Source organism: Peromyscus eremicus, chromosome 11, assembly GCF_949786415.1.
Source record: "Peromyscus eremicus chromosome 11, PerEre_H2_v1, whole genome shotgun sequence".
NCBI classification, from domain to species: Eukaryota; Metazoa; Chordata; class Mammalia; order Rodentia; family Cricetidae; genus Peromyscus; species Peromyscus eremicus.
Window position 1 is genome coordinate 8,325,499 of NC_081427.1, and position 103,643 is coordinate 8,429,141.

The 103,643-nt window shown below is 48.5% G+C and overlaps 1 protein-coding gene and 1 long non-coding RNA gene across 2 annotated transcripts; one reads left to right on the forward strand and one right to left on the reverse strand.

Annotated features, from left to right (window-relative positions):
• Positions 1 to 8,133: 8,133 nt before the first annotated feature.
• On the reverse strand, positions 8,134 to 13,510 carry LOC131921808 (uncharacterized). The gene is made up of 5 exons (XR_009382103.1): positions 13,418 to 13,510; positions 11,381 to 11,534; positions 10,970 to 11,119; positions 8,730 to 8,886; positions 8,134 to 8,504 (listed from the first exon to the last, which is right to left on the reverse strand). It is a non-coding gene; the product is annotated as an uncharacterized LOC131921808 (long non-coding RNA).
• Positions 13,511 to 26,215: 12,705 nt separating this feature from the next.
• On the forward strand, positions 26,216 to 103,390 carry Ankrd33b (ankyrin repeat domain 33B). Its single transcript, XM_059276335.1, has 4 exons — positions 26,216 to 26,569; positions 71,947 to 72,076; positions 90,170 to 90,310; positions 98,220 to 103,390. Exons 1-4 carry the CDS (start codon positions 26,216 to 26,218, stop codon positions 99,050 to 99,052), a joined length of 1,458 nt encoding a protein of 485 aa, XP_059132318.1. The 3' UTR covers positions 99,053 to 103,390.
• The last annotated feature ends 253 nt before the right edge of the window (positions 103,391 to 103,643 follow it).

Sequence of the window (103,643 nt, forward strand, 5' to 3'; positions counted from 1 at the left end):
CTACTTAGAACAGCCACATTCCAGGTGAATTGTAGCTCTACATGGAAAGTGACTGCCACTCAAAGTGTAGCTCCGATGCCTCTGACCTCTGACCTTGGGGAGGTGAATGATCCAAAGCATGTTTTCTATCAGAGATGAGAAAACATGCCCTCCCTCCAAGCATCTCTCCTCACGATCAAGCAGGAAAGATACGTTTTCTTGAGAAACAGCAGGGGCTGGGGAGGGAAGTCTCCAAAGTCAGGTATCACTTCTGCTTACTACTTCGCAGGGAGCCAATAATTGACTTTCAACTAATACAATCATGTCGCGAGGCTAATGAAGGTTTTAAAACGAGTCTTATGCTTCAAGCTGCCCCTTTGGAGGATCCTGCTCCCAGCACCCCCCACGACCTCTGACCCTGTCACAAGCTCTGGCTCTAGATCTCAAGGATGCAGCTTTTTCTGTAATCATTCCCATCCTCCAGACTTTTTTTTTTGTTTTTTTTTTTTTTTTTTTTGTTTTTTTTTTTTTTTGTTTTTCGAGACAGGGTTTCTCTGTGTAGCTTTGCGCCTTTCCTGGAACTCACTTGGTAGCCCAGGCTGGCCTCGAACTCACAGAGATCCGCCTGGCTCTGCCTCCCGAGTGCTGGGATTAAAGGCGTGCGCCACCACCGCCCGGCCCTCCAGACTTTTTATTTCTTAAGTTTAAATACATTAATGTGCCCCAGCCTGACTTCATTATCACTTTGTTTGCCAGCTCTAACTGAGGCTGACCCCACCCTAGCATTTGACCATGAGCTTTTAAGACCATCCCCTTGCCAGCTGGAGGAATTTCCGTGAACAAGTGACACCCCTTTGAAGTATGTGTGTGCCTGTGGTCTGTATGAGGATATGTGCACATGAGTGCAGCTGCCCTCAGAGGCTAGGAGAGGGGGTCATATCCCCTTGAGCTGGAATTAATGGTGTTGTGAGCTGCCTGATGTGGGTGCTGGGAACTGAACTTGGGTCCTCTGCAAGAGCAATATGAGCTCTTAGCCTCTGAGCTGTCTCTCCTCCAGGTGACATCTTAATTTCCACTCACTTGAGCTTCTTGAAATGTGCTTCACAGAACCTTCTGGTGACTGGCATTCTTAACTAAAAAGAGGAGGTCTGCTTCTGATTTTAGATAAGACATTATTCAGCAAAATCCGTGTGTCACTCCCCACGTCCTCCTGAGCCCTGGCAGCATTCATTGCCTTTGCCTAGGCACTCTGTGAGGCCTGGTGTCGAGATACTCTGAAGGGATGTGGTCTCTTGTCAATCACTGCCTGGTTCGTGTGCGGGAGGAACAGAAAACAGGGCCTAGCCATCTCTGCCAGGGCTTCTTTCCTTCTCTTTTTTACATAAGTTCTTATGTAATCCAGCACCTGCTCCGTATGGGGCCACCGGAGCCTTCCCTGCGTTAACTAAGAGTCCTACACGCAGTCACAGCCACCCACATTCTCACATCCTTTCTCGCTCATATATATATATATATATATATGACCACAATTCCAGGAACACTCATGTGCACAATCATACTCTAACACACACTCTCTCTCTCTCTCTCTCTCTCTGTTCTCTGTCTCTCTCATACACACATCCCTTCCTCCTGGGGTCTTCTATGAAGGACAGTGTCTGAATATGAATGTGTACAGTGTGTGCATGAGTGTGTGTGTAAAAGAACGTGGGTGTACAAGTGTGGCTGAGTGTGCGTGTTTGAGAAGTGGAGAACAAGGGTGTGGAAACACATGCGTGTGTGTGTGTGTGTGTGTGTGTGTGTGTGTGTGTGTGTGTGTGTGACTACAACAGGGACCAACACCTTTGGATAATCTCTGAATAGCCCCTGGCACCTCTGTGAGGAATCAAGCTCCTTTCTAAGGCTTTTTGGGGGCCTCTGACCTTGGTGGTGGCATCTGCAGGTGCCCCATACCCCTAGGGTGACTCTGAGTTACACACATCATCTAGGACACCCTGGTGCTAAGATGGGAATGAACTTCTTGCTAGAAGAACATGCTGTGCAAGATGGAAAAGGAACAAATAGACGCTCCCACGCCTCCCACGCACGGGCTGCAGCAGGCAGAGGGATGAGTGATGGCTGAGTCTTAGGCAGATGTGGGAGCAACCCCAGCCAAGGCTCTGTTGCTCCGAGGTTTAATTAAAGCTCTTCCTTATTATTTTATGTCAGTTTCCTTCCAATGAGTCGCTGCAAGCATCGCTGTAGGATCACTCTGGGCTCCCTACCCCCTACACTAACAAACATTCGTTTAAAAATAGCCCAGTAGAATCCAACTCAGAACAGGACACATTTGACAATAAGCTTGGGGTGGTTGTATAAAACATACATATATAGAATTTAAACAGGATGAATGTTGTTCATCCCTTGCTCAGAAAGGATCTCATTGGGATGTGGCTGGGGTTGGGGAGATTCTAGTCAAGACTTCAGTGGACTCCACTGTGCTGAGGAGCCCACCATCTTCACATCCCGAGGTGATCCTGCAATCTCCCTGACCGGGCATCACCCGTTCCTCTGCCTCCTGCAATGCCCACAGCTTCATCTCACAGAACCGTCCCAGAACCGCCACCATTGCCAGGCCCCGCCCCTAGCCTCAGCCGGCTGGGGGTGGGTGGGTGGGCTCCCAAGCTAGAGACCTCATGTGGTGAGCTGTGAAGCGCTGGCAGAGGGAGCTCCGGCCAGCCAGGGAAGGGCTTTGCTGCCAGCGTCTTGGTTTTGAGGGTTCATGAGGTAGAAACAGAAATGGAAACTGAGACATCATCCAAGGGCAGAGCAGGGGCTGGAAGAAGAGCCCTGGGTTCACCAGGGTTCCACTAGTGGGATCCGAAGCCTCTGGCTTCTGCAGGCTCCATCACTCATGTGCACACACCTACACACACACACACACACACACACACACACACGCACGCACGCACGCACGCATGCTCTTAAAAAATAATCTTAAAAAGAAAACCCTCCAGCAGTAAGTGTTGGGATGGTCAGTCTATGAACCAGGATTCCCGGGACTTTCTGCAAGCTATTCAATCTCATCGTAATAATCCATTTTCTGCTTCACTTGACTACAGTGAGTTTTGTTGCCTGCAATCCAGAACCTGGACGAGTTCATCCTTGCTGTGCATGTTCACATCCAACATTTAAATATAAACAGCAGGGGACTCGGTGTCATGTTTATTTGCGTTTCGATCATTTTTGAAATTTGGGCTAAGATGGGCGCAGTGCCTGGGCACAGGATCAGGACTAGTGAGGTAAGGTCTGCAGCACGGGTGATGCTCCCTGGGGCTGTGGAGAGGGAGACCTGTGCATCATCATCATTATCATCATCATCATCAGAAACAGCATGATGGGAAGGTACAGATGAGTGGAAATCAGTTCTATTACTCATTCCTTTCAAAATAGACACATTCTATAACAGTTAAAGGACTTCCCTTTCCCCGCAAATCAAATTCCTCTTTGCTTCCTTTGTCAAGTATTAATATTCTACGAGCGTCTGGTTATTTTTGGTTGGGCACCTAAGGCATCCAAGTGACTTAGGTTTCTCTACTTCTAGATCCCCCAGCAGGACGATCTCAGAGTTCTTAACACCGCCACCCTTCCCCCAGCCCTTCCACACACAATACACCATATTGTAACATGAATCTTAAAAGGTCTTATTAATAGAAAACCAGCCAGATATTGGGGTGAAAGCTGAAAGATCAGAGAAGCAGAACAGGATTTACCTCTACGAAATCCTCAGCCCCAAGAGAGTGAGTTCCTGTTTCCTCATGTTTTATATCCCTTTCTGTGTCCTGCCATCTTACTTCCTGGGATTAAAGATGTGTGTCTCCACTGCCTGGTTCTGTTTCTCTCATGTAGCCCAGTGTGGCCTTGAACTCACTGAGATCCAGATGGATCTCTGCCTCCTGAGTGATAGGATTAAAGGTCTGCGCCACCACGGCCTGACCTCTATGTCTAATTTAGTGGCTGGCTCTGTCCTCTGATCTCCAGGTAAGCTTTATTGGGGTATACAGCATATCATCACATCATATGGTTTCCTTTAGTAATATTTAAAATTGTGATGTAAATGACACAAGCTGGGCCTGTGGCACAGGCCTCTAATCCCAGTTACAGCCTTGGGAGACTGATGCAGGAGGATTAGAAGTTTAAGGCCTGCCTAGATACCTTAGTAAGATCCTGTCTCAAAGCAAAACTAAGCACAAGGAAGCTGAGACAGAAGGATCACTCTGAGTTGTCGGCGAGCCTGGGCTAATGAGTGAGATGCTGTCTCCAAAAAAAAAAAAAAAAAAAAAAAAAACAAAAAAAAAACAAAAAAAAACCAAAAAAGTGCAGCGTATGCATGTAACCTCTTCATATCCTCTTATGGAACTCAGATCACCTCTAGGTGATTTATAAAACAGGTCAGTGTTCACAGCGACTGCACTGCATTGCTTAGGGAGCAAAGACCACGGCAAGTGTCTCTGTGTGCTCAATGCAGACACCATTTTTTTCCTGAACAATGTATTTTGATCATTTTCTTTCCCCTCCTCAACTCCTCAGATCCTCCCCACCTCCCGACCCACCCAACTTCATGTTCTCTACCTCTCCTCAAGCCCCAAACAAAAACCAAAACACAAAAATCAAAACAAAACCCTAGTTGTCTAGTTGGGGCCTTGTCTGCCTCATTATATGTGGACTTCATTTAAATTCCTTTCGTATAGCATACATTTTAGGAAGCGTCTGGAGTAGCAGGTTTCTACATGGGTTTTCAAATGGCCGTTAGTGCTGTTTTCCCTTCCTTATATGTCCTTCTCTTCCACCCTCTTCCTATCTAATCCTCTAGTCTAGTCTCCCCCTCATCTCTTTATAACGCCAGATTCTATTTCTCCTTCCTTGGAAGACCCCCTTTCCCTCAAGTTCTCACCAGCTACTTAACCTCCTCTGTGGTTATTTGGATTGAAACACACATCTCTAAGTCTTGAAAGAAACAGTTTAATTTTCAATCTTTTCATCCACAGGGAGTTGAACCCTCACTTGGTGTGGAGTGGATCCACATCCCTTGGGTGTGGAGCAGTCTATGCAGGTGAAATGGACTGGAGGCTGGAAAGGGTTCTCACTTCGAAGGGATAGTCGACCCGACAGCCCTCCACAGTCAGATGTACCAGTCATGACTCAATTATGGTTCACAGAGATTGTAAGCTGGCTCATTTCACTCAGACCACTGTCAGAGCTGAAGTTACATTTTAAGTTTTAATTACTATGCCTAAGAGATCCATGAAACAAAACTGTCTCTGATTTGCAAGTCTCTTACTCAAGTTCCTGAAATGCTGGAGGCTGTTGTTCACGGGAGATAACAAGCCACAAGTTTTCACTCCCCTAAACAAGTTTGTCTGACCTATCTCCACCGGATATGCTTGATCAAACGTGGTTGTAGTTTCACAGGTAGGAAATACATCAGGATATACGCTTGCCCCTGACTAGATGTAGGCTGGAGGTACATCAGAATGAATGCTTGTCCCTGATTGGACCTGATGGGAAATGCAGTGAATTATGGGTTTTCCTGCTTAAGCTGCTGCAAACCACAACTCAGGGCCATTTTCCTAGGAACCCGAGTATGGACCTGGCCAGAGCCCAGTATTTAATTAAAGCTTTCTTCAAATTTGGCTTTAAACTCTGGTAGTGGTCTTATTCTTGGTCGGTGGGATTAACACCACCTTCAGCCCAAGCTGGTTCTTCTTCCTTTTTCTTTTTTAACTTAAAAAATATCTCAAGAATTACCCAGTGTATTCTAGAACATTTCCTACCAAATCCCATAAAGCTATCACAGTACACATATGGCCTGTTTCCTGTGACGTAATTGAAGGGAGCTTAATCAACTGTGTTGCAAGAACAGAACCAAATACGCCAGTTTCTGAAGTGGAGCCAGGCCTGATGGCACACACATGTAACTCTAGCTATCTGGGAGGCTGAGGCAGGAGGATGGGGGTGTAAGGTCTGTCTAGGCTACATAGCTTGGTCAAGACTGCACAACTTAGAGGCGTTGCAGAATAAAATGATACTACTGATGTACTCAGTGTAAGTGCTTGACCAGTTCACAAGACTCCAAGTTCAGTGTCCATTACCATTTGAAAAGAACGAGAGGCCAGAAGATGCCATCCTTGCTAGTCAAGGGATTTTAGCATTTAGCTAAAATTTATTCCAGGGACACACCCACCTCTTGGCTCCAAATTCAGATTCAGCAAAACTCTTCATTTTTTTCAATGTTTTATTTTTGTTGCATGTGGATTCTTTACCCCTTTTGTACCGACAATCTCATCCCAAGCCCTTCTCCTCTGAGGTCTGAGAGAGTCACAGCCTCTTCCCGGTCACCGTCTCACACAGTGGGAAAGGGTGGGCTTGTTTGCGAGGGCTGGGTAGAAAGGATGGTCAAACAGCCTCTGGGTTGCACACTGTGTTTATCGGCAAGGATCATCTGGAGTCCCGGCCCTGCCTGGGCTCCCCAGGGAGGAGGGTGTGAACTCAAATGAAAATCTAGTTAGGCTGAGGAGGGCAAAGGTCAACAGACATTCTCAGCAGGCCACAAAAGGGGACTTCCCAGTGGCCTTCAGGAAGTTTTCTTTCGCAGAAGGCCAAACTTCGGAAATTCTCCTTGGAGATATTTCCTAGCACAGATGGGGTAGTAGGGAAAGTGAGGAGAGTCTGTCGATGAACTTCAAAGTAAGATGACAGCTGGAAATGTGCCCCCATAACAGCCTGGATATGCGTTCAATGAAAGGGTTCCCCCTCCCCCCAACAAAATTTATTTAAAGAACATTGTCTTTTAAGTTTTGAAGCTGAAAACATACATAAAAGATACTTTTAGTAACAATTCTCAAATATTCATGGCTCAGTGTGGGATCTGCATATGTTAATAAGGGGTGTAGTTGTCTGATATAATACGGTTTATTAAAAATCATGTTCAGGAGTTGCCAGCTGTCTGCCTTGTCCCCAGGATTCCCTGAATAGGGCGCCTGCCTCACGCAGCAGGTAACCACGTCCTTGGCCCTTTAACAACTGTCTGTGGACCAGCGCTGTCTGGCTTTCAGATTCCTGCTCAGCAAGGCCAGTCATGGGGGGGCTGGCAGCTGCTCATACAATTAACACAATCCAGGTTTTGAATGAGAGCACCAAGCCGGATGCAACGTGGACCACAGGTGAGCACTTCCTTTTGGTTTTCCTCACTGTCTCTGCAAAGCCCAGCACTTCTGATGCACAGTCAACCAAGACTCCATTAGTGTGTGTGTGTGTGTGTGTGTGTGTGTGTGTGTGTGTGTGGTGTCCTTTCCTTCTTCCTCCCTCCCGTCCCTGTTCCCCCTTCCCTCCTCCTCTTCTCTTTCTGAAACGTCCTATTTGGTCAAGTTTATTTGAATAATGTTCGCGTCACTTCAAAAACATGAGCTTTTGTGATAATCTCCGAGACCCAAGAAAACCACACTTTCCCCCACAATCCATTATCTGGGGCCACAGCACTTTGTGGAGCTCCTCCATGTAGTTAACTGTAACAGTTCCCATAACTATAGTAATTTGGGCCCCAGAACTGAAATGACTCATATGTCTAGTCTCTTGCCCTCCTGCTCCATGGGCCCCAGCAATGGCCAACTGGGAAAGATGCTTGTGGACCATCTAATGTCTAACTGACTGTTTGTTGGTTACCTCTAGCAATGATAAAACTTGGGGTGAAAGGAAAACTTCAATCCCCTTTCTGCTTCTGCCTATAAGCACCTCAGCTTGTGAGCACACAGTGGGCTCTGAATTTTAGGGACCCCCTCAGCAAGGTTTCCCCTAAATAAAGGCTAGGATTATTCTGTCAACTGCTCTGTAGTCTCTTTTCCCTTCTTGATGAGGATTCACAGTTTCTCTGTCTCTATCTCTGTTGTTGTCTCTGTATCTCTGTTTCTCTATCTCTGTCTCTGTCACTGTGTGTGTGTGTGTGTGTGTGTGTGTGTGTGTGTGTGTGTGTGTGTGTGTGTGACATGGTAGTGGTGGTCCTGGGGTTCAGACTTATGCCCTTGCCATGCCCAGCAAGCCCTTCTCCACTAAGCCATATCCCAAGTCTCTCTTTTCCAAAAAACTTCTGGGCTTTGGTGCCTAAACAAATTCAATGCTCAGTTTCCTTTATTGTTTTTTTCATCCTAAATAACAGAAAAGGAAGAGGAGGTGATTCAATCTTTTGCAAGACCCAAAGCTTCCTGTGGCAAGGTAACTGATCAAATAATTATTTGATTGAAAATCTGGACTGGCTAAACACCTGTTTCAGTTTTCCATCTGATCCCTCTCCAAAGGACTTTGACAGTTGTCAGAACGCAGATTTTCAGAGTTCCTCTGCCAAGACAAATGGCGGCTTCGGTTGTTGGAAACTTGGTGCCGGGAAAAGCTGAATCAAGTACTACCTTCTACACTTTGCAGGTGACTGATCTCATATTCCAAGTTCTGTCTGACCTCACATGCTTCCGAGAACGCACGTCTTCAGGAAATACAAACTATAAACACACAAAATTCTTCTTAAAATATTTTGACTCAAGTATTACTTAAATCAAGAATTTCTGGCATAATTACACACCATACACTAAGATAATCCATCCTTTTGCATGAATCCGTATATGACAAGAAACAGTGTCAAAAATTTTTGATGCTGTGTTCAACACCCTCCTCATGTTAATTTTTTCCCCAGTGCTATAACAAAATACCTGATGCTGAGCATTTACCAATAAAAGAAGTTTGGGGCTGGAGATGTAGCTGTTGGCAGAGTGCTTGTCTGGTGTGCAAGAGGCACAGCTGGGGATGGTGGTCACACTTGTATTCCCATGACTCAGGAGGAAGAAGCAGGAGGTTCCAAAGCTCGAGTTCAAGGTTATTTATTCTCTGTTACAGAGAAGTTTGTAGTCAGCTTGAGATACCTAACAACTCCAAAAGCAACAACAAAACAAAAACCAATAAATTAAAAGAAGGGAGGTTTGGGTAGATGGTACAGCTTGGTGGTAGAGTGTAGGGGTGTGGCGCCTGGGTTGGCTCCCCAGAAACACACACACACACACACACACACACACACACACACACACACACACGGACGCGCGCGCGCACACACACACACACACACATGCACGCGCACACATGTTTTGATTTGGTTCACAGCATATACATGGGTGTTAGTGTGGCTCTGTTAGGAACTGAATAGTGGATGGTAAGATGATGGGGGATCACTTGAGGGAAAGAGACCACGCCACAGACCGGAAGCCATCCAGCTGCTGAGCAGCATGTCGGCTCTTTATAACAAAAGAGATGAGGACAACTTCACTCCCTCGAAGGGAGATGCTCCCACAGCTCCCCTGGACTCTGCCTCATCCCAACATCTCCGCAATGGGACCAAGCCTTTGTGAGACACTCACAAACCCCACCATCACCCCTGTTCTCTTGTCTTCTCTGAGAAGATCATGAAGATGGTCAGATGCTGGGTCCTACATTTGTGGAATCGTGACAACCTGACGCTAGTTCAACTTGGAGTTTTTAGCATAGCAGCTTTATGGAACGGATGTGCATTCTTCCCCGGAAAGGGCTTGGAATTGCCATCTCTCAATGGGCTGAGCATGAAATGGCACTCCTTCACGGGGCTGGGAACTGCAGCAGTGAACCAGGACTCAGAAGTGAGCAAGCAAACAAGTGAGCAGTGCTGCTGAGCTAGGGTGCTGGTGGGTTAAAGGGCATTTTCACTGTATTTACCTTACCGTGGGTGCAGAGGAGCATGGTGACCCCACCGTAAATGGAGGGGCATGTGTGTACGTTAGTTAGCTAGGGATACTGACTATGCTTCATCGAATTTCTCTTGCTTGTTGTCCACACTCTAGCATGCCCCCTCCACACAGGACATAAGGAAGAAGGCGCATTTAGGACGTAACAGCCTGGCAATGAGTCTCGTGGAAACAAGAGTTAGTCTGTGAATCTCAGTAATGCTGCTTTTGCAAGAAGGAAGTGAAACCAAAAGGTGAACATCTCTCAGGTTATGAATGAAGGTGCTTATTAACGTATAATTGTGAGGCATTTATTTGGAATGTGGATTCGTGTCTCCATCAAACAGTTACAAGCCATGGCTCACGCAACCTCCCACATACACGTGAGTTAAGTTCGGAAGTCAGCGGACTCAGGACATGTACACACTCCTGAGAGAAAAACCAGCAGTTTGAATGCTGGGGACAGGGAACCCTACTGTGCCTCAGTAAAACTCTGCTTTGGGGGTAAGTTGTGTGCTTCCTTACCACAGCAGAAACGCCTGGTTACCTGACTCCAGGCCCTCAGCCTCATTTCTGAGCTATTTCAGATCTCAGTGAATAATGGGTAATTGTCAGTTTCCCGGGTTACCATACCACAGTGCCAGAAACGATGTTAGATCCCGGATACTACCCATCTCCCCGCTTCAGAGATCACGTGTTTTCTGAAGGCTGAAGGGAGGACCGACCCTCCTTACTCCTCTAACTCCCGGCACACTCTTGCTGGGAAGCATCACTCTAGCCCTGGGCTGTGTTTGCAGGGCTGTGTTGGTGAGGGTGTCTGCTGCTGTGATACACACCATGACCAAAAGCAACTTGGGGAGGAAAGAGTTTCTTTGAAAGCTTGTAGTCCGTCATGCAGGGAGGTCAGGGCAGGAATGCAAGGCAGGAACGTGGAGGCAGGAGCTGATGCAGAGGTCATGGAGGAGTGCCATTTACCAGCTTACTGGCTTGCTTCTCAAGGCTTGCTCAGTCTGCTTTTTGATACTACCCAGGACCACCTGCCCAGAGATGGCACTGCCCACAGTGAGCTGGGCCCACCCACATCCATCATTAACCAAGAGAATGTCTCGCAGACTCGCTTACAGACAGATCTTATGGGGGTATTTTCTCAGGTGAAAGTCCCTCTTCCCAAACGACTCGGGCGTGTGTCAAGTTGACGTAACGCTAAGCAGGGCCAGGACCTTTTCCACTATGTAAGCATCTGTGTGATGGTGTCCAAATGGTCCTCTTCTTGTGAAGACACCAGTAACAGCAGGTTTAGGGCCTATCCTAGCCCAATCGGCCTTAAGAAAGGGATGTTACAGAAGGGAATGGAGCCAGGGCACTGTCACCTCAGGCAGGAAGGACAGATGACTTTGCTACCTCATTTGTTTGTTTATTCTCCCTTCCCTTCCCTTCCCTTCCCTTCCCTTCCCTTCCCTTCCCTTCCCTTCCCTTCCCTTCCCTTCCCTTTCCTTCCCTTCCCTTCCCTTCTTCCCTTCCCTTTCCTTCTTCCCTTCCCTTTCCTTCCCTTCCTTTCCCTCCTTTTCCCCTCCCCTCCTCTCCCCTCCTCTCTCCTTCCCTCCCTCCTCTCCCCTGCACCCAGGCTTCACAGGTCTGTTTCCTCATGGAGCAGCTTCACTTTGCCTCTCCGGTTTCCTCGGGCCTCTGGATGCTGTTTCCTGAGGGCTCCGTGCAGATGGAGAAGCCCCCAGGGGTGTCTTCATCCCCAGTGCTGTTCTCTGTGCTAAATGCACTGCAGGAAGACTGTGGGACACACGGAGTGGAAGTTGAGAGTAGAAATGCCATGGGTCACAATTACGGCTCAGACACGGAGGAATGACTAGGTGGTCGCATCACAGTTCAGAGAACCCTCTCTGCAGGGGTCAGGGACGTGGAGGAGGTCCTTCTGAACTGCTGGGTGGCATGGAGGCACCATGCTCCCAGAGGCTAGGGATGCAGGGGGAACAGTATGATGGGGGGCCATGGTGGCTCTTGGAAGGGCAGGCCTTTAGCCATGGAGACTGAAGGAGTTCAGAGTAGGAAGGAGCTTGGCTAAGTACAGCTTAACTGCCCAGATGTTTACTGAGTACTAATTAGTAACAGCTACTAATCCAGTGCTTAGTGAATTATGGGTTTCACCCTTTACATGCTCTGTCCTTCTCAGCCTCCTATGACAGCTAGTGACAGGCATGAAAGACTAAGCTTTTAAAAGCTGACTGGAAGTGCCACATACTTCAGAAAAGCCACCAGTGCATAGATTGACAGTTATCATCCTGAGCTCAGCTGCATGACCGCTGCTCAACAAATCACACATTCTCAGGGTTCCCTAAACATCCCGATCCCTGTCCCAGTCACTTCTACCTCCTCTGAGGTAGACCCTATTGGATTACTAATACTTGGTGTTAGTAATCAGAACTAATTAGTAATCAGAACTATTACACCGAGTATTAGTTCTGATTGAGTCCCTAAACGTTATGTGAATGAAATCACGCATTACGTGACTTTCTGTGCTTGGCTTTTCTTGGGCCAAACTTAGGATGGTGGCATCCATTCACGTCGCGTGCGGCAGGGCTCATCCACTTCACTGCTGCATAGTGCTCCACTGTATGAACAGGCCACCACTACCTCACGTAGTCAATGGTTAAGAAAACATTTGTTCTCTCTCCCCAACCACATTCCTCACCACCACATGATGGCACTTCCATGACTATTCCAGTTCTTGTGTTTTATGGAATACACACAAATCTTGGGCTGGGTATGTGCCGCAGTAGAAACTCCAAGGCCCATGGATGAGAACACGGCATGGAGTTCTGAACCTTGATGTGCTCATGGTGGTAAGGTGTAGTACGGGGTGGGTGGTCAGTATGAGCCCCGGGAGGGGGGATCTGTAGGTGGAGCCGCTCCCCAAATAACCACACAGAGAGTTATTATTAATTATAACTGCTCAGCCATCCGCCCCCACAGACCTCTGTGGCTAGATCAAACTGAAGCCCATCTTTTCCACATTCCCAGGAATATATTGGTGCTGTAGAATACCACCATCTTCATCTTCAAGTGCTGGCTGCTCTGGGGCAGGCAGATAATTCACTGACACCAGAGAGATGAATGAGCAGCAGATGTAAAACATCCAAAGTCTTCACAAAGAGTGCGTGTGGATGCATGTCTGCATAGGTATGTTTTCACGCATGTGCCTGAAAGACCTATCTCTTTCAGATGGTTAGGAGAACTTCACTGAGCTCTTTGGAGACTGGTGGGGGTGGGGAGGGACAGCCTGCTGGCCATCTGTGACAACAATAGTTGTCCTCTTAGGCATCCTCAGCACCAGCATCCCCGGGGCACACATATTTGGCCTCAGTGAAGGTAGAAGAGGCATGGGATTGACTTGTGTATGTTTTGACTTTGATGGTGGCCAACTCAACCAGCCATCCAGCCAGCCACTGTCCATCTGCCACGCCTCCTCCTGGAGTAATAAGGCCCCGCCCTGCCTGGCTTGTCTTGAGATCGATCTCAGTAACACTAGTTCTCTACGGGACTTTACTAAAGCCCTGTTCTTTTCAGGAGCATTCTCCCTCTTGAGGAATACCTGTCAACGCTCCCTGTCTTAGGGATAGGAAGGCGCAGTGGTTCTCAGAATTCTGGCTACGTACCTTGGGAGAAGGCTGCAAGCTCAGACAGCTTCCATCCTGTGCAACTGTAAGCAAGGCATGCTGGGCCACTCTTCCATCCTCCCCTGCCTGCAGTGGACATTGGAAGAAATACATAAACGATAAATCAGCGCTTAATGAATAAGAGTCGCGAGGTGGCTGCTCAGGAGGGAAAGGAGTATAAAAGGTCTCCCTGCAACGCAGAGCCAAGTCTCAAGGGGAGCCAGTCCCTGAGGCATCCCTGCAGGCTGGGAGGGCCAGGGAGCCAGCTGCCTGCAGGGAATGTGGGCATGAGTCACTGGGGGAGGGAGAGCGAGGAAATCAGCAAGGAAAGAAATGTGCTGGAGAGAGGGGACGGTGCATCTGCTGTGCTCCAGGGCCGGAGTGCTTACGGATTAAGAGGTGGGAGAATATAGATCGTGGGCATATTTATCTTTATTGATGGGATGTTTTTGGTCCTCAAAATAAAACACAGGAATGTTCTGGTAAGTTGTTCAAGAGATCTTACGGGCATAAAATGAGAAGCCACTGTGCAAAGAAAGTTCCAACCCAGAGTTGTGAGTTCTCAGTCTGGCTCCTGTCTCAAGCTAGGACACTGGTTCCTGAGTCCCAAGAATTCTCTGCGGGGGTTCCGCTGGCCTGCTGGGTAGGAGGGCAGGTTGCTTCAGAAGGTGGGATTGCTCAGCTGTCCCTTCATTACTCATTCATTGGACATTTCTGAGTCGGGGCCACACACGGCTGTAAGTACTCAGGAATCTGGGAAGTCGCCATCTAAGCCAAGATCCTGCAGCCATGCTCCTCCGCAGTCCTGTGGGAGGGAATGGACCCGTTCCCCTCTCTTTCAGGCCACCTCAGGACAACAGGAATATTCAAAGCCCCAACAGAACTGGGCGACTAAAAAATGGTCATCGGCCTGAGTCCAGATGACCTGAGTCTGCATTTTCTCACTGTTCAGAGAGACGAGGGGGCTGGGTCAGTGTCACACAAGGCTCCAAGCTGGAGATGTGCACAGAACTCACAGAGTTGAACCGAAAAGCAGCTCAGGCTTCCTCGGGGAGCAGCGGAGGGGACAGAGGCAGGCAGCAGGGCGTGAACAACCGCAGGTGCAAAGGGCGAGGGGAAGACTGTTTCCTTTTCTACAGACCAGGGCACTTGCTAGGGTCCCCTAGTAGCAGGGAGTACTTTCACAAACATATTTTTAAATAAGTAAATGAAGGACAGGGGTGCAGCTCGTGAGGCATACCTGCTCACATGCTCTGCACGGGGCTGGCTGCATCAGTTTTTGCCTTCAAACCGGACCTGTTTTTTCCCTTCTCAGAACCAATAACAAAGTGGAGCACCAACTGAGCAGTAAGGGAGGAGGGAGGATGAGGAGGAGCAGGCATAGGAGGCGATGGTGGTTACAGATACAGGCTAGAAAGAAAACGAGGGGAACCAGACACAGTAGCTCCCTCTGGCAATCCCAACACTTGGGGTGGCCAAGGCAGGAAGATTGCCATGAGTTAGTTGAGGCTAGTCTAGGGAAAGGATAGATTAATAAAAGCGAAGGCTAGTCTTGTCTTTCTGGGAGTACGGAGATTTCCTGGAATGAAGGCTCTGCTTCTTTTCTTTTTAATTTTCGTTTTCTCAGCCACAGCCTTGGCTGTTGTCTTGGACCATGAGGTCATGTTGTTTATTATGCAGGTGGGATTATCATGAAGTTAAGAGTCTGTCTGGTATCACTCTGGCAAGCCACCGAAGACCCAACCAGTTTCAGCCAGCCTACCTGAAGAGGGACTTCAGGTCTACAGCCATTCTGTCCTCACAGATAAACAAGATCAGGGAGGTGGACACTGGTTTGGGCTTGTTCGCATGTTACTCTGGGTGAGGTAGGGAGAAGGTGGAAGTGGAGGTTGTCTCTGGGCAGTCTGAGTGAGTGGCTGAGGCAAAAAGGACCCCAGGAAGGGTGAGTGAAGCCAGCCAGAATCCTGAGGGATTGGAATTCAAGAAGGGACAAAGGGCAAAGCTTCAGGCCTGAGGGGACTCCAGGTGTTCACACAGGAGGCCAGCCTCCACCCTCTCTACATACCAAGAGGAGGATTTAGGTGGAAGGGAATTAGGTGGGAGGGGAGTGGGACCTTGTGAGAAGGCCACCGTGGGGACGGGACAGCAGCAAGGACAGGCTGTGGGAACCTGTAGTGCAGGAGCTAAGGTTGTCTGGGGGAGAGGCCAACAGGCCTTGGGGCCAGAGAGAGGGATGAGGAATAACTCTGCCCACCTCCAAGGATGGACTTGAAGACGGGGTGGGGATGGGTTGGAACCAGCATGGCTGGCCCCCATCTTCTTTAGGGTCTTGATTCTAAACTATCTCCTCCATGGCAGCTCCCCTGACTTTCTCATCCAAAGCCTCATCATGGAGCTCCTGTTTTCTTTCCCTGCACAATCCTTCCCTGGGCATGTGGCATTACTCAACACACTGTGTATTTCAACTGGAGTTAGGAGCAAGCTTTGTAAAAAGGCAAGGTTACAGGCCCAAGGATAGATAACACATCTACCTCCTGGTGGAACCAGAAGTCATTTCCTAGACCAGGTTTTACCGTAAACTCTGCCTAGTCGATGGATGGGCTCAGAACAGAAATACCAGTTGTGTGGATTCATCACTTTAGACGAATTTGCTAAACGGTCTTATTAAATTAAAACCCAGAGCCAGATATATGGATGAAAACCTGAGAGACCAGAGGAATAGGAAAAGCCACAAGCTAAGCTCACCTCACTGACACCTCAGTCTCCAAAGAGAGCTACTTCCTGTATACCCACACCTATATGCTTTTCTGTCCTGCTCCTCATTTGCTCTCTCAGCCCAGCTACATCACTTCCTCTTCCTGCCCAGCTCTGCCACTTCCTGTCCATCTGTACAGACCTCCAGACCTCTATGGTTAGTGCTGGGATTAAAGGTGTATATCACCATGCCTGGCTGTGTTCCCAGTGTGGCCTTGAACTCACAGAGATCCAGACAGATCCCTGCCTCCCAAGTGATAGGATTAAAGGCATGCGCTACCATTGCCTGACTTCTATGTTTACTATAGTGGCTGGCTTTTTCCTCTGATCCTCAGGAACATTTTATTGGGGAACACAGTATATTGGGGGATATAATACTTCACCATACATCACCATGCCAGCTGATCTCAGCCTTTGCTCTCTTTTTCATTGGCTGGTTCTTCCTCCCTGTTGGAAATTTTCACCGGGCTTCCCTAAGTCTGTGCACTTCCACCAAAGTCAACAAACAATCGGTATTCTCCATCTACATTCACATTAGCCAAAGAAGATCAAGTTCATATCAATTCATATTTTACATATGACCAGATCCAGGCTTCTTTGAAACACATGAAAGAAGGTACTTAAAGCCAAAAGTCAGAAGTCAACCACCCCTCAAAGAAAAAGCAACAGCAACCAGCTGTTCGTTTTCAAATCCCCCCTCCTGGCTGCAGGGAACTGCTTTTGTACTTTTCAATGAACTTCGCAGGCCTGCCTCTCTTCTGCAATCCTCCCTCGTCATTCACTAGTGTAAGATGTCACACGTGATTCTGACTCAAGAACTCAGCAATTAATGATAGACTATCTTTTTACTTAAAGGTCTCACCAACGCGGGGCCGTAGATGGGACTGAATGGAAATATCAATACTGACACTCCAGGGTCTGGAGAGAAGATGGTTCAGCAATAAGAGAGCTTGCTGCTCTGCACAGGACCCAAGTTTGGCTCCCAGCACCCATATCAAGCAGCTCACAACAGATTGTAACTCCAACTCCAGGGACTCTGACGCTCTCTCTTCTTGCTTCGGGGGGCACCTATGCACATGTGTGCATGTACACACACGATACATACACCTGCTGTGTGACAAAACATTTTCCTGGGGAGATGCAACACTCATGTGAACTCACAGATGGGGGCTCATGAGAGATCCCACCGAAGTCCAACTTGGAGAACCAATGAGTTTTATTGGGGTTCCTTATAGGATATGGATAAGGGGTTACTTACTGGAACAGAAATGTCTCAAAGACAGCTGCATCACCAAGGCCCACCCCAGCATGGGAGATGGCTCACAGAACCTGGAAACCTGGAACACATCGCATAGTCTACAGGTAGCTCAACGGGTTGGACAGTGTCCTTTCCAGCTGCCTCACTTGGTCTAAGCCTCTTCCTATCAGCTCAGCTGGTTGCTGCTTCTCCCAGGATGCAGCTAATATGGTCCCTTAGTCTTCTTTGAAGCTCTTTTTCTATTGCTTACTCTGGCAGGGTGGGGGCCTAGTGAGTTTGGTCAGTTTCAGGAACTTCCTGAAGCTATTGGGATTTGTTTACCTTCAGGCTTAAGGAGCTTCCCTGCAGGATGGAATGTTTCAATCTCAGAGGAAATTGTTACACAGCAACAACAACCACACATAAAATATTACATCTTAAAAATTAACGTATCAAAGAAGCCAGTTTGCTGAGGAAGACTGGGAGCCTTTCCCTACCTGCGCTTCATCTAATGAACAGAGCTAACAAATGGGAAAGGTGAGGACTATGGGGGCCCTATGAAGTGCTATTTCCTGAGTGACCACATACCTTGTGGGCTCTTTCTTCAGCTCACTAGCCCATGTCCCATCTTGGGAGTGCTTTTCATTTCTTTCTGTCTCATTTCTGTTTTCCTAGTGCAATCCTTTGCTGAGGTTTGACAATAAGCATGCCGTCCCTGACATCCTGGGGTCTTCTCGCTGTTTCTCTGAAAAGCATGACTCTCTCCATGTCCCTCCTCCTGGAGCCTGCCAGGACTTTTAGTTCACCTGTACTATTGTTTTTCTCTCGAACTCTAATAAAATTGCCCTTGAACTTCCTTCTGGGTCCTATTTTAAATTCTTTTTTAATACAGCCGAGAATACAAAAGGGATCTTCCGTTTGTCCATTAAACACCAACGGGACGGGAAACCTTTCAAAAGCAGATGCAGTGGGTTCAATTGTAGACTTCCCTTAGTCGTGTTCTGTCCCAACCTCCTCCTCAGAGTGTGGCCTCACTGGGAAATAAGCCTTGCAGACACCACTTGAGTGGACCCGTCCTGCCTGGCTGTATCCCCATAGGAAATGGAGATCAGACACACATACACAGGAGGAGGCCACGTGCAGAGGAAGGGAGAGACTGGGGCGATATTTCCACACAGCCATGGGGCACCAAAGGTGGTCAGCAAACTGCTGTGGAGAGACAGGGTACAGTTGCCCTCAAAGTTCTCAGAAGGTATAAACTGGGAATACCCTGATTTTGAACTCTGAGACTCATAAAGAACTACGAGACAGTGGGTTCCTATAGTTTAAGGCACTCGTGTGTGGGTGTGTGGTGTTTCATTAGGGAAACCCCAGACAGAGAATACAGCAGAGAATTTAAATTTTATTTCATATCTTCCAGACAAGATACATTAGGTTATGGAGAGATCTTGGAAAGGCCAGGAAAGGAGAGTGCACATCCAGCCAAGCATCTCCCATCTTGAGTTTTGTGTCCATGGACACATTTTGATTTGAAACATACTCAAGAAAGAAGAAGCCAAATTGCAGTCCACAGTAGTCAAATTCTGATGAAGCCTGACTTTAGCTACTGAATTTATGCTGTTAGGGTAAAAAGACCCGGGGTGATCTGGAGCGGGTCTCACCCTCCTGGGGTGCTGGCCTCAGCACTGGGTGATGCCCAAAGCCCTTAGGTTTGTCTCCAGCAGTCGATGAACAGAAGTGGCAAGATATAAACCTGGCTTTATAGGGAGCTGCTGGATTTTAGAAGTGGTCCCACAATCTGGGGTAACCCCAGGGCACTCTCTCTTGCTAGTTATGGTGACAGGTTCTAAAAATATTCCTGAGGATCCAAAGACTTTGAAATGTAAATGGACAAAGAAAGGCTGTGTTTCTAATCAGCTGCTCTGCGCTGCACGGGGTACAAATCTGTGAGGTCCCCAGATGAGGTACAGGGGAGGAAGTGGTAGAATTTAGGAGGCATCGTCTTTCTTTTGTCCAGCTGGGACTTTTGAGTATCCACCAAGATGGCGAATTAAGGGATGGGGAAGCTACTGGGATCGGTTTAACCTTCCCGCTTAAGGAGCTTCCCTGCAGGATGGAATGTTTCAATCTCAGAGGAAACTGTTACACAACAACAACACATAAAATATTACATCTTTAAAAATTAACACATCAAAGAAGCCAGTTTGCTGAGGAAGACTGGAAGCCTTTCCCTACCTACGCTTCATCTAACGAACTGAGGAAACAAACACATGGATGTGTGAATTTATGCTGTTAGGGGGAAAAGACCAGTGAGTGATTTGGACCGGCTCTCTCACACTACTGGGGTGTTAACCTCAACACTGGGTGATGCCCTAAGCCCTTAGGTGATGGAATTAAGGGAAACGAGTGAGACCTGGCCACTGTATCCGGTGAAAAGAGAAGATAGTTCTGCACAGAACCATTGAGAAAATGTGTAAAAATAACTATTACAGAGCTGTACGGAAGCGGAAGCGCGAGGTTGGGAAAGGATGGGGAAAGGGCGGACACCCCGAGCCCCACCCCCTAACCTATGCCCATCCCCATTCTTGGAGGCGGTCAGGGAGAGTCTTCTGCTGGTCATAACAGGCTCCCACTTTGCTCGAGTCAACCTAAAGTGGTTTTAAAATCCTCCTTGATTCAGACAGAGGCCGAACCTTCTGTCTCGAGAGGAAGTGGAGTTCTCCGGTTGCATGCACGGGTGACCGAGGCGCTCTGCTCCTGCCTTGTTGCTTCTTTGCAGGCAGCCAGAGCTGGGGTGCTTGTGGAGACATCTGGGAGGGTAAGGAGAACCTCCAGCCCCATCTTCTGAGAGCCGAGGGAAGGTGAGTGTGAGAAAGTAGATGACTACCTTCCTGAAACCTAGCTCCAAGGCCATCTTCTCAGTCAAGTCCCCATTTTCTTTTTTGATGTCCAGCTTCATAGACTGGCCCCTTTTCCTTTCTTTTAAATTAGACCACTGCTCAGCTCATTCCTCCAAGAGCAGGGCTAGGCCTCGCTGCACGCCTGGCTACCAGCCTCCAAAGGCAAGCCAACAGCTCCTTTTCATGTCATTGAAAATTAATTATTAATTTTGCAGAGTGGTGGTGGCACACGCCTTTAATCCCAGCACTCAGGAGGCAGAAGCAGGTAGATCTCTGTGAGTTCGAGGCCAGCCTGGGCTACAGGCTGAGTTCCAGGAAAGGATCCAAAGCTATGCAGAGAAACCCTGTCTCAAAAACAAACAAACAAAAATTAATTATTAATTTAAAAATTAGTTGTGTTTGTGTGTGCACAGGCACACGTGTGTGCCCATATGCGTGTGGGTGCCTACAGAGGCTAGAAGCGGGTATCAAGTTGCCTGGAGCTGGAATTACAGTTGGTTGTGAGTTTATAACGTGGGTCCTGGGTGCTGGGAGCCAAACGTGGGTCCTCTACAAAAGCAGCAAGTGCTCTTAACTCCCGAGCCAGCTGTCCAGCCCCTCTGGCCTCCTTTTTCATCCTCATACTCATTATTGTAGCCAAGCTGAACTTGAACTCATGGCAATCCTCCTGTGTCAGCCTCCCAGATTCTGAGATTACACATGGTGAGAACTCCAGGCTTGGTCCTTTTTGTTTACTTTCCGCTCACCTGGAGGTGCAGGGTTAACAGAATGAGTAAGCAGGCTCAGCTTTCTCTTGATCCACAAGCCATCCCCCTGCATTTAGCTCTGAACCAACTCCTGCTAACACACCGCCCAAGGAGTGTTTTTCCAACAATTGTTTTCTTCCCCCATTTGGCTTTTAAAAATCATTGCTAGAAATGGAAAAGCAGCCCTGTCCAACTGAACAACAAAGGAGAGTGTTAGATGTGCATCATCTCACGCGATCTGCTGAGGGCTCACTCTGTCAGGCTTCCTCACAGAGTCCTTACTGGAGTCTGGTTACATCATTTCAGAACAGTGTGAGGCACTTATGACGTCACCGCCCCAGCCTTCCAGTACCCTAGTCTTTGACTCACCATTTCAAATGTAGCAATGAGCAAAATACTAGAGGTAAAACTAGGCTTGATGGTACACATCTGTAACTCCAGTGTTCCTGAGGCCGAGGCAGGGGAATTGCTAAGAATTCAAGACAAGCCTAGGCTACCCAGCAAAATTCAATCTCAGAAAACAGATAACCACTTTCTGGTTGGATTTAAGTCGTGGGGGAAAGCCCACTACTGTTATTCTGCTAGTTGACATAATGTTATAATGACATTGTTTTACTTATAAAGCATCTCAACCCTCATCAGGGAAGCTTCTATTTGCAGTAGATGGTGATCGGCATGGAGGCCCACAAACAGCCAAGGTGTGGAGAATGAGAGCCTTCAGAGGGCTCAGCCCTAAGAGGAACCTTTACTGCACCCCCTCCTCCTAAGGTTCAGGGATCATTTTGGAATAGGAAGCAGAGACAGGAGGAGCCAGAGGCAGAGAATGAATTCAAGGGAACAGTGTCCTTTGGATAGAGCAGGGCAGCTGCACATCTGAACTCAGCAGTTACGACAGCATGCACAAGCCCCATGCAATTTTGCACATAACCAAATCCCTCTTGGAGAGGAGACCACACCCCAGGGGCATGTACTTCAAGGTCATAGCTAGGTACCTGCTGCATCTCTAGGGGTGGTGTTTCAAGGTCATAGGCAGACCAACTATCCACTACATCAGAAGGTTTCTACCGAGCGACTGCCACCGTCAAGGAGGATGGACATTTTAATCCTCACAACAGCAAAGTGAACCCTTGAAGGTAAGACTAAATTCCAGATTAGGAACAAAACTTTAAAGGCTGGTAAGTGGTCATTATTATTTTTCCATTTTAATTTTTTGAGACAGTCTTATTCTGTAGCCCAAGCTGGCCTTGAACTCCCAGCAAGCCTTTCGCCTCAGCTTCCCAACTGCTGGGATTACAGGAGTGTGCCACCATGACCAACCAAGTCTGCTCCACTGTTAGGGTTTCCTCACCCCCCCACTTCAAAGAAAGGGGTGAAGGGCAGTACAGGGGGTATGTAGCATGCTCAGCATCTTCAGGGATAAAACACATTGCCATTTTAAAGGCATTTTAAGCTGGAAAAAAGGATTTATTTTTATTTTACATGTATGAATGTTTTATCTGCATGCATGTGTGTGCAGCATGTGCGTGCCTGATGCCTGAGGAGGTCAGAATAGGAAGCTAGTTTCCCAGGAACTGAAATTACAGGATGACTATAAGCCACCACGTGAACACTAGGAACCAAACCCCAGGTCCTCTGCAAGAGCAGCAAGTGCTCTTAGCCACTGAGCCATCTCTCAGTCCTAAAGTTTTTTTTTGTATTTTGAAGTGTGTGTGAACGTGTGAGTTTGTGCTCATGAGGGCAGCGTCCATGGAGGCAAGAAGATCGTGTCAGATCCCTTGGAAGTGGAGTTAAAATAGTTGTGATCTGCTCAGTATTGGTGCAGGGAACCAAACTTGGGTCCTCTGCTAGACAAGGACATGCTCTTAACTGCTGAGACACTGAGCCATCTCTCTGCTCACACCCCCACCCCCTTTTTTTCTTTTTTGGTTTTTGGAGACAGGGTTTCTCCGTGTAGGTTTGGTGCCTGTCCTGGATCTCGCTCTGTAGACCAGGCTGGCCTCGAACTCACAGAGATCCACCTGTCTCTGCCTCCCGAGTGCTGGGATTAAAGGCGAGCGCCACCACCACCCAGCTCTTTTTCTTTTTCTTTTGGAGACTGACTTGCAACAATCTCTTAGCCTCGTATGTGGAGGTGCATCGCCATGCTCAGCTCTACCCTACATTTTTGCATTTACTTTTTTGTTTGTGTGTGTGTTTGTTTGCGTGCAGGCTTGTGTAGGGGTCAGAGGACAGTTTTCTGGAGTTGCTTTTCTCCTTGCACCATGTGTGTTGTAGGAATTAAACCCAGGTTGTTAGGCTTAGAGGCCAGAGCCCTTACTGAGCCGTCTCACTAGCTTTACATTGTAAGTTTGAAAAGCCTGATAGAGAAGTCTTACTAAGGTAGTGCTGAAAATACTTCAGTGTTGTAAAGACAAATTATTAAACTACATGGACAAAGTGAATATATATATATATATGTACACTATATATGCTATGACATGTCACCTTTGAAACTCAAAATTCATTGAATGAACACAATTCCCCTCAATGTTATTGATTTAAAAATGAGCCTATGTCTATCTCGAGTTTTGGTAAGCTGTTCCCTCCTCCTTCTCAGATTTTGTTCACATAATATAGAAATGTTGACTTTGCAAAAAATAAAAAATAAAATCTCTCTTTATATATATATATATATATATATATATATATATATATATATATGCCTCATTTTGATTTTGTGTTTCTTTTTCTCCATCTTCTCAAAGATGAAAACTGTTACCCTTGTGATAAAGGGGTGTGCATATATCACACACATCCACATAATTGATCTTTGAGACTGAGTCTCCAGTAGTCCAGCCTGGCCTCAAATTTGCTGTGTAGCTGAATATGACCTTAAACTGGTCTCTCTTCACTCTCCTAGTACTGGGATTTCTTATTGACTCCAGTGGGAGGCACAGTGAATTCCAGGCTGAATTCATATAATAAGGATATGCTTTTAATAACAGGGGGAAAGCAATTTAAAAAAAATCAGGACTCATACTTTGGAGTTGTTTTATTTATTCCTCCCACCCTTCAAGTGCTGGGGACCAAACCTATAGCCTCGGGCATGCTAGGCAGGCACCTTACCACTGAGCTATCCCGGTCCCATTCTTGTTTATCTTTATGTGGCAAACGATTCTAGCTCTATTTGGACCTAAATTTCTGAGAAAGAAAAGAGGAAGTGGAAAACCAACAGTCCCCTTCCCCTTCAGTGGTGATAAGCTGCAGCTGCCTTCAGGGTACCCCGCCCCCCACCAGGTTGCAGTGCGTTTATCTTCTCCCCCGTCCTCAGAAACAGCCCTGTTCCCTCCCGAAGTGGACCCATGGGCTTGGGGTGGTGGTGGTGGTGGATTCTGAATTTAAAACCCCTCTGCCAAGCTGGGAGGAGAGTAAAGCCAACAAGGCAGTACCACCAAACCCACTGTAGTCCACAAGGGGCTGGGGGGGCGGGCAACTGCCCCTTGTAAATCCCCTGAGTCCCTGTAACAAAAGTCGGCCTGGGAAGGGGAAATTCCCAGTGGGAATGTACACAGCTGAGGACAGTTACGGACACGGAGACGTGGAGCCGTGATTGGGGGTGTGTGTAGGGGGTGGTTTTCAGAAAGAAAGTCCCGAGCACACCAGCTCCTCTGACCACGACAGTGTGACTGGCCCGGGTGCGGGTGGCGCCAGGTACCACCGCTCTAGGACCTCGAGGGTCTCTCAGTCCTCAGTGCCAGCCAGGAGCATACTGCATGTGCTTTTCCACTGTGCCCTTCGACTTGCCCGCCTGCGTCCAGGGGCTGTCTTGTCCCCCGTGTCTCAGTTTCGTTCACCTTTCGGCCCCCCACAGGCTGGTGCACCTGGTGGGCACGCTGTCAGGATCGGTGGAAAGGAAGAGAAGGAGGCAGTGGGGTGAGAGAGAAGTGAGGGGGTCTCTCCTCGCCTCTTAAGACACAGGCAGGATGTACAAGTTTTCCCCTAGAACAGGGCCGAAGGGAGGGGCTCCAGGTGACAAATCCTTAACACACGCTTCCCGACAAACAGATGCGCAAGGGCGGTCGGGTGCTAATGGTGCTTGGCGGTGTTAGAGGCCAGTGGTCGAAGTTTCCAAAGTGTTTGGTTGCAGCCCTGGGATCAAACCCTTCTCTTTCTCATCTGTCACGGTCCATTAGATCCCCCCAAGTGACAATGGCCAGGGATGGGGAGAGGGGAGCCCCTCACAGCTCTGGCCTGGTGCTGTCGCTCCTCACGTAGACGTCCTCCCCTGAGGTTCCTGATCACCTTTCCATCCATCTCTCCAAGATCTCTTCGGCCAACCAGCCAGCCACAGCCTGCTCAGGTTCTGTCGGACATGGAGACTGCAGACTCCGCCCCCTCTTTGGGTGAGTCTTCCCAAATCAGTCTCCAGTCCCTATCTGGATCAGGATCGTCGCTAGGGCAGGTTCTCTCCAGGGTGGAGTTTCCTCCAAAGTGGACGGCTCCACCTCCCGCCCCGGAGTGGACGCCTGCCCTGGCCTTTGAGCTCAGGCTGCCCGGGAGGTGACCGGTCCTGCGGCTTCAGGAGAAACTGCCCCTCCTCTCGCTCCGGGGCTGGTTCCAGTGGACCGTGGGGAGTGGGAAGGGGGCGGGTCTCCGGGGGCCGGTACTTTCCGACGCTGGAAACGCGCTCAGCCCTTGGCGTCCCGGGACCCCATTAACACCAGGGTCCCCAGGGAGCGGCCCAGGGAGGGGCGGGGCGCCCGCTGTCCCTCACGTTGGCTCTCAGCCTCTCGAGTTACAGCTTCGGGTTCTCCCGCGGGTGCCTTTCCCTGCTCCGGGACAAAGCGGCTAGGTGGCAGTGGCGCGGTCAGGAGAGGACCCCCGCTGCGCTCGGGACTCCAGCTCGCAAGGCGCCCCGCCCGCCGCCCCGCTTCCACCCCTCCCGGCAGCGCAGGGAAAGCCCCCGCGGCTCCTCCCACCCCAGGGGCTTTTCTCCAGTCGCCAGCGACTTTGCTTCGGGAGCGCAGCCGCCTGGCGCCGCTTTCCGCCGGGCTGGAGCGCACGGTGCCCCTGGCTCTTCTGCGGAACGCAAGGGACAAGAATCGGTGACCTCGGGGCGCGCCCCGCGTCCCGGGTCCCCTAACCGTCACCTCGGCCCCCGGCCCGCGCCTAGGCCTCCAGCATGGTGCTGCTGGCTGGGCCCGGGCCGGAGGGCGGCGGGACACGCTGCTTGTCCCCGCAGTCGCCGACGCCACCCCGGGGCGCGCAGACAGGGGACGACCCGGGGGACTACGAGGAGTACGAAGACTTCTCGAGTCTGCCGGACACCCGCAGCATAGCATCAGACGATTCCTTCTACCCTCCCGGAGGCGAGGAGGAGTGCGGCGCGGCGAGCGCGGAGTGCGTCCCGGAGGGCGTCCCGGAGGCGGCGACCCTCCTGCGCGCCGCCTGCACCAACGACGTGGGGCTGCTGCGGGCGCTAGTGCTGCGCGGTCCGAGTTCCGAGGAGGTACAAGAGACTGACCGCAACGGCCGGGTAAGCTCGGGTTTGGGTCCCCTCCGCTCTCCTCTCTCGCCTCGATCCCCGTGGCACCCCAATTCTGGGTCCTACTGCCGCCCAGAGCACCCTTTCCTTCTGTGTGGCGTATGGTAAAGGGACACCATTTGCTTCGCTCAGGTGCGGAGCGGGCGGGAGATGGCCCAACTCAGCTTCCTAATGCATCCCAGTTCCTTTACCGCCCCGGGGACCCCTGGTTTTCCTTGGAGGCTCGCCCTGGAAAAGTGTGGACGTCTGGGGAGGTGTTCCTTTCTATTCACTGCCTCACTGACGGCTACATTTCCCCAGGCCCCAGGTAGGTGACGGTCTCTACTCCCCTGCAGGGGACCACCTTTTCCTACCCTCACTCTCCAGTCTATTTGTCCCCTGGCTCCTCCCGCTGCCCTTGCCTAGCACGTTGGTGTCCGAATTAGGATTTGGAAGCTACAGTTCCTTTCCTTACCCAAACCGCCCTGTCTTGCCATGCTTCCCCTAGTGGCCCGCGCTGCGGACCAGCCAGCCTCATCTGCGGTCACCGCTGTGGGTCGAAGTCTACCAGCCCTCACAGCCGCCCTTCAGGCAGGCCGGGTGTCGCGCAGCACCGTAGCAGCACACACCGGGGCCGGCACACAGCGAGGTAGGGAGGCAGTCACCATTAACTATGCCAAGGCTCAGAGAGAGCAAGAAAGTTTCAAAACAGAAAAGAAAAAGTTGGAGAGCTGTTCCCCCTGAACACGAACACGGAAACTGACCGCTGTGCCTGTGTCCCCATTAGTCTCCGCTGGGTGGACAAACAGCCTCACCTGATTTCCATGTTCCCGGAGGCCCCATGGTTTCTGCAGACTCAGCTCTGCACAAATTAGGGACGCCTGGGCTTCTGCTGGGGACTCACAGCTGACAGGGAAAAAAAAAGCGCTTTACTATAGGGACGCGGTGACCTCGTGCCTTTGGCTTATCTTGTATGTATGCAGTGGTTTGCCCCCAACTGCAGTCTGGGTCAGACTTAGGCCAGTGTGTCGCTTTCTGCTTTCGATAACCCGACAGCGTTGAACTTGGAGGAATGGTTTGTGCTTGTGATGTGTCAGGGAGACCTATATGATGAAGGCAGCACCACCCTGGTGCCCTGTGGTGGCTGTTCCAGCTGGCGTGCCGCAGGAGGAGAGGCTCAGGGGGCTATTTCTCTGCTCCACATTCAGTTTAACTAAGCGAGTTTTCCGGGTCAGGCGTTCTCAGTAGAAACCTCTTCTTCCTGAGCAAGCATAGCCGCCGCGCCTTGAAAGGATCGCCACTGACAGAGGGTCTCTCTCCGTGTTTGGGGTGGTCTTCACTGGAAGCCTTCACCTGTGAGTGGCCACTGACCTCCTCGGCTTTATTAAATTTTTGGGGGGCGGGGGGAGGACGGACGCACAAACAATCAAAGTTTGAAGGCAGCAAGGAAAGCTGAGAAGTTAAACCATCCACCGAGGCTTGAGGACCCCTGTAGAGCCCCTCCCCCGCACAGAGTCTGGGAAGTGCCAGGTAGGAGCCTCCCGGCAGGTCCTGTTTTCCTCTTGTGTAGCACACCTGCAGTGACAGTCCCTTCTGCGTGGTGTGTGAGCCTGGAGAAGCCCGGCAGACATGGCCCTCGTTTACCATCTTTCTCCCCATTACTCCCTCATTTGCCTCTCTCGTTCTGAAGAGAATGTGGTCCAGCCTTGTGCCCCTTGTGCCAGGCAAAGGTTTCTCTTGCTCTGGTTTTCTCTTCCTTTGATTATGAAGATAGAGACTGACGGACCTTTGTTCTGCTTTGTACCCATCAGATGACCCTGGGGACCCGAGGAAAAAGGGTCCTGGGCTTTTGATCTCTGGGTCGGAGGACTAGGCCTATACTTTGCCGGCCCCCGAGGGGAGAAAGCAACAGACTACGTTCTTAACCCTTAGCTGTTAAGGAGAAAGCAAGAGACTTAGGGAGTCGGATGGCAGGAGACTTCTGGTCAGGCTGGTGGAGTCAAGGGGTAGTGGCAGGTGCACTATGGTTTGTTTGGTAATGGCCTGGAGTGGAGAGGAGGGGGCTGAGGGAGCCGAGGCTAGAAAGGCCCACTCAGGCCAGGTGAAGAGTAGCCAGCCACCCCTAGCTGGTTGAGAAATTTGGGGAATTGGGAGCAAACGAGTGTCAGCTTGCCAGTGACCCTACTGGTCTCTAGTGCTTCTGGTGCCTTCTAATGGTCACATGACTCACTTCCTCACCACCTGCAGGTTTCTGTCTTAAGGGTACTTTCTCTGGAAGGCCTTTCTGCCTGTCCCCGTCTAAGCCCAGAGCTGGCTAAGGGTAGCCCATGTGTTGAGACTCCGAGGGCTGAGGTGGTCCATAGGATGCTCAGTTTCCAGCTCGTGTCCTTTGAGCACAAGGAAGAGTCTTTAAGCAGTGAGGGGCAAAGTACAAGGTTCTGAGGCAGGAGCGGTGTCCCAGCCTGGTCCACAGGTTGATCATTTGTCCTAATGAAAACCTCAAGGCAGGGCCAAGAGCTTTGGTGGAAGAATAGTGAGGTGTTTGCATTAACGGCAGGAGATGGCTGGTGAGCACCTCTGCTTAGGGCCAGCTTCCCAGGAGCTAAAGCAGCATTTCTCAGCCTGTGGGTCAAGACCCCTTTGGGGTTGAGAAACCCTTTCACAGGGGTCACATATCAGATATCCTGAGTATCAGATATTTATATTATGATTCATAAGAGTAGTAAAATTACAGTTATGAAGTAGTAACTAAAGTTTTTATGGGTGGGGGTCACCTCAGCATGAGGAACTGTGTTAAAGGGTCACAGCAGCCTTAGGAAGGTTGGGAACCACAGCTGAATAATAGCTCACTTCTTTTTTTTTTTTTTTTTTTTTTTTGGTTTTTCGAGACAGGGTTTCTCTGTGTAGCTTTGCGCCTTTCCTGGAACTCACTTGGTAGTCCAGGCTGGCCTCGAACTCACAGAGGTCCACCTGGCTCTGCCTCCCGAGTGCTGGGATTAAAGGCGTGCGCCTCCACCGCCCGGCAATAGCTCACTTCTTAACAGGTCCAGCCTGAGCCACAGGTAGCTGAGGATCACCTGTGAGACTAGGGGATGTGGCTGACCCCACAACTTTGCTGCTGAATCAGTGTTCTGAAAGGATCCCCATGCTGGGATGCCTCGCCCATCTTTGATGCAGGGAGAGGAGCTTGGTCCTGCCTCAACTTGATATGCCATGCTTTGTTGACTCCCAAGGGAGGCCTGCCCTCTTTCTGAGCAGAGGAGGAGTGGATGGGGGAGGAGTAGACAGGAGGTGGAGGGGGGAGGGAACGGGAAGAGAAGAGGGAGGGGGATCTGTGGTTGGTATGTGAAATAAATGAAAAAAAAGAATGAAGTGAGTCAGCTCAAGTGAGCCTGGAAAGACGGGGCCTGTGATAGGGGGCCGGCTTCTCCTCTTCTGCTGACCTTGGGGGTGTGCCCAGGCCTAGCATCAGTAGAGAGGAGCTTATGTTTTAGGTATAAGGATATCAGTTATCTGTGGCTGTGTAGTGTTATGTGTGTTAGTCAGTCCTGTGCACCTACAATTTGAGGTAATTGATTTATAAGAATATATTTGTCTGGGTTCATTTTTATACAGCTTCCAGCCCAGGCCCGAACAGGGGTATCAGTTTTTGCCTCTGGGTGCTGGATGGCCGGGGCTGCGTGGTACAGGCAGTTGCTCAGCTTGCCAAAGCCGCAGGCCCCTCAGTCTTAAAGTCTCCTTTGAGGACACATACCTCTTGTGATCTGAGAACCTGATGCTGGGCCCCATTTTCTAATAGTTTGACCATTTCTTAGGAGTCCTACTTTGGGAACCAAGCTTTTAAGCTAAGGGTCTTACCGGACATTTACCCAAGCCATAGTACCATGTAACTCACACCTAGGAGTCCCCGGGGGTTCAGTAGTAACCTCTCTGCTGAGGGTGGCCAAGTGCAGCCTATGGAGGCTAGATTTTCCATTTGTCTGCACTCAGCTGGTGGGGAGCTGCAGATGGCAAGACCAGGATGGCCTTGGCTGATGACTCATCTCGGTACCTCGTGACTGCTCATCCTCCAGCAGGCTGGTCCTGCTGGCTTTCTGTGGCACATGCAGGTTCCAGGAGGGCCATTTTGGCCCAGGTTTAATCCCACTTCTGCTGAAGTAAGTCACAGGTCAAGTTCAAGTGGAAAAAGCAGGCTTTCCTCTCAGTGAGGGAGCTGTGAAGTGGGGACGGAGTGGGGAGAGATTTCTTTCTGTCCAGTATACCCGAGGGATGATGAGGCTAAGTCTAGGACAATGACAAGCTCTCCCCTGGGTGTCTCCATCAAATTCCTGTTAAATTAGCTGTTGAGTAGTGATATTTGTGTAGATGTGTCTGTGGGAGCTCATGGGGAAGTGCTTGGGAGTCAAGAGGTCCTAGTTTGAGGGCAACCCTCTTTGATGGGTTGTGCTGGTGTGGGTTGCTCTCTGTTGGTTTTTCTGAGTTGTTTGAATGATGCATACTCAGCCTCCATGTCTACAGGATGCTTGGGACTTCTAGGTCACTGAAACAGCCTTTGATTCAGAGTTCAGCTCCTGGGAGGCTGTGATGAGGGGGGTGGTTATTTCAGAACAGGTGAGGGGGTTGACAAGATGGCTCAGCAGGTAAAGGTGCTTGCTACACACGGCTAACTACCTAAGTTTAACCCCAGGAGCTGTCATAAGGGTGGGAGGAGAGAACTGACTGGAAAACATTGTTGTCCTCTGATCCTCTCCACACGCATGCTGTGTGGTGTGTGCACCAGTGAACGGTTTATTTTGGCTCACAGTTTCAAAGGTTTCCATTCACAGTCACTTGGGCCTGTTGTGTTGGGTCTGTGGCTACACAGTACAGTGTGGTGGGAACATATGACGGAGGAGGCTACTCACTTCATGGCCGTCAGGGAGCAAAGAGAGAAAAATCTTGTCCCTAATGGCCTAACTTCCTCTCAGCAGGCCCCACCTCCTAAAGGTTTTATCACATCCTCGTAGTGGTACAGGCCTTCAACACATGGACCTTTGAGCAACACTCAATGTCCATTTTATAATGAGTTACTATATAGACCCTTTTCATTTTATAGCTGGTGACAATGGGGCCCCTGGGGCAGGCAAGAAGGCTCAGAGGAGAGAGGCACTTGCTGCCAAGCCCAGTTATCTGGGTTGTCCAACATACAAGCTCTGGTCACACATGTACCAGCACATGAAATGCCAGCTATTACTCCTCTGTTGGATGTGTAGCTGGCAAAGGTTTTCTCTCATTTAGTAGGTTGCTATTTGACACGGTTGACTGTTTCTTTTGCTGTACAGAAAGAAGCCTTTGAGTTTCACGTGGTCCTGTTTTCAATTGTTGGCCTCATTTCCTGAGTAATTAGTTGGGTTCCTATTTAGAAGTCCTCACCTGGGCTTGTGTTCTCGGGCACTCTGCTGTCTTTTACAGCAGTTTCAGGTTCTTCATGGAGGTCTTTGATTCATGTGGAGTTGAGTTTTGTACAGTGAGAGTGAAGAGTCTAGTTTCTTTCTTCTACATGTGGACATCCGGTTTTCCCAACACCATTTGTTGAAGTTGTTGTCTTCAGTATGTGTATCTTTGGTCTTTGTAAAGAATTAGGTGGCTGTAGCTGTGCAGATGTAAATCTGGGTCCTCTTAGTCTATTTACATGTCTGTCTTTATGCTAGTACCATGTTCTTTTTTATTACTGTAGCTCTGTGGTATTAGAGATCGGGGATGCTAAGGCCTTAGTTTTTTTGCTTAGGATTGCCTTTAGCCCTCCCTTGTAATTTCTTGTGGACCACTATTTCAGCTTATTGGTGTAGTAATTCTAAATCACAGCCTTAGGGCATACATAAGTCAAAACAATCCCTTATGCAAAACAATATGTTGTTATATTTTTTATTAAAAAAGAATAAGAAGAAAACAGAAGTTGTTGAATTGAGTGAAAGCAATATGTTTCATTCAAGAAAATGGGAAGTAATTCATGTAACCAGTCTGGTGTGTGTGTGTGTGTGTGTGTGTGTGTGTGTGTGTGTGTGTACATGTGTGTACACATTCTCACACATATGCACACATATAATCAATGCCATTGTGATCTTGCTCTGGCCTTCCCTTAGCTTACCGATCTTCATGGAAAGAATTCCAACGAGGTGCACTGAGTATGGTGTAGAGAGTAAGTGGAATTTATTACTGAGTAAATTGCATCATTCCCAGGGGGTGAGGTTGCCCAGTGGCTGAAGAGACCATTGCAGAGCAGAATACTCTTCAATGGACGAGCATGGGCAATGGCCAGAGATACTGTGTAGGGCACTCTTACTGGGTGAACACTAAGAGTGGCTAGAGAGGCCGTTTTCCAAACTTACATTTCAGACAGGTTTTACACTATTTCAAAAGTCTCTGGAACAGCCTTCCCTGTGGTCATTTTCCTGTGAGGTGATTGACAGGCATGTTTGGATTGACTCTTACAGGAAGGAGCAATGGTATGTAAAGTCTCCTCCTGTTAGATAGCAATCTTGAAGGAACCAGAATTCCAGGAACCAGGGCTAGCTACTGATCAATTGGTTACCTTCCTTCCAGGAAGTCCAGAATGTCTCCTCCCAGGACCAGAGATAGAACCCAGGTCCCATTCCTTTGACTGGTCACTTGACTCTTACTGCTCCAGTTCTTGGTTTTACAAGGTATTGATTATGAAGGAGTGGTCCATACACGATGCCTGTCAAGTCTACCGATACCCACCTGGACACCTGGCAAGACTAAGAGAAAGAGCTGGGCAAGGAGAGGGGTGGTGGATGGGAGCCACAGTGACCCAAGTAACATGAGGAAAGGCAGAGTGTGAATATGACCACAGAGCCTTTTTGTAGCTCTTAGGAGGTTGCATTTTAGACGAGGTAAGATATTAAGAATTTGCAGCTAGAGAGATGGCTTAGAGGTTAAGAGTTCTTTCTGCCCTTCCAGAAGACACAAGTTTGATTCCCACAACCCACATCAGGCAGATCACAAATGCCTTTATCTTTGGCTCCAGGGGATTCAGTGCCCTCTTCCGGCCACCATGGGCACTTACACACACACACACACACACACACACACACACACACACACACTAAAATCTTTAAAAAAATGATATTAAGAATCTTGGCTGTCATTATGTATATATGTGCAATAGAATTTGAAACAGTTTTTGGTTTGTTTGTTTTTGAGTCATGGTCTCTCTGTGTAACTCTAGTTATCCTGGAGCTCACGTTGTAGACCATGCTGGCCTCCTACTCAGAAATCTGCTTGCTTTTGGCTCTGAAGTGCTGGAATTAAAGGTGTGCACTACCACTGCCCACTGTCACAGGAGCAGAAGGTTTTTAAATGGTGTTTTTGAATTTAAAGAACCGTTGAAAGTGGAATTGACTTATTTCTATCCAGTCAGAGAAAAGGAGATATGGTAGACATGAACTCCATGTGACACCTGCCTTCACGGGCAATTGGATTAGAGCGGTGGGATTTGAGAGCAATTCCCAAGTAAGAGCAAAATCAACACAGGCTTCCAAAGGCATATTGATGTCAGAGCCAAATATGCTCATGGCCAAAGCAGGCACTTGATGAACAGGGAGTCAGCATTTCTGTCCAGCTTCAGCTGGCTCTTCGATTGGAGGCTACACCTGTCCTGGGATGTTTCAGCTGAGAGAGGCATAGACTCGTGTGTGGATGGAGAGGTGGTAGTATCCATCTCATTGTGCTGGTGGGAAGTGTCAGTTAAGGGTGTTAAATTTATAGTCCCTATTCCCCCAACGATATGTATTTATTGTTTGTTCATTTATTTAGTAAGTGATGTTGTCATTGGAACCTCGGGCCTCACATATGCTAGGAAACTGTCCTTCTATGAAGTTGGTTAAAATAGAGAAGTTGGACCTCATGGTGCAAACCTATAATCTCGGTTGCTGAAAAAACTGAGGCATCAAAAAACAGGAGGATCAAAAGTTCAAGGCCAGCCTGGGCAACTTAGTGAGACCCATCTCAAAATAAGAAGTAAAAAGAGAGGTGTATCTCAGTGGTAGTAGCTCATGTAGCATGCATGGGGCCCCGGGTCCAGTGTCCTGTTCTGGGGGTGGAGGAGGAAGACAAGGAAGTTATACTGAGTGAAAGAGTCACTGAGGATGGTAACACTTTGAATAGTGAGGCTGTAGAGACGGAGGGTGACTCAGGGTTGGAGAAGGCAGAGCTGCTGTGGAAAGACAACAGGAGGAGCCCTGGGGATGCAACAGTTCTGCACCTTGCTTGCAGTGGCTGTGAGAAGACATATGTGGGTTAAAGTACATGGAATTAAACACAGGCATGCACATACCGTCACACACACATTTGTGCACACACCCTCACACACAGGCACACACACACCCTCATACACAATGTGTGCATACATCCTTACACACATGTATGTGCACACCCTCACAGAGATGCACGCACATACTCCAGTACACATATGCATGGACACACTTTCACATATGTGTGTTTTGCACGTCACACATGCGTACGTATACCCTTAAACACACACACGCTCACCCTCACATGTACATACTTGCAGTACAGGTACAATTTGAACACACCCGTGGTTTGCAGCAGCGTCAGGTTCCTGGTATTGCTGTTGTGTGTCATAGGCAGGGTAGGGGCATCAAGGACGAGCGTTGGAGAGTGCCATTTCCTGTGGGCTGTTAACTCTTTGGAGACGCTGATGGGGTTTCCCCCTGGATGTCACCTTCACTTTCTGCTTGAATTTACCTTTGGCAATGTTGTTGTAATGAACCTGGCTCAGGACTGAGACAGGCCAAACCCCTTGATGTGTTAAAGAGAGCGTGGGTAGCAGGAGCTTTCCTACGTGCTTGCAGGGCCTCCCTAGGCTGCTGACTCAGGAAGCGGTCTCCTGAGTAGGGAGGGCCACTCCAGCCCAGACTGCTGGATCCGAATGCTGCTGCTGCTCTAGGTGCCCTCTGCCACTAGGTGCCAGCCCCCTTCGCATCCTCACCAGCTGCCATGACTGTTGTCTTTGCTAGATGCTATGCTATGCTATGCGGGCTCAGAGCAGGAGTGAAGCCACGGTTGAGTGCTGGTCTTCATTTTTCCAGTGTATCCTTCTTGTACCTCCTTCCCAGATCTTCCTTCTGGCTGCTTGTGGGGTGGTGCTCAAAGGCAGCTATCTGCTCTTTTAAAATATATTTTTAAAGATTGATTTATTTTACTATTTTGTGGTGTGAGTGCTTTGCCTGCATATCTGTATGTGCACCGTGTGCATGCCTGGTGCCCTCGAAGGTCAGAAGAGGGCTTTGGATTCCTTGGGACTGGAGTTTCAGGTGGTTGTAAGTCATCACGTGAGTGCTGGGAATCAAGCCCAGTCCTATGCAGGAGCAACAAGAGCCTCTGATGCCTGAGCCAACTCTCAGGTCCTGAAGAATACTTTTTATACTTACGTATTTATTTTCTTTGTGTGTGTGTGTGTGTGTGTGTGTGTGTGTGTGTGTGTGTGTGTCGGGGGGTGTCAGAGAGTGGCATGGAGGAGTCAGTTCTCTCCCACTTCTGTGAAGTCCAGAGACTGAACATCAGACTCAGCAACAAGCGCCTTCATCCACCGCGCACCTGACCTCCTGATCTTGTTTCCTGTAGGTCTGAAATGGACAGGCCTATGAGACTAGCAGCACCTTCCCATGCTTCCCTGGGGATGGACGCACGGGTTCCTTAAATTGGAAGCGGTAGATGTTCAGTTGGCCGCCACGGCTTCTATGGGTGAATTAATATCAAGGTCACTTCTCGGTACTGCCGGCTGCTCTCTAGCCATGGAAGAAGGCAGAAGCAAAGTAAATGTTTAAGCAAAAAGGGGTAATTAAGGAAATGGAGCTAGTTGTGGTGGCTTATACCTGTAATCCCAGCATTCAGGAGGCTGAGGCAGGAGGATTGCCTGCTGTTAATTTGAAGGCCAGTCTGAACTATAGTGTGAGACACTGTCTAGAAAGAAAGAAAGAAAGAAATTGAAGCTGACGTGGTGTGTGCTGTAGAACCAGCACTTCGAAGGTAGGAACAGGAGAACCAGGAGTTCAAGGTCACCCTCGGTTACACGGAGTGTGGAGTACATGCACAGCTACACGTCAAGGACTCTCGTCCTCTTAGAAGGGACAACTGTGGGGAGCGCAGGAAGCAGCTGTGGCACGTGTCTGGGTGCACCCATCTCGGAGCGAGTGGGCACTGAGGTGTTGCTGTGGTGAGCAGAGGGGAGGCAGATGGGCCTGGAGGCAGCCAGAGGCATCCAGACCCCGGAGAGAGTATCGCTGAGGGACTGCAGCCATCCTGTCAGTGATGGCCACGGCTTTTCCTCTTCCTTGAGTATAAGTCAGAGCAAAAACCCCTGCTTTGGGGGCAGTGGGGCCGGCCTATCCTGGGTCTGATGTTGGGGTCAAAAAGCAGCTGTGGTGGATTTCAGAAGTTCCCTTCAACTTGTGTTTCACTTCAGTGTGGGCACAGTGCCCACAGTTCTAGAGAACCCTCCCCTCCCACTCCGCTGCTTCCGGCTAACCCTTCAGCATCGCTACTTGACAATTCATGGGACAATAGTCATCTGCTAAAAATAGCAGGCGCTGACCTGGCTCCCCCTCCACGTCGACTTGGAGTGGCGCTAGCTCCTTCTCTTTGGTTGGAGAACATGGGTGGGTTTCTAGGAAGTGAGTTCCCGGTGCAGAAAAGTCAGGCTCACTCACCGAGTTAATAATTGAACCCCGTTTGCGAAACCGTGGTGACCTTCTTTTCTCTGGAGTACAAATGCCGTGAGCAGGCCGGGGGCATGTTTTCACTCTAGCACATTCTGTCATCTGTGTGCTCTCTGCCAGTTCCATGGTGGGCTGGACCAGACCTTGTGGATTGGTTGGCTGTGATGGTGGGGAGGACCCCCAGAAGGCACCAGCTGGACTGGGCATTCAGTGTACACACAAACTTATGTTTACATGTGTGCACCTACATGTACGTCTGTGAGTGTACGCTTTTTGTGTAGGTGTGTGTGGAGACTAGACGGTGATGTTGGGCTGCCGCCTTCGATCACTGGATCACTCTCCATGTTAGCTTTTGAGCTAGGGTCTCTCACTGAACCTGAAGCGCTTCATTTTGCCTAGACTGGCTAGCCAGGGAGCCCAGATCCACCTGCCTCTGGGTGCCCTTCATCCTCTCAGCACCCAGCTTACAGATGGGCACACATCACTCCTGATGTTTACACGAGTGCTGGGGATCCAAACCCAGGTTCTAATGCTTACATAGCCAACGCTTTATCCCCACTGAACCATCTTCCAGCCCTACACTGTGCTCTTCATCACATGAAAGCCATCATGCAGCTGGGGTACACAGAACAGAGCTGTCTTCTTGAGGGGAGCCGGGTCTTTGGGAGGTAGAGAGCCCTGGATAGAGTAGGGAAGGAGAGTTAGGGCTTCCAGCTCTCCTGATGTGCAGGAAAAGTAAATAGATTCGCTAAGATACTCAGTTACATAAGACACACTAGAGAAACTGGTGACTTTGTTTTTAATAAAAATAATCATCTTTAGCCAGGCGGTGGTGACGCACACCTTTAATCCCAGCACTCAGGAGGCAGAGCGGGCGGATCTCTGTGAGTTTGAGGCCAGCCTGGTCTACAGAGTGAGTTCCAGGACAGCCAGGAATGTTACACAGAGAAATCTTGTCTCGAAAAAACAAAACAAAACAAACAAAAATATCTTTAATTTCCTTTTGTGGATAAACGAATCTGAATCCTTGGGTTTATTTGCAGGGAGGTGTGGAAGTATTTGGGGTGATTCAAGAAAGATAAAGCCTACTTGGCTTGTTAGAGGCTGTCACTCACTCACAGGGTCCAAAGTCCTGTGGGCAGTTTCATTGGGGTCTTCAACACCGAGGACACTCTGTTTCTTCCTCAGCCTTAGCCCAGGGTGGGGACTCTTCATCCCCTTGTCCATGCTGACTTGTCTGCGGTGGGTTGGACTGTATGTGGTGTGCACACCAGCAAACGCAGGAGGCCTCTGCCTTTCTCAATGACACGGAAAAAGTCTCTGCTGAGCGATGCCGTTCCAAAAGAACGGCCGTGCTGAAGCTTCCGTGGAACGACATCGAATGCAGGAGGGATTAGGAAAACAACCTTGTGTGTTTTGAGTATCTCTGATGCAGAAGATTTCTGCAGTTTGAAAATACATGACTGGAATTATATGCCCGTGGATTTCCAAGCCATTTTTCTTTTTCTTTCTTTTAAATTTTTTTTGAGATGGAGTTTTGCTTTGTAGTACAGACTGGTGTTGAACTTATTCAGTAGTCCCAGTGGCCCTAACTTTGAAGTGATCCTCTTGCCTCATGCTCACGAGTGCTGGGATCACAAGAGTGTGCTACTCTGCCCATCTCTGAAAGTCACTTTTACTTAAAACAAAAACAGATAAAACCCAATCCCAAACCAACCCCCAGAAATGGTCTTGGTCAGAAGTTCTGTTCCCTGCAGCTTCTGTCTGACAGCCTCGTACCTCGCTTGGCTTCCCACTTGCCGGGTTCCTGGCCCCTCCTGGACCAGCTGGTCTACAGGCCTTCAGCTCTTCTTCCCACGGAGGCACTTTCCCCAATCCTGTCTCTCCTTCCTGTGAAGGCTCATTTTCTGAATCAGCTTGGCTGTCTGCAGTAGTGATGCAGTTACCCAAACACCAGTCTAGACGTTGCTTTACAGGGACTTGGGAGCTGGGGTCAGTATCTGCAGTCGGTTGACTTTAACTCAGAGAAGTCACCCTTCATAACCTGGGCGGGCCTCATCTGCTCAGTTGGTGCGTATACACAAAACTAGAGATTTTTCTGAAGAAGAAATTCTGCCTCAAGATGACGGTGCTGGAAGGCATGATGACTCTAGCCTGTAATCCCAGCATTTGGGAGGCTGAGGCAGGAGGATTTGGGCACGTGTATATGGAGTTCTAGGTCAGCCTGAGTGAGAGTAAAACCCTGTCTCAAAAACAGAAACGAGAGCCGGGCTCAGGGGATGGCTCGGTGAGTAGAGAGCTTACCACACAAGTGCGGACACTTGAGTTACCATAGCAGCACCTGTGTAAAAGCTGGGCATGGGAGGTGTGTGTCTGTCACCTTGGCAGCTCCCTGCACCTAACTGGCCAGCCAGCCTAGCCAAATCAGCGAGCTCAAAGTTTAATTAGAGAATGACACCTTATATCAACCTCTGACCTCCACCTGCGTGCACACACATATCTCTGTGCACCCTCACCCGCATCCACACATGCCTACGGGAATATGCACACACAACACCCATAACATAACACAGCATAGACGAACAGAAACCCAACAGCATCCCTGCGTGAACTCCTGCCCATCTTCAGCCTCTAGGGCTGCCCTGTGGATTTTGGACTTGGCCGACCTAACAATCATGTGAGCCAATTTCTTAAAATAAATCGCTCTGTGTCTGGACCTTCTATTGGTTCTGTGTCTCTAGAGAGCCCTGACTGATCCTGCCTTAGCAGTATGGTCTGCTGGTCAAGCCTCTGAGTGTCCAGAAGCTGCCAGCTCAGCCCTGGCTGCTGTCCAGAGGGTCTCACTGATAGTTGGAGTAGCAGGATTCCTCCTGTCATGTTTCTCCATTTCTATTTCCCACATTGCGGCTGCCTCTAGGCTTAGGGTGGTCTGTGCAAACACAGGCCTGGACTCACCAGGACCTCTGGGCTGGTGCTCTGCCATGACTGTAGACATTCTTAATGGTTTTGGCCTGGGACCTCCTTGCTGTCTCCTCTTCCTCTTCCTCCTTTCCCCTTCTTTCTTTTGTAGAGATGGGCCCTCACTGTGTAGTCCGAGTTGACCCCAAACGCATGGTCTTTCTGTTTCAACTTTTACACGTGCTGGGATTACAGACATGCACCACTGTGCCTGCTGCTACTTCATCTTGCACCGGAGTGTGCATTTGCATCTGGTTCTGATTACGTCCCTGCTTCTGTCTGAAACCCCGAAGACAGCCCACCTTTCGTCGTGTCCCACAAAGTCATTTCAGCATCTGGACTTCCATGGTTTGATGGGCGTTCACTTACGTACATACTCTCTCCCTGATCTTTGGTCTGACCTCCCTCCACATCTGGATTCACCTCCACACGTACAGCCTTTGTCAATGGGACTGTCTTTGGAGTCTCTCCCTTCCAGGCTGTGGTCTAGTGTTCATCCAGCTTCCCTTCCTGCCACAGAAGTCGGGTGGTCTGTCATTCCCCCCCCCCCCCCCCCCCCCGTACACGATTGGTGCCACTTGTTTTCAGCCCCAGGACTCATGCCCGTCTTCTGGCTTCTCTTTGCAGGCACCCTCAGATGCCCTCTTTCTGTGAATGCTTCCGGGTCCTTCACTGGACAACTTCCCTCTGACCTCGGACCCTCTGCACTTTGGCTTTCATTATGCTTTGCTTATAAATAGGGGTTGATCAGTTTCTTTTTCTGGAAAGCACGGCCAGGAATGCCCTTGGTCCATTCAATCTGAAGCCCAGCAGAGCTTGGTGCATGCTCTTCCTGCTTCATATGTGTTGACCTAAGAAACTTCGGGCACTGTATTCTGCTCTCTGTGGTTCTTGATTTTGCAAAATATCGTAACTCTCCTTACTGTATGATGAGGTCACGTATGGTTCACCCACTGCAACTTTAAAATACCACAGATTCAAGGTGCGTTTAAGCCAGGCATGGTGGCTCATGTGTTCTCAGCACTTGGGAGGTAGAGGAAGAGAGGATTGCTGTGAAGCCAGCTTGGGTTACATAATGAGGTCTAGGCCTGGGCTACCAAGTATGACTGTGTCTCAAAACCATCCCCTCCCCCAAGCAAATGTACTTAGTGCACCTAGCCTGCCAAGCACCTTAGTTTAGTAGCATGCATTTGCACTGTTAGCCATTTCTGTCATTGTCCTGACTGTAGCGTGCTGCTGCTGTCCAACCTTGAAAAGGAAGATATTACTAGCCTGGGAAAAGACTCAACTCAAAACCCAGAGTAACTTCTTCTGCACATGTATCACTCTAATATCACCATGACATCACAGTCCAAGTCACATCATTGTAAGTCATGGGCTGTCATTGCTTAACAATAGAATAGGAAATCCCAAGCTTCCACAACTTTGGCGGGAAGACCGTCCTCTGAATTGTAGGATGTTTAGTAGTTGTCCTAACACACCCATATTAGATGATAGGATAAACTCTCTCCCTGGGGTGACAGCTGAGACTGTCTGGACACTGTCAAGTGTTCCACAGGGACACAGTTAGCCTGGGGTGGAAGTCCCGAAGCTAGAGCAGGTGGGAGGGAGGCTCTCAGGGTGAACTCGGTCTCAGGTGCAGGTGCTCGCTCCCCGCTGCCGCTTCCTCAGCAACAGTTTGGTCAAGTGGTTTTTATCTAGATATTCGTTCTTTTTGGGACATCCTCCTTGGTGTGCTTTGTTTCTTGAGACATGGTTGTGTGTAGCTCAGGACAGCCTTGAGAGGACACTCTTCGAGAGTTGGAGAATGTAAGTGCCCTTGTGGAAAACTGCCTCCTGGCTTCTGTAGGACACTCCAGTCACAAACTCCCACAACCAGGGTTCCTGTAAGCATTGCTGCCTGCCTTTCTTTTCCTTTTTTTTTGTTTTGATTTTAAACAGTGTCTCACTATGTAGCCCTAGATGGCCCAGAACTCTATGTAGACCAGGCTGCCCTCAAACTCATAGAGATTTGCCTGCCCCTGCCCCTCAAGTTCTGGATTTTAAAGGCAGGAGCCACTGCACCTGGCACACACACCTGCTTTTTATTTGGAATTTTTATTGTTTGAATATTGACACTGGACTGTAGTCTCCTCTTGGGACTGCCACAGAATAAACAATTTGCAAAAAGGAATTAGCTCCAGGAGGCATAAAACCTCTATTCTTAATTCTGGAAATTCCTCCAAATTTCCTTCTCACCCGTCCATATTTATCCAGTGCTTGCCAGGAGGGACACCGAGGACAAGTGGAGGCAGCCAGCATGTGCTCAGTGATGACACAGCTCATTAGGGAGCTAGCCAGAAGCTGGAGGTGGCCTGCTTCATCCCTACTATAATTGTGTGATCTGCATTTTACCAAGAAAGCTACAACCTTACCATGTGCGTGCGTGCGTGCGTGCGTGCGTGCGTGCGTCAATCTCACTATGTAACCCAAACGACCTTTGAAGTTGCGGTCTTCCTTCCTCTCCTTCCCAAGTGTTGGGACTACAGACATGCACCACCATCCCCGGCATACATTATTCTTTTAATTTTTTTCAAAGGGATTTTTTTTTGTTTTTTTTTTTGTTTTTTGTTTTTTGTTTTTCGAGACAGCGTTTCTCTGTGTAGCTTTGCGCCTCTCCTGGAACTCACTTGGTAGCCCAGGCTGGCCTCGAACTCACAGAGATTCGCCTGGCTCTGCCTCCCGACCGCCCGGCTCAAAGGGATTTTTAATAACTAGTAGTACTTGAAGCCAAAAAGGACTTGCATAAACATACTAGAGTTTTCATACAGTTGCCTTTTGGGTTTAACGTATTTGTTTTTCAAATACTTGTGAATGTGTGTACCTGCGTTGGGCAGTTCTGGTGGGAAGGGTGCTGAGCAGAGGGGCCCTGGCTGCTCTCACCAGGTCTGTGAGCTGTTGGGAGAGGAGTGACTGCTGAGATGCCTCAGTAAAACCTGAGAGCTGCTTCCTGGGGGAGGGCGCCCAGTTCTCAGAACAAAAGATAAGCAGGCAGTGACGAGGTCTCACCGTGTTTGGTTGGTGTTGAAACTTCCCTTCTTGGCCAAGGAAGAAACCCTTGATGAAAGACTGAAGCTAGAGAGAAACCTACCATGCTGTTTCCAAGTCTAGGGAGAGACCATTTTAGAAGGAACCTACGGGAGAGCTTGGACTTTTCTAGAATGATAAGGAGGTTAGAGTCGCTAGTATGGAGGAGCAGAGAGGACTCTGGCAGGAACAAAGGCAGCTCTCAGGGTGTGTGTGTGTGTGTGTGTGTGTGTGTGTGTGTGTGTGTGTGTGTGACTAGGGATTCACCATGGTAGCAGCTTCCAGCTGTATGACCACTGCTGTGGGACATATGAGGGTTCGGGTGTGAGTGTGAGTGTGAATGAGGAGGCTTCACTTGTTCCGGGGAAGGGAAACTTGTGGAAACCTGAGACAGTAAAGCCCTGTGTGGATGTCATGCCTTCCTCAGCCCCACAGCCTGCTGCCCCAGGGCCCACCTTGTGCTGAGTACACCAGGCCTGCTTCACGATTGCTTCCATGGTGTCCCCAGAGAGAGCCTGAGCTGTGGCATGTGATAGGTGACAGTCGCCTGGGCTAGGTGACCACAGGAGCGTGTAAAGCAGAAAACAGAGTTGTAGGTCTAGCCTCACCATGTAGTCCAACAACCCCTCCTCCGTCCTTACTGGAAGCAGAGAGGGCGCCAGTCTTCTCCTAGCCCGTCCTGTGAAGACCTCAAGCTCTGTGATAACGTGGCTTTATGTTCAAGTGACTCTTGGCCTTCCTCTGTCACCTGTGTTCATTGACATCTGTTCCTGCTGTCATGTCAGGCGACAATATGGAGTAACACACTTGGACGAGGAGAAGAAAGGAGGAGGGTGACGTGGGTGTCACAGCCAGGGACCCCTCCTTGCTCAGAAACCACTGTTTGGATTTGATGCCATGTTAGAATACAGTGTGCCTGGGGCTCCTGTTGATGTGTGTGTGTGTGTGTGTGTGTGTGTGTGTGTGTGTGTGTGTTACTTTCCTCCCTCAATTTTCCAAACACTCTTTAAGATGACATTTAGATGAAAGTACTGTTCTCATCAGTCTTTTAGTGCCGAACAAGCTTTCCTGTGAGGCACTGGAATGCATAATTCAGAAAATTACTATCTGTCTCCTGTAGCCAGAGCCAGATTCAAATGTCGATCTTTTCAGGGTAAATATGGGCCTTTCCCAATACATTTACATTCCCGGGGCATGACTCATGTTTCCTGGTGTTTGACTTAACAGTGCAAATGTGTGCCTTTCCCCATACATTTACATGTACCGGGACATCGTTCACGTGGTGGCTGGCTTTCAACTCGCTAGCAGCATGTGCTTGTCGAAGGACCTGGGAGATGCTCTCTCTTGCTGAAATACATTTGGGGGTATGTGACGTTTTCATTACAAGAAAAGGCTTCTGATTTTAATGATTTGAAAGGCCTTTCGGTGAGGTAGAGATTCTTTAGGTCGTGACTCCTGAGGGACCTTGTGGGGTCCCAGTCATGACCCCCACCTGAGCTTCATCCAAGATTATCCCTGCCTTTCCCTGCGGGGAGGGGGGCATGTCGTGTGAACAAGAAAGAGACGCCTGTCACTCCATTGTCACCCAGCACGTACTGACCAAGACAGCACATATGACAGACTGCCTCCCAGGAAAAGGGACTGCTGTGCTTATTATCAGGACTCTCATTCACACCAACACTGCCTCGGTATCCGTCTTCTCTCCCGTCCCTGCCTTCCTACCCTTGACCACCATACTTCAAAGCTGAGTCTGTTCAGCTCCTACTTTCATGGTGTAGAAAGAGAAAGTCCTGTTCCTTGAGCCCCTGTGCACATCACTCCTGCTTTAAACCCAAGGAGCCCAGGACACAGCTAAAGTTTCTGAGATTTGTCTTGTGCTTTCTCCAGACGATCCAGTCCCGTTCAGTCAAAGCACCGAGTAACACCGTGGATCCCAGGTCACTCTGTTAATTGTGCCTTTCCTGGGTGGCTCCTCCTTCCTCATTGACCCTACAAGGGGGCACCACCCTCTTCTCAGGACCTGCAAGTAATAAACTTAGCCTTCTCCTCATCCCAGCCGGAGTATCTCTCCCCTCCCCTCTCCTGAGTGCGTCAGACCTGTTCGACATTTTAATTAATGAATCACAGTGTACCCCACATGTCTCTTAGCTCTTTTTCTACTGGCTTTTTCTTGTCTGGCCATTTTTGGTTAACCAATCACTCTTTTCACTACTCTTCTCCTTGGCCTAATCTTCTATTGGTTTTTTTAAAATTCTTTTTTAAAAGTTGTTTTTGACTGGTACATTGAACATCCACATTAATACGTAGTAGTAAAAGCAACGACTTGACGCCTGCATGTAGGGGGTGATATTCAAGTATGGGAAAGCCTCCCTGTCCCTTCCAATAGCTATCACACCTGCATGACAGATACTGTGAAGCCGTTTTCTTCTGACTTTCTGTGTAGTCACTGTAGTCACGCCACTGTGCAGCAGGCCCTGAACAGGCTGTCTCAGGACCCGATGACCGACCTCTCCCCATCTCTCCCACCTGATTTTAAATCCTTACCTTCACTTGTAGATTTTATTTATAATGTCTTCCTCCACTTCCTTCTCCTCCTCCTTGTCCCCTCCTTTATTTCCCCCTTTTCCAGTACTGGGCACTGAACCTTCTAGAACCCTGTGCATGCCGACAAGCACTCAACCACTACGGTATCTTCCCAGCCCTTACCTGGTTCTCTCTTTCTCCTTTGGGTTTCAGTCTTTGCTAGGAAAATGCCTTTTCCCATTAACAAATGGGAAAAGTTTTTCTTTTTTTAAATGTAAGAAGTTATTTTAAAGTCTAACAGTTTCAATATATGGGACTCCTGGAGGTGTTTTCTCTTGGTCTTGTCTCATGGTACATCTGGTCATTTTTTTCTGTATTGTATTGTATTGTAGCCCTGGATGGCTGACCTCCCTCCAGAGAGTTGCCACTGGCAGACAGAGCAGGGCAGATTGTTGCAGGCTGGCTTGTGGTCATTGGAAGTCCATTCTCCTTCTGGCTTGCCTTGTCCTTAGGGCTGGCTTTGGATTTCCTACAGCAATGGCATGCTCTGCAGGCCTGTTCTCATTGGCAGGCCACACACTCACGTTCTTCCTGACTATTAATTCTGTGTTGGATTGCTTTCCTCTGTCCCTTTCCCCACTTCCCGCTTGGTTTCTCTGCTTTGCCGCCTTGTGAGTAAACAGCTGTTAAGAGGGGAGCGTGAAGGGATTTCACCTTCAGGGGACTGCGCCTTCCAGTCCTGCTTGGCTAGAGGGTGGATGTCTCCACTAGAGTTTTGTTTTGTTGAGACAATGTTTCATGATGTAGCTGGCTTGGTTGGCCTGGAACTCCCTATGTAGACCAGGTTGGTCCAGCTATATCTGCCTCTCAATTAAAGGTGTGCACCACCACACTAAGCTGTGGCATTTTTAGAAAATATTTAGTCATCTTTATTTAGGACAAGAAAGTCTAAGTGGTACCCTCTCCTGCAACCGAAACTGGCAGTTTCTGTTTTGTTTTGCACAGTCTTGCTGAGGAGAATTACATTTTCATACGGCCAGAGTCAACCCGTTTTTTTTTGTTTTTTTTTTGTTTTTTTTTTTTTTTTTACAGTTTGGGGTTTGCCACTAAGTTTAAACCCACCCTTTCTAAGTCAAGTTTGTAGAAGGAGTCATCTGAATTTCCTCCCAGTGTCTTGATGGCTGTATGACTATTGATTCATTTTGGGACTTAAGATGCTAGGCAAAAATCCAGCCTTACTTTTCCCCAGAGGGGCCGGGGATGGGGCATTTGCCCAGCAACGGCAATGGGATGACGTGATTCCTGTGATGATCTGATATTTTATCTTTACTGTTGAGTACTTGTTGTCTCATCAATGCTTGAATTTACCTTCTCTGACTGCTGATGAGCTGGTGTGCTGTTCACCCATGCTCATTAGTTCTTCGCTGGGCTTTGGTTATCCTGTTCTTTTACCCATTTGGATAATTATAATTATAATATCATAATTATACTGTTGGTACTTCAGGCTGATATTTAATATGCTCCTGTAGATATTTAAATAAGCCCATGCACACTGTGCATTTTGATTGCTGTTCTTCGATGGCCTTTTAATTTTGCTTTTGATGTTTTTATTCAAGGGAATATTATAATTTTTTGTCTAGTACACTTATATATTTGTTTAATTCATTGTTTCTGTGCTCTCAAAACACTTCTTTGTTTCAGTGAGAAATAAACTGTTTTAGGATGTATTGTATATGTACATACATATCATACATACATTTATTTTTGCAAACATTTACTTCTGTTTGTTTTTGTGTGCCTGTGGCGAGGGGGACGGGATGAATGCCATGGTGTATGTGGCATGTGTGTGTGGATGTCCAAAGACAACCTGCAGGGCTCCATCCTGTTTTTCTACCGTGTGGGTCCTGGCAATGGAACTCAGGTAGCCGGCTTTGGCAGCAAGGACCTCTACTTGATGGACCATCTTACTGAGCCCTTAAGTCTTTTCGCCTGCCTTGTGTTCTGAGCTAAGGTTTACTGTGTCGCCTAGGCTGGTCTGGAAGTTACTGCATAGCTCAGGCTGGTCTCTAAGTACCAGTGCAGCCTGTCAAGTACTGGGATTAGAGGCATGGGCTCCCATGCTTTGTGTATGTGTGTGTGTGTGTGTGTGTGTGTGTGTGTGTGTGTGTGTGTGTGTGTGTAAGACAAGTTCTCAATATTTATCCTGGGATATCCTAGAAATATCAATCCTGCTCCCTCCTTCTGTGTGCTGAGATTGCAGGCATGTATAAAACCACCACATCTGGCTTGAAACATGTTTTTATTACTCAGTTACTAACTTGCCCAGCAAAGTTGCTTATATGTTCAGTCCATTGTCCAGGTCATTTTTTTTTTTTTTTTTTTAACACTTAACTTTAAAGGCAAAGGGCTCTTTCTGGGCCATCTGCTCTACCCAGATCCCCATGGATTTGCATTCTTAGTCCTGTGTTTTATTTTTTCTCTCCCTACCTTGTTAAAGTAACAGACACACGCATTTAGAAAACCATCTAGACGTCCAGGAGCTTGTGGTGGAAACTGGTGGTTACCCGCCCCAGACCTCTGGCCTGACTGCTACAGAGAGTGACAGACACTTTCCACCGGTTCTCTCTCGCTTTCACTTTCATCCCAAGGACTGACAGATGGCTCTTCTGGCAGGGAACCTGCTCACTCATGATGAGTCTTGATTTATCAGTTTGGGGTGACGTTCGTGACTTGCTGCTGTGGCAGATGGAGTTTTTTGTTCCTAGCCCCCTTTTCCCCACTCCTGAGTCAGACCCAGCCACCCATCTGCATTATTTCATATGTATTATTCTCATTCCTTGTATGGTGCGTGTGTATGTGGGTGGGTGCATGCGTGTGTGCGTGCATGTGTGTATCTGGGACATGTTTGTAGCCTGTGTGACCCAGGCTAACATCAAACATGAGATTCTCTGGTGTCAGACTCCAGAGTACTGAGATCATGGATGCAAAACGCCATGCCTGTCCACCCTTGTCTGTCCATACCCTTCAGTGCTGGCTGGTTTTTTTCTTCATTCATTTTGTCTCGTTTTTTGTTTTCTGTTTCTCTGGTGGTTAAGGACATTCTTAATCTGCCCTCCCTCCATGTCTTCCCATGTCCACCTCTTATTCTGTCTTCAGTACTTTCCTGCTGACAAGATTAGCAACATTTTCCTGACTTCATAACCATGCTTTTGTCTCAACTTTCTAGTTTGATTTTACAAACCGAAAATAAGCAAAATTCGTGTTGTTGTAACACAGCCTGGCTTTGCTGACGATCCTCTTCTTTTCTCCTTGGTGATACACTTTCATTTACTGCAGCATGTCTTTTACTTGGTCGTTAATCCTTGTTTTTGGGGTAAAACCTTAGCTGTTAAATCATTATTCTTTACAAAAAAAAAACCAACAATTAAAACTAGTCTTCACAGCTCTATTCTGGAAGCTTCCTTAGGTAAGACACTGCTTCAGGTATTAGAAAGGAGGTGTTGGAGGCATGTGGTCAACCCCATGCACCTGAGTCTTCTGTAACCTAAGGGGCACATGTACCTGCGTGTTACAGCTGGACCAGAGTGAATCTGATACAGCCGAAGGTGTGACGGTACCTCAGGGATTCACTGTCAGCTTGTGGGTAAATAGTTCTTGAGTAAAACTCTCTAAACAGTGAGTTGGGGTCTTAGACTAAACAAATGGCCGGTGTGTGCATATCATGGGTATGGTCAAGTGAAGGTCAGGTCATCAGACTTGGTGGCAAGCACCTTAACCTGTTGAACTCTGGAATCTCCCCAATGGCCTCTTTTTCGTTTTCCTTTAGTTGTTTTAAAGGAGGCAGCATGTACATGACATTTGCAGAGAGTTTGCCCTGTGTATTTCCTCAGTCAGTGGCTTGTCCCTCTTGTTAAACGTCCGCTCAGCCTTCTGGTAGCTGGAGGAAGGAAAGGTACGCAAATGACTAAGTGTTTTGAGTACAGGCGTGTGTGGTATAGTCAGATTTCATTTTTTTGCAAATGTGCCAAACAAATAACCCACTTTTACAACAGGTGCCAGTGACAGGGTACCACTGAGGCTGACAGGACCCCACCCACCGTGGGGGACGGAACCTGGGAGATGTCTCCTTTTCTATATACTCATTGAGTAAATTACTGTTTTTTGAAAATTTATTTATATTTTATGTATGACTGCTCTGCTTGCCAGCAGAGGGCATCAGATCTTATTACAGATGGTTGTGAACTACCGTGTGGTTGTTGGGAATTGAACTCAGGACCTCTGGAAGAGCAGTCAGAGCTCTTAACCGCCGAATCATCTCTCCAGCTCCATTGGTTTTTTTTTTTTTTTAAATAATGATTTTTCATCTTTTTTTGGTTTATTTTATGTATAACTGATATATTTCTATTTATTTGAGCTGATTAATTTATAAATACTCGTGTTTAATATTTATATTGCCCATGAGGAAAAAATTATCTTTGACTAAAGAAAGAGGGTAGAATTTTTTTTTTTTTAAAGTATACTTTTTGAAGATTTTATTTATTTATCATGTATACAGTGAGTGTTCAGCCTGCAGGCCAGAAGAGGGCATCAGATCTCATTACGGATGGTTGTGAGCCACCATGTGGTTCCTGGGAATTGAACTCAGGACCTCTGGAAGAACAGCCAGTGCTCTTAACCTCTGAGCCATCTCTCCAGCCCCTAGAATATTTTGAGTGTCTACTAGAAACAGTAGAATTTCCAGGGTCTGAAGCACTTTCTCTTTTTTTCTTTTTTTCTTTTTTTTTTTTTGCCATGAACAGCAGGCAAAACCGTGCATCTTGCATGTTGGTACAAAGAAAGGTAAGAGCAGCTGTCAGGTACTTAGGGCCCTTTCACAAGGGCTGAGGAGTGAACAAAGGCACCAACCCCCTGGTGTGCAGAGGGCATTCAGATGGATGGTGAAGTCACTTCTGGAAGCAGGCTTGTCTAGTCAGTTAGTCTTGGAGAGTTGTGTTCACAGACTCAGTTACTGTGTTGCATTGAGGAATACGTAGAACTCACTGTTTAACCCAGACTGGCCTCAGGTTTATAATTCTCTTGCTTCTTAAAATGCTAAAATTTACAAGACAACCAGCCAACGTCTCTCTTCCTCTTCCATGTACGTATTTATCTCTATAGTAATTTTCCTGGTGTCAAGAATGGAACCCAGGGAACCTGGGAACCCTGGCCCCTCTTTGGGCCGATCTCCCACTCACTCACCTATGCTGTATCAACCTCCTCATCTTGCTTACCTCTAGACCCCAGTTCTGTCCCCTGCTGTTTCCTCCAGTCACCCCTCTCCCCTGGCTCACACCTGGCCCTGACAGAATACCTCCAGTCTGCCTCCAGTCCTGTGAAGCCGTCTTCCCATCCCCCACCTGCGGTCAGCTCCTGCCCACTCTGCACCCTCCCTTCCAGGGCTCTCTGCCGATCTCACCCAGTCCTAGCAGCTCTGGGTTCCTGGCATCCATCTCCGAGTGAACTCCTTTCCTGTCACCTCATTTTCTGCCAAGAAGTCATTCTTTTTAGCTTCCTGTCTTAACCCTACCCAGTAGAAGAAACATCTCTAGGGACTTCGGGAGCCCACACATCCCTGGTGGCTCCCGAGGCCTTCTGGAGTTCATGGGGATGAAGAAGGGCATTGAAGGGACGGACAGACAGAAAGGATTGAGATGCTTTTAAAAACCGGCTGTCTCTAGACCTGCCCTCCCTCACTGAGAAACAGTGTTTGCAGGCAGCTGCTGCTGGCCCTGGTGAGAAGGGAAACCCTCCATAGTGCTGAGGCACCTGGGGGTAGTCGCCCACCGCCCACCGTGTGGTCTGCCAGCTTTGTTCTTGGAGGGGACTTGTGAACAGATTACCTGTCATCACCACCCTGCTGTGACTCCAGTGAACCACACCGTGAACAACCACACTTAGACCTGGGACTCAGGTCTCAGGAAACTGACTCACTGGAGATGAGCAGCCCATACATGGGAGGGGGCTATAGAGGAGGAGTAAGCTGCAGTGTGTGTGTGTGTGTGTGTGTGTGTGTGTGTGTGTGTGTGTGGTCTATCGATCCCACAGAGGGAGCTGAGCAGTGGCCTGGGATGGAGGGCTTGAAGTGGGAAGTGGGGCAAGGGGGACACCCTGAGCATGATGGGAGTCAAGGCTAGCCTGGTGCCGGGTAGGGGGAGGGCACTGGTTCCTGCCTCTCTCTTTACTCTCTCCTGTCTCACCGACTGGGCCCTAAGCCCACAGTTCTGTAGTCTGGAGGTCAGGAATCCAGGTGACAGCAGAACCACGCTCCCTGTCTCCTGTGCACAGCTGTGGTGCCTCTTCGTGTCCCTAGCGTAGCCAGGCACTCCTGGGTGTGGAGTGGTGTTGCTCCAAAAACCACCCCCATTTTCCTGTCGTTTTCTCTCTGTTTCAAACCCCCCTCCCCCCGCAAGATCTCTAGGTTTTCATCCACCAAGGTACTATTTCCAAATAAGATCACCTTCATGGATACCAAGGATTAAGACATCCCCCTTACACCGTACGAATGTCTATTTTCTGACCCGCATCCCACCAGGGAGCTCATGTTAGCCTCGAACTTGGGATCCTCCTGCACCTGCTTCTCCGAGGCTAAGGCCGCCATTTGTGCCATCATGCCCTGCTGCAAACATCTTTACTGCTATTCCAGACAGCGGTAACTGGAGGAGAGGGAAGCATGGCTCAGAAGCCTGTGGAGCAGGGTGTGCTCACACTCCTCAGGGAACTGCATGCTTTCCCAAGTTTCTGCCGTCCACTGGGAGACCCTACCCTGACATTTCCCTGTCTTTTCGGGTCATCACCTTCCACTGAAGTCACTGGTGCCAGTCTGAAGCTGAAGAGCTGGGGGGTGGGGTGGGGAGTCCCCTTCCTGGAGGGGGAAGTGCTTTCTTAGGGAAGTTCATCCAGTGCTTGGTGGAGCTGCTCTGGCTGACTCAGAAGCTGGTAACTCCATCTTGGTTGTGCCTGGGGTAATCTATTGTTCCTGGAATAAGCTGGACAGCCTGTTCCAGGAAGGGAAGAAAGCACACCAAAGCAATAGTATGATGTCATTATGGGTGCACTTGTAATCCCAACATTCTTTGCAGTTAATTACACTTGCTATTATGAAGCCATACCTCAACTTGGTGCTAATATGAATCTATACTTCAAGTTGATATGTGTTGAGTGTGTCCATGGGCGTTCTTCTAGTGGTTTTGGATTTCTGGACCTTTTCATGTGTTTACAGAGTCCTAGATTTTTCCCCTCAATGTTTCATTCATCAGGGGCCCAGTCAGATCCCTCTGCCTTCTGCTCCCTGCCCTGCTCACTCCTTCCTGCCTCTCTTCCTTTAGTTGCTTTCTCTCCACCCTGAGGAGATGCTGCCTTCTCATTCGGTGGCCACAGTGCTGTTAGCTCCAGCTTGTAACCCTGCCCTGCCAGCTCTGACAGTGCTTGGCTTTTCCCATCCCGTGCTATGTGAACAGCGTTTTCCAGAGGTGTGGCTTTCACACAGCAAAGCGTGTGCATTCTACAGCTGGATGTTCTCCACAGGCTGGCCGTGCCTTTCTAATGTAGGGATGCCCTCTGAGAATGAGTTGTTCGGTGAGGTCATCTGAAACCGTAGACTGTGCTCCTGAAAGCCTGTGTGGACCAGTTCCTCAATGGCCTCGTGGTGCAGTAAAAGCACCAGGTAAACTGGGGACACGAGGCTGCTGCAAACATAGTAGAACATTCTGTTTACTATAAAAATTCTTTTTGCTATTAAAATGATACACTAAAAAAATAATGGTCAGAGTTTTAGAGAGAGCCCAGTCTCTGAATTAACTCACCAGAGCCCACATTAGGAAAAGCCAGGCATGGTAGATGGCCCTTGTGATTCTGGTGTTGTGGGTGGAGACAGGTAGTTCCCTGGCGCTCACAGGTCAGTCAGCTAGTCTCCAACAATAACAGGCCAGGGAGAGATCCGGTCCCAAAAAACAGGTGTCTGAGGAATGACTCTGAGGCTGTCATCTGTCTTCTACAAGCATGCACAATATGTGTGTGTGTGTGCACTTTCACATGTACAGTTTCACATACATGAACACACACGTGTATGCATACATATACACATATAAAAATAAAAATGATGAAAGGAATAAGGTGGGAAATACATAATGCAGCAACATACTCACGTATTATTGTTATCAGATACGGTGTGCCGAACAACACTCCTTATAACTGTCAGTATAGTAAATTTACAACAAATTCATCATAGATATGACATGATGTCAGTGAGCGGCAGGACGTGGCATGGTCATCTCTTGTGTGTGGTGGATCATCAACCAGATGTCATGTGGCATGTGACTGTGTCCACACCTGTATGGTCATCTCCCTTGCCAAGATTCGGGGGCTTCTCTTTGCCCCCTTTCTAGTCAGTCCCTGCCTATCAGAAGCGACCTCTGCAGGTCAGTTATAACTGTGAATCAGTGGAGCTGAGGCAGAAGCCTCTGGAATCACAGCCTTGCCCTGTGACTGGTTTCTTTTCACTCATCACAAAGGGTTTTGAGATTTATCTGTGTTCTGCAGACCTCTAAATTGTCTTTTCTTTTCATTAATTTTTTTTATTTTTAAAATTATGTGTATACATATGTACGTAGATAAGTGTATAGGGTGTGTGTGTTTGTGTGTGGGTGTCTGTGCTTGTCTGAGTGAGAAGGAATCGGATCCAATGGAACTGGATTTAGAGGCAGTTGGGCTATTCCTGACGTGGGTGCTGGAAGTGAACTCCAGTCCATGGAAGAGCAGGAGGTGCTCTAACCTCCGGTCCATGTCTCTAGCTCTTTTCTTTGCATTGTTAATAGTGGTAGTGAGAAACAGTTCACCTGTCAGTTCACCTGTTTGAAAGTAACAGTTCCATGTTTTTTGTTGTTGCTGCTGCATGTTTCATTGATTTAGGAAGTTGTAGTAGATATGTGTAACAAAACGGGCTCCTTTAACCACTGCTGCAAGAGTGCTACTTAGTGGCTTTAATTACTTTCACAACACTGTTTCCAAAGATTCTCACCAGAGACAACCCGTAACCACGAAGCCATCACCAGCTTCCTCTTCACTAGGTGTCCTGCTCTCTAGCTTACTCCGTCTTTATGATTTGCTCATTCTGCATTTCACCTAGACAGAATGTAGTGCTTTGGATGAGCAATGTCCCCCCACAGGCTCAGGTGTCTGGATATTTGTTGCCAGTTGATGTTTTTGGGGGAAGTCATGGAATCTTTAGGAGGGTCAACCCTGCTAGAGAAGTACATCCCTGGGAGTGGGCTTTGAGGGTTTATAGGCTCACCCCATTTTCAGTTAGCTCTCCCAGCTTCCTGTGTGAGAACATGGGATCGATCGGCCGTTGGTTCCCGCTGCCCACTGCTCTGTCTTCCTCATCATTATAGACTTCCCCTTTGGAACCTTAAACCAACAGAAACCCTCACTTCCACAAGTTTCTCTCCATCATGATATTTTTCCTTTTAAAAATATTTTATTAATTCTTTGAGAATTTCATACAATGTATTCTGACTATATTATCCCTATAATTCCTCCCACATCCACCCACATGCCCCTTCAATATCTCCCCAATTTCATGTATTCTCATTCTCTCTCTCTCTCTCTCTCTCTCTCTCTCTCTCTCTCTCTCCCTCTCTTTAGATAGGGTCTCTCTATCTAAACTCATTATGTAGACCAGGCTGGCCTTGAACTCACAGAGATCCACCTGCCTCTGCCTCCTGGGTGCTGGGATTAAAGGTGTGAGCTACTACACCCAGTTATATTCTCTTTAAAAATAACCCATTGAATTCTTTGTCCATCATGATATTTTAATCCCAGCACTGAAAACTAGCGAATACACAGAGGGATATATGCTCTTTTGTGCCTGGCTTATGCCACTTGCAGCATGTATTAGAATTCCATTCCTTTATTGAGCGGGGAAATCGTCTTATATGTGTACACCACGTGTTGCTTTGTTGCTTTGTCACCAGCCAAAGCCTTGGGAGCTCTAGCTGTTGTGATAAGGCAGCTGTGAACACAAGTGCACAGTTCTCTCTTGGAGTTCCTGCTCTGACCTTCCCTGGATGTGCACCTAGGGCTGGAATTGCCGAGTTTTATGGCAGCAAATACTCCTGGGGGGAGCGGGGGTTGGCTGTTTTCTTCAATGGAATATTCGAGATCAATCAGTGTCATTGCAGGTAGCAGGATTTTGTTCTTTTCTTGTTAAGCGTTTTTTTGGTAAATTTGTGTATTTCCAGGTTTACTTGTTCAGCCCTCCACCTCTTTCACTTTTCTTCTCCTCTCCCTCCTCCATGTAGCCCAAGAAACAGGACAGCAAGCATGAGCGGCTGTACCCAGCTTTGCTGGGTCTCTTGATGATGAATGTTTCCACTGTTTGCTGTTTGGGCCTGTGAGTTGTGAACCAGGCTCCCAGTGTTCTTGTATTTGTCCTCATTTGAGCACAGACGTTACTTCTCCGGAGCGTGTCTGCGAGTGGCATTGCTGTGTCGTGAGGTGGGCATGTGCGAAGAAGCTTGAGCAGGAACTAGCTTTCCAGCGGCGCTTCTATCCCACACCCCCATCTGCCGGGAACACGAGCGCTCCACACCCTCGCCAACATTTGGTATTGTCAGTCTTTTTAATTTTAGCCGTTGTGGTGGGTGTGCGGTGCCGTCTCTTTGTGGGTTTAATTTGCATTCCCCTGGTGACTAATGATATTGAGCACCTTCACATTTGGAAAAGGTTATAATTTAAATCCTTTTACATAAAGAAATCACATTGGGAGGCATTAACGAACACCTGAAAGCACAGACGTCCCTAAGCCCAGAATGTCCCATCCAAGTCATCTGCCCTGACAGTTATGAGTCAGACAGACAGATGTCAGTTTCAGTTACATCTGACATCACAAATGAGTTGGCAGCTTGGTTAAAAAAAAAAAAAAAAGAGTCAGGGAGGGGCATGTGTTTAAAGACTATTTTGAAATAAAAGAAAATGGAAGGCTGTCTTTCCTCTTCGCCTCCCACACTGGAGAGCCAGGCTTTTAGGAGAAATGTCTGATTATATTCCACCCTGTGAAGACCCTGCGTGGTTCTCCCTGACTTAGTCGTGGGTCACAGCCTCAGCCCGCACTGTGACCACATGACCTGGAGGCTTCTGTGTGTTTGTGACATGGTCCTTTCCCTCTGGTGGCCTGGCTAAGGAGGTTCTTCCTGCACTGTGCCAACCCCTCCCCAGCATGGGACAATTTCCACCGGCCTCACCCACTGCCCCCTGGGGCAGCTCACGTTGCACTGTTTGCTTCCTGGGCTCCTTCCCTAGACCCAGTTTCCCCAGAGTAAGGACCTTCTGCATCTGTCGACTTGGCTCCTCTTCCTGTTTTCACTCCCTGCTGGGTCCTAGCTGGCTACCGGTGCCTGCTTGTTGGTGGTGGATGGAGATGGTTCAGGAGGCAGTGTGACTCTCCTCCCTGGGGTCTCTTTCTGTGCATATTTGATTAGTGACCCCATTCTTAGCGATATAACTCTGCCTATATATGCTTAAATCTAGAAGACAAAATACCAGCCACCATTTCCTGCCTTTCTTCGTGGCCACTGCAGCCCAGCCTGTCACCAGGGGCTATCCTGTGTTCTCAAGGAGGCAGTCTTCTGGCAATATCATGTGGGAGGCATTTGAGGGTGACTGTGGGTACCCGGGCTGGAAACAGGTAAGAATTTATTAGACTACACCATGAGAAAGACTGGACAAGTCAAGATAGTGAGTGTGCCTTTTCATTCAAAGAAGAAAAAAACCCTCACCATCAAAGGAGAACAGAAAAGTGAGGTGAACTCTATGCCTGGCACTGTTGAGGGAGGGAAAGATGTGTGGACCTGGTTTCTGGAGCAGTGTGAGCAGCTTCACTGCCCAGCCAAGAGCTTCGCCCACCCAGCACCCTTGCCCTGAGTCTTCCTGCCTCATGTCCCACAGGCCACTTGGGAGCTTATTAAAAAGTATCAACTCCAACTCAGGAGACCAGCGCTGGGGCCTGAGGTTTGCATTTCTCTCCAGCTCCTGGCAACACTGATGTTACTGGTCCAGAGACCTCCCTTGAGTGGCTGGGGCAGAGGCTGAAGCCAGCCGGGTTAGTCGGGTTAGTCATTTGAGGGAATCTTCAGCCAGCTTGTTCATTCTCCACCCTTGGCACTGGTTGCATTGAATCATGTCACACTTCAGGTGGCGTAAGCTAGCATCTGTGTATCCAGCCCAGTATTTGTGAAAACAGTCTTTTAAAACACCGTGGGGAGTAGGGGGACTGGGAGGTGGCTTAATGTATAAAGGGCTTGCCAGGCGAGCGTGAGGACACACGTTAGGATCTCCAGCACTTGCCTTGGACAGCGGAAGTTCTGAGTGGGGGGCAGGTCACAAATGGGACCAGACAATGTAGCTAACCAGTGAGCTCCATGTGCGGTGAAAAGACTCTGTGCCAAAGTAAGTTGGAAAGGGGCAGATTTAGACATGTGACGTCAATCTCTAAACCCCACATGTGCATACATGGGTGTTGGTGCACAAGAATGCACACACACGCACACACACACACACACACACACAACTGACACACACATAGACAGTCATACACAGACACATACAGATACTCACACAAAACATACACACACAGACACACACGCACACACACACACATACAGACACACACAGACACAGACAGACACAGACACACACATGCAGTAGTGTTTTATTTAACACTAAGTAGAACATGTTGATGTCCGAGGCCTGCAGTAGACCAGCCGGGAGAAGTTACAGAAGGGGAATGCTTGCAGATAACCTGAAAGTGTTCAAAGGGCTTTAATTTCTTGAGTCTGACACTAGTGAGCAATTTAGATTCCCATCTTGAGTTGTACGGACCTTCCTCCCCCCCCCCCCCCCGGGAGATCCAGGAAGCTGATCATAAGCTGTGGCCCTTGGGAGGTTCAGCTTGTTCTTCACTGACGATTGATGGCTGGTGTGGTGAGCTTCTCGCTACCCTTCCTATGCCTCCTGTGGGACAAAGAGCAGCCGTCCCCCCAGCCCCCCCCCCCCCGGCCGTAACCACAACCTGTGAACTTGCCTGTGTGGCCAGAGGCACGAGATGGAAAGCTTTGCTGAAATTTTTTATTTTCAAAATTTTGAGTTTTTAATTATCAAATAGTACCAACCATTCGTTACATAAGAATGAGACTTAGAAGAAAAACGTCATGTGTGAATTGGCTGCCTTTCTGTGTGATAAAACATCGTGTCCCATGGAGCAACCTGTGAAACGGTTTATTTGGATTGTGGTCCCGGAAGGGTTAAGAGTCCATCATGAGGGTGAGCCTCAGCAGCAGACGTGGCAACGGGCGGCCTAGTCAAGAATCCGAGAGAGGACATCTTCCACCACACAAAGAAAACAGAGAGTGAACTGAAGTAGAATGAAGTGAGAAACTGAGAGCTGGCCCCAGTGACATGCTTCCTCCAGCGAGGCTGCACTTCCAGAAGGTTCCGTTGACCCCCCTAAACTGTGCCCCCAACAGAGAAGTTAGTTTCAAGTCTCTGAGACTGTGGGGGACATTATCATATAATCCACCACAACTAGTAAGTGGCCTCGTCATTCAGACCAGCCATGCTGAAATCCTGCTGATTTTCTTCCCATTTTTTCCCCTCTAACATTGTTAATAGTTAATTTTTCAGAGTTTTTTTTTTTATAAAAGTTTATTTTTACTTTTACTATTTAGTACTTTCCTTTTGATTAAAGTTCTTCATATATCTCATTTTAAATGTTTAATGAGATTATGCAATAAAAAAATTGTTCTTTAACTCCTTGTCCTAATTTCAAAAGAAAGAATACTTTTCTGGGGGAAGAAACAGCATTGCTCTCATGTCTTCTAAGCATATGGAACCTTCAATATCCTGACTGAAGCCTAGAAGGAAATTTTCCAACTGATAAGTAGCATTAGTTATGTGTCTCTAACCACAATTAACATATAACATCTAGTAATTTTTATGATTATGGACAAGACAGCAATCATTATGTGTTTCAGTATGTTAATTCTTCTTATCATTGCTACCAAATATCCCACAAGAAGCAGCTAAAGGGAGAAGGAATTTTGGCTCATGGTGTAGGGGAGGCCATCCATCTAGGCAGCAAAGGACTGACAGAGAGACCAGGTCATGTCTAGTGATGGGAGCTGCTTGCTCACATCTGAGCAGATTAGGAATCAGGGGAAAAGGATTGCTGATGTTCAGCTGGGTTGTTCCTTTTTTATTCAGCCTAGAACCCCGGTTCATGGGATGGTGCCGCTTACACTTAGGGTAGACCTTCACCTCTGGAAACAGCCTCACATACAAGACCCAAAGTATATGTCATTAATGCCCTAGGCCAGCTGTTCTCAACCTGTGGGCTGTGACCCCTTTGGGGGTCGAATGACCCTTTCACAGGGTCACCTAAGACAATCAGAAAACAGATTTATAAGTCATAACAGTAGGAAAATTACAGTTATGAAGTAGCAACGAAAATAATTTTATAGTTGGGGTCACCACAACATGAGGAACTGTATTAAAGGGTCCCAGCATTAGGAAGGTTGAGACCCAGTTTTTTGGGTGTTTTACTTATATATAGTGTTCTGTCTGCATGTATGTCTGCAGGCCAGAAGAGGGCACCAGATCTCATTACAGATGATTGTGAGCCACCATGTGGTTGCTGGGAATTTACCTGTCAGGACCTCTGGAAGAACAGGCAGTGCTCTTAACCTCTGAGCCATCTCTCCAGCCCTTGTTAGGTGTTTCTTAATCCAGTCAAGTTGCCAATCAAATTAGTCATCACAAGTCTACCTTTTGTCAACTTGACACCCAAATGCATCACTTGGAACCATAACATTACGCCTCAGGGCTCTAACATCTCATGCTGATCTCAATGCAATGTGCATTTAGTCCATCTCCAGGATCCTCAGAGTCCTAGCCGTCCTAACACGTTCAAGACTCCAAGTTCAAAGTCACCTCTGAGACTCACAGCAGTCCCTTAGCTGTCAGCTCTTGTGAAAATCAAGACCAAGTTGGATACTGTTGTGGTTTTAGTGTGAAATGTCCCCATAGGCCAGTGGTTCTCAGCCTTCCTATTGCTGCGACCCTTTAATACAGTTCCTCATGTTGTGGTGAGCCCCCCCCCCCAACCATAAAATTGCTTCCGTTGCTACTTCATAACTGTAATTTTGCTACTGTTATGAATTGCAATGTGAATATCTGATAATTTCTGATGGTCTTAGATGACCCCTGTGAAAGGGTCATTTGACGCCCCCTACCCAAAGGGGTTGAGACCCACAGGTTGAGAACCATTGCCATAGGCTCTTTATTTGATGTTATTTATTTTTGAGAAGGGGTATCACTATGTAGCTCTGGCTGGCCTGGAACTCACTATGTAGACCAGGCTATCCTGGAACTCACAGAATCTACATGCCTCTGTCTCCTGAGTGCTGGGATTAAAGGCAGGTGCTATCATGCCTGGTTTATAGGCTGTTTTAGCTGATGGTCCCTGGCTATGGAACCCTTGAGGTGTAGCCTCGCTGGAAGAAGAGGGTTGCTGGGGGCAGGCTTTGAGGTTTTCGAGCTTGTCTCTACTTCCTGACGTCAGTGTGGCCAGCTGTGTCCTGCTGCCATCATGGCTTCCCCACCACAGCTGATTGTATCCCTCCTTCGACTAGAAGTGAAAATAACCCTCTCCTCTGAGGTTGATTATTGTCAGGTGGTTAGTTACAGTGGAAAGAGAAGGAACTAGTACATGTACTTTCAGTATACACAGGTGCAGGGTAAGCATTCCCGATCCAGAAGCGGGTGGGCAGAAGGGTTGCGAGGACGGAATTGACTGAAGCAAGTCCACCAATGTGCAGCTCCGTGTCTGTCCATCGGGCTCACCTGCCATCATCTGGATTCCAGTGGGCTTGGGTAGCCCCATGTCTGTCTGTCAGGGCTCACCTGCCATCACCTGGATTCCAGTGGGCTTGGGCAGCCCCATGTCTGTCTGTTGGGGCTCACCTACCATCATCTGGATTCCAGTGGGCTTGGGCAGCCCCATGTCTGTCCGTTGGGGCTCACCTGTCATCATCTGGATTCCAGTGGGCTTGGGCAGCCCCATGTCTGTCCGTTGGGGCTCACCTGTCATCATCTGGATTCCAGTAGGCTTGGCTAGCTCCATGTCTGTCCATCAGGGCTCACCTGTCATCATCTGGATTCCAGTGGGCTTGGGTAGCCCCATGTCTGTCCATCAGGGCTCACCTGTCATCATCTGGATTCCAGGGGCTTGGGTAGCTCCATGTCTGTCCATCAGGGCTCACCTGTCATCATCTGGATTCCAGTGGGCTTGGGTAGCTCCATGTCTGTCCATCAGGGCTCACCTGTCATCATCTGGATTCCAGGGGCTTGGGTAGCCCCATGTCTGTCCATCAGGGCTCACCTGTCATCATCTGGATTCCAGGGGCTTGGGTAGCTCCATGTCTGTCCATCAGGGCTCATCTGTCATCATCTGGATTCCAGGGGCTTGGGTAGCTCCATGTCTGTCCATCAGGGCTCATCTGTCATCATCTGGATTCCAGTGGGCTTGGGTAGCTCCATGTCTGTCCATCAGGGCTCACCTGTCGTCATCTGGATTCCAGTGGGCTTGGGTAGCTCCATGTCTGTCTGTCAGGGCTCACCTGTCATCATCTGGATTCCAGGGGCTTGAGTAGCTCCATCTCTGACAATGTTGGCTGTGGCACCTGTGGTGTCTCTCTTGAGGCACTCTACTCGGTCTGCAGCTTGCCTCATGACTGTCCCATGTTTCTGGCATCTTTGATATCCTTGGGGTCTCCACTGGAACTTGGAGACATTCCTGAGAATACTGTAATGACTGTTATGTGGGTCAGAGAGAAACACTGGGCAGTGTTTTACTTCCTACTACTTGTTTTGCTACTAGGTTCTGTGAATCCTTTTGTTTATAGTGTGACAGTATTAAGTCAGTGACTCTGAAGAGCTGTGTCCTTTGTTCCTCCCTAGGAGATGTAGAAAACGCCTATGCCTGGCCACCTGAGCATCCTCCTGGGCTGTCCTCTCATGGCCTGTGGCCTGGAGCTTTGCATGGTTTACTTTTTCCACTCCTAATATGATTTGATTTAAAAAAAAAAAAAAATCCCAAATCTTGGTCATTGTGTTAGTACGTCTCCTTCTGCTGTAACAAATTGTGTACATTGAGTAACATACAAACAACAGAAGCGTGACTGTTTTTGGGAAACCGTGAGTCTAGATGAAGGAGCCATGTCCAGCAGAAGTTTTCCTGCTGTGTCATGCTGTGGCCGAATGAAGACGTGCTAAACAGCCTGCATGCTTGAGCAAGCAAGAATTCAACTTGCTACCTTCGTATAAGCAGCGCCAGACCACACTCAAGAGAGTGTCCCACTTCACACTGTCACTTTGCATATCAAGTTTCCAACACGGTCAAATCTTAGCATGCGTGGAATAGCAATTTTGAAGTAGTGTGAGAGTGAGGAGGAAGCAAGACTCCGGTGTGAAGTCAGGATTGTCCAGGGGGGCCGGGAAGCACTCTGGCATTTGTGTGACGCTGGGACATGCCTGAGTGTGGTGTTATTGACCAGGAGATGAATTTGTTCACAAACTGTGATGACAGAGTTGACTTACCATGTGGAGGAAGGAAAACCAGATCTGTACAAAGGTCACGTATAGGAAATGAGGCAAAAGTGGATTAAACCTAAAAATTTAAAAGTAAACTCTGTAACTTTGGAGGTCAGGGGACAACTTTGTGGAGTCAGTTCTGTCCTCCCCCCTTTATGTGGGTTCTGGGGAATCCGGCTTATCAGGGTGTTAGGCTTCTGTGGCAAGTGCCTTTACCCACTGAGTCATTTCTCCAGGCAGGATTTCTTAAATCACAAAAAGCATTACCATAATGGGAAACAATAATAATTTTATTACATCAAAATGAAAAATTTTATGGCAAAATATAAGGTAAATAGGAAGGAGGAAGATCGGTTCCTCCCTCCCCCCATATTGATTGCTGTTGAAATGGAAATATTCTGGACATGTTGGGTTAAATAAAGTGCACTGTCAGGATAATTGCTTTTATCAATAGGGCCATTCAAACATTTTATATGACATTCACTGGTGGCACCCATTCTATTTCTCATGGACAGTGCTGACTTTGAATACAGAAAGAGCTTAGCCTGAGCTGGGCCTGGTGGTGCACACCTTTAATCCCAGCACTCGGGAGGCAGAGGCAGGTAGATCTCTGTAAGTTTGAGGCCATCTTGGTCTCAAATCGAGTTCCAGGACATCCAGGGCTGTTACACAAAGAAACCCTGTCAATAAGAACTTAGTCTGATCAATGAGGAAAAGGTGAAGAAGCCAGCCAGCAGGAAATGGACAAAGGATATAAATAAACTGTTTATTAGATGGAAATGCAGATAGCCGACAGACATTGAAGATGTTCAGTCTTACTCTAAATTGGGACAGTGCAAACTAATGTAGCTGGAGTTTTCTCCAGTCCCACCCGGGCCCACAGCCACTCAGACCCAAATAAACACACAAAGGCTCATATTAATTAAAACTGTATGGCCTAATGGCTCAGGTTTCTTGCTAGCTAGATCTTACATCTTAAATTAACCCATTTCTATAAACCTATACCTTGCCACGTGGCTTGTGGCTTACAGGTATCTTTATATCTTGCTTCTTCTGTGTCTGGCTGGAGACTCCTGACTCTTCCCAGAATTCTCTTCTCTGCTTGTCCTGTCAATCTACTACTTCTGGCCAATATTGGCTACTGGCCAATCAGCGTTTTATTTATTAACCAATCAGAGCAACATATTCACAGCATACAGAGGGATATCCACGGCAAACTAAAATCACAATAACATAGGGGCACTGACACTCTTCAGCCAAGACAGGATCTAAACTTGTTAAACACGAATTTTTTTAAAAAAAATATTTTTTATTCTTTGAGAACTTCAGTCATGTTACAATGTATAGTAGCATATCCACCCTATAACTAACTCCTCCCACCTTTCCTGCTCTTCACCCCTCCCTCTTCTTTCATGTAACACACTGAGCTGTCTCATGTGCATGGACGTAGGGCCGTCTGCAGGGCATAGGCAGCCCACCAAGGCCAACATCCCTGAGGAAAACAGACTCTTCTTCCCCAGAAGCCTTCAGTGATCAGTAGCTCCCCAGCTAGAGGTGGGGCCTCATGAGCAGCTCCCCATTCATTCTGGAAAGTGAACTAGAGTTTTTAATGTGGCTATGCTGGTCTTTGGACCAGTGCCCAAGAAGGTAGGTGATGAAGGTCTTGGTTTTGCATAGTCACCAAGGCTCTGGGGCAGAAGATGAGCTTTATTGCTTCCTGTCTCCTGCTGTTTCATCCTGAACCCCTGTGTTTAGTCACCCCCTTTTCTCTGTCAGTCGTCATTTGTGACCAAACATCAGGCTGCTGTCACTCAAGCCTGTTTCCTGTTCTGGGAACTCTTCTTCAGGTGGTGGGTGGAACAGACCCCTCAGTGTTAGCATCATGGTGACAGTGGTCCCAGGGGAACGAGAGAAAGGCGTTGGTCAAGACCCAGGGACCCCAAGAGTCATATAAGCACCCACGGAACCGAGTATTTACAGGAGGAGGATCCTTTTGGGGGCAGCAACCACAGCTGCCGCCTAGGACTTCTCTCAAGGGCAGTTGGGTTGTGTGTACACAGCTGGTAGTCTCTATCTGTTCCTTTAATCCAGACATGCTGCATGCATGACTCTTAGGAGCATCAGCTCCCAAGTGCAGCAAACCTTAGGCCCACAGACATCACCAGGTCCTATAAACTCCTAAAGGAGAAGCAGAAGGGCTTTGTTCAGTAACTGTGAGTATAATCCTCTAGATTCATGAGTTGTTTTCAGGGGTGCTTTTGGTGATGGAAAAAGGCCAGAAGGTATAGCAAAGAATCTTCTTTTACTTTGAAGAAAAACTGTGTGTGTGTGTGTGTGTGTGTGTGTGTGTATGCATGTGTGTAAGTATATAAAGAGGAAGTTACAGCATGTGCAGTACATCTGATTTCTAAGTCAGGAAATTGTCAAATGCTAGAGCGATGCTTCCACCCAGAGATGTTCGGGATGAGTTCCAGGGGCTCCCAGGTGGTGCCCAGAACATTCCAGCTCATTTGTGCAATGGTGAGCTGACGGTTGAGTGAGGAGGATGGAGGAGTCGGTGCAGTGACCAGGTCGGCAGGAAAACTGCCAACTCCAGCACCTCGTTCTTCAAGCCCTTCTGTAGCGCTCTGTGCTCTTTCTCTTTAAAATTAAAGAGCTGAAAAAATTTTACTTTTTAAAGTATGGATGACCTATTTCAAAAACTGTATCAGCCAGAGAGTATCAGGCAGCCTTTATGGAGTTGATTATGCTGTTGTATGGATGTCAGTTTAAAACACCAATATTATTTCTTAGAGCTTGAAACACATGGGCACATGATCTAATATTCTTTTGGCAGGGCAATTTATTATGATAACGGGAAAGGTACCATATGAAAATTCATTCTTTTTCTGTCGTTTTGAATTGGTTTGGCCCTGGAGCTCAAGCTGGCTTTGGGTTTGAGATCTTGCTGCCTCCACTCTCCACCCCCCAAATGCTGAGATACAGCAATATGCCACCATGGCCAACTCATAAGTAACATTTTTATTGGAAATCTGGTTGTAACAGCGCTGGGCCACTGTGGGATTGCTCTGAACTTAAACTTGGCACCCTCCATACAGCAAAGCATGCTTTAGCTGTGCTGAGAGAGGCTTAATCATCAAATCTGGCTCCCAGGAGCCTGCATTAGGTGACTATTAATCTGTGTGTCAGGGAAGGTAACCCCGAGGCTTTGCCATGAGAAGTGTTTTGGTCAGCTGAGGTTGCTGTAACAAAACACCGTGGACCGTGTGACTTATGGACAGTGGAAATTTCATCCTTTGCAGTTTTGTAGTCTGTGGAAGCCAGAGGTCTGTGTCCTTGACTGCTGGAAAAGGATCTGGAGAGTTGTCTGGGGTCCCTATCCTGTGGACACTAATCCCATTTGTGATAGTGCCGTCCTCGTGATATGTCACCTCCCAAAGGTCCCACCCTCTGATGTCATCATAATGTGGGTTACGAGTTCATAGGTGACTTGAAGGCAGACTGCTGGTGGCCATGTCAGGGGAGCATCAGACAGGCAGTCTGTCTATAGCACCAGTCCCTCCAGGTAAAGCCTTTGGGGACAAAGAGGTGTCTCCTTGAACTGGATCTCACATTGGTGCTTTCTTGAGTTGCCTACCCAATACATTTCTCCAAAGTGTGTGTGTGTGTGTGCGTGTGCGTGCATGCGTGCGTGCGTGCGTGCGTGCGTGTGTGTGTGTGTGTGTGTGTGAAGATGTCATGCCTGGATGTTTTGCTTATACATTTTCAAAGGGCAGCATGGAATCCCTGCTCCCTTAATCTACCTCTCACTTGGTCTACTGACGAAACTAAGTCATGGTTTTGTAATTCCTCAGACACATGAGAGAACATCACTGAGTTCCAAAGCTGGAGTCCTTTCCTTGTGAGTCACAGACCTGGGAGGGTCTAGCATAGATCCGATGGTGACTCTAACGTCATGGTGGTCCAGTGGATGCAGCAAGTCTGTGAACGAATTGAGAACCTTTCCCTTGAAACTGCCACACACCCATTTTGAACTGATGTTAGCTATTACCTCCTGAAGCAGCGGCAACAATAAATCCTATGAACAGCAAAAGTGGACTTTGCCCCCGAGTGGAAAGTCCAGGACCATCCAGGCAGGGAGGCGGGATGCAACTGCTCACACTGCACCTGACAGCTTGGGTTCTGTGTCTTCGCCTTGGCGGAAGCTGCCTTCAGCAACAGCCTTTCCCCTTCAAGGGTCACCATGGCAGTTAGACCCCGTGCCTGCTAATTCCACCCCTAAACACACACACACACTAGCCATAGCCAGGAGCCATCTTCATGCAGCACCTGCTCAACTTCTCTTGTTTCTCATTGGGCCTGTTAGGTCGCATGCCTCTCCTGGATGAGGAGGTGGTTGGCCTAGACCCCAGGGACCGGGGACAAGCTTACTCCTATGGAAATGCACAGGGGTGGCCAGGTGCATGAATTCCCTGGAGAATAATTGTGCTAAGTGGACTTGAAAGGACAAATTCAGGAGACTGCAAACAGCCCCACTACAACTCTTCTCCAAATTTCTCCTACAATGAAGTGATAATAGCCACTCAGAGGTGGACATTTCTCCTGCACCGAGGCGGTCACTGCCACAGCCCTAGAAGAGAGTGACAGATATGCACCTTATCTCTCCCAGGTTAAGTTTGGCCTTATATTAGCTTCAGGCAACAGGGAGTTATTGTCCTGCAGGTTGGTGGCCCAGCACTCTGGAACTGTGATGTTGATAGAGAATACCTTCAATGAGTCCTTTCTACTTCTTCCAGCCCTGGTGGCTTCCAGGGATTCGTGGTGTTCTTGGCTGGAAAACTCATCACTCCGGTCTCTGCCTGCGTTTTCACGTGACCCTCTCCAGGCTGTTCCTCTGTTTATAAGGGCGTCCACCACAGTGGATTTGACTTCATCCTACCAGTCACATCTACAAGAACCTTGTCGGCTCTGTGGCCACATTCTAGGGAACTCATGGTTAGGATTTTGACATTTCCTCCTCCTTCCCCTTGCATCTCCTACCTCCTCCCTCTTCTTCTCCTCCCTCTCTTCCTCCTCCCCTTCCTCCTCCTGCTCTTCTTACTCCTGTCCCCCTCCTTGCTGGGGGTGGCAGAGACCATTTTGTAAGAGCAGCCTTCCTGGGGCCTCCTTAGGGTCTGGCTTATTGTAATCACAGGCTGGATTGTCTGTAGGTTGGTGGCCTGGTGGTTCCGTGTTGTTACTGCTTTGGCTCACCAAAGATTTCAATAGACTCTGTGTAGAGAGGGCTATGGCTCAGGGCCCAGGGGAAAAAATTAAAATCATCATCCATGGGCTCAGGAGTGACCTGCCCCAGGCAGAGGATGGGTTACTTCCCACTGACAACACACAGCAGCCCCTTTCCCTCATGACTGATGGTTGGGACACTGGAGACTTGAAAGCCAGCATGTAGCGTTGTATTCCACCACTCCGTGTCCCTCTCCAAGTAGCCTCTCCTGGAAGGTCTTAGCTGCAGGCATCAGTGTTCATCCTGTGAAAGTAGGCGACAGGTCTGTTCTCAGAGGGCTGGTGGGATAGAGCATGCAGCTGTAAGATGCCCGTGCGGCTCCAGGGTGTCTGCACTTGCTAGTGCTGTTGGAAGGACCCTGCAGAATGACAGCTCTCTCCTCTCTCCTTCTCATCTCACCTGCTGTCATGGAAATGCCAGCTGGACAAAGGGTCCCTCTTCATTTTGCCAGAGGCCAAGGAGCTCAGATTCCTGGGGTGAAGCTCAGATTCCTGGGGTGGACCTCACCACCCACCTACTTACTCAACAGAGGTGTTGGGTAGTAACTCCAAATGCTGTCCCCTGTTAGGACCAGAGGACACAGGGACAGTTTACCCATGTCAGCGTAGCTATATATGACACTAATGTCATATGCTCTTTGAAGAATTTTTTCAATTGATATGTATTGAGAACCAGCTCTGTGCTGAGTCCTATTACCCTCTCTTGCCCACTTTCTGACTCCACAAATGGTCTGCCTTCTGCATTTATGTCTGAGATTATATAATATATGTAATTAATGCTATTGTAATCTTTATATAGATAGGTTCTGCATATGAGAAAAATGCAATATTTGTCTTTCCTATTACTCTTCTTCTCTCCTATCTCCCATCTGTCCCTTTAGGGTCCTTTCTGCTTTAATGGTGTGTGTGTGTGTGTGTGTGTGTGTGTGTGTGTGTGTGTGTGTGTGTGTATGTTTATTTGAAACCCAGATCCTGCATATGAGAGAACACATACCATACTTGTTCTTTCTGAGTCTGGTTTATTTCACTTAGCATGATGCTCTTGTCTTAGTTTGGGTTTTATTGCTGTGAAGAGACACCATGACCACTGCAGCTCTTATAAATGAAAACATTTAATTGAGGGGTCTCACAGATTCTGAGGTTCAGTCCATTATCATCATGGTGGGACATGGCAGCATGCAGGCAGACATGGTGCTGGAGCTGAGAGTTCTACATCTTGACTCAGAGGCAACAGGAAGTTGACTGACTGTTACAGTGAGGGAACCGTGAGCAAAAGAGACCTCAAAGCCCACCCCCACAGTGACACACTTCCTCCAACAAGGCCACACCTCCTGATAGTGCAACTCCCTTTGGGGGCCATTTCCTTTCAAACTACAGCTCTCAAGTTATGTTCATTTTTCTTCAAATGATATATTTTTGTTCCTCTTTATGACTGGATAAAATTCTATTGTGTATGTGTACTACATTTTCTTTCTATTTTTTAAAAATATTTATTTCACATTCATGTATATGTTCAAGTTTATGGGAACCATGTATGTGTAGAAGCCTCCAGAAGCCCGAAGAGGGTGTGGAAGCCCCCATAACTGAAGTTATAGGTAATATTAAGGACCATGTGGGGGCTGGAAGCCTTACTAGTCATCCATCTCTCTACCCCCTGTACCGTATTTTCTCATCTATTCGTGGGTTGGTGGGTATGTAGACTAGTCTTGGTTACTGTGAATAGCACTACATAACATGGATGTGCAGAGATTTTTGTCAGGTGCTGACACTGATTCCTTTGGGTATGCACTCAGGAGTGGTAAAGCTGGGTCAGATGGTATCTCTGTTTTTAAATTTTGTGAGAAACTTTTGCACCAATTTCCAAAGTGGCTGCAGTACCTTACATTCCCACTGGCAGTGGAGAAGGTTCTTCTTGTTATCTGTTCTTTTTTGTTTTTGTTTTTGAGACAGGGTTCCTCTGTGTAGCCTTGGCTGTCTGGAACTAGCTCTGTAGCCCAGGCTGGCCTCGAACTCACAGAGATCCACCTACCTCTGCCTCCCAAGTGCTGGGATTAAAGGTGTGTATACCACCACTGCCCAGCTTGTATATTCTTGATAATTTGGCAAATATTTCATCAGTAATCTCCAAAATCACCCTGCACAGACCTCTCTCTGGTGTTCCATAGTCCCCTCCTCTTAGATGCAGGGGGCTGTGGTCTGCATGGCTGCCTTTTAAAATACTTGTCCTGAGAGCCTTGTCCTGGTTTGATGGTGGACATGCCCACTCAGTTGTTCAGGATGAGACTTTGGCATCATCTCAGTTTTTGTGTTCCTCTCACACACCCTGAGTCCACCCTAACAGTAAATCTGTCTTCATGATAGAGAATCCATACACGTCTCCTACCCATGGCTCCACCTTGGGCCACTGTCCCCTACTCAGCCTCCACAGCACATGCTTCTCTGGTCTACTGGAGCCAATTTCTGCCCAGCATACATAGTTAATACTGAAAATTGACCACCAACTGTCCAAAGTGCTCCAGCTCTTGGCTGCCCAGTTGGCTTGGGTACCACCCCCTCAGTTCACTCTGCCCCAGCCTCTGGGCCACCTGGGAATCCCCTCATAGACATGCCGAGGTCTGGCTTTGCTCCTGTCATTTTTCTGCCCAAGTTGTCTCCTGTCCTTGTTCTATTGGCTTGTGTCCCCTTGTGTCCTTCAAAACTGGGTGCAAACACTCCGTGTGAGTCTGCTCAGACCCTGGATCCTGCCGCACACACATCCTGTGTTGCTCCACACTGCCATCTAATGCACATGAAGCTGGCTCTGTGTGTGTGTGTGTGTGTGTGTGTGTGTGTGTGTGTGTGTGTGTGTGTGTGGTGTGCGTGCATGTGCGTGCACATGGGTGCACTTTCTTTCCCATCAGAGGGAAACACTCCTGAGGGCAGAGGTCCAGCCATTCACTGATGTCCCTACACATTATGCCTCATGGGGATGGACTCTGCTCATGTGCAGAGTTGAACATACTGAGACCTGGGGACTTGAGGTACTTGCTGCCTCTCCTCCAGCTTTCTGGAGGACAGTTCTTCCCCCAAGGGTCCCCAGAGCTCACTGATGATGCTTGGGCTCTGTGCCTCTGACCCATTTCCCCTCTTCATTCCTAGACTGGCCTTATTGTGGCATGCTACCATGGCTTTGTGGATACTGTGGTGGCCTTAGCAGAGTGTCCCCACGTTGACGTCAACTGGCAGGACAGCGAAGGGAACACGGCCCTCATCACAGCTGCACAGGCAGGTAAGAGCTGGCCTTCGTCTCCCTCCAGGGTGGTGCTGCCGGGCAGGGCGGGCTCGCGTGGCTCCTGGGTGTATGCCACCAGCATGACAATGGATCTGCCACTAGCAGGTGCCAGGAGGGGGCGGACTGAAATGCGGGAGCGCACATCCTCTCTGTGCTCTTGGAACGACAGTTTTACCCACTCCTGCAGGATTAGGAATGGAGCTGTCACCAGCCGGTGTCTCCACCATAGCTCTACCTCAGGAAGGCAGGCTTGCCTGCCGCTTGGGGCACAGACACCCTCCGAGACTGGGTGGCATGGTGCTGGTGGGCAGGAGTCACAGTCACATGCTTTACTGACAGTTACATAATTAGGTACATTGAGAAGGTGACCTTGCACGTTACCTATAAAGAAACGCCGGGGACAGCTCTCTGAGCTTCAGAGAATTCATGTAACGGAGCGAGACAGAATTAGTAAGAGTCGTGTGCATGAGGTTCCAAGTGCGTGTCACGGTCATCTCTGGAAGTTAATGCGCGCACCCCACAAATGCGTGGCGGCTCCTGTGAATTTGCTTGCACTGTGTTCAGAGTGCTGGGGTGTAGCTCAGTTGGTAGGATGCTTGCCCAGCGTGCTGAATGCCCTGAGTTCAACCCCAGCACTGGCCAAGCCAGGCCTCGGCAGTGCTTATCTGGGATGTCAGCACTCAGGAGGTGATGCAGTGGGGTCAGAAGCTTGAGGTCACAAGGTCATCCTTGGCTGTATCTGGAGTTAGAGACCAGGATGGAGTATGTGAGACCCTGTCTCCAAATAACTAGCTAACTAAATAAGCAAACAAACAAATTTTAAAAAATATGTGCATATCCATATATAGCCTCTATAGCTCACCGTCAGCCTTTTGTATCCTGAGATTTCCCAACTGCAGATTCAACATTAGTTAAAAAAAAATACATTCTTTAAACTGGATCTGGAACAGGGCTTATAAAGAGCTCATTGGTAAAGCGTTGCTAACCCAGTATAAGGCCCTGGATTTGATCGTGAATGAAACAAACAACAGCAACAAAACCCACTCTAATAAAAATAGTATGTCCGCACTAAAACACATAGACATTTTTCCTTGTCGTTATTTGCGTAAAATACAGTGTAATGAATATTTATGTTATATTTATACTGCATTAGTTATTATAGGTAATGTGGAGATGTTTTAAGCACACAAGAGGACATGTGTAGGTTATATCCCAATACAACACTATTTTAAAAAATTAAAAAATTATTGTTACTTTATCTGTATGGGTATTTTTGCCTGCTTGTATGTCTGTGTGCCACGCACATGCAGTGCCCATGGAGGCCAGAAGAGGGCGGTAGATCCCTTGGGCCTGGAATTACTGGTTGTGAGCCACCTTTGTCCTCCGGAAGAGCAGTAAGTACTGCTAACCTCTGAGCCATGTCTCCAGCCTCTGCTACATCATTTATATGAGGCACTTGAGAACCTGAGGGCTTTGTATCCACAAGGGTCCTGGAACCTGTCCCTAAAGACACCAAGAGGGACATTAGTCACATTCTTAGTGTAACCCAGCTGCCTATGGCTAAGCCAGGAAGAAGAGGCCTGTGCGTCCTGAAGGAGTGCTGGGCAGCTTGGGTGGCGTCTTAGGGTTACTACTGCTATGATGAAACACCATGCCCAAAACAACCTGGGAAGGAAAGGGTTGATTTGTCTTAAACTCCTATTCCACTGTACATCACTGAAGGGAGTCAGGACAGGAACTCCAACAAGGCAGGATCCCGGAGGCAGGAGCTCATACAGAGGCCATGGAGGAACACTGCTTACTGGCTTGCTTCCCCTGGCTTGATTAGCCTGATTTCTTATAGAACCCAGGGCCACTAGCCCAGGGATGGCACCACCCACCATGGACTGAGCTCTCCCACATGCATCACTAAATAAGAAAATGTCCTACAGGTTTGCCTACAGCCTGATCCTATGAAGGCATTTTCTCAACTGAGGCTCCCTCCTCTCAGATGACTTTAGCTTGTGTCAAGTTGATATAAAACTGTCCAGCGCAGCTGGGAACTGGACTCAAGGCTCTGAGGCTGGAGAGAGTGCCCCAAGTGTGGTGATGTTGGCAGAAGTGTCTGCTGCTGAAGAGAAGAGACCTCTGCTGCCCCTTCTTGCTTCCCAGGCTCCGTGTCGAGTCCACTCTGGATGGGTCTCATCAGGCGACACAGGGGAGCCCAGAAACACTGGCACTTGCCCTCCCGTCTGTCTTAGTGGGGGTGGTCTGCGCACCACATTGGCCAGTCCAGATACACATGGTGGAGAGCCTACCGAGATCACCAGGGCCAGGGACTGTGCCGGAACACCCCCTTTTCCTCTCCCAGTTCTAGAGTGGGAACTCGATCTCTATGGTTAGAGTCCCAGGCTTTGGAAGGCCATGTCTCAGCTCCCAGCAGCAGGCATGTGAGCGCGCCTCTGTCCTCGTTTAATTTCTGCTCCTGTGATAGAATCCCAGCAAAAGACAGCTTAGAGGTGAGGGGAGAGGCTTTGTTTTAGTTCACAATTCCAGGTTACAGTCCGTCATAGCGAGGAAGTCAAGAACTGAAGACAAGTGTCAGTGTTGAATGCCCGTGGGATGCTCTCTGAATTCTTGCCTTTTGAAATGTTTCTGGTCTGTATACCTATGAGCAACACCTTGACTGAGTGTAATAGTATTGGCTGCCCCTCCCTCCTGCTCTTCTCCCCTGGCTTCTCCCTCCCTCCCTCCCTCCCTCCCTCCCTCCCTCCCTCCCTCCCTCCCTCCCTCCTTCCTCTCCACTTTCTTACTTTCTTCCCTCTCAGATGTTGGAAGGAGTAGTTGGAGTCTCACCAGCTTTTTTTTTTTTTTTTTTTTTTTTTTTTTTTTTTTTTAGTTTGTTGATACCTGGAAATGTCATCCATCCTTCATGCTTCACACTGGAAACCAAGATACAGTTTCCAGCACCCGCATGGCATCTCATGACTGTCTTTCACTACAGTTCCAGGAGATCTGGCACCCTCTTCTGGCCTCAGTGGGCACCAGGCATGCATGCAGTGCACATACTTACATGCAGACAGATAAACCAGTTACACACATAAACTAAAACATGATAAATAAATCTTTAAAAAGCCCACAGAAACTTACTATCAACCATCTCAGCTCCTCTGTGTGCTTGTTTGGACTCCTCTTGGGTGTATGTTTACTTCAGGAGACAGTTTCCAGCTGTTTCTGGAATCTCCATCTGCCTGTTTTGTTCTCAAGCCCTGCAGCATTCGCTCTCACCTGTGGAGTGGAGCAGCCCATCCGTCTTCGGTCCACCACCCTCTCTCTGCGCGGGGAAATGCTTCACGGTACCTGCATTGCACCGTTGTTTTTGTTTTGTTTTGTTTTTTATGCTGGTTCCCACAGCTTCAATTAGTGCTCCTGAGCTGGCGAGGGAGTTCTCCCCAAAGTTTTATTGTGAGAAATCCAGAACAGTTCAAAGAAAAGAACCAAAGACCTGCTGGCAGCTGGTGATTTTGCCGGTTGCCTTTTGTGTTTTCTGACTGCCCATATTATTAACTCTTCTCACGGCTGTGACAAACTGCCCCACAGAAGCAACTTCCAGAAGGAGGGATTTATTTGAGCTCTGTGGTTGGAAGGTGCAGTCCATCATGGGGGTGGGGGAGGGGAGCATGGTGTTGAGAGCGTCTTTGGCTGTGGTGGCAGGGACTTGGGTCACTGGTCACATTGCCACAGTCAGGAATCGAACAGCTGACACTTATCTCTCTTCTTATGCAGTCAGGGTCTCTACGTAATAGAGGGGTGCTACCCACATTCAGGGTGGGTCTTTTTTCCCCAGTTAAAACTCTCTGGGAGCATCCTTATAGCATAGCGGGTGTGTGTGTGTGTGTGTGTGTGTGTGTGTGTGTGTGTGTGTGTATCCTAGGTCATTCCAAAATCAGTCAAGTTGACAACAGAGATTAGCTCTCACCCCATCTGAAAGTCACCCACCCCCAGGCTTCAGCAAGCATCTCCCAAGACAGGGGTATGCCTATCACTGCTGCACCCAAGAAGCATATCATGGACACAGTTGGAGTATGTGCCCCCAAACTGAGATACAGCGTCCCCATGGCCTCCTGTACATCCTTATAGGCAAGGGCCATATCCCTAATAGTTGTGTGATGTTTAAACCAGGGCAACATCAGGATCACACATTGCATTTAGGTGTCACATCTCTTCTGCTTGTCATCAGGAAGGCCAGCTATGGTCTGTAGTCACTGGGATGTCCGACTTCCCGGGCTGCACGCCCTCAGGTCCTGGGGACACAGCTGAGGTTCTGCTGCATAGCCTACTTTGAGTCCCATTGTCTTCCTGCCAACCACAGGATTCTTCGTCTCCTCCATAGGACCATGCTTGTCCTCTACTGCTTGAATTTCCAGATGACCTGGGTCTTGAGAAGAGGTTCTGGAGCTGTGCTCCACGGTCAGGGGATTCGGTGGGATTTGCTCAGTGCCCGGAGCGTTCTCTTTTCTGCTCTGCTCCCCACTGCCTCAGCTCTTTCCTTTCCATGGTGTGGGGTCTGCGAGGGCTGAGGTAGGTAGAACCCACATTTTGCCTGGGGTGGTTGGTACCTGCTGGCCTAGGAGGGGCCTCTCTTTAGACAGCCTGGGAATACTTGTGGGTGGGCTGGAGTGGCTGCCAGGTCCCAAAGGATCTGAGTTGTGGAAGGCATGGTCACATCCACTGACTCTGACAGGGTTGAGCAGGTGGAGGGTGATGAACTTGACTGTGTGAGCCTCCCTGCACAAGGCCTGGAGGATCTTGTGTGCTGTTTATGTAAGTGTGATGCCCAGTGTTTGGGAAGAAACGTAAGCAATCAAGGGGTGAGTGGGAACAAAGAGAACTCCTCTCCCAGCTGCCCAGTTCCCAGAAGGAGCGTCCAACCTTCTAACGTTGCAACATGAGCTATTGTCTGCCAAGTTCACAGTCACACTTGAGACTGGATGTCTGCAAGGGGAGCAGTTAAAGACACACACACACACACACACACACACACACGCACACACGCACACATGCACACACACACTGAAATGGCCACTCCATGATTAAGGGGGACGGTTTTTTACTGTAGATAAACAGAGATGATAGAAGCATCTGGGGTAGGGGCTGCCATGGCTACATCTCAGGGAGAGGAGAATGGCAGTTGCCAGGGCTACGGGAGCCGAGAGGATAGAAAAAAACGATGGGAAGAGTCCTGCCAGTGGTAAGGGGAGGAGGGCAGGTTAGCTGGACCGGCTTGGGAACCAGTGTGGGGCTCAGCTCAGGTCTGCTGGAGGCTTGTTTGAGTGAATAGAGAACTAGATGCCCTCTCTGGAGGTTGGGGGGCTAGAGGAGCGAATAAGAAGTCATGGCTTTTTCTGGTGAACAGAAACCCACTTTACAAGGTTTCCGAGGAATGCCGAGTGTTTATCTGGTCAGAGTCCAGCCTCAGCTGAGCCCAATTGTCATCTTGGAGGATTGGGACCTGACACCGACCCGTTTAGTTACAAACACCCCAAAACCCAAGCAAACAGCGACCCACCAACCCAAGGCAAACCACACAAAACGACAATAGACCCCTTGTAATGTTTTCAGGACTTCTGCAGATTTGTGTTGGCTGTAGTGACGGCTGTTCTTGACCACAGATGGTCCATGGTCTGTGCGACAGCTCAGTGGAGGTAACTGTAGTTAGTGCCTGACGGCTGAATAACTGTTTCTTGGTTTAAAAAGGAAAATCTGTTCTTTATCCTTTTCCCCCCTGGCTTCTGTTATTGCACCCTGATCTCCCCCCTCTGCCCCCCCCACCCTCTGCCCATCCCCCTCTGCCCCACCCCCACCTCTGCCCCACCTTCAGGCCCCCACATGCTGCTGCCAGCCCAGGCTTCTTGCTCTGCAAATTGCCCAGGAGGTGGTGGGGAGGAGGCGTATACAACCGTTAAAATGTAAATTGAAATGCTTTTCCTTGGGTTGGCCGTCTCCCCAATCCCTGCCCTGTTGGTGCTGGGGTGACCCCAGGACCTCCTATGTGCTTACTAGGCAAACCCTCCACCTCTGATCTCCCTAGCCCCCCCTTTTTTTGTCTTAATTGTCTCAGCTTGATGAAGATTTTCTCCCTAGTTGGTTTTGGAAATGCTGGAGGCTGTCTAAGCCCCATGGCACATTCTCAGCCTGGCTCCTGCCTCTGCAGAACTTGGGCTGGTTAATCCACCCACAGTTTAATACAGAGCTGGTTAAAACACTGACTGCAGGGCCCGGTGCTGGTTAATCCACCCACAGTTTAATACAGAGCTGGTTAAAACACTGACTGCCAGGCCCGGTGCTGGTTAATCCACCCACAGTTTAATACAGAGCTGGTTAAAACACTGACTGCCAGGCCCCGGTGCTGGTTAATCTACCCACAGTTTAATACAGAGCTGGTTAAAACACTGACTGCCAGGCCCGGTGCTGGTTAATCCACCCACAGTTTAATACAGAGCTGGTTAAAACATTGACTGCCAGGCCCCGGTGCTGGTTAATCCACCCACAGTTTAATACAGAGCTGGTTAAAACACTGACTGCAGGGCCCTGAGCTCGGAGTTTGTGTTTTAACAGTCTGGGCCTGTCACCAAGTGTCATATGTTAGTGATTAGGGGACCCACTCTGAGGGCCTGGGTCTCAGAGGTTCTCCTAGCCGATGTCATGGGGGACCCCCCGACCAGGAGCCACTCCAGTGGCGACACCACGGACCCCCACAAGATGACTTTGGAGGGGCACAAAGGCATTGCAGATTTCAAGTGTAAAACGGGAAAGTGAGGCTGTCGTGGTTTTCAAGGGAGGCCAGAGCCCTCTTACCTGCTTGATTTCTTATCTTCAACCATCATCTAGAAATTGCTGCTGGCAGTGTGTGTGAGAAAGAACTCCTTCCCCTTCCTGAACACTTTTCCTAATCTGCATTCACCAGGTCCCCATGGAACCCTGGTCACCATGCCATCCAATCTCAGGCTTTATTCTTTATTCTCTGCCCTTTGCAACCTTGAAGCCTGTCCCCAGGGACACACCCCCTCCCACAAGGCCACACTTGCTAATCCTTCCCAAACAACTCCACTAACTGTGGTCCAGCATTCAAAGACTTGAGCCTCTGGGGACCGTTCTCATTCAGACCACCATACATGACTAGGACGACGCTGTGGAGATTGTGACTTTAACCTTTCCTCTTGGTCTGGCTATGAGCTCTTTCTGTGGACCTCTCACAGCTCTGCACGGTCCTGGGCTCACTTCCATTTTCCACCTAGATGTCAAGTATGGAACTAGTACAATGGCCAAGTTTGTCAACGTTACACAATCTAGAACAGTGGTTCTCAACCTGTGGGTCACGAACCCCTTAGGGGTTACATGACCCTTTCACAGGGGTCTCATATCAGATACCCTGCATATCAGATATTTACAATTACCATTCACAACAGTAGCAAAATTACAGTTATGAAGTAGCAGCAACTGCGTTAAAGGGTCAGAGCATTAGGAAGGTTGAGAACCACTGGTCTAGAATCAGCTGAGCCAAGAGTCTCAATGAAGGGTTGTCTAGATCAGGTTGACCTGTGAGCACGTCTGGGGGGCGGGCGGGGGTTGTTTTGGTTACATTAATTGATATAGGAAGATCCAGTCCATGGTGGGTGTCACCATTCCCTCGGTGTGGGTTCTGAAGTGTATAAATGTAGAAAGAGTGAGCTGAGTTGAAAGCATGTATTCATTCTCTCTGCTCTTGACTGTGGATGTGATGTGACTGACTAGCTGCTTGAATTCTGGCCTCGATTTCTCCTCAGTGATAAACTCTGACTCAGAATTGTCAGTGGAATAAACCCCTTCTCCCCAAATTGCCTTTTGTCAGGGCATTTCATCACAGCAACAGAAATGAAACCATGGGGTGGGCCCCTGGCAGGTGTGGACTGCCTGACGTGGGTGCTGGGAGCCTGACGTGGGTGCTGGGAGCCTGACGTGGGTGCTGGGAGCCTGACGTGGGTGCTGGGAGCCTGACGTGGGTGCTGGGAGCCAAACTTCATCCTCCGGGAGAGCAGAGTGTGCTCTTAACACTGAGCTGTTTCTCCAGCTCCCCTGCCCTTAGGAAGTGGAGAACTGAGGAACAGCTGGAGGGTCACTGAGCCACACCCACAGTCCTTTTGTTCTTTGGAGACATGGTCCCACTGCATTGCCCAGCTGACCTTCAACTTAACAGTTGTCCTACCAAAGCTTCTTGAGCAACCAGGATTATGGGCTGGTTCCACGAAACCCAGCTCTTCATTTGTAAAACACATTTATTTTCAAATTATATGTTTGTTTGGGGGAGGGGTGGGGTATGTACACACAAGTCCAGGTGCCCACGGAGGCCAGAGACATCATATTCCCCTGGAACTAGAGTTCCAGTGGTTGAGAATCGCTAGATACAGGTGCTTGGGACCAAACCTGGGTCTTCTACAAGAACAGTACAAACTTTTGATCATCCATTCATCTTTCCACCCCTATTTAAAAAACAGACTTCCTCTCATTATTTTAAAATGGCGTGTGTGTGCATATGTGCATGCATGCATGTGAATATAGGCCAGCCCTTCATTTTTAAAACAATTCGTCAATTACCTCCAATCATCAAGATCTTGTTTCACCTTGACTTTTATGAAGGGATTGTTTCCTCTCCACCCTCCATCCTTCTCTCTCCTTCTCTCTTTTATTGTTTTAAAGGAAAGATTAGAATTTTGGTAAGCCTTTGCTCTCCTAGCCCCATCCTGCCTCTTCCAGTAAACCCAGCTTTCAGACCTGTAGCACCGTACCCCAGTGCCTGAGGGGCAGTCAGGCAGAGCAGCCCCAGCCACTGCTCTGCTCTTGTATCCCGGGAGACAGGAAGGGAGGCTTGCCTTCCTCCAGCCGGCTGCCCCAGCTCTGGCATGTCGCCTCTGCTAGTTTAGATTCCCACAATCTCTGTACACCTAGTAGGATGCTGAATTTCCAAAGCCAACAGTTCCCTCTACTGGCGATTTGGAGAACTACAGCGAGTCGAACGAGACAAGACAATAGACAACCCAGATTTCCATTTCTAAAGCAGCTTTGAATAAAGGAAGACATTTTTCACCTGTCCCTGTCCTTAGCGACAGCAAGACTCAGCCATAATTGGTGCTTGTGACAATGTTGAATGAGTCGGTGATTAATTACTGTGGTGGCCATTTAATTTTAAATGATGGGGTTCGTGGCTTGAAGATCATGAAGTGTCTGATAAGGGAGCTTCTCCTGAGGGAGAAGTGGACATGTTTTGACCTTCTTATTCACTGAGCCTGGAGTCTGCAGCCAGCTGGAGGCTGCAGCTCACCTTGTCACACTGGGCTCAAATCCTGTTGCAAAACCAGGGAAGAAGGAGTGTTGGAAAGTCCGGTCCATCAGGTAGCCAGGAAAGGGAGGCGGCTGGATGTTCTGGGTGGGGTGTACACAGAGGTCACAGGTTAGAGACAGAGTTCCAGGGGGAACAGGAGATCTGTAGACATCTCAGGGATGCTTACTTACCAGTGTCTGTGGTGGCCTTGCTCAGAGTAGCCAACTTATAGAACAAACCTCGGTGTCCAGCAACTGGGCTGTATAGAGAAATGTGGTATATCTACATAATGGATTTTTTTCAACCATAAAGAAGGAAGTTATATTATTGGCAGAAAAATGGATACAGCTGGAGAAAAGTTTCCAGAAAGACAAATATTGTGTGTCTTTTCTCGACTGTGTTCCTTATTCTATATAGCAGCTACATGATTATGTACACACACACACACACACACACACACACACACACACACAGAGAGAGAGAGAGAGAGAGAGAGAGAGAGAGAGAGAGAGAGAGAGAACACCAGAGTACAAGTAAAACTCTAAAGAGGTGGTTCTTAACCTGTGGATTGAGACCGCACAGGGGTCCAATATCATTTATCCTGCATATCAGATATTTACAATTCATAACAGCAGCAAACTTATAATTATGAAGAGCTGTGAAATAATTTTACAGCTGGGGGTCAGCACAACACAAGGAACTGTATGAAATGGTCATGGCATTAGGAAGGTTGAGAACCATTGCTCTAACGGAACAGAGAGGACTAATGGGAAAGGGGAGGGGTGAGAAAAGTGAGAGCAGGGGTGTGCTCAGTGTGTGTGTGTGTGTGTGTGTGTGTGTGTACAAAAGCTTGAAAAAAAAGCCCAAACCATAACACAGAGGACAGCCTTGAGGTCACCGGGTGGGGGAGAGAGGCTGTGGTTGGGGGACAGAGGGTGAAGAGACACTCACCACGGAGCTGAACTGTGGTCCAAGCTGCACAAGCCACTGAGGGTTCTGAGTGGCTGGCTGCTGTGGTCAGAGCGGCTTCTTCCTGGACCACACATGCCCTAGGTGGAGGATGGGCGGCAGGGAGGCCAGGGAGTCATAGGAGAGGCCGCAGCCAGAGGAAGTACCACAGCCCAGATCAGTGGGCAGACACGGGCAAGAAGACGCTAGGATAGGACGTGCTGGAAGACAGGGAAGAGGGGAGATTGGCAGCATTTCCTGACTGGTGGCGTGTGGGAGATGGGGAGGGTTTGGGACGAAGCCCAGACTTCCGGCTTAGATGTCTGGTGCTATCCATCAGTACTGGGGGAGAGGAGTGGGTCAGGAGGGAAGGTGTTTGGGGCTTTGATGCAGTGGGTTTTGGCTTAGTTGTGGGACCCCCAGGATAAATACCCAGTAGACAGATACTTAGGTGAGAAACTAAAAAAAGGACAGAAGTAGATGTGGGTGAGTGAAGATTTAGAGATAATAATTGAGTGCATGGATGACGGAAGGAGAGTGTAGGAGATGAGGAGAGGAGAGCAAGGAGAACGTGGGGGTGAGGAGACGGCTTGTCCGTCACCCAAGGAGCAGCAGCTTTGCAGGAACAAGAAAAGCAGAGGTGTGTGTGTGTGGGGGGGGGGTCAGAGGGTGAGCACTGGAGGATTCTGGGGAGACAGTTCTGTGAATGTGGCAGGGGAAGTGGTCCATGCTGCGGGGGTGTCGAGTAGCAGAATGACCAACCGTTGAATTCATCACCAGGTGTTGATGGAGAACTGTTGGGAAGGTTCAGTCAGAGTGGGAAGAGTGTCGGTATCAGGTGAGCACAGGACTGAAAGGAGTGGAGGGACTAATGGCGGGTGACTGTGTGTGAAGACAGCCCATGGGGTTATTGTTGGAAATACATGTTTTCTACTTTTAATTATGCATGTGCGTGTATCTGTGTACATGAGTGCAGGTGCCCAAGGAGGCCAGAAGAGGGCATTAGATCCCATAGAACAGGAGTTACAAGTGGTTGTGGGTCACTGGACATAGGTGCTGGGAACTGAACCCAGGTTCCCCTGTAAGAACAGTGGAGCCATCTCCCTAGCCACAGAAAGATGAGAGCCTTGAGCATGCATGCCAGCCAGCCACTGCTGGGTGACCCTCTGCCCCTGCAGAGTCAAGTTTCGGACATTATTACTGCACGCCAGGCTGGAGATCCACAGGTCTTGATTTTATGGCTCACACCTATGGTTAAACTAGGGACCCTGTTCTTGGACACTTTTTCTAGGGCATCTGTTTTACTAGCATTTCTTGTCATGCTCCTTGTGGGAGCAATGAGCCAGCTGGAGAATGATCTTCTTAGGGGGAGAGCTGAGGCCCCAACATGAGAGAGTCTGGGTTAGTACATTCTGCTGGCTTCTTACCTACACATGTCCCATGGAGCCGAGCTCCTTGTGACACAGGAGCCATGATGTCACACGGCAAGGGGCAGGGTGAGGAATCATGGGAGAGTGTCGCAAAGAGGGTGTGATTGATGAGCAGAGGCAAAGGATGGCTTGATATTCCAGGAGAGTGGGCACAGATGGCTGTCACGCCCAGGAGGTGTAAGATGACAGGTTGGCATCTTTAGTTATTGTGTTATTCTGGTTGTGACTGTTGTCGATACTGTAGAGTTGGGAAGGTGGCATCTTTGATTAATGTTGTTTTTGCTGAGAGAGACGATTCAGTTGTTCAAGTGTCTGCTGAGCAAGTGTGAGGACCAGCGTTCGGGTCCCCAGAATGCACGTAAATGCTGTGTAGGTGTGATGATCCACCTGTAAGTCTCTGCTCAGAAGGCAGAGAATGGGGTCTCGGGAGCAATCAGTTAGCTGAGTCAGTGAGCTCTGGATCCAGCTGAGAGATCCCGTCTAAAGACATAAGGTGGAAGGTGATTGAGGAAGTTAAAATGTCACTTTAACCTTGGGTGTCTACATGTATGCCCACACATGCGCACACCATCACACCACCACATACATAGCTGCATATACTCATTTACCACATACAAATACACATGGGAAAAGAAGAAAATATAGTTATTATCGTAGTGTTGGTGGGGGGCCTTGGCAACTTTAATGGGAACGGGGTCATCTGAGTTTTCAGTAAGAGAGAGGGAGCAGAGACTGCTTGTGAATATGGGGATGTTTTGGGGGTGATGTGGGGAAAGTGAGGGGTTCCCTTCCTGTGGTTCATGTCCCCTGTGAAGTGGGAGGTGAGTCATCTTGGGACAGAGCAGCTGATTTAGACAGTTAATAGTTCTGGGCTCCAGAGATGCTCAGTCTGTAAGTGCAGGAGGACCTGAGTTCAGAGCCACAGAACCCACATGAAAAGAGCAGGTGTGGCAGTGCATGTCTGCAGCCCTAGTTCTGGGGACATGGAGACAGGAGGTTCCTTGGGCAGCCCGTGTAGCTAAACTGATGAGTGCCAGGCTCTATGAGAGACCCTGTCTCCTAAGATGGAGATGACTGAGGAAGATACTCAATATTTCCTCCTGTGCTTCTCATGTGCACCCACATGCACATTCTGGTGCACCTGCACATGTATGCGCGCGCACACACACACACACACACACACACACACACACACACACACACAGAGTTGGAATTTTCCCAAATGTAGTTTGGAGGTAGTTGGCCAGGACACACCGACTTGAGCCAGGATGAACCCATTAATTACCTGCTCACGTGGAGATTCTGTTCCTGTCTGTCTAGACCCTGAGCACAGGGGTGGGGTGGTGGAGGAGGTGGGTTGACATGTCTCCTTGTATTGCACAGAGACCTGCCCACTCAGTTCTCAGGAGTGCTCTCAATCATCTTCCCCTCTCTATTACTTTCCTGATGGTCCAGACCTCATCCCATGTACAGCACAGCTTCCTGGACAAGTATTGTTAGACTTTCTGTTGGGCCACTAGCTCATAAAAAAATGACACAGAGACTTCTTAATTATGAAAGCTTGGCCTATAGCTTAGGCTTGTTCCTAACTAGCTCCTCCAACTTAAATTAACCTATTTATATTAATCTGCATTATATCATGTGGCATTATCACTCGTTTGTCTTGCAAAAGAGGATCCACACCAGGCAGCAGCCACAATTGCTATTCCTGCCTCACATCCAAAACAATAGCTCAGACTGTGTTCCCTTGATTAATTTAAAATAAACTTCCAATTTTAGACGAGTTTGGATTTAATAGAAAGACAGCAGACTTCACGGAGAATTTCTGCACACGACTCACCCAGTTTCCTGTTAAGATCTTGCATTAAATGTGATTGACAGAGTGAGTGAGCCAATATTTACACACTGTGAATGTCTTAGTTACGTTTCTATTGCTGTGATAAAACACCATGACCAAAAGCAACTTGGTGAAGAAAGGACTTAGTCTGCTTACATATCCAGGTCACAGTCCACTGAGAGAAGCCCGGGCAGGAACTCAAGGCAGGAACCTGACAGCAGGAACAGAGCCAGAAACCACAGAGGAACACTTGCTTGATCCTCATAGCGTACTCAGCCTGCTTTCTCGTACACACAGGACCATTTGTCCAGGAGTGGCACCACCCACAGTGAGGTGGGAGCTTCCACATCAACCACTAATCAAGAAAATAGCCCACAGAATAATCTACAAGCCAATCTTATGGGGGTGTTTCCTCAATTAAGAATCCCTCTTCCCAGATGACTCTTAGTTTGTGTCAAATTGTCATAAAACTAAGCTGGGCAGTTAGTGACTAAATCCCTTCTTTATTCAGATTTCCTTGAATGGTCCCTACTGTCATCCCTGCCCCCAATCCCCTTCCAAGACAGGGTTTTGCTATGTAGCCCTGGCTGTCCTGGAGCTTGCTATATAGACTAGCCTGAAACTTGCATCAATCCTCCTGCCTCAGCCTCTTCAATGCTAAGATTACAGGCATGTGCCACCACACTTGGCCTCTAATGTCCTTTTTCTGTTCCCATCCACCTGGGATTCCATGTTGCATTTCTGTGTCTCTGGGCTCCTTGGTTGTGACACTTGCTCGGCCTGCCCTGGTGTTTGACGATCCTGATAGATTTGCACACAGGTTCTGGTGTATAGGGGGACGTCCCTTATTTGAGCCATGTCAGGTACTTTCCTGGTGACTGGATTGCAGCTAGGAGTGTTTTGTAGGATCAGAGTGCACAGGGCCACCTCATCCCATCTTCAAAGGGCATGTGCTACAAGCACAACTCTGGTCGCCTGGCTCAGTAGTGGTGGCGTTTCTCCACCGTGAAGTTCCCCTCCCTACTTCCCTCTCCCATGTTCTGTATGCTCTGGAGAGACGTCTCCAGGCTCAGCCCTCAAGTCAGGAATAAGGAGTCACTTTCTGCCTGGTGACAGTGGAGCGCCTGTTCAGGGTCTCCAGTTTCTATATGTGGTTTGCTTTTTTGTTTGGTTGGTTTTTGTTGGTTTATTGTTTGCTTTTTTGAGGCAGGTTCCCATGTATTCCAGACGAGCTCCAGACCTGTTACGAAGCTGAGATGACCTTGAGCTTCTGCCTCTGCCTCGCACATGCTGGGGTATAGGTGTGCATCAGAAACGTTGTGTTTGCCTTGTTTTGCTGGGAACCTTCTGCACACCTCCACGGCTGTGCCTTTTGTCATTGTGCGTCGATACTGTCTCCCTATTTTCTAGACACAGAAAAACTGGTCCCCTTCTCAGGACCACTTGGGATTTTGAGGGGCAGGGCTGGGAATTGAGCTCTAGTATTTCTAGAGCAAGCTCTCTTAAGTATAGTGGTGACCTCTTAGTTATGTTGGGCACCACTTGGGCCCTTTTCTTGGGCAGGGTAAGGCTCACTGGGGGGAGGTAGGGAGTCACACACACACACACACACACACACACACACACACACATACACACACAGAGGGAGAGGGAGAGGGAGAGGGAGAGGGAGAGGGAGAGGGAGAGGGAGAGAGAGAGAGAGAGAGAGAGAGAGAGAGAGAGAGAGAGAGAGAGAGAGAGAGAGAGCGCACAAGCACGAGCGAGCACCTGTTGTTTACCTGTCATGGATCCCCCTGGGGGATTAAAGCAGGACCTCTACCATGACTGTCAGGTGTTGGATTGCTCCTTCTGTAAGCTCCACCCCACTCCACCCCAGTCTCCACTTGCTCTGCTTGTTAAGGAGAATAGTTAATATTTACGCAGTCTTTAATGTCTACTGAACACAGCCATCTACATGGTCAGGGCGCTGTTCTCCCTTCTGGAAAAGCCTGGGGAAGAGGAGCAACTCTTGGGTCATCAGAGTTCCAGACTGCAGTCAGGATGCAGGATTCCCATGCATCCCATAATATACATACAATATCTGTACAGTGGGCAGTTTGCTTTATAGATTTTCTGTTTTCTTCTCTCTGCCCATTCAACTTGCCAAGGATGTGTGTGTGTGTGTGTGTGTGTGTGTGTGTGTGTGTGTGTGTGTACACAAACAACACCTGCTGCAAATTGTGACATGCAGTGTCACATTTTTTAAAGGAAAAGATCGAAACAAATCGCAATTCGTTTCGCTGAGACCCGGTCTAAACCAGACTGGTGTAGCACGTGTTCAAGCGGAACACAAGCTGACTTAAGAGCAAAGGTCTACTACCCCACCAGCTCTAGAACTATTGAGCCACCATGGTCTCTTGACCCCCAGCTTCATCCTGACCCCCTCACACAGAGGAGGCCAAGTAGTCCGTGAGTCCAAAAAGTACCGTTGCAAGTTGGAACCTGTGTGTTATGTAGCCTGGAGTCACAGCCTGGTCCTGTTGGCTTCATAACAGTCAGCAAGGCGCTGACCCACCTTTTCATAGCCGTGGCTGAGCTCGGTGGTAAGCCATAGCCCTGCTTCTTAAGAATCAGAACTCTAGTTTATGTGGCTTGTTTATTTTTAACTTTTAAGTTGGTGACTGGTCAAGGATTCAATTTGGACACCATGGACAGCAGCCTGGAGTATAAAATGTCCTTCTCAAGGGATCACAGAGGGTCCATCCTGGATATCTGTGTCACTTGGGTGTGGTTGGGCTGACGGAAGCTACTCAGTATCTTGGGTAGATTTAATATTGTGCTTTAATATTGTGGAAGGACTGGGAAGGGGGGTGAAGGCTGAGGACATATGTGCCCCCTCTACTTTCTGCCTCCATCCTGAAACCAGCTTGGCTGGGATTGCAGCCACAGCAGGGAGACAGATTCTCTGAGCTGCCACCAGCTTTAGACTTCTCAGTCTGCGGCAAGCAGGAGAGCCCCCAAGCCCCCAAGCCCCCAAAGGGTTTCTTGGTCCAAGGTTCTAGGTTGTATCACCCATTCAACCACTGCCCCGGAATCATGCTGGGAAGGGGACTCTGGGCCAAAGGGATCTGACTTCCCTAAATGTAAAGGTAAAGGGGAGGATGCTGTGAAGTCCAGAGAGGGTGGGGACACCCCTGAGGCCCTGTACCTGTGGGTCTGACAGTGGAGTTGAAAGGAGCATGGGTAGAGTGGGATTGCGCAGGGAGACTGAGACAGCCTGACCTGTGTAAGATTGGGATGGCTCTGGGCACCCAGCACCTTTCCCCAGGGCAGAGGAAGAGGGACTTCTGCAATCTCTCATTGCCCAAGGCTTGCTGGCCATCTTCTGCAGGGTCAGGATGGAGAGAGAAGCTCAGGGGAGGGGTGCATTTGAACACGGGGAGGTGGGCAAAGGAAACTGTCTTTTTGTCCCATGTGGATGGTCCTGAAATAGTGAGAACAATGGAAATGATCTTACATAGCCCCCTTCGGGGAGCATGAGGTCATGTCTAGATACTTTCTTGGTTGTCAAGGGCTGGGGGAGGAGTGGTGGTTGGTTGCTCTTGTGTTCTAGGGGTACAGGCCAAGAAGACTGCTTGCCAAATTGTAGTGTGCAAGCCAGCCCCATATGGTTATCCAGCTCTGGCGACAAGGCTGCTGTAACTGGGGCCCTGGTTTTGATCACGGAGGGTGGGTGGGGAGGAATAAATCACAGAAGGACTAGGGAAGATGGATTAGGTGGCTGAGGAGTGCTGGGGCGGTAGACTCAGCCACCATCTCTGCTAGGCGGGCAGCTGGTTTCCTGCCGGCTAAGAGGCCCCTAATGCTAGTGCCTGGCATTTAAAAGGTCTGGGAATGAGCAGAAACCATATTCTGTTTGTGAGGAACAAGGGAAGATCAGTGTTCTTAAATGTGGGTTTTCACCTGCTCAGGTTTTATGGCTCTGTGTGTGTGTGTGTGTGTGTGTGTGTGTGTGTGTGTGTGTGTGTATGTTCATGTGCACACACATGAGGTGGTGTGGAGCAGGAGTTGGGAGAGACAAAGGGAGAGAGAAATACAACATGTTTTAAGTGGTAACGGGAGGTGCCCAGCATGAATTAAGATACATTCTTGCTTCGGTGTGTGTCTCCACTGAAGCTCCATACTTGGAAATGCTTCCCAGGCTCCTTTGCAGCCTGACTTCTGTTTGCCTGAGCAACTCCTGCTGGGAGTTGACTATACCCTGCCTGTGGGGAAGTGGACTCACTCTCCCCATGTGGCAGTGCCACCTGCCTTGGCCCCTGCCTCACCTGAGAGAGACGGAAGGGCCACAGATGAACTGCACTGTGTGTTCCGAGTAGTGTCTCCCGCTTTCCTCTGCCCTCTGTGTCCAGGAGAATTGTGTCGGGATTGAAAGAGCACACACACACAGGTGAAGCCAACACTGTTTGGTGATGAACACTGTCTGTCTTTCTTTGCCACATAGAAGTGATCAGCTTTGTGGGTACGTGAGTCTACATGCGTGTATAATTCTCTTTCAGGGCATGCCACCATCACCAACTACTTGCTGAATTATTTCCCCGGTCTGGACCTAGAAAGGAGGAACATATTCGGCTTCACAGCCCTCATGAAAGCAGCCATGCAGGGCCGAACGGAGTGTGTGCGAGCCTTGATGCTGGCAGGTAAGTCCGCCTGTCCTGTGTGGTCTCCAGGCTCTAGACATGCCAGGGGGGCTCTTTTAAAGAATGCATCTTAAGTAGACCCATGCCACTTACAGAAACCGTGGCAGTGAGGAATAGATTTTTTTTTTTTCTGAGCTGTATGGCTGTCATCCTTTGAGTTTCTTTGAAAAGGCAAAAGTAAGCTGGGTATATAGCTCAGTCAGCAGAATGCTTTTCCAGCATGCACAGAGACCTGGGACTCAATCCTAGCACAACACAAAACTGGGTGTGGAGATGCATGCCTGTAACCCCAGCACTCAAGATGCAGAGGCAGGAGGAAAAGGAGGTCAAAGCCATCCTCAGTTACATAGCACGTCTAAGGCCAGCCTGAGATATGTGAGATCTTGTCTACATCTCTCAAAAGCAAATGACTGCAGAGCTGGCCAATGAGGATTAATCATAGACAGCACTCGCCATTCTCCGAAACCCCATTTGCTCCCTGCTGACATTGTCCCTCACCTCCCTGTCTGTCTATAGACCCTCTAGCTGTGCTCAGATTTATTCTTTAAGAGTGTATATTATGGGGGCTGGGTGGATGCTTAGTGGGTAGACTGATGCTCAGTGGACATGGCAGCCCGCCTGGAATTCCACACTGGGAAGATAAAAACACTAAGTGTTATTTATTAAGCAGTGCAATGTTATTTATTAAGTGGTGCTGTTTACTGTGTGAGAAAAGCCACGAGGCACAACAAAGCCCCCTATAATGCACATGTGCATATGGGCTTATGTAGCTACACCATGCATGCGCATACATTGCGTGACCATGCTGGGTGCAAATTACGTGATCATGCAGCGCATGGATTATGTAGGATGTAAGGCCCTAGGATGACTAAGCTTCTTGCCTGGCTACCGGACAGCACACATGCGGTCATGTAGCTTGGGGAGTGGTGAGGAATTCTAACACTAAGGGGATTTCAGGACCAAGCTGGCTAGCTAGACTAGCTGAATGGAGGCGCTCAAGGGAGACTCCTGACATCAGCTTTGGGCCTCCACATGTATAGCTACTTATGTGCGTGTGCATAGGCACCTGAGCACACATGTGTATAAGGAGAAGTGTTCCTTCTGGCCTTGCCTGTGTCCTGAGGTCCACAGTGTTGAAGATGACCCAGATGATGGGGACAGGGTTTAGGATGGGCTGCTCCTGCAGAGCCTCTGTGGGGATATCCTTAGGCCGCAGCTAGATCAGTATGACTGTGCACTTACTCTGTATGTCCTTCTTGACATCCCGAATACTCCCCTGTCCTCCTTCTTCTCTTCCCCCTCCCTGAGGACGAATATGATAGCACTTCATAGATGTTTGATGGACCCCCATATGACAGTCCTTGTGACTGATCTGAGTCCTTTTCCTGACCTGAACCTGAAAGAATCATTGCTAGGACAACATGAACAGGTTTCTTTGAGAATTAATTGAGAGAAAAAAAAAATGTCAAGTGCACATAAGAGTGGGTTCAGAGTTAGCAACTAACACCACAGAGGGTGTTGCTGTTACTTCATGTGGTTGTTTTAAATAATCTTTGTTCTGTGCACAGCATGTAGCCAAGGCTTATAAAGAGTATCTATGTGCTGTTCTCAGTTCTAGAGGCTGCGAAGCCTGACATAAAGGCACCAGCAGATGTGATGTCTGTGAGGATTCAAGCTTCCTTGTGTCTTCATATAGCAGGGTCAAGGTATCTCCCATAAGACTTTCTTTACAAAGGGCACTGATCCCATGTGGGGCCTTGCTCTCAGGACAGGGCATGTCCTATCAGTCCCAGCTCTTATTACCATCACAGTGGGTACAAAGTTCCAGCATATGAGTTTTTGAGGACAGAGGTCAGATCACAAGGCTCATCTGGTCCTAGTTACCCAAGGGTGGTGACATTGTTCTAGACATCGGTCCTTCCATGAATGCCCTATTTCTGTCCTATGTCCCCAGCTGGCACCCACATGCGGTTCTCGTGTCCTCCATCCCCTCTGGTCTGTGACAGTTGCTCTGTCTTTACTGGTTGTTTGTGGTTTGGCATTGTGCGGTGTCTTTCCACCTTGACCTTGTGATTAGTCTGGAGCTGTGGGGTTCACAACCTTGGATTTTCTTTCCTCCCGCTTTAATCTACATGTCTTAGAAAATACTGTTAAGAAAAACACCCCAGATTTAATGAGCAAGGAAAGGAACTTGGGAGATAGAAAAACGTTCTTGGGGGAAAAAAAAATCATCATTAGAATTGACTCCTGGGACTGATTAGATCCCTCCCAGGACCCATATGGTGGAAGAGAACCGGTTCCTGCAGGTTGTTCTTTGACCTCCATGTGCCAGCTGTGGCATGTGTGCACATGTGTGCATACACGCATTCAATAAACACATACATGTTGCAGTATATTTTAAAATTTATCCCACCGATTGTGCCTTTCATGCAACCGAATTTATTTTTTAAAAGCTAGATAATGGTTTCCGTAGAGGTAAGGCCCTCCTGTTTCATTTCAATGAGAAATAGTCATTCCTAATTAAATGGTGATTATCTGAGGCTCTGTCCATTTGTCCGTTTTTACCGTGTCGAGATCTAGTTATAACTACGTGTGGATCTTGACCGCTTTATGTTCTTCCACCCAGAAGTTAGGGTATCAGCACATCAAGTGCATTTCCCCCAAGTAATTAATTTGAATGATCAACTTTTTTGGGCAGGGGGTGAAATCACTGTTCCTGTAGTGTCGTCTTCCGTCTCCTGCTGTCTCAGGCATCGGCTGCAGCATTTACAGTTTCTCAGAAATGCCTTCCGCGGCCCCTGGAAGATGAGGCCGCTCGGGCTTGGTGTTAACATTGCTCTTCCCACCCACGCCCGCTGTTCGCTTACACATTTGATGTATGGTCTACAGACTTAACTCTTCCCCACTGATCCCCCACCACCACTGCGAGCTTCTCCCCTCTCCACTGAAGTCTAGAACAATCATTGGGAGTGCACGTCATGGTTGGCTGTGTTCTTCAGAGTGCAGTAGAAACAAGCCCAAATCCAGTACAGTTTCTTGTGCGGCCGGCTACTTACCCATATGTGGACCAGTCACTTACCTCTCTGGGCCTCACACAGTGACAAAGGACTGATGACAGCCTTATCACAGGGAGTTGTAGGTGGGATTTTGTTCATATGAGGAGAGGGTGCGACCTTGGAAGAAGTTGTCAGTACGTGCTGGTTACAATCAGCTTTCATTATTGATACATTTACAGGATCAGGAGTTATTTGTGAATGCATGAAAAACAGTATATTTTTCTCCTTGGAAATTATCCTTGTCAGATGAGGTATCTGTGCTAATAAATACATAACTTCTTGACATTAGTGACATGTGGAGCTAGCTCAATCTTTGCGGAGGTCATCTTGCCAATGTAGGGCATTAGCAGCTTCTGTGGCTTTCACTTGCCAGATGACTGGAGTACCCTCCAGTTGGGACACCCCAAAATGCCTGCAGATATTGCCAAATGACCCCTAGGAATGTGATTGTCTCCTACTAAGAGCCACAGATATAATTAATTGAAGTGATATGATAAAAAAAAAAAAGGAAGAAGAGACCTTTCTGATTTTGGACACAGTCCTCCTTCCTGGTCTGCTCTGCTCCGGACTACACCGACTTTGGAGGGTGCATTTGAGCTCCCTAAGAAGCTTTGATGGGAGCACTTGGCCTCTAGAATATTCTAGGTTACACCTGTCTTCTTAGCTTATAATTATCAGGAACCTGAGCTTCATTTTCATTTCAGAGTAGCTGTATTTTAAAAGAATCCAGTGTGTAAGTGAGTGGCCTCCCTGGGTTTGTTAGACAGCAGTAAGGCTGCCCGTTGAGATATTTTAAAAGTTTACACCGCTGTTTTGATTTCTCATTTCCATTTAAATACATAGTATTAAGAAAATGGAGGTATTCATAGGTACCAGGTGCCTGTGCTCTTCTTGAACTTGACCCCTCAGCATAGAGTGCACTGATGTATGTCGGAGGACAGTGATTCAGTAGTCGACTCCAGAGTGGTCATCTGTGATTACCATAAAAGCAAAAGGCACACGCAGTACTGCATATTAGTGTAAAACACGTGTATCTCAATCCATTTTTTTTTTTTTTTTAGAATGCAGGACTTCTCAGTTCCTGAGTGCTTTTAACACCAGATTTGAGTTTCTGACTTGCAATTTTATTACCTTCAGTTGGAACCACTTCACCTAGAATGATGGATGATTGAATTGGCTGACCCCCCTGAACCCTTTAGATTTTTCCACAGTCGGCAACACGCAGGCACATGTCAGCCCTTCCCTTCATTGTCAGGTAGAATAAAATAATGTTAGGATTATCGGAACTCTGAATTTAATGGCAAATGCAGCCAGTTCTGCAAACCGACCTGGTGGCTGTTTGGATCAGGCTTCCTGATACTGTCAGCCATTCTGATAAGAATCGAAAGGGACATGTAGCACCTTGTTAACCCGGTGGAATATTAATGCACCAAAGTGACAGGTCTATTTCCGTAAGTGGCTCTGAGGAGCTGTGTCAACGATGTGATTTTCTTTTTCTTTCTTTCTTTCTTTCTTTCTTTCTTTCTTTCTTTCTTTCTTTCTTTCTTTCTTTCTTTCTTTCTTTCTTTCTTTCTTTCTTTCTTTTTTTTCATGGAGGCTGCCGGGTTCCAGACTTGCTTAACAGTTCACTTTATTCCTGAGGTGTGATGTAATTGCTGCAGCCTGAGTCTAGCGTCCTCCTGTGGTTCTGGGGAATGGAAGCGAGAGAAAAAGAGATGAGGAGTACACCACAGACACTCTTCCCTGCGTGCTTGCTCTCATCTCAGGCCCTCACTGCACGCTTCTCAGAAACCAGGTGTCAACACAGCAGCTGCTTTCAGTTTATAAGGAAGACAGAAATTTCCTGTTCAGATTATGAGCCAGAAAGATGCCCATAAGCAGGGAGTCTCCACGGAAAAGACCCAGGAGCAGTTTTTGTAGACTGTGACCTTAGGAAGGGGCATGGTGGGGAGAGAGATGAGAGTGACCATGTTCTCTTGTGGCCTCTGAGAGACTTAGACACTCCGGGAATGCCAGCTGAAGGCCCGGGTGAGCTGAGGGCCCGAGTGAGCCGAGGGCCCAGGTGAGCTGAGGGCCCGGGTGAGCAGTGAAATCCTGCTGATTTCCCAGGAGTGCTGGGTTCCTACTTGCTGAGTCTCACAGGAGGCTGGCCATCCCTGCTGGGTTGGAGGGTGGCCCTTGCATCACAAAGCTGTACTTTCAGGGCCTGAGTTATAGGTCAGAGCAGGCTTGATGGTGATGATGTCAGGGATGGTCTGCGGTGGCAGGAGGGAGGCCTGAGCTGGGTTTTGTAGGATAGGTAACATGGAGGGAGGGTATCTGCTGGGACAGGAGAGAAGGGAAGTGACATAATGCTGCTTCTTTCTCCGTCTTCCTCTCATAGGCCCTCTGGGCCTGGGTCTTCATGCCTCCCAGGGGAGAGTGTTCCTGAGACGGAGGGATAGAAGGTCCACCTGTTCTCTTCAGCACTTGTTCTGGATGGTTCCAGCGACAAAAAATTCCCACCCTGGGGATGATTTAAAGAAGGCAGACATCTGTTTCTCTCAGCTCATTAGAAGCCATGGGATGAGCAGATCCTACCCAGGGTTGACCTCGGTTCCATGACGTCACAGACCCTGCTTGTTTTCTTTTGTCCACCAGTTCTCCTTAGCCTGTAGACTTATCACCTCTGTGTGTGTGTACATACATGTGTGCACACTGGTGTGTGTTCATACATGTTTGTACATTGGTGTGTATCTGTGTGTGTTTCCATATGTGTGTACACATTGGTGCGTGTGGGTATTCATACATGTGTGCATGTTAGTGTGTGTGTCTGTGTGGGAAATTTCTAGTACTTTTCAACATTGAGCAACCCTGGGTTAGACCAGCCATGATGCATTGTGTGTAGTTGAGTATAATGCTTCCTGGAGTGTAGTAGAGCATTTTGTGTAGGCAACTTACAGCGCACAGCATGGCAGCCAGTAGGCACAACCGTGAGAACCCGTCATGTCTCCAGTTTTGTGCAGTGGGTGAAGTGATACTGGCTGCGAGTGGGACTCCGGTGATCCACTGTAAGGAGATGGGTTCAGCGGCATTTCCCAAGCTCTTGTTACTCTTTGAAAGGTATCGGTATGAAGTGCGTTGTGAATCATCTAGGATGGTAGAGCATTTGCCTGGGATGTGCAAGGTCCTAGGTTCAATCCCCAGCACTGAAACAAGTTCTTCCAGCTCCATGTCTTAGGAGTCTGTATCTGTGGGTTCAGCTGGCTCTGATAGATCTGGATCTCAATCTCTCTCTCTCTCTCTCTCTCCATGGACAGACCTTTTTTGTTGCCATTCCCTAAACACATTGTAGCAATGGTAGAGAGCATTTGTATTGAGTTAGGATTGTGGGTAATCGGGAGCTGTTTCAGTGTATCAGTATATAGGGCGATGTGCATAGGTTCTGTGCAAATGTACCATTTTAGATGTGGGACCCAAGCCACCTCAGAATTTGGTATCCAGTGGGGGTCTTGGGCCCAGTCCCTTGTGGAGGCCAGGGACAGCTGTACTCATCACTCATGGTTTAGCTGCTGTTGTAACTAGCAGTAGTTTCTTGAGGAAGTGGGTCACTAACTTGGAGCATGGTGACTTGGAGTCCAGGGCTGCTGTAGAAGGATTGGCTCGTCTTCTTGATTTATAGCATTTGCTTTCTGATCATGTTAAAAGGTAGGAGGAAGACTGCTACGCTCCGGACGGCCGTTCCTTTCATTTTTCATTAGCGTTTGAAAAATGTCTCTTTCATGCAGTGTTCATTAAAGTTTTAATTTCGCAGTTTGTTCCCTTTTAAAGTGACATGCAATTAATTAAGGTTTAATGTGTCATCTATTTTTGCAGTGGCATTTTTACTGCCCCCTTTTCATTTTCCCTAGTTTATAAATTGTGCTCTAGCTAATGAGTTCCTCCTGAATTCCAGTTCCAAATAATTGCCACTTTCCTAAGACAGGAATTCTTTAATGTGTCGTTGCACGTGGGACTGAGGCTTTTAGCAGGTGAGCTTAGGGAGGTGCTCTTCCCAGCCCCGAGACTACTGTGGGCCTGCAGGGCAGGGAGGTGCCTGAGCCCTACACTCTTGGCTCAGAACAACTGATCACCCACCATGCTCCACCACACGTGGGTCTCTATGAGATATAAATGAAGGTGCCACTCCCGGCTGGGTCCCTGGGGAGCTCACAGACTAGATAATTGCCCTAGTTCTCCTGGATGCTTTGCCAGCGGAGAGTCATAGGACTTGAACTCCTGCATGATTTTTAACTACTTTGGCCTGAGATTGGACCAAGATGAACTGAACAGCAGTTCTGCATCCATTTCAGAAGGCAGAAGTTGGCATGTACGCAGATCTCAGCTGAGTTGGGGAGTAAGTCTTCAGTGTCTTTTGCAAAAGGGGACATGGAAGAGAGATTTTCCAGGAAGTAACCGGTATAAGGAACATAGGGATGTCCCTGGAAAGTCTCTAAAGAAACAGCCCACAGGGGACATAAGTAAAGTGGTTCGTTTTAAAGAGTTGTCCTATGCCATCGTGGGGATTCGGGAGTCTGAAATTTGTAGAGGGTATGCAGGCTGGGAGCTCCAGGAAACCTGTGTCTGCTCTTACAGCCTGCAGTTGATTGGATGAGGCTCACACATTTGGAAAAATAACCCTTCTGACTTAGAGTCCAATCTCTCTAGGCTTATGCCCAGCTCAGGATTTAGTCAGACCACTGGGTACTCTGGCTGAACCAAGTGAATATAAAATTAACCAGCGTGACTGTCCCAAATTCTGCCATCACTCTTTGCCTGTGGAAGAGCATCCTGGTCATCCCACCCACTGATGCATGTACGTTTTTGTTTTTCAGGGGCAGATGTTCAAGCGAGGGATCCCCGTCGTGGGATGTCACCACAGGAGTGGGCTGCATACACTGGCCGAGTGGAGGCTGTTCGTGTCATGCAGAGGCTGATGGAGCGACCCTGCCCAGAGCAGTTTGGGGACAAGTACAAGCCGGAATTGCCGCTTCCCCCTGAGGTGCTCTTGAAGCCCCCAGGTTCCAAAAACTGCTTTCAGAGATTCGCTGAGTTCCTGCGGACCACTCTGAGCTCCCGCTCAGGCCAGAGCCTGGAGGATGGAGGCGTCCTTGATCACATGGTCAGGATGACCACAAGTCTCTATAGCCCTGCTGTTGCTGTCGTCTGCCAGACCGTGTGCCCAGAGAACCCTCCCTGTGTGGGGAAACGACGCCTGGCGGTGCAGGAAATCCTAGCAGCTAGGGGGGACCGGGACGCCTGTGCTCTGGATAGCAACAAGGTAGAGGGCTCTGACCCGCAATTCCAGACTTTGGAGGGTCCCAGAGCCAGCCCCTGGCCATCCCAGTCCTCTGGGGCCTCAGGATCCACCCCTGCCCCTGTCTCTCGGAAGGCCAGCCTCCTGCCCTTGCAGTTGCTGCGGAGGAGCAGTGTGCGGCCAGGTGTGGTGGTCCCCCGAGTGCGCATCTCCAAGGCCCCTGCACCCACCTTCCAGCCCGAGCGCGCAGCACCCAAGGGCAACACCAAGGACAGCATCCACCTGCAGATCCCCAAGTGGCGGTACAAGGAGGCCAAGGAGGAGAAGAGGAAGGCGGAGGAGGCGGAGAAGAAACGCCAGGCAGAGGCTCAGAAGGAAAAGCGGGCACCACGCTGGAGGAAAAGGACGTGAAGGGGGCCATGATGCCCACCGTGTGTGTGCCTGGTGTGGGGAGGCCGCGCTGGGATCCAGCTGGGAGGCTGCGGGTGGTGTAGACAGCGCCACCGAGACGGTGCCCCTCTCTGCCCTGGGGTGCATGCTGCATTACACAGCCTCTGCCTGGGCCGTACTCCTTTCCCAGACCCACGAAGGGGGGGTTCACATTGCTCCCAAGACAGAATTGAAAAGACTATAAATGGTTTTTGCTTAAAACTAGTTCCCTGAGCAATCTATACACCCAAAGGGCAGTTTGCCTAGAAGTCACCCCTCAGAGGACCCCAATTAAGAGTTTAAAAACTTAAATTATCAAAGGGCATTTTCGCATACTTTGTATTTTGTTATTTATGAAAAATTGCAGCATTTTGCGAGTGGCAGGCTCTTTGTAATTAAGGCAGTTTTAATATTTGCGTTTGGAGACCCTTTGTTTAAAAACGCCGTCTCTAGCAATAAATACTTGTAATGACTGTGTGAATTACACAGAACTCATGGGATTCTCCCCTTTTGCCATTTGGTTCTGGCCTTTGCCTTCTCGTGTCCCATGGACACACCTGTGCACTGGCTTTTCCTTTGAACTTGAGTGATGCCAAATGCCTGTTTCTACTTGATGAAGGCACGGACTGCTATTCAAAATGATCAAGTGGGATGGAAGTCTTACTTTCGTTTCGTTTTTAAAATTCTTTTGTTCCTATCATTGTCGTCATCATCATCATCATCATTGAAAGTGCTAGGGCACATTGCAGAAGTGTATATGTTACTAGGACCAAACTCATTTAAAGCAAAGGGCTTGGATAGACCATCTTCCAGACGATTTGAGGAAAACAATTATTTAAGGGGGGCAGATTTAACAAATGAGTGGTAGAAACCAAGTCATATGTGCTTAGAAAAAACCAAACATGGATATCCTTAAAAATGTCAAAGCTGCAGAGGGTAAGGGATGCTGCAAAATGCTGAGGAGCAGACAGGTGACCTTTAGAACAGGTGGTACACACTTGATGCTGGACAGTGGTTTGGGGAAGGTTTTCCTGGAGCGAGCCACACTCTGATGGTGGCCCTCTCCTCCAGAGAGTCCCTTGTGCGTTTTGATGGACAGTTCCCCTTTGATGAGCCCCAAGGTTCAGCTCATTCCCACACCAACTCTGTAGAACTTCCAGTACGTGGGGACTTTGGCGGGGATGGGATTTACCTTGGGTGCCAACCTGTCAGTAAAAAGTTTTCTTTCTCTTTCTTTCTTTTATTTCCAAAGCATTGAAAAAATCCCAGCTGGGTCTTAGAGTATCTGTATCATGCACTTTATTTGAATATTTAATGTAAATACTTGGAAGCAATAGATTCAGAATATTACAGACTGATTTGGAAGCCCTTTGCTGAGGTCCGTCCCACACTGTGGGTGCACGTAGGGAGTGGGGGGGGCACTGGCTTAATCTCTTTCTTTCCTCCTTGATACCATTAGACATCGAGCAACGAGAGATCTCACACTAGCCTTCCCCCAAACTCCATAAAATAGGACCTTAGGCTACTCCCAGGTGGGTTTAACACTGGTGTCACCATTCGGTGTTTAAAAAATCACATTTAGTAAGTTTCTCTTTAGCCCTAGAAAGGTACCAAGGTGAATGCTGGGGTCTTGACCCTCCTCTACAGCTATTGATGTTAGTTGGCTGGGTTCACCCTTGTGACCCAAGCCTTTGGATTGGCTACGTCTCCTTGGGGGCTGTGAGGACCACAAGCAACCTCAGTTATCTTTTGGGGCCATCTTTCCTGTCTCTTTTGGCATTGTGTGTCTTCCTGTCATATACATATAGCCTGCAGTACCAGCTAGCTTTTCACGGGCCCCGCCACTGTGAGCCAAGGCAGTGTCAAAATGCTTGCAATCCACGTTCCTCATGCTGTTTGTCCACAGGTACAACACCAACCGTTTTACTCCATTTCCCTGCTTCAGAGGGGGAGCTGTATTCCAGTGCAGTGGGAAGTACCAAGGTGAAGGCTGCTGAAGTTATTGGAACTGTGACTTCTCAGCAGGGGCTGTAGGAAGCCCCACTGCTTTTAGGGGGCTTTTCCTGGACACCCAGCTTGAGCTCCCATAAAGGCCCTGTTTTTTTGCAGCTTGTCTGGTTGTCTCCTGACTTGGGAGAGCAGAGGAGCAGGCCTGGGGATTTGCTTGCTCTTGTGTGTATTAACTGTGAATAGTCAATTCCAAGTGAACAGGTGTCTTCTCAGGGATTTATACATAAATAGAGTTAGGGGGAAAGTTAAAGTGTATTTTAAATCTTTTGATGTTTAAATCAATTAGGATTAAACTGGACAGAAGAAATATTTCCAAGATAGTGTCAGAGCTGCTGTTTCTAAGTGAGATCTTGGGACTTGTCTCTCAGTAGAGATTTATGGGGACCACAGCAGTGGGAATGGCTGTGGATATGGCTGTGGCTGCTTCTGGGTGTAACCCTTGTGTTAACAGTTACCTCCAGATAAGCAGAAGTGACTGACGCCGAAATGGATAATCCATAACCCCCTAGAACTGTTCACTGCACCCCTGGTCTTTTTGCCTTGCTTTCAGGGATGAAATATCCACAGTCATTCTACAGGAAGCCACAGAGTGCCTCAGGAAGGATCAGGGAGCCTTGCACACTTGGTCCACCGTGGCTTCCATGGCAGTGTGCCTGCTGCCCTGGAGCAGGACAGCAGGTGACAGGAGGGACTTCCCACCTTCCTCAGCCCCTTCCAGGCTGCTGGGCCACACCCGATACCTCCGAAAAAAAGTCAAAATGGCCAGGGGTTTTCCAGCCCAGCTTTGGATTCCCCTGACTCCTCTTGCACATCAGGAAAGGGAGGGTTCATGAGGTTGGCTAGAAAATGGGTTTTATAGACTCAGAGAGGGTGTGCCAAGAGGCCATGTCCCATTCCTTCCCAGCTGGCAGCTGGGACCAGGTCTCTGGAATGGAGCTAAGGTTGTTCTAGATAAGACAAGGCTTGTGGGAAGGGGGCTGGCTCCAGTCCCCAGGAGTCTGGAGGCATCAACAGTTATTTCCCATGCTGCTCAGAGTGACGGCCTCTCACTGTAAACTCCCTCCTGTTGTACAGTAAGGGGGCTTTTCTCTTCTAGTGGTTGGGAAATTCCAGCAGGGTCCCCGTGAGTTCTCCAGTGCTGGTCACTGTCTGGATTCTGGTTTGTGCCTCCAGCCCTTGGTCCCTTCCAGCTGGACAACAATGTCACGGCTTCTAGAGAATGAAGGAGGGAACACTGACCATGATGGAATCTTAGAAAACAACAAAGTCACATTTATAACAGAAGGATACCTGGGACCATCAGACCAGGGTAGAGTGAGCCACACAGAATGAAAAGCCACTTCCTAGTCACCATTACCAGCTCCGGACATCTATGTAACTTGAGTCAACGATTCATTTCTTTGCCCCTGAAGTCACATGTTTATTCCTTAACATTTTAGATAAGTGACTGAAAATTCCTCTGGAGGCTTTATTGTATTTATTATTATTATTATTTAAAGGCTCAACAGTGCTACCTGGGTTGGTCTGGCTGGGTTGGTTTGGCTGGTTTTCAGGTGTTGCTGTTGGATGCTACATGCTACACATGGGGTTTTCACACTCTGCCCCGGCCTGAAGTAAGACTGTAATGAAAGGCAAAGCCACCATTGTGCGTCGGCCCCCCTCAGCAGCAGGCTATATTAATGGGGACCATGTATGATACCACTGACATGTGCAAACTGAAGGGCCAGAAGTCTGTGCTTGTAAATGTACTAGCTACAGTGGCTCACAATGAACCCCCCGGGAGTGTCTCTGTGACCTGTTTTGAGGTGTGGTTTCAGGCAGATTGCAAGGCCTGAGGGTCTACCTGGAGTCCCCAAATAATGTGAAAGCTGACGTGGCTGGAGTTTTCACACCCTAGGCTGTCCTGTTAGAGTACGGTGCTGACCCAGGTGGCTAAGAGCAGATAACCAGCCACATCTGGGTCAGCTCTGGCTTTGATGTGTGTCAGTTGCATGAGGGGTCCAGACCCAAAAGGACCCCCCAGAAGAGCTCTCCCATCCTCCCATAGCTGCCCTTCTGCTTGGGGGGGGAGTATATTCTGTGGGACTTGACCCAGGTGGACACCCTAGAATAGCATGTTATCTAAGGGAGCTTTGGGATGTCCCAGTCTGCCTCCGTATTAGGTCGGCTGACTAGTTCTGGTTTTGAAAACGTTCTCTTGGCTGTGATGTGACTTCTGTTGTTTTAAAAGAAAATGTAGATGGGAGAGAAATGAAGCTGGCCATCCTAGGCAGAGCAGTAGGCTGTGTTCATAGATTTGGAGAGTAGTAATCCGGCGCCTAACTAACACCAGTTAGAAAGTTCTAGAAACTGGTTCAAGATGGTGCAATTCTGAGTACACTTGACGGAGAGTGGACACGTGTGTCCAGAAGTGGCACCACGGTCCTCTCCACCCCAACTTGGGGCCTGCTATGGTGAGAACCCAGTGCTCCATTCAAGTGACAGCACAGTTTGCTACGATGAATTTTCTTGGTCCAAATGATAGTTCTAAAAAGCAAACAACAGCAAGAAGAGAATTTGCTGG

What these genes read in the sequence shown, in the direction of transcription:
- Ankrd33b (XM_059276335.1), top strand. Translation starts at nt 26,216, where the DNA reads ATGGTGCTGCTGGCTGGGCCCGGGCCGGAGGGCGGCGGGACACGCTGC. An exon ending in CATCACAGCTGCACAGGCAG is followed by an intron (nt 72,077 to 90,169) that starts GTAAGAGCTGGC and finishes ATTCTCTTTCAG; the next exon opens with GGCATGCCACCATCACCAAC. An exon ending in GCGAGCCTTGATGCTGGCAG is followed by an intron (nt 90,311 to 98,219) that starts GTAAGTCCGCCT and finishes TTTGTTTTTCAG; the next exon opens with GGGCAGATGTTCAAGCGAGG.